Source organism: Crotalus tigris, unplaced genomic scaffold (assembly GCF_016545835.1).
Source record: "Crotalus tigris isolate CLP2741 ecotype Arizona unplaced genomic scaffold, ASM1654583v1 scf7180000020347.5012614909:4044961, whole genome shotgun sequence".
In the NCBI taxonomy this organism is placed as follows: Eukaryota; Metazoa; Chordata; class Lepidosauria; order Squamata; family Viperidae; genus Crotalus; species Crotalus tigris.
In genome coordinates, this window is record NW_024097978.1 from 2,569,147 (window position 1) to 2,680,248 (window position 111,102).

Below are 111,102 nucleotides of genomic sequence, written 5' to 3' on the forward strand. Positions count from 1 at the left end.
GATTTGGTGATTGCGGGATGCTGCAAGCAGTCATGTCTGTGAGTCAGTTGCCAAACACCCAGCTCATGACCATGTCATGGCGGAGGTGCTGAGATGGCCATAACTCAAAAGATGGTCATAACCATATTTATTCGGTGCCATCATAACTTTGAATGGCTGCTGAACAAAAGGTGTAAGACAAAAACTATATGTAAGGGGCAATTGAGTTATATTTTTTGACTAGCTGTCTTTCTGTCTATCTAAAGTTACTTCTAAATTGTTCATAATTAAAATAGCTGCTAAGCAGTATATAAATCAAGATAATTAAACCAATACATTAGCAGAGACATTTAATAACCCATACTATATCAATTAGTAACCCATACTATATCAATAAAAGAATGCAATCATGTGTCAGGATAAGCTTATAAGAAGTGTTTTCAACAAATATTTAAAATATGTTGTAGCACAGATAGGCTTTACTTTGGGGTGGATTTTAATGATAAAAATTGTAAATAAAAATATTATATGGCAGTGGAGTCAACAAGGGCCGTTGTTTCCAGTCCATTATGTCATAAAAAACAGAATTTGGAAAAATCTCACTTGAACCTGTTTTACTCTCAGCTGAGCAATTCTCTTGAGCTCTGTGCACATTGTGTCCATTTCAGCCCAGATCTTGCAGCAGGCCCATTTCTAAACTGAAGCAAAACTGAGTTGACCTGATTTTATTCTAGGGTTAAAAAAATCTATCTGAATTAATACTGGTTTGCCTCTGGAATGGGAGTTCATGAAACCTAATGCAATTCCCAGTGTTCGATGGCACTAAAATTACGGCAGTGATCTGGCAATACCAGCAACAGAGGCCCCTGAACCAGCTGTGAGTTAACTGAGAGTCACTTAGAGCTATAGTTCATTTATAAATAATGTTGAGAACTAATGGCTGAAAGTGATATCACTAAGAGGCCTTATGTTCTATTGAGTCTTTTGATCATGCCAGACTCTGCCCAGAATACATAGCTTTCTTGGTAGATTCACTGCCCAAATAATTTACCTTCAGATAGAAAACTGGACATGACTGAATGGAGGGAAAAAAACATCCTTGTTGTAAATTAAGCCAACCCTGAAAAAATAAATCACTTTGAAGCTTCAATGCGCTGTCCTAAGCAGGAGAGTAAGCCTCCTGAACACAGCAGCTAAAGTCTTTGATTCAAATCTGCAAAATCCAACACCAAGTTTCTAGATATTAGGCTATGTTAGCCTAAATGCATGCCATGTTCTGCTTATCAGGCGTGACATTCCTTAAATCAGGATAAAAAATAGTTGAAGTGAAAGTAGGAAGAACATTAAATCACAAGGGGGCAGTAGGGTGTAGATAGTCTGAATTCCTCTACTTTTTCTTTGGTCTAAGTCTAAGAAGTTGAAAATTGGAGCATTTTTGTACCACGAAGGGCCTGATGGGCAATTTCCAGCATCTTGAATTGCATTAAAAATGCATTTAAATCTGGATTTGAGATAGGTATTTCCTGACTTGGGAGGGGGAGGGGAGAGGAATAGAGTCATAGAATCATCAGATTGGAAGGAACCTTGAAGGTCATGTAATCCACTACTCTGCAAGGGATCTTATACTATTCTGGACAAATGGCTGTCCAATTTTTCTTGAAAACCTCCAGCAATAGAGCGCCCACAACCTTGGGAAGAAAGTTCCAGTGATTATTTGTTCTCACCCTCTAGTTCCCTCCTCTAATTTTTGATTGAAAAAGTTGTCAGCAAGTCATGTCAGGAAGTTGTTGATCTACCAATTGCTGCACAGTTTGTTTCCCAGTTGATGTCATGGTAGCTAAAATCTCCCATTATACAGTTGTGTGTTTCCTGCACACTTTAATTAACTAATTAGCAAAAAGTTCATCTATTTCCTCTATTTGGTGACCTATAGCATACACCTATAGCAATAGCATTCCTTTTTCCTCTAATATTTACCTAAATGCATTCAAGAAGGCTTTCATCCTTGGTGTTGTATATTTCTCTAAAGGTGTAGTGATTCCCTGCATACAATGCAACTCCTTCTCTTGTTTTGGATCTGTTTCTTTTGAATAATGATAGCATTCTTTACTACCGCCAAGGATAAGAGCTAGGGCTTCTTTATTGTTCCATGGTATAGATTATGACATAACAGATAGAAGTTATAGAAAGACGGATTCTGATTTTAAAAACAATTATCCAGAATGGTGGCAAATTTGTCAGCCATCTGTTTCTGGAGATTTAAGCAAGAGTACTGTTGTGGGTAGGAGACTGGATTTAATTTGTCCAGCTGTCCAGAATTTGGCAGCATGGATTTGTTTGTGCCATGATTCAGTTACTTGTTCATCCTCTCATTTACCAATCTACAACTGGCCATCTCTGAGAACAAAAGTGTTCAGCATCACATGCTAGACATTCAGCAGCATTTATTTAGCAGTTATCTGTTTTGTTTTAAGGGGGAGGGGGGAATACATTTAATCTTTTGGGATGGGATTTTTTCCCTTCTGAGTAAATTCTGACCATTCACAATTTTCAGTCCATGTCTTTGTTCCTTCCAGCTGTTTCTTCAACCACTGTTGTCAGTTAGGAGTGACCTTTCGTATAAAGCTGATTTTTCATCCACTCTTATCCATAGTTGTTTCCTTGACAATTGATCACAGACCTTTAATTAGAACATCCTGTACAAATGCTTTGAGTTTGCAAATCAGTTATCTCTTTGTTTAGCACATTCTTCAGTTTCATAATCCTAGATATTTTCTTCTTAAACAAACATCCCAGAGGATTTGTTATTTTGGTGAAGCCAGGCAGCAATTTTCATATTGCAAAAAAAGAATATAAATTCCTAGGCATTATAGCCTCTTTTTTGCTACTATTCTAATATTTTTTTCACTATAAAATTTTCATTTTGACATTTTGTTTTCAATTTCAATTTAACCTGCATAAAATATTTTAAGCTAAATGTAAAGAGACTATTAAAAGCAAACCATAGCTCTAATCATTATTAGGCCTTCAACCATAAATGTGGCAACTTCCATCACATTACAAAATTACCAGGGGAATCAGAATTCATATGATACAACCTCAACACATGAGTAATGTTCCGTTCTTTGTGCGCTTTCAGAGATTTTGTAGGCCAACTAAGGAATCAAATATAGTTTTTCTTTCCCTTATATAGTTGGATGCTATTTATTGTTTACAATTCTATTTATGAAGTATCTATGTCTATTGAGTGATAGGAAATTTGACAGGAAATTAGTCAGATGGAAAAGGTCTCTTCCAACTCTATTATCCTGTAATTCTGAAATGATGGACAAAGGGGATTTGATATTCTGATCCCTCAATTACTTAAATTTTACATCAGGCTTGTGTAAGTTTTTCTGAGCTTAGACCACATTCAGCTTATTTGAACATATTGAGAGATGTACACCTCTCCCCCAAAAAATGCATAGGACAATATGCATAAGGAAATGATATAAACTAATTTTAATTGCATTAAAATGTGTAAGTAGTTCAGGTGTTGGACTAAGATTGAAACTCAGCTTCAACTTTCCCTTACTATCAGAATCCAATTATATTTCATCTCTAGTAATCGACTATGGAAACCCCCATTTCTGCCCTCTCTGGATTCTGTCATACTATGAAGGGGAAGGGGGATGAGCAAAAGGATTTTATGGCTCCCACTTCCTTCATTAAAACTTCAAAGGGACTGAATGTGGATCTCACCCAGAGGACTGACCATAACAATATGGCCATCACCTTTCATGTACTCCTCTCTGAAGTCTCCCTTCTGCCGGCTGTGAGGAAAAGGGGGTGGAAATGTAACGCCTGGGATTGTCTCTGGAAGGACAGTGGGGTGGGGGGCTGCTTGGGAACACTTAAAACTTTGAATGGTAGGGGTGGGCCCTCAGGTCCTGTCTAGAACACGTGCAACCATCTTCTCTTAATAAAGATGCCTGTTGGAAATATTCCAAGAGTTCTGTCTTCTTAAGATGCAAAGTGGGGTGGGTCCTTACATTAGACAGGACCTGCAGAATAAGTCCACCTGGAAGGAGAACCTTGCCGGGGGACTTTGCAAAAATTACCATGTCAGATGACGGAGCAGGGAAGGGAGAAAACTCCCTGGAAAGGGAGCCGCTGCCCCGACTGAAACCCTGCCAGATGTCGGGATCTGAGAGGTCAGATTTCTCAGGAGAAGAGGTGGTGGAGACACGGGACCACAAACCTTGATGGTCAATGGGCGTTCGACAGAAAGGCGAGTGGGAAAAGAAATCAAGAAAGGTGACCCTGAGACAGGGGGCCAACCAATCAGAATGGAAGCAGGAGATGGAGAAATCCCTGCACGCAAGTGAAGAGGAAGGGAGCTGGGCACCATACTCGGGCTGGATCCTAGAGAAAGCTATCGACCTGATGAAGAGAACCCTCAGCTCCCTAGGAGAGGAGAATTCTGAGCCCTACGGTCACACCAGCTCCTGGAGCCGCAAAGGGAGAGACACCGAGGGGGAAGTGGAACCTACAGCCCTGGGGACATCTCCTTATCCAGTAGTCCCCACTCCCCGCCGACCCGCAGATGGCAATCTAGATGGAAGATACTACCACTGACAACGAAGGCACCGATCCATTCAAAGACTCCCGCCGCTGGACATGAGATTCAAGGGGTTTTTCCTAACCCTAGTCCTCAGCTACATGGAGGAATATGGGAGGCATATCTCCAGCAACAAAGCCTGTATCCAGATCATGCAATCTGCTCTGGACGGGCTGGCCGCAGATTGGATGGTGAACTTGCACAACTCCAATGTACCAGAGCTCAACGATTTCAACCGTTTCATGTCCTCTCTGAGAAGGTGATTTGAGGACCCCCTGGCTGATTGCAAAGCCCATGAAAGGATCAAAACGATGAGGCAAGGCAAACGCCTGGTAGACGAATATATGTAAGAATTCCGGGCCATTGCCAGCACACTGAACTGGCCAGAAGACATCCTCCCTAGCCATTTCAAAGATGGACTAAATTATGACCTATATGATGCTTGCCTGCCCCGAGGGGACCCACACCAACTTGAGGAATGGTATGTCCTGGCAGAGGAAGCAGAGATCGACATACTGAAGAAGCACCGCCGAGGAAAACAATGGAGCCCCTCAATGCCTGAGTTGACACGTGAACCAGTGAACCCATCAGCTATGGCCAAGAAGCAAATGGGATGTTTCAAGTGTGGGAGAGAAGGGCATCGGGCTGTAGAATGCCGCTCAAAAGCCCCCAGCACAACCCAGACAGATCACCAGCCAGCAAATCTGGGAAGTCTCCAGCTAAGCCAAAAGAAGTTGCCATGAGAATGATGGAGGCTGTGGAATCCTCCACCTCTGCTCATCAGGGGGAAAGAACTCCAGCCTACACCGCAGGGCCGGTGGACGTCTCAGACGACAACTCGGAGGGCAAACCCCTAGTAAATGGACCCATCACACTCATCCTCAAGACAGTGACTATATTAATTCCCCCCATGCCCGAAGCCATGAAAGTGAAAGCCTTAATAGACTCTGGCTGCACCCACTGCCTCATTAGCCCAACACTAGTGGGGAATCTGAGCATTCCATCGAGGAGACTGGAGCAACCAATCTCATTTGGCCAGTTAGATGGGTCCATAGCGGGGGGGGGTGCCAGCTACCTCTCCCTGGGCAAACATGAGGAAGACATAACGTTTGTAGTGACCCCAGGCATAGAATGCCCGATGATCCTAGGGATGGAATGGTTTAAAAAATGGAACCCCTGAATTGGAGGACAGCAGAAATCAATTTCCCAAAAGCGGACCCTAGGGACATAAAATCCCAAGGGGAGCTACCAAAATTAAGAACGGAAAAAGCATCCATGGGAGAGGAAAAGGGACTACCAGAAATACCAGAGGAATACAGAGATCTTGCTGAAGTTTTCAGTGAGGAGAGGGTGGATAAGCTCCCCCCACACTGACCCACGGACTGTGCCATTGAATTCAAGCCTGGGGCAAAACTCCCGAAGCCCAGATTATACTCCATGAGCCCAAAGGAGAAGGAGGAAATGGAAAGATTCATAAAGAAAAACCTAGAAAGGGGGTTCATTGAGCCAGCCGAGCCTAAAGTGGCTGACCCGGTCCTCATTAGAGAGAATAAGGATGGCTGTTTACACTTATGCGTGGATTATAGGTCCCTGAATGCAATCCGTGAAAGCAACCTATACTCCCTGCCCCTCATGAAGGACATGTTGTCACACCTCTCAAAAGGGAAATTTTTTACTAAACTCGACCTAAGGGAAGCTAACTATCATGTGAGAATTAAGGAAGGGGATGAATGGAAGATCGCATTTAACTGTCCAATGGTGTGCTACCAATTCAAAGTCTTGCCATTTGGATTACAAGGCACCCCCGCAGTATTTATGCAATTAATCAATGACGTTCTAAAGGAGCACCTATTTAAGGGGGTCCTTGTTTACTTAGATGACATTCTTATCTTCACCGAATCAAAAGAGGAACATGTCAACCTCGTCAGAGCAGTTTTAAAGAAACTGCGAGCTGCCCACGTATATGCCAAACTGTCAAAATGCGAATTCCACCAGGAAAGGATAGACTACCTAGGTTATTGCATATCCCCACAGGGAATTGAAATGGACCCAGAGAAGGTCAGAGTAGTATTAGAATGAGCACCACCCCGCACAAGAAAGCAACTGCAAAGTTTCCTGGGCTTTGCAAACTTTTACCGCCAATTCATCCCCTCATTTGCCCAGATAGCCCTGCCCCTCACAAACTTACTAAAAATAAAGGGAGCATCCTCAGTAAAACCTAGCCAGCCACTAACATGAACAATAGAGTGCCAAGTAGTGTTTGGGAGATTAAAGAGACTTTTTTCTGCCGAACCAGTACTGAGGCACCCAGACATGGATAAGCCCTTTGTAATACAGGTGGATGCAAGTGATGTGGCAGTGGAGGCTGTACTATTACAAGAAAACAATGAAGGGGTATTGCAACCCTGTGTGTATACATCCAAGAAACTCACGGAAAGGGAACAGCGCTGACCCATGTGGGAGAAAGAGGCATACAGGATATGTTGGTCATTACTCATGTGGCGCCAGTTCCTTGAAGGCCACAAAATCCCTTTCCAGGTGTGGACAGACCACAAAAATTTGGAAGCCCTGAAAACACCCAGGAAGCTCAACCCCAAGCAAACCCGCTGGTCCCAGCATTTTCACCAGTTCCAATTTACGCTCAAGCATTTGCCGAGGGGAAAGAACTTCCTGGCAGATGCACTATCTCACATGCCCCAAAATAACAGCACGTGATCCACCGACTCTAAAACGATGATGGTAGAATCACAACTGGCAGCACCAGTAACCATCAGAGCCCAAGCTAAATAAAAAACACAGCTGAGCAGCCAAACTGGAATTGAATTCCGGAAAAGTTTGGAAACAGATGAATGGTTCCAGAAAAATAAACACATGTGCACAATGAGAGATGGGCTGCCTTGGGTGGGGGAAAAGTTATATATACCAACAACCCAAAAAGTCACATTCATGCAACTTTGCCACGACACAAAATCAGCAGGGCATTTTGGATTTGTAAAAACATTACACTTAATTAAACGGCAATTTTGGTGGCCATCCATAAAAAAGGACATAGAAAGTTACGTGGCCAGCTGCCCAAAGTGTGCAACTGTAAAGAGGTTGCAAGGGAAATCGCCAGGACTATTACAAACAGTGGCAAATCCCTCAGCCCCCTGGAGGGAAATAGCCATGGATTTTATAGTGGAATTACCAGAAATCAATGGGAATGCTGTTGTCTGGACGGTCATGGACTTGTTTTCCAAACAGGTGCACTTTATCCCTTGCCAAAAGATTCCCACCGCAAAAGCCTTAGCGAAACTTTTCGTGCAGCATATTTACAGATTGCATGGGGCACCCTAACGCATCATATCTGATAGGGGAGTGCAATTTACATCTGCATTTTGGAAGGAATTTTTATCCCTCTTAGGGACCACTCAGGGAATGACATCTAGCCATCATCCACAAGGAAATGGACAAGCAGAACATTCTAACTGAGTACTTGAGCAATATTTAAGATGCTTTCTTAATTTTCAGCAGTCCGATTGGACGGACCTACTCCCTTTTGCAGAAGTTACCTACAATAATGCAGTCCACTCCAGCACAGGTTACACTCCTTTTTAAATAGCTACCGGTCAAAGTTTCAACCCCATGCCAGAATTAACCCCAAACGAACCAACAATCCCATCACTGAAAGAATGGATAGAACAATTACAAAACACCTGGCCAATAGTTAGAAAGGCACTAGATGAAGCTAGGCAGGCATACAAAGCACAAGCCGATAAAAAAAGGGTTGAGCCTACACCATTCATTATAGGAGAAATGGTGTACTTATCTACAAAATACCTTACAGCCCTGTAAAAAACTTGGACCAAAATATATAGGGCCTTTTCCAATTAAAAGAATCATAAACCCAGTAACAGTAGAATTAGAATTACCCAAAAATCTCATGCAAATACACCCAATTTTTCATTGCAGCTTGCTGAAAAGAGAGCATCAGTCATCGTTATGCCCAAAAATCCCTCTCACCACCTCCAATCATGGTGGAGAGCGTACAACACTTCGAGATAAAGGAAATCCTAGATTCTACGAGATATCATGGAGCAACTCAGTACCTAGTAGCATAGAAACACCTCCCTGCCTCACAAAACGAGTGGGTCCATAAACGTCATGTCAGAGCCCCGAAGCTATTAAAGAGGTTTCACACAGAGTATCCTAACAAGGCAGACTAACTTTTATACCTGTTTTGTTTTCTTTTCAGGTGGATCTCCCTTATTTTTTTTTTTTATTGAAAATTTTTTATTTTTTAAAACATACAATCATTTATAAAAATACAATAAAATTTTAAAATAGAGAAAACCCCCCCTTACCCTCCCTCCCACCCCCAACCCCCCTCCCTTCACTTCCCAGAGCAGAATACAGGGTTTAAAAAAAGAAAATTATAATAATTAAGAAAAAAGAAAAAGAAAGAGAGAAAAAAAATATCATAATTAACCTTTAACTCCGTAACCTATAAAACAATTCTCTATAATATTTGATATTCATTCATAACATAAATGAAACTTTTTAATTCCATACTTTTTCTGAATATAATCTATCCACCTTCCCCATACAGTAATATATCTTTCTTGTGTATGATCCTTTAAATAAGCAGAAATTTTTGCCATTTCTGCAAAACTAGATACTTTAAATATCCATTCTTCTAAAGTAGGCAAGGAATCTTTCTTCCAATATAAACCTACTAGTAACCTTGCTGCAGTTAATAAATTCAACATCAAAGTAGTTTCTTTTTCATTTAAGTCAACAAAAATACCAAGTAAAAATAGTTGAGGAGTAAACTTTATCTTTTTTCTAAAAATCTTTTGAATGTTCCACCAAATCATAATCCAAAAAGCCTTTACTTTTTTACAGTTCCACCAAATATGAAAGTATGTCGCATCATTATTGCCACATCTCCAACATTTGGGCTGTATGTTGGAATACATACAAGATAATTTTTTAGGATCTAAGTGCCATCTATAAAACATTTTATAAAAATTTTCTCTCAAATTTTGAGCTTGTGTAACATTTCTTATCCAAATTGTCTCCCATAAATCCAATGAGATCGGCTCCTGTATATTCTGAGCCCATTTAATCATACAGTCTTTAACCAATTCTGTTTCCGAATCTAACTCTAATAAAACATTGTATATTCTTTTTATATGAGCCGGACCTTGGTTTTTAATCTGAATAACCAATTGTCTATCTTCTAGTGTTATTCCCTCTTTCTTGTCTACAGTCCATCTATCCATTATTTGTAAATATTGAAACCATGACTGTAGAATATTTTGCTGCCTTAATACATCTAGGGATTTCAAATGCCAATTCAAACCAGAACAAATTAACAATTCTTTGTACGAGATTTTATCAAAATTTGTCCCCTTAGAAGTTCCCTCAATTGCATGTCTGGGAATCCCCCAGATAGGTATTTTATAATTTAATCTATAATAATACTTCTTCCAAACACGAAGTAAGGCATTCCTCAAAATATGTGATTTAAAAGTCCGATCAACTTTCTTATTAAAAATTAAATATGCATGCCAACCATATATTAAATCCCAACCTTCCAAAAAAAGAATATCCATATTTGTTAAGTTAAGCCAATCACTTAACCAAGTTAGGGCAGCTGCATCATAATATAATTTCAAATTAGGTGCCTTAAGTCCCCCTCTTTCTCGAGCATCCTGTAATATCTTAAATTTAACCCTTGGTTTCTTCCCGGCCCATATAAAATTATTGATACCCTTTTGCCATTCCTCCAAATTTGCCTCTTTTTTAAGAATAGGTATCATCTGAAACAAAAAAAGAAACTTTGGTAGAACATTCATTTTTACAGCTGAAATTCTCCCCAACAATGACAATTGCAATTTTTTTCAATCTCTTAAATCCTTTTGGACTTTTGCCCATAATGGTTTGTAATTGTTCTTATACAATTTTCCATTTGAAGCAGTTAGATATACTCCCAAGTATTTAACCTTTTTTACCATCTGAAAACCTGTGGCTTTAATCAAACTTTCCCTTTCTTTAACTGACATATTCTTAGATAATATCTTAGTCTTATAATTATTAACTTTAAAACCAGAAACATTCCCATACTGTGTTATAAGTTCTAATAAACCAACAATCGCCTGGTTCGGTTGTTCCAAAATTAAAACCAAATCATCCGCAAATGCCCGCAATTTATACTCATTCTTAAGGATCTCCCTTATTTTTAAGGGGGCAGGATGTCAGAATAAAATTATATTTCATCTCTAATTATCGACTATGGAAAACCCCATGTCTGCCCTCTCTGGATTCTGTCATACTACGAAGGGGAAGGGAGATGAGCAAAGGCGTTTTATGGCTCCCACTTCCTTCATTAAAACTTCAAAGGGACTGAATGTGGATCTCACTAAGAGAACTGACCATAACAATATGGCCATCACCTTTCATGTACTCCTCTCTGAAGTCTCCCTTCTGCCGGCTGTGAGGAAAAGGGGGTAGAAATGTAACGCCTGGGATTGTCGCTGGAAGGACGGTGGGGTGGGGGGCTGCTTGGGAACACTTAAAACCTTGAATGGTAGAGGTGGGCCCTCAGGTCCTGCCTAGAATGCCTGCAACCATCTTCTCTTAATAAAGATGCCTGTTGGAAATATTCCAAGAGTTCTGTCTTCTTAAGATGCAAAGTGGGGTGGGTCCTTACACTTACTATGGAAGCTCATAGAGTGACTTTGGAGCAGTCATTTTCAGCCAAGCATTCTTTCAAATTTATGATGAGAAAAACTGGAGTATTGTATATGCAACTTTTATAACAGCATGGACGTCTAATAAGCAACTTTAATCATTCCCCATATATTTCCTGCTAAAGTTTAGAGGGGTTCTGAAGGTCATAATTGCTACTTTTGCAGAAACTGTCTATAGCCTTGGGGCCTTGAGTAGTATATCTCCACTATATTAATAACAAATAGTTTCTTAAAGTGATTTCAAATAGACTACAAGCCACTGAAGCAGATAAAAGCCTGATGTTATATGGTCTGTAAGAAGAACAGTAGCTAACAATGCACAAACTATAATTTTAGAATTCAAGGACTCATGTTCAGCAAAAGTTATTGAAAACCTAGAATTCAGAAAGGGTACTGCTAACATATAAGCTAAAGGGCACATGGCCTTTCAGAAAGACTTCCAAGCAAATTCCATGATGCACTCTTGATTTCAGAGGAATCCTATTCCATCCAAAATAAGTATTCCTCCCAATCCCAGATCCTATAATGGTTTATATTATAGCATCCATACTTTCCCTGGTATCAATCATGAAAGAGAGATTTATTTAAGAAATAAAGAAGACCAGTTTTCAGCTGACCTTAACCATATAGATGTCTTCCATAACAGACTCCAGATGACCTCTCTCACTTCTTGACATAGATATTTAAAAACAGAGGGAATAAATGTGTAGGAATAGAATAGAATAGAATAGAATAGAATAGAATAGAATAGAATAGAATAGAATAGAATAGAATAGAATAGAATATTTTATTGGCCAAGTGTGATTGGACATACAAGGAATTTGTCTGCAGTGCATAAGCTCTCACTGTACATACAAACAGCAAAGTGATAATCATAAGATACTAATAGGAGAAGGTAATAGGAAAGATGATAGTAATACAGCTCTACTACATGGCTAAATGTCCTCAGGCATAAGACAGTACTATGGGAATTAGGTGTTCAGCAGAGTGATGGCACAAGGGGAAACAACTGTTTTTGTGTCTAATTGTTTTGGCATGCAATACCCTATAGCAGCATCCCAAGGAAAGGAGTTGAAACAGGTTATGTCCTGGATGTGAGGAGTCTTAAATATTTTCTTAGCCGTCTTTCTAGTTCTTGCACTATAAAGATCCTCAGTGGAAGGCAGCCTAAGTTGCAATTATTTTTTCTGCAGTCTTAACAATCGGTTGAAGTCTGTACCTATTTTATTTGGCTGCTGTACCAAACCAGACAGTTATAGAAGTACAAATGACCGACTCAATAATTCCTCTGTAGAAGTGTATCAGTAGCTCCTGGGACAGTCTGAACTTCCTAAGTTGATGCAGGAAGAAATCCTTTGTTGTGTCTTTTTAATGATGGTTCCAATGTTAGGTGTCCATTTCAAGTCCTAGGAGACTATAGAACCCAGAAACATGAAGGTTTCTACTATTGATACTATATTAGATTAGAAGCATTATAAAATTGAACATTCCTAAAATGTCTCAGAGGGATATTGTTTAATATACAGAAATTCACCAATATATATGTAATATATAGGAAAATTAATGGAGACATGACTTCTGTTCAGTTCTTGATCATGAATGGTACACCAAAGCAAATAAAGCTCCTTGAGCTACAGTTATGATACTTGATCCAGATGGGAAATGATCCAGGTAATCAGTTTCATCAAAGAAAGCTTAGGAGTTGCAACATTATTGCATGCTCTTACTAAAAAAAAGATTAGAAATTGGTCAATAATTAACCAAAGTAATGGGAACCATGGAGATGTCATTAATGAATGTCTTACACATACATTCTTTAGAGTAGCTGGAGCAGAAACACCTTCCAAGGAATGGTTATAATTCCTACCATCTGATTAGCCAAGTTCCATCTGATTGAGGTGGCTATACAGGTAAGCAAATGGGTAATTTTGTGCCCCAGTCCAGGACCTCCAAAATTTTGATGTACCGTAAATGCCGGCGTATAAGACGACTTCCGCGAGCGCTGAAATCAGCGCCAAAGACGGGGGTCGTCTTATACACCAAGTCTTATACGCCGGAAATACTGGTAGTTTCCGGCGTATAAAACGTTCTAGGAATGCGGCCCGGCTATAAAGACGGGGGTCGTCTTATACGCCGGGTCGCCTAATACGCCGGCATATACGGTAATTGTAGTAGTTAAAAAGGAATATAGGATAGGATAGGATAGGATAATGGAATGGAAGGGAAGGGAAGAGAAGAGAAGAGAAGAGAAGAGAAGAGAAGAGAAGAGAAGAGAAGAGAAGAGAAGAGAAGAGAAGAGAGCTGGAAGGGACCTTGGAGGTCTTCTAATCTAGCCGCCCGCTCAAGCAGAAAAACCTATACCAATGGTAGCAAACCTATTGCATGTATGCCAGAGGTGGCACTCAGAGGCCTCTCTGTGGGCACATGCACTGTTGCCCCAGCAGAATTCACCAGAGTAGTGAGCACGTGGCATTTGGAGGCGATGGGGTAGGAAGTTAGCTAGCAAGCAAGCAGTGTTGGCCCCCTGGGGATGCCCCAGAGATGGCAAGGGACTGGCCCCTGCCACCCTGGCCCCGGCCCTGCCCAGCCTGGCAGCCCCCAAGGCACACACACAGAAGGCAGTGAGCACATGGGGGCTGACAACATCTGGCAGCAGAGGCTGCATAGCACGCTGTGAATACCGGGCTGGCCCTCCAGCAGCATCGCTATGGCAGCACCAGTAGCTCCCGGATTTGGGGGAGCATGTGATGTGGACCATCGGACATGCCTATTGTGTCCCATCTATTTTTGGTTGGAGAGCTCTTTGCCTCTGGTCATCTCCTCAGCCCCCTCAAGGGTCTTGCCCTTGACCCATGGGTGGAGCGTATTCCCCTCATGCACCTTGGTACCTACCATGGCTGCCAGCTGCTTGTACAGGTCCATTAGGCTGCCATCCAGAGCGGCATGAAGGAGGCGAAGCGGTCAGCTAGAAAGCCCCACATAAAGGTAGTAGAGAATGCCCAGGGCCAGCAGGCAAAAAGCCACCCCAAGTAGGGAAATCCGGATCCCCATCGGCATCATGGCTGCCCAGGTCCAGCAGAGATTAGGGGCGAGGCATGCAATCCTAGCTAGGGCTGGGGAGCCATGGCGCTGATGGGGATCCGGCTTTCCCCACTCAGGGTGGCCTTTGGCTTGCTGGGTGTGGAAGTGCTCTACCACCTCTACTCAAGCTCTCTAGCCTCCTTTGTGCTGGGTGGGGCAGGCACTCCATGCAGCAGCGGCAGCCTAATGGACCTGTGCGAGCTGCTAGTGGAGGCAGCCTGAGGAAGGGCCAAGGTGTGTTGGGTGCGTGAGGGGAACAGGCTCCTTGCGCAGGCCAAGGCAAGATCTGCGAGAGGGCCGAGATGACCAGCAGCGACCAGCTCTCCAACCACAAGTAAAAACAGATGGGATGAAGTAGCACGTTCAGTGGTCTGCATCATGTGCCTCCCCCTCCCCTACTTCGCCTGCTGCTGGAGGGCTGGCCTGATATTTGCAGTGGGCTGCGGGGCCCCAGAGTGCATCAGTCAAGGGGCCAGCAGGCTGTGGCTACTGATGGACACCGTTGGCCTCATGTGCTTGCTGATCTCTATGTGTGGCTGATGGTGTCAGGCAGCAGCCGCCCAGCCCCTGCCTCGCCTTGCTTTACGGCAGTGGGTTTCAAATAATTTAACCACCCTGTTCTCTGCCTCACCTTCCCTCTGCTTTGGTCGGGGTAGGTTGCTCGGGGGGTCGCTGGGGTGGGGGCAGGATGTCCCAGTGGGCAGGGTAGGAGCTCCTGGTTGCGGAATTGCTGGAGGTCCCAGCTGGGGGGGCAGGAGGATACAGTTGGGGCTACAAGAGTCTCGGAATGAGGTGAATACAGGAGAGGGGGGGGGTCAGCAGGTCCCAGCTGGTGGAAGATGAGGAAGTCCTGCTAGGGGCACCGGAGGGCCAGGATGCCTCCACAGAGGAAAGCTGCACTCCTGCCGGCCGAGCCTCTCATCCACACTGTGGTCACATAAGATTGCATAGAAGGGGCGCCAGGCAGGGGGCTGGAGGGGAAGCAGCCAGCAGGGGGGGAAATCAGAGCAGCTGCCATCTCCCTTCCGCAGTGTAGCCTCATTGGCGCGGGCAGAGACAGCCCCGGGATGGCCGGAAATGGGTCCTCGCTCAGCCTGGACCCCATCTGCTCAGCAGCTCTGATGGGGGCGGCAGCTGCTGCTCCTGCTCAGAGCCCCTCGACCAGCTGGCCATGCAGGGAAGCAGGAGGAGGAGGCGGCGGCGATATCTGCATCACCAGGCCCAGCCAGCAACAGCTCTGGAAGCGAAGTTGTTCCACCCATCCTCATGCTGGTGGGGGTAGCATCAGGGGAAGATGGGCTCTGGCACATTCCCACCCCTTGCCGCTGCTGCTCTGCATTGTCCTGCACGTGCCCCTGGCCCCTCGCCACTGCTGTCCAGGCAGATGCTGTGCTATGGAAGGGAGATAGCATGCTGCCGGCTGGGCCTAGCGATGCAGGGATCACCACTGCTGCCTCCTCCCCAGCCCTGTACATTACCCAGGCACCGTAGCACACCATCTGCCGGCCACAAAGGGAAGCAGGAGGCAGTGGTGGCAGGTGGGGCACTGAAAGCATTTCTCTGCCACCACGGAGTTGAAAGCTTGCCCCACCCACCACCGCCTAGATGCCTTCACTTCCCAAACCGGTTCTTTTATAATCCTCTTTCCAATTCCTCCGTCACTTCCTCTGCCACCATGTGCAGTACCACAAACAAAAGATGTTTGTTGGACTAAAAAAAAAAAGTTCAATCAATCAATTCCAACTTCGCAAGATCTTTTTTTTTTTTGCAAGGTTGGAATTGATTGAACTTTTTTTTTTTTTTTTAGTCCCACAAACTTCTTTTGTTTCTGGAACTGCTCATGGCGGTGGAGCTGGAAAGAAGGTGTTGAATGGGTCCGATCGGGGGCGGGATGGGGTGGCGTTTCTGCCATGCATCAACCAGTTCTCCAAACTCATAAGAAATTAGCTACCAGTTCTACTGAACCGGTGCAAAGTGGCTGCATCCCACCACTACCCTGGATGTCCCTCAACCCTGCCCCGCCCCCACAGGCGTCACCCCCAAGAGCAACATTTTTTTTATTAAAAGTTTTTTATTTTTTCCATGTAAACATTATATATATATAAAAATACAATACAATTTTGAAATAAGATAAATTCATAACCATTGGTACGACCTGCCCACTCCCCCCAGGCCGCGTCCACCCTCTCTTAAAACATTTCCTACTTCCCTCCTCTTTCTCACCTCCCATCCTACTCTCTTCCCCTCCCCCTCTCCTCTCACTGCCCTACTTCCTCTCTACACTTTCTCACCTCTCATCCCTATCAAACCCATGAACGCAGCATAAGGGGAGTGCCCAGGCCGCACCCCTATAAGCAACCATTATCTGTATTACACTTACCCCCCCACATTTCCTCCCTCCCACCCCCAACCCCCCTCCCTTCACTTACCAGAGCAGAATACAGGGTTAATAATAAGAAAATTTATAATAATAAGAAAAAAGAAAAAAAAGAAAATATCATACTTAACCTTTAACTCCAATAACCTATAAGAAAATTCTCTATAATATTTACTATAATATTCATTCATAAAATAAATGAAACTTTTTAGTTCCATACTTTTTCTGAATATAATCTATCCATCTTCTCCATACAGTAATATATCTTTCTTGTGTATGATCCTTTAAATAAGCAGAAATTTTTGCCATTTCTGCAAAACTAGATACTTTAAATACCCATTCTTCTAAAGTAGGCAAAGGATCTTTCTTCCAGTATAAACCTATTAATAACCTTGCAGCAGTTAATAAATTCAACATCAAAATAGTTTCTTTATCATTTAAGTCCACAAAAATACCCAATAAAAATAGTTGAGGAGTGAACTTTATCTTCCTTCTAAAAATCTTTTGAATGTTCCACCAAATCATAATCCAAAAAGCCTTTACCTTTTTACAATTCCACCAAATATGAAAATATGTCGCATCTTTATTGCCACATCTCCAACATTTGGGCTGTATATTAGGATACATACAAGATAATTTTTTAGGATCTAAATGCCATCTATAAAACATTTTATAAAAATTTTCTCTCAAATTTTGAGCTTGTGTAAATTTAACATTTTTAGTCCAAATTGTCTCCCATAAATCCAATGAAACCGGTTCCTGTATATTTTGAGCCCATTTAATCATACAGTTTTTAACCAATTCTGTTTCCGAGTCTAACTCTAGTAAAACATTATAAATTCTTTTTATATGAGCCTGACTCTGATTTTTAATCTGAATGACCAATTGTTTGTCTTCTAATGTTATTCCGTCTTTCTTATCTACAGTCCATCTATCCACTATTTGTAAATATTGAAACCATGACTGTAGGATATTTTCCTACCTTAATACATCTAGGGATTTCAAATGCCAATTCGAACCAGACCAAATTAACAATTCTTTATACGAGATTTTATCAAAATTTGTCCCCTTAGAAGTTCCCTCAATTTCATGTCTGGGAATCCCCCAGATAGGTATTTTATAATTTAATCTGTAATAATACTTTTTCCAAACATGAAGTAGGGCATTCCTCAAAATATGTGATTTAAAAGTCCGATCAACTTTCTTATTAAAAATCAGGTATGCATGCCAACCATATATTAAATCCCAACCTTCCCCCAAAAAAGTATCCTTATTTGTTAAATTAAGCCAATCGCTTAACCAAGTTAAGGCGGCTGCATCATAATATAATTTCAAGTTAGGTGCCTTAAGTCCTCCTCTTTCTCGAGCATCCTGTAAAATCTTAAACTTAACCCTTGGTTTCTTTCCGGCCCATATAAAATTGTTGATGCCCTTTTGCCATTCATCCAAATTTGCCTCTTTTTTTAAAATAGGAATCATCTGAAACAAAAAAAGGAACTTTAGTAGAACATTAATTTTTACAGCTGAAATTCTCCCCAACAATGACAATTGCAATTTTTTCCAGTCTTTAAGTCCTTTTGTACTTTTACCCATAATGGTTCATAATTATTCTTACACAATTTTCCATTTGAAGCAGTTAAATATACTCCCAAATATTTAATCTTTTTTACCATCTGGAAACCTGTAGCCTTGACCAAACTTTCCCTATCCTTAACTGACATATTCTTAGATAATATCTTAGTCTTAGTCTCTGCATCACCAGGCCCAGCCAGCAACAGCTCTGGAAGCGAAGTTGTGCCACCCATCCTCATGCTGGTGGGGGTAGCAGCAGGGGAAGATGGGCTCTGGCACATTCCCACCCCTTGCCGCTGCTGCTCTGCATCGTCCTGCACGTGCCCCTGGCCCCTCGCCACTGCTGTCCAGGCAGATGCTGCGCTATGGAAGGGAGATAGCATGCTACCGGCTGGGCCTAGCGATGCAGGGATCACCACTGCTGCCTCCTCCCCAGCCCTGTACAATACCCAGGCACCGTAGCACACCATCTGCCGGCCACAAAGGGAAGCAGGAGGCGGTGGTGGCAGGTGGGGCACTGAAAGCATTTCTCTGCCGCCACGGAGTTGAAAGCTTGCCCCACCCACCACCGCCTAGATGCCTTCACTTCCCAAACTGGTTCTTTTATAATCCTCTTTCCAATTCCTCCGTCACTTCCTCTGCCACCATGTGCAGTACCACAAACAAAAGATGTTTGTCGGACTAAAAAAAAAAGTTCAATCAATCAATTCCAACTTCGCAAGATCTTTTTTTTTTTTTTTGCAAGGTTGGAATTGATTGAACTTTTTTTTTTTTTAGTCCCACAAACTTTTTTTGTTTCTGGGACTGCTCATGGCGGTGGAGCTGGAAAGAAGGTGTTGAATGGGTCCGATCGGGGGCGGGATGAGGTGGCATTTCTGCCATGCATCAACCAGTTCTCCAAACTCATAAGAAATTAGCTACCAGTTCTACTGAACCGGTGCAAAGTGGCTGCATCCCACCACTACCCTGGATGTCCCTCAACCCTGCCCGGCCCCCACAGGTGTCACCCCCAAGAGCAACATTGAAGTGGCCATGACCACCCAGTCTGCCATGACCACCACAGCTATGCCCACCCAATGGGCCACACACCACGTCCCCAAGGGCACCACAATACTGATGCGGCCCTGGCACTTTGCGATAAATAAGTGGGTTTTGGGTTGCAGTTTGGGCACTCATTCTCTAAAACAGCGGTTCTCAACCTGTGGGTCGCGACCCCATTTGGGGTCGAACGACCATTTCACGGGGGTCGCCAAACAGCGCAGTCCGCCATTTTTTCCCCCTTTTCCTTAGCTGTGCTACTCCCTTTTATTCTATTGGCTTTTGAAAGCCAATAGAATAGACTCTCTTGAATAGAGTCTAATTCTATTGGCTTTCAAAAGCCAATAGGAATTGTCCAGGCTGTCTCTGCCCTGCTGAGCCCGCCAAAAGTCCCATTCTGCAAACGGTGCTGCAAGTTGTCTGCAGCGAAGGCGAGCTGTCTGGAAGTTTCCACCTCTCCCTGCTGAGCAACTACTAAAAATGTAAGTAAAAGGGGTGGGAGGTGGGAGGCTGGCGGGCGCAGGGAGGATTGCTGGCGTGCGTGGGGCCCGGCAGGTGCCTTACCTCCCTTGGGCTGGGGCAGCTGGTGGCCCAGCCGGTGGTCGGCCTGCGCCGTCGCTGCCCCTTGCCAGCTACGCCTCGGCCGGCGCAGGGGGCAGCACCACGCATGCGCGGCGCTCCCGGGCAAGGAAAGTCCTTGACTTACAATCGGTTGGGTAGTCCTCGACTTACGACCGGTTGGGTAGTCCTCAACTTACGACCGGTTGGGGGTCATGGCATTAAAAAGGTTGAGAACCACTGCTCTAAAAGGTTCATCATCACTGACCTATACCATCTCAGACAAGTAACTATCTAGCCTCTTCTTAAAATCTCCAGTGATGGAGCGCCCACGATTTCTGGAGGCAAGCTGTTCCACTGGTTAATTGGATGAACAATGTTTGGTCTTGTCCTTTTAGTTGGACACAAAAATCAATGGGATAGGAAATTATATTTTCTTACTTTGGGGAAGACACTGATCCTACTAAGATGATGTCTGAAGTCAAGCATTTCTTGAGATTATACAAGTTAGCTTCAAGATGCACAGCTTTGGCATATGTTTAGTTTAAGTTTAACATTCGAAATACATTTTCTTACTGTATTGCAAATAATTATGCCAGGTAAGAGGTTATTTTCAAAACTGAAAATTATGAAAAGTCATATATGCTTTGAATTACCGTCAATGCCGGCGTATAAGACGACTTCCGCAAGCGCTGAAATCGGCGCCAAAGATGGGGGTCGTCTTATACGCCGAGTCGTCTTATACGCCGGAAATACTGGTAGTTTCCGGCGTATAAGACGACATTCTAGGAATGCGGCCCGGCTATAAAGACGGGGGTCGTCTTATACGCCGGGTCGCCTAATACGGTGGCATATACGGTAATTATGATCTCAACTCAATATCAAATTGAAAAAAAATGGAATGATCTTGTTGAGGACTTTTCATCCAAAAAGATTAGCAAAGTTTCATTTCAATAAATGATAGACTCATTAAGTTTCAGTTTGTGTTCTCTTATGATATCAAATAAACATATTCAGTACACTATGGAGATTGGATAAAGGTATATAATGAAGATCAGAAGTGAGTTTTGCTCTTAATTTTCATTTATTATGATGAATGAATTACAAAAATCTGTACTTGCATGGCTGCATCATTCATGAACATGGTGGGTTCATAAATCTTCACATAAAGTCAGACTTGTCAAGATTGGTCGACTGTTGAGAAGTTGTAAAAATCAGAGTTCCATGGAACTCCCTAAAGATGTTGTTGCCCAGGGTGCCAAAAACTACAAGGCTATTACTGTTTCTAGCCAGGATATAAACCTTTATAAAAAGCTTATAGCAAAGAGCCAATTTGGACTAGTCTAGGCAGTCTCTGTGAATTGTACACAATTGAATGAAAAAAAAAGAGCCTGTGATTAGTTCCTTTCTTGAAAAATATATCTTTTAATCAGGGTTGTATTTCTTCATGTTTGCACTATAACAATTATCTAAACAAGGATATGCAATTTGTGTTCAAAATCAAGATCCTGGATTTTTTCTTCGCAAAATATTCTGGAGCTTCTTGGATCATGTGTCTTTTTTTGGGATGCTGGAAACTGAATTTAAGGTCCAACAAACTATCTGATAAGTTTTAAATCTAAGGTATATTGTCAAATCTGCCTGGCTCAGCTTGAGGGACCTCCCAGGCATTCTGCCATAAAAAGAAGAAGGAGAGGAAGGATGAAGGGGGGGAGAATGAAAGAGGGAAAGATGAAAGGACAATAAAGCTTTGTGTGTACATGATATGAAATCGGGAGGGGAGGAATGATAGGTGATAAGGGTAACTGAGCAGCCGGATTCTCTTTGTAACAGCATCCCATGGCCAGGCATCTTGAGAAATATGCGGATTATCTCCCAAACAACTCAGAGTTCTTAAAACATTTTGGCGAGCTCCAGTTGGCTGGAAAAGGATTGATCATGGGGGAAGGGATGGACTGGGGGCAAACCTACCCCTTATTTTTGTATCCAGTGAGCACAGTAATTTCAGAGCTGGCTTGACTTTACTGCAACCAACATCCTTAGTAAAAAGAACTCTTTGCTTTAACCAAATGGAGTCAAAGGCTTTTCTTTCCTAAGGGATCGGATTGGGGCAGGTCTGACATTAAGCCAGCTCTGCAGTTGTGGTCAACCCGGAGAGGAAACCGCCTTTACCATGGGGACTATGCAAAGGATGTCAGCTCAAGGGAGTTATCAGGAAGAAATTCAGGCCTGGAGGGGAAACATTCTCAAAACCCCTTCCTGGAGGCCTGAATCTATCCAGATGGCTGGGAGAGAACCAACCCACCAAGATCCCAATGGTCCCTCGAGGTTGGAAAAAAGGAAGAATGGGAAGAGAAACCCAAGGAAATGACATTCACCCATGGGAGCCAAAGCAATCACCAGTGAGAGACCTGAGTGGAGCTGAAGGAAGTAGAGGAAGAGTCAAGCACAGGCGAGACGAAGAGAGAGGATTGGATGCTGGAGCAAGCCATAAAGTTCCTGAGGGGGCCTTTTGGTAGTCTGAAAGCTCGAGAAGCCCTAGCCCAGGTAGTACATCCCATTGACCAGCCCAATCCAGCCATGACAAGTGAGGGGGCAACTACTTCTGCCACCACAATAGCAGCAACAGTGAGCCCCTCAGCAACCACAACAGCCCCAACACCTGATCCCACAGCCCAGCCTGCACCAGATGCAGGAGCAGCAGCAGCAAGGCAGAGAGGACACAAGACACCAGCCCTGGGAGTAAAGCTCAACGGAGATCCCAAGCAATTGGGGTTCTTCCTGGCACAGGTTGACATACATGGAAGAGTATGGTCCTGAAATAGCCACAGAAGGGGCAGAGGTGCAGGGTGTGGCCATGGCTTTAGAGGGGGCCACAGCTGAATGGATGGTCACCCTCTACAATGATGATGCTCTGGAGCTGATAAACCTTGACCACTTTATAGCTGCACTTCAGAAGTGCTTCGAAGACCCTTTAGTCAGATCACAAAGCCACAGATCACATAAAAACCATCAGCCAAGGATGTAGGGGGGTGGCTGTATACACCCAGGAGTTTTATGACTGGCTAGAAGACCTCTTGATCAAATGCTTTTGAGATGGAGTTAGTGATGAGGTCTACAATACCTGTATTTCCAGAGGTGTCCCCCCCCCAACCTCCATGGCTGGTACATCCTAGCATAGGAAGTGAAAATTGACCTGACTCAATCCAGATACCTACTGAGCCATGGGGATGGTGAAAATTCCCCCCCCCCGGAAAAGAAAGAGGCTCCAAAACCAGTGCCACATGAGCAGAGCCCATGCTGGTGATCCACTGGCTGCTTCAGGAGTGGGGAGGAGGGGCACCAAGCTGCCAACTGCTGAGCTGCACATCCAGCCCAGAAGGCAACTCAAGGTCCTGCCCAAAAACCAGTAAAACGCAACAGCGAGACTGTGAAACCACTCTGAAGGGAGTGGAAGTCGTAGAATTCACCCCATCCCCCAAAGAGGGTGGGAGAATTCCAACTAACCCAGGGACAGCCTAGTGGAAAGTGAGTCAGAATACGATGATGATCCCTTGGTAAGTCGCCCAGTCAACCCAGTGACCATTTCCATGGAACTGGTGGTTCAATACTCATGGCAAAAAAGGAGCCTAGCAGTCCTCCTGGACTCGGGATGCACCAGGTGCCTGGTCAACCTTGCCCTGGTCAAGAAACTGGGCATGAAACTCAAACAGCTTAAAGTGCCCATAGCTTTTTGCCAGCTGGATGGCTCAGTGGAGGGGGGGGGGCAGCGACATTTGTTACCGAACCAATAAAGATGAGGATGGGTGCACACAGAGAGACCCTGAGCTTCATCCTAGCCCCTGGAGTGGAAAGGCTCCTTGTATTAGGACTGTCTTGGCTCCAGAAATGGAACCCCTGTCTGAACTGGAGGAGGGGGCTGCTAAAGATCCAGCTTGCTGGCTATGAAGGGGGAGGGGAAAAGGGCCATCAAAAACTTGCCCCTGAGCTGCAGCAGGCAAAACTGAAAAGGGAGTTGGGAGTAGCTGCCAAAGTTCAGCCCCAGGGTGACCCTCGGATCCCCAAAGAGCACTGAGACTTACAGGGCGTCTTCAGTGAGAAGGGGTCAGACGTGTTCCCACCCCACCAATCAACTGATTATTCCATCAAAATCCTACTGGAGGCCAAACTACCCAAACCTAAACTGTGTTCCATGACCCCTAGGGAGCTGGAGGAACTGTAGCCTTTTATAGACAAAAACCTGAAGTGTGGGTTCATCCAACCCACCAGACCGAGGGCAGCTGCCCCAGTACTGTTTAGGGAAAAGAAGGATGAGTCCCTTTGTCTATGCATGGATTATCATGGGCTCAATGCGGAGTGTGTGGAAAACGTTTACCAACTCCCCTTCATGAAAGATATGCTGGCCCATATGGCCAAGGGAAAGGTCTTCACCAAGTTGGATTTGCAGGAGGGGTACAAGGGAAAATACCCGTGCTTCTTCCAACCAGTAGCAGAGCCTAAAGCCCCATGGAAAGAGATATCAATGGACTTTATTGTAGAACTGCCTGAAAGCTTGGGGAATAAAGTGATCTGGGTGATAACCGATCTGTTCTCCAAGCAAGTGCCCTTTATACCCTGTCAAAAAATCCCCTCAGCATGTGCTTTGGCTAAACCATTTGTGCAGCACATCTATTGGCTGTATGGTGCTCCAGAAAGAATAATCTCAGATCGCGGAGTCCAATTCACTTCGCAGTTTTGGCAGGAGTTTCGAAAACTTTGGGGGACTACTCCGGGGCTCAGCTCCTCGCATCATCCGGCTACTAATGAGGGCTGCGAGATGGCCAATGGTGTCCTGTACCCATCTTCCCTGTGTCCCGAATCACAATCACCTCCTGACGCCATTATGATCGAGGGAGAGCTGCACTTTGAAGTCAAAGATATTTTGGACTTTCGCATACATAAGGGAAAAACTCAATATTTGGTAGCCTTGAAAGACTTTCCCTCCTCAGAAACTGAATGGGTCGACTCCCAACATATTAAAGCCCCCAAACTGATTTTTAAAAATCCCATGAGCGATATCCAGATAAGCTACATTGAATTGTTTACTAATTGGGAAATTTTGTGTATCTCTCCCTTCCCTCCCCTCCATTCTTTTTTTTTTTTTTTTTTTGTCAGAACTAATGTCTCTATCAAGGGAGGCAGAATGTCAGATCTGCCTGGATTGGCATGTGGGCCTCACAGGAATCCTGCCATAAAAAGAGCAAGAGGAAGGATGAAAAGGGGAAGAAGGGGTGGAGGATGGAAGAGGGAAAGATGAAAAGGTGATAAAACTTTGTGTGTACTGGATAGGAAATCGGGAGGGGTGAATGACAGGTGAGAAGGCGGAGCAGCCAGGTCCTGTTTGTAACAGCATCCCATGGCTAGGCACCCTGAGAAATATGTGGATTACCCCCCAAACACTTCAGAGTTCTCAAAACATCTTGGTAAGCTCCAGTTGGCTGGAAATGGACTGGTCATAGGGGGAGGGATGCGCTGGGGGCAAACCTACCCCTTAGTTTTGTATCCAGTGAGCGCGGTAATTTCAGAGCTGGCTTAACTTTACTGTAACCAACACTCTTAGTAATAGAACCCTTTGCTTTAACCAAATGGAGTCAAAGGCTTAAGGGATCGGATTGGGGCAGGTCTGGCATATATTGTTATTTTGGTGGGGGGAGTCTTCCTAAGGAATCCATTCACTCTTGTCCAAGCAACAACTGCAGACAGCTGTGTGGATTTACTTCTATAAGGCACATATATATTTCTCTTATGCTTGCAAGCTACTACACTGTCTAGCCTATAGGCATGAAAAAGGCTCCCTACCCACACATTCTGTTCCTGAACAGTTTGTCAACATAAAAGATATAGGATGGGCTGGACAGGCCAGTTGCACAAGTACCTTCCCGAAAGCTCACATTTCACTGACTTCTTGCCAGGCTAGAGTTGGAGAACAATGTTCATAGGTTATAAGAAAAACACGGCTAGGGAAGTAGACAACTCCTTTGCTCTTCACGTAGAACCAGTGGTGGGATTCAAATATGTAAATAACCGGTTCTCTGTGTGGATGCCACTTCCGTAAGTCCATTCTGGGCCTGGGCAACAAAAAATTAGCTACCGGTTCTGCTGAACTGGTGCAAACCACCTGAATCCCACCACTGCATCGAACACACTGTCATCAAACAGGGAGGGCATTTAGATACTCTCCCAGCCTTTTTCTGTAAAACGTTGATACTGTACATGCCCACTGTTTCAAGAACGAAATAAAAGAAAATATGTAAGATGCAGAAGAGGGAATGCAGGCATTACATTACAGCTTGCCTGAAGATACTTGGCTACACTTCACATGCATATTTCATGTCATACTGAAAGGGCTATGTAGCACATTGGATTCAAAGATAAAAACGAATGCAGAGATAATATCAGCTTGCTAGACTTTAAACTAGAGGCATCTTTGCCTTGCCTTTGAGAGAAGATGCAGTTGCTTTAAGAAATTGCAGCCACGTTTTTTCCTTTCAAATCCAAAGAGCTTCCCAGTTCTAATACAAGCAAAAAAAAAAAAATAAAAAAAAAAATACAAAGACAGGACACAGTAAGAAGGAAGCATGTCCATGCAAAAACTGATACATTGCCTTTTATTCTTTAAACATCTCATTTTTCTCTTTTGAGAACTTTGTCAACTATAGTTGACAGCTATAGTTTCCTTGATCCTCTCTTCTCCCCTCTCCTTTCAACCTGTTCAGAGTTCCTTAACACACTTGTTTTGTGAATCAGCCTTTATTCATTCTCTCTATAACTATGCACATAGAAAAGGGTGGGGCTTCAGTTTCCCAATTGTACCCGTCATTTTGAAACCAGTAACTAGGGACACATTTGCATTAATTTCTGACAGGTCTATTCTGGTTTCACAAGTCAGTAACGTTTCAGCAATTCAGTAAGAAGCATGAGATGTAGCCAAAGGGTTCAAGCTACCATGCCATTTTTAAAAAAGAGATTAAAACTCATGCATATTTCTAGACAAATGAATATAGCTAGGCTACTTAAGGGCTGAAAATATGTGCACCATATGTACAAGCATCAAACTTTATTCAGGAACTGGATTTAAGTTGCTGAATTGTGCAATTCACAGAATATATTGAGCAATTTTGTCTTGCTTTGTCTGGCAATCATTCTTTAGTGGAAAATTACAGCAGTTATCTCACCCTTTCAGAATAGATTACTTAATAACTTTTAGAGGGCACTCTTGTAGGTTATTGGGTAAAATATGTAGAATGGAAGATCATGGATTGAGGCTGCTGTGGTGCACAATACTGGGGTTTGCAGAGGGGTTATGGTTCATGTTAATTTCTATAGGCTGTATACCTCATTACATCAAATATCCAAATGATTGGCATTGCTTAGAAATGCAAGAGTAGTGTGAAATGCCTTATGTAGTAAATGTCCATGGATGTCTATTCAGAAGAAAAGTGGTGTTTAATGATGATGATGATGATGATGATGATGATGATGATGATGATGATGGAAGAGACCTTGGAAGTCATCTAGTCCAGGGCTTTTCAACCAGTAGTACACGTACCACCAGCGGTACTTTAGCACCTGGCAGGTGGTACATGACCCCCTAGCCAAATGTAGCGGGGGATGGAACCAGCTAAAGTGAGGCCACACAGACCTGGAGGAGATCAGCTGGAGCTGCAGAGCTTGGCAGAAGCCCCAGGATCTGTGCACATGGCGACATAGTAATTGGAGCTTCCGGCACACCCGGAAGAGAAGAGGAGGAGAAGGTTGGAGAGAAGAGAAGGTATAAAAGGGGCAGGTTTTGGCGGGAGAGGGAGAGAAAGAGCGAGAAGCAAAGAAGTTTTTCTTAGAAAGCAGTGAGGAGAGACAGAGTGAGTGGCCTGTTTTCGGAGGAAGGATGAGCGAGCGGTGTGTTTTTGGAAGGGCAAGCGAGCAAGCGGCGTATTTTTGGAAGGGTGAGTGAGTGAGTGTGTTTTCGGGGGAAGGACAAGTGAGCAAGCTGGGCAGGAGCCCCAGGATCAGTGTGCACTTCTGCAGGACTATGGGGGTTCGGCAGAAGCCCCAGGATTGGTGTGCACAGCTACAACTGATTGGCTGCAACCCAGCACTGATCCTGGAGCTCCCTCTGAGCCCTGAAGAAGAGCCGATCAGCTGGAGCCCAATGCTAATCCTGCCACTTCTGCTGAGCTGCCCAGAAGTGCCAATCAGCTGGAGCCCAGCGCTGGTCCTGGCTCTTCCGCTGAGCCCTGCAGAAGCGCCGATCAGCTGGAGCCGGTGCTGATCCTGCTGAGCCCTGACAGCCCTGCAGAAGTGCTAATCAGCTGTCAGAGCTCCGCAGAAGTGCCAGGATCAGGGAAGGAAGGAAGGAAGGGAAGGAGGGAGGGAGGGAGGAAGAAAGGAAGAGAGGAAGGAAGGAGATGGAAATGAGAAGGAGGGAAAGAAGGAGAGATGGAGGAAGGAAGGAAGGAAGGAAGGAAGGAAGGAAGGAAGGAAGGAAGGAAGGAAGGAAGGAAGGAAGGAAGGAAGGAAGAAAGGAAGAGAAGAAGGTAGGAAGGAGATGGGAATGAGAAGGAGGGAAGGAAGGAGGGGAGGAAGGAAGGAGATGGGAATGAGAAGGAGGGAGGCAGGGTGAGAGGGAAAAAGGAAGGAAGGAACCTCCCCCTATGGTAACCACAATACTAATGCGGCCCTCAATGAAATTGAGTTTGATACCCCTCATATAAAGGGTTGTTAAGTGAATCTGGTTTCCCCACTGACTTTGCTTATCAAAAGGTAGCAAAGGGGGATCACATGACCTTGAGACACTGCAGCCATCATAAATATAATCATTTATCAAACATCCAAATGTAAATCACATGACCCTGGGAATGCTGAAACAGTCATTAGTGTGAAAAATAGTCATAAATCACTTTTTCCAGTGCCATTGTAACTTTGAACAGCCACTTAGTAAACTGTTGTAAGTTGAGGACTACCTGTACTTTATAACTTTTTTCCTTTTGGGGGGAGGGGGTCACTAGGCGACTGGTGGTACTCAGATATTGCCCTATCCTAAAAGTGGTACAATGGGTGAGAAGGTTGAAAAGGCCTGGTCTAGTCTACAGAAGAGAAAGGTGACATGAGAGCTGTTTTCCAGTACTTGAGGGCTGTCCCAAAGAAGAGGTCAACTTATTCTCTGTAGCACCTGAGGGAAGAATAAGAAACAGTGGGTGGAAGCTTGTTAAAGAGAGATCCAATCTGGAACTAAGAAGAAATTTCCTGGAAGTGAGAACACTTCCCACCCCAGTTCAGCCCCAGCACGGCACGGCAAGCGAGGCAGCAGCCTCGCATGCGTCCCCGTGCATGAGTGCACCCCTGCCCTGCCAGGCAAGCAGAGTCGTGGCGGCTGCCCACCTGCACTCTTCTGCTGATGCTGCGGCTCCTCTTGCCTGGCAGGGCGGGGGCCCACTTGCGCACGGAGACACACAGGTTGGAGAGTGTGGGATGGCGGCAGCCGTCCCGGGATGCAGGATAGGTGGGGTGGGTGCTCCCGATCTCCGCAGGGGAAGAAGCGGTGTGGAGGCTCAGTCCCCGTCCAGCCGAGCCCTGACATGGCACAGCAAGCAAGGCAGCAGCCCCACATGCGTCCCTGTGCATGAGTGCGCCTCCGCCCTGCCAGGCAAGCAGAGCCATGGTGGCTGCCCACCTGTGTTCTTCTGCCACAGATGCCGTGGCTCCACATGGGGCTGCTGCCTCGCTTGCTGTGCCATACCAGGGCTGGGCTGGGCATGGAGCCTCCATGCAGCTTCTTCCCCTGCAGACATTGGGAGCGCCCACCCTGCCTACCCCTCATCCTGGGGCGGCTGCTGCCGTCCCGTGTTCTCCAACCCATGTGTCTCTGTGTCTCTCCAGCCCATCACTGGCCAGCCGGGCGTGTCGAGCTTGGGCCTCGGGTAGATAGAGGCCGGAGGGGAGTGAGAGCCACAGCTGCCCAGCTCCTTCACCTGAGGATGCGTGCAGGGAGAGGCGCCGCCTGGTTCGGTAAGCCATAGTCCACCTGCAGAAGGAGCAGGAGGATGGAGGAGGATGGCTGGCTGGGGACGGGCACAGCGCTGCCCACAGGGGGAATCTGACCAGCCCCAGCCTGGAGGGGGGAGAGGCTGCGGGAGCCTGAAGGGAGGCTTTCCAGTGCACCCAGCTGGCTGGCAACAGGCTGGAGAGTGCCATATGGCGGCACCAGGGACGAGCAGTAGGTGGGCTGGGTGGTCTCGATGTCCGCAGGGGAAGAAGCGGTGAGGAGGCTCCGTGCTCAGCCCAGTCCAGCCCCGGCACGGCACGGCAAGCGAGGCAGCAGCCCCATGTGTATTTCTGTGCACAAGTGTGCCCCCACCCTACCAGGCAAGCGGAGCTGCGGCATCTGTGGCAGAAGAGCGCAGGCGGGCAGCAGAAAGCACAAGGAGCCCCGATCCCAGCACAGCACTCCCCACTTTCTTCCTCCCCCCTTGGAAGAGCTGCGGGGCTCAGGAGCCTCCCCCATGCCCCCCTCTGCCCCCAGAGAAGAAAACCATTGAGAGACACTCTTCTGTTTTAACTTTTTTTCCTTGTTGCTTTTTGGAATTTTCATCCTGCTTTTGTGAGATGGCAGCATTTGGGAGGGGGTGTAGCTGCCCCCTTCCCCCCAAGCCATCAGCTGAGCAAGACACCCTCCTGCCCACTGCCCCATCCGCCAGAAACCCCCTGGATCACCTCCAACCCTGCCTGGCCCCCACAGGCATCCCTTCCCAGGAGCAACATCGAGCTGGCCATGTCCACTCTGGTTAGACCCACTCAGTCTGCCATGACCACTGCAGCAGATCATGCCCACCCAGCGGGCCACGCCCATCTGGCGATACATAAGTGGGTTTTGGGTTGCACTTTGGGCACTCAGTCTCTAAAAGGTTCGCCACCACTGACCTATACCATCTCAGATAAGTGACTGTCTAGTCCAGGGGTCGGCAACCTAAAAAGGTGAAAGAGCCACTTGGACCTGTTTCCCTCACAAAAAAAAACCTGGGAGCCGCAAAATGTGCGCATGAGCATGCGTACGCATGCACACTCACATAACGGAGCTTGATTGAAGAGTGGAGCCTAAGGCAACACACGCACCGGCCCTGCCCGCGTCCAGCTCTGGTATGGACAGCTCTGCCGTCCTGGCTTCTCCTCCCCTCGGAAAAGACCGCTCTCTCCCCTTTGCTGAAGCGGCGAGCGGGGGGGCTTGCCTTGGGCACGGCAGGGCTGCTGTAGGCTGAGGTCCCCAAAGGCGCAGACCAGGCTATCTTCCATAGCGACAGGAATGTGACCGCGGGAGCAACAGCCTGTTCATCCGCCCTCGGCGGTGGCAGCAGCAACTGCAGAGCCATCTGGTGGTGTTTACACAGCCCTTCCTCCATGTGACTGAGATAGGCAGCACTGCCCCGCTCTGCCCCACCCTCATTTCCCCGGAGCAGAATTGGGGCCGCATCAAAGGAGCCAGCTGAAAGTGGTGCCTTGGACTACCCCTCCAAGGAGGGTGCTTTGGAGGAAGGCCGGAGCGTGGCACCCTTGCCAGAGAACTAGTCAGCCCTACTAACTAACATGTGAACCCCATGCTAAGAACGGCCCTGCCTAAAATGAGCTCAATCGGACAGGAAAGTTCCAATCTGATGGAGGCTCCTGCAAAGTCAGCTCGGTCATTGGGATCACGCAGTTCAGTGGGCTTTGCCTCCCCAAGCTATTAATTCAGAACCAGGCAGCGCTTGGCTTGCAATTAGTTGCACAAAACAGGTGGATAGGATTGCAGTCAACGATAGTAGGACGTTAGAGCCACCAACTCTGGTCTCCGCCTGGGCGGGCGGGTGGGCAGGAGAAACCCTGAAACCTTTTGCGTTCCTTTGCAAAGAGAAGACGCCGGTGGTGCATGGCCCGGGGGGGGGGAGACAGCTCCGGAGGGAGGCAGCCATGCAGCCAGAAGCCAGCGGTCCCAGCAGAGCGGCATGGGAGATCTACTGGTTGGTGTGGGAGGCTCCAGCGTTGCCAGTGAGCAAGGCCTGGCGTCCAGAGCCCAGTTCCGCACCCCAATGACCAGCTAGACCAGCTTTCACTTCTTCTTTGCAAACGAATGCAAAAGGTTTCGGGGTTTTGCTCACAGCTTAGTTCATGCTGCCCAGCTTCTGCCTGCCTGCCTGCCTTCTTGCAGGCCTCCATGCTCCTTCCCCGAAGCATGTAATTGCTCAGAGCCCATCCCAAAAGGTGCTGCTTCCCTGGCAGGAGCCGAGTTTGCAAGCCTCATTGGCAAGTCAAGAAAACCGAAGTCCGGAGGATTCCCTCCTGCTGCAGAGCTGCAGTGCCTGGCCCTGGGCTGATGGGGGAGGGAGTGGGGGTATTGGGGGCCTAAAAAGTCCTCCAGGACAGGCTCGGGGCCGGCCCTCTTTCCTCGCCTGCAGGAGAAGGGAAGGCGCAGGCTCTCCACCTGGGCGGGCAGATGAGAAAAACCCCGAAAGCAGGAGGGAATCCTCCGGACCTTCGGTTTTCCCGGCTTGCCAATGAGGCTTGCAAACTCAGCTCCTGCCAGGGAAGCTCCTTCCCCGAAGCATGGAATTGCTCAGAGCCCGTCCCAAAAGGTGCTGCTTCCCTGGCAGGAGCTGAGTTTGCAAGCCAAGAAAACTGAAAGTCCGGAGGGTTCCCTCCTGCTTTTGGGTTTTTTCTTGCCTGCCCGCCCGGGTGGAGAGCCTGCGCCTCCCCTTCTTCTGCGGCTGGAGAAAGAGGGCAAGCCCAGGGCCTGTCCTGGAGGACTTTTTAGGCTTTGGATACCCCCCACCCCCTCCCCTGGTGATCGGGGTGCGGAACCGCCAAGCCTTACTCACCGGTAACGCTGAAGCTTCGCACGCCAATCGGTAGGTCTTCCGTGCCGCTCTGCTCGGACTGCCGGCTTCTTGCTACAGGTTGTCTCCCTCCGGAGCTGTCTTCCCCCCCTCCCATGGTGAACAGCGTCCCAGAAACCAAATAAGTTGAACCAATCAATTCAAACTTCTTTCGTGAGAAGTTTGAATTGATTGGTTCAACTTTTTTAGTCCTATTTTTTTTTTTTTTGCACTGCACGTGGCTGGGAGCCACAGGAGACGGCTGAAAGAGCTGCATGCAGCTCCGGAGCCATGGGTTGCCGACCCATGGACTAGCCAAACCCAAATCCTGCAGCCATTCTTCGTATGTTTTAGTCTCCGGGCCCTTGATCATGTTAGTTGCTTTTCTCTGAAATTTTTCCAAACTCTCAACATCTTTTTTGTGATATGGTGACCAAAATTGGCTGCAGTATTCCAGGTGTGGTCTTACTAGAGTTTTATAAAGCGGTACTAATACTTCATGTGATCTTGATTCTATGCCTTTGTTTAAATAACCCAGGATTGCATTAGCTTTTTTGGTTGCTGCTGTACACTGCTGGCTCATAGTCAAGTGATCGTCCACTAGGACTCCAAGGTCCCTCTCACAGTTACTGTTTTTGAGCCAGGACTCGCCCAACTGTACTTGTACCTTTGATTTTTCCTGCCTAAATGTAAAACTTTGCTTTTCTCCACAATTAGGGAAGGGAGTGGGGAACAAATGGGCAATAAGACTGTATGCCTTTATGATGGGAAAGTGGGAGGGGAGAATTGACAGTTGAGGAAAAACAGCATTGTAGAATCCAATTCACATTGGCATGCTGGAATCTTCAAGGTCTTTTACCTTGAGAGTGGAATTTGTTCCATTTGCAGATTTCCCCCATACACACTGGGGAAATCAACACATTGTCAAGTATGCAGATACCATGGCTTCAGGTTATACTGCTACCCTAATGATCATTTGAAGGATCCTTCCTTGGAATAGAATCTATAGAATCAATAATTTAAAACAGTTTTTACTAGTTTAAATAAAATATATTAGATACTTGCTTAACTTGCATTTAAATCTACAAATAGCAGTTATACTTAAATAGTAAAACAAAAAAGATGCCATTTGATTTGTTATGGTTTTTTAAATAATAGTTCAAAAGTTTGAATGGAACCAATCAAATACTGCCAAAATGAGCAAAAAAGAATGTGAGCTCAGGAAGAACAGCTTTTTTGTTGGCAAAGTCTGCCTTCTATCCAGTGGTGTCCATAACAAACTACAATGACATCAAAATGACATATGCATCACCATCATCATCCTGCATACATGACATCATTTCCCTTCCCCTCACTCTGAGGGCATCATATGTGAAATGACCACTGGAGATTTCTGGAGAAATTAGAGATGGAGCTCTTTGAAGGTAATATTTTTCTATTGGCAGCTTTCTACAAATTCTGATTTAGAGAGAGTAACCATTATCAAGTGGTACATGTAAGCAATCCTTGCAATTTGATAAGATACGTTAAGGCAGAATCCTGTTATATTCTTTTTCATATGGAAGAACATTATGAAAAAAATTTTTTTTAAAGCATTAAAGTATAGTATTAAACAGGTTTTCTCCCCAAGCTACTTCCATCAGTAAAATGAGAATGTAATGAGAATACCAGGCCAAAAAGGCTATATTTATATTTAGGTAGGTATTTTGGAATATTGAATTATGAAACTTGTTTTTCTTTACCTTTTTAATATCTGAGTTGCTCTTTGTTTCTAAATGGGCAAAGCAAAAAGAGAACACCTGACTATCTGTATTTTTTCATTAGATGTAGGATAAACAGCCTAGATGTCTTATAAGGAACGGCAGGATATAAACAACCCAAACTATTTCTTTTGTAGGAATGTGTTCCCTGGCTATAAGTGTTAGTATCATTTAGATCATGTCCTCTGTAACATTTAGGGATACTGGTTTCCATAGTAAATTTCCACACTGGGAAGGAAGCCAATTTAAGTATTTTCCATGGCTAGAAGACACCATTGTTATATATTCCAGTGCCTCTCCTTTAACTGCAGCCCTTTTCCCCCCAAGGCTAATGCCTGTGTGAACAATTCCATTGTTGTTGCCTAGAAGCAAGATTTCTTTGAAGCCTTTGAGGTGGGGAGGGGCTGCGCAGGACAGGGCAGAAATGGCTCCAGCCTTTCGAGACAAGAGAGGCAGTCAAAATTTTGGCACAGCTGTGAATATGCAATTTCTCTGCCTTTGTAAACAAAAGGCAGATACTTAGGTGAGGTCCTTTAAATAGTCTTTTAAAATTAGATTTGCTTTTGTGCAAAATAGCACAAGGGTAGTCATTCCCATTTGCAACTCACCATCAGCAACCCCTCTGCCAATTCAAAGACAAATGAATTCCATCCGTGTGATCCAGACCTACTGATGGTGGGAGGTGGGGGTGGCCCAGGAAGTTGTGCTTCAGGGCAGCCCTGCAATGTAGTCCTCTGATGAATAAATTTTGGAAGCAGCAGAGATTGAGGGCTGTTCCCCACAGCAGCACAAAACCTCACCCCACCTTCTGCCTTTTCAGTGACATAAACTGGATTTGGATCCACATGGAAAATCTGGAGGAGGAGGAGGAGGAGAGGGGCCAGTTAACAGCAGGCAGAGCACTCACCACTCTCCTTCTGTCAACTCCCTCAGATTGGCAAACTGGCATCAAAGGAGCCATTCCTTGCTCCTTCAGTCTCCCCCTCTCCTCAAGAGTTGGGGGAGGAAAGAAAAATGGTACACTCCTCCCTTTCTCCCCTACTCTCTGCCAGGGAGAGAAAGAGGGAAAGCAGCACTTTCCTGCAAGATAAAAAGATTCTCCTCCACAAAAGCAGCAGCTGAACAGCTGTCCCTCCACACACACACACACACACACACACACACACACACACAAAGTGAAAGTGGCAGAGTCATTTTCCCATGGTAGGACTCTCCCCATAGCTTCAGCACTGGGTCAAAGCCACAGGCGCATTTTAAAAATAACCCAGAAGGCCAAAGGACTGATGTTAACACATATTTCCCCCACCCGCCCTGTGGCCTTCACACTGCAGTGCTGAAACCAAGGGTGGGACAGCCTAAACTCTGAGGAGCATTTATTTGTACTGCGGTTTTCTGGAAGATAGCTGGACACATTAATACAGATACACAGACACAGACTCCTGCTGGGAGAGGCAGAAATAGACAAGAAAGTTGGTGAGACTGCTTTGGCGAGTGCAGCATCTTCCCATTTCTACAGGATGCTCCTTCTTCCTTACCTATCAGAGAAGCTCTGTTCCCCCTCTCCCAACTCCATGGAAATTAATGTGTGTACAGTAAATAGAATCAATGATACTTCAGGGTTGCTGCTATCACAAACAACTTCAGATATATCTTGGTGAAGAAGAAATTATTTCCTCCTTTCCCCCCAGGCCATGTTCTCAGTGGTTAGTAAATTCAGTTATTGTGCTTAGAAGACCTCTTATGGCAGACATGTTCAGTTCCTACTTTCTCTTCCAGGATAACATTTCGCTGCAGAGCATCAAAGCATCAAGGACTTATTCTTCAATGCACCAGAGAGCAGGATACGAAGTAAAGGGTGGAGACTCATTAAAGAGAGATCCAACTTAGTCCTAAGGAAAAATTTTCTGACAGTGAAAACAATTAATAAATGGAATAGCTTGCCTCCTAGAGTTATGGGTGCTCCATCACTGGAGATTTTCAAAAATAGACTGGAACAGCCATTTGTCTGGGATGGTACAAGACAGTGGTTCTCAACCTGTGGATCGCGACCCCATTTGGGGTCAAACGACCATTTCACGGGGGTCGCCAAACAACGCAGTCCGCCATTTTTTCCCCCTTTTCCTTAGCTGTGCTACTCACTTTTATTCTATTGGCTTTTGAAAGCCAATAGAATAGGCTCTCTTGAATAGAGTCTAATTCTGTTGGCTTTCAAAAGCCAATAGGAATTGTCAGGCTGTCTCTGCCCTGCTGAGCCTGCCAAAAGTCCCATTCTGCAAACGGTGCTGCAAGTTGTCTGCAGCGAAGGCGAGCTGTCTGGAAGCTTCCACCCATCTGCTGAGCAACTACTAAAAATGTAAGTAAAAGAGGGCCAGGGGTGGGAGGTGGGAGGCCAGCGGGCGCAGGGAGGATTGCTGGCGTGCGTGGGGCCTGGCGGGTGCCTTACCTCTCTTGGGCTGGGCCAGCTGGTGGCCTAGCCGGTGGTCGGCCTGCTCTGTCTCTGCCACTTGCCAGCTATGCCTCGACTGGCGCAGGGGGCGGCACCATGCATGTGCGGTGCTCCTGGGCAGGGAAAGTCCTCGACTTATGACTGGTTGGGTAGTCTTCCACTTATGACTGGCTTAGTCCTCAACTTACGACCGGTTGAGTAGTCCTCTACTTACGACTGGTTGGGGGTCGCGGCATTAAAAAGGTTGAGAACCACTGGCATAAGGTCTCCTGCCTTGAGCAGGGGGCTGGACTAGAAGACCTCTGAGGTCCCTTCCAGTCCTACAATTCTATGTTCTAAAGTCAGCCTGGACATTGGGCATTATGGGAATGTAAGTTTAATTTGTAAAATCTAAATGTATTTGTAAGTTTAATTTGTAAAATCTAAATGTATCTGGATTCTCTCTTTAGGTCTTACTGAGATTTGCTTCCTGCTCCCAGCTAGATAATCACCTCAGAGAAAAGTGATTTTTGTGGGCATTGTCCTATGCCCAGAATTGCCTGGTGGAGCTTCGGGATGTGCTTCAAATTCTGACTGCATGTTCTTGCTTGCCTATCTTGCTGCCCATGTGGATGTTCCTGCTAGAACACTTTTGAATTATGGTTTCCTGAATAAAAAGATAATTGTCTTACAAAATGTATTTTATTGCCAAGTTCTTTTCATGAATGTATAATTACATAAGGTCATCTGTGCATTCTCCAACAAATATTTTGGGCCAGATTGATTTGATCCTAAATATCCCTTTTATTGGTCCTTTGGACTTCTTGGGGATGGGCAGGTTTATTGGGTGTCCTTTAATCCTCAAAGAGAAGTCAGAGCTGTAAATGGAGAATACAAGGGGTATGTGCACATAGACTGAAGCAGAACTGCAGACAGAATGGCTGGAAAATGCTGCAGGCAGTACAATTCAACTCTTGCCCTCTTTTCAGAGTTCAACTGTGGAGTAGCTTGAAAACTGCTGAAACTGAGCTTGTTTGTGTAACCAGCACATAGTTCTAGGTGGCAGGTGATGGCAATACTTTTTTTGGGGGGGGGGGACAGAAACACATCAATAAGTGCCTTGGCTTTTCCAGGGGTCAAACAGCTAGAGGGAAACATACAGCTATCTGTCCTAATGCTAGATAGCTAGATGGTTCAGTGAGAGATCTGCATTGCCCTTAAAGTTTATTAAATTGATTTTCCCCTTTTTTCCAGATGGATTTTAGCTTTGTGATAAAACTAATAAACTAAAGACTCAAGGCTATTTCCTTTCAGGAACTTGCTTCTTAAAAACCGGTTTTCCCTTTATTCCCCAGGCATCTCCTAAGGAAATACTTTTCAGTGAACTGCTTATCTTGAAATGTGAATGTTGCTAGCTTTCTCATTTCAGTTTAAATGCATTGCCTTCAGAGATGCTTTGGGGAAAATATTCAGGGCTTTTTTATCTTTAGAATGTGTCTAATCGAACTAGAGAAAGGTGGGAGCTAAAATATATTCTTTTTGACTTGTAATTTTTAAGCTTGAGCTCTTTAAGAAATGATGGTTTTCATTACCATCTCTGCCACCAGGAAGGCTTGCTAAATTGTATGTTAAACAGCTGTTAATAAAATTCAAGCGCTCTGGTCTGTCTGTGGCTTTAAGGACAATTTTTTTTGTGTGCATAGATACACAAACACATATACAGGCACATACAATATTATGCAATAAAAGATTTTTCTGGGATTTTATTTTTGGTTGCTGTCTATAATAAACTTGGCTGATACTTTGTCTACATTATCCAGGCTGAAGAAATTAGTGAGCTAAAAAATATTTTAAAAAGATACTTCAAGTGTGTAGGAACAACTATGTGAATTTATACAAAACAAGTGATAATAGATGTAAATCTTTCACAGAAATTCCCTCTGCTAAGACCTATTTTAGAAAGCTGCCTGAATCACATGTATCTCAGAGAGCCAAAAGACCTATTATTTGGTTAGTTTCTTTTATTCAGTTTTTCAAAATAGCAATAGCACTTAGACTTATATACCACTTCATAGTGCTTTACAACCCTCTCTAAGTGATTTACAGAGTCAGTATATTGCCCCCCAACAATCTGGGGCTTCATTTTACCCACCTCAAAAAAATGGAAGGCCAAGTCAACCTTGAGCCGGTCAGAATTGAATTGCTGGCAATCGGCAGAATTAGCCTATGATACTGCATTCTAATCACTACACCACCATGGCACTTATATTGAGTTTTGGCCTGCACTGATATTAGAGGATATGATTCCCATGGTAGTTTCAGCTTCCCTTTAATGCCCTTCAATGCTCTGTGATTGGTGAGTATGTGTTTTGCACTGTTCTAATCTTCTTGCAGGAGGGCTGGGGGCTTACTAAAAGGTATATTATCCATTGAAATGGTTGTGTTTCTTAGACCATTCACATTATCTTTGACACATCTGTTTCTAGCATCAATTTTATTTTTGTCATCAATTCGAATCCATTTTGTTTTTTTACCAGTTTCCCAGAAGCCCTCTAAAAATCTCTCCTTATCCAGGTAGCTTGATCATATCATTATTGGTTTACTCCCTATCCCCTGTAAAAAGAATATTAATTTACCACACAGGTTTGCTCTGATGGTTGCTTGATTCCTATGACATGTTAAAAAACAATATTTAAGCAATATATTGAATCAGTTTGGTGAATGAGTAAAGAATCAGGAAGAAACTAGGAAACCAAGTATTCTAGTCCCACCTTAAGAACGAAGCTGGCTGGGTGATTTTTAGCCACTCCCTCTCTTTCAGCCTTAAGAAGTGGTAAGGCCAAGAAAACTGCAGGGACTAATCCAGGCATTGCTAGTAGTCAAGACCAGTGGCCCCAACCTTTTCAGCATCAGGGACCAGTTCTGTGGAGGATGGTTTTTCCATGGACTGGAGGGGTGGTGGTGACGTGGTTTTGTGTACTGCCTGGATCCTATGTGTGTGTTTTGTGTGTGTGTGTGTTTTGCACTTGCTTGCATGTCCCAGTTGCTTGCATGTCCCGTGGACCAGTGCCTGTCTGTGGACTGGGAGTTGTGGACCTCTGATCAAGACTGACTGGAAGACGCAAAAAAAAAAAAAAAAAGCAATATATTAGGTTGGTATATTGGCTGAACCTAGATGGCAGGTTAAGCTATGTTAAGAAGGAATGCTTTAATGAATGTTTGTAACCATCACTTGCTCTAGATTAGATTACCTTAAATTCAGTCTAATGTATCATCCAAATCCAATCAAATGGATAATTTCCAATGAAAAAGATTGTCTTCCAAGAAAATGAAGAGAGGTACAAAAGTAGAGTTCCTGCCATTCCAAATTTGTTTTTCATACATATCATGTGTCCTCCACTCCCTCCCACTCGAAGACATAGTGTGGCAATTCCCATTGGACTAGTTAAGTCTTTGGCCATTGTTGATTTTTTGTATACTCTTTCCATCTAGTAGAAAGATTACTGGGGCATCACTCAAAAGCAAGAGGGGTTTGACATTATGCTGGCTATAGTTTGTTGTGTTAGCTGGGGTATGTTTCCTAAGTGAGTGCTTCAATGGTACTTAATGATGATTAGCATGTTATGAATATGTGCTCCACATATATGGAAGTCATGTAGTACAAATATGGAAATGAACCTATTTCCTAATTTGTTCAGGGCAAAAACTTTAATATTTGGAAGGGCACAGAAGAAAGAACTGAGTAGTATTACATAAGGTTGAAATACATTCAATCAGCATGTTTTTTTAAAAACAAAGCAATTATTGGAATACAACAGGCATAGAAAGGAATTTTAAATCTAACTTCTATACTGTAATCTAGTCATATAAAAATGCTACAGTTCACTATATTGTGAATATCTAGTTAAATGTGGTTTATTCAAATTATAGCTGAACACAAAATGTAAACTCAGTCATTCATAAGCAAACAAATGACATTATGATTCAGTACTGCATGTGTGAATATTTCCCGTCTTAAAAAAATGACTTTTTTAACTTTTCATTTTTTCAACTAATTTGGGTTTTCAGTTTTTGAAATTGTAATTATCGTTGCCTCTGGGAAGATTCCAATTCACAGGAATTAGTGGGAGATTTTCCCCCAATGCAAAATGGACTTTTATAAGTATGCTTGTTTAATTATTTATTCCTTAGGCTTGGGTCTCACTGTTTCTCCAGAAAGCCATATTAACTCTCTTTCTTCCAACTTTTTCCCCACAATGAAGTTCTTATGAAGTAGGTTGGTTTGGGAGAGTAGCCTAAGATGGGATAAAGTTTGAATCCTAGTCCAGTGATTAAATAAATTACAGACTCATCCTATTTAGTATTTGTTTTAGTTGGTAAACGTGAAAAAAAATCTCTAAAAGATTTATGTGAAAAATAGATAGAAGTTTGTACTTTTAACTATAAATGTAACCAGCCAAGTCAGGTGTCTCAGTGGCTCTGAGAGACTATTTGTCTGACTCTTTCATTTGCATAAGCGGGGGGGGGGGACAGTGTATAACTTTGTGGTTTCCCATCCTGCCTCTTTGGCTGAGAATTCTTTGTTTATTGATGTGATGTCTGGAAAGTTCCCATAGATTGTGGGTCATTAGAAAAGCAACAAACATGTTATTTGCTTTGAAGGATTCCTCCAAAAACTGTATGCACTGGAATGTTATTATTGTCTTCTGAAGGCAAGTCACAATTTCAGATATGTTGGGGTGACCTATAGAAATACCGGCTTGTATATGTCCTCTTATGCCCTTTAGCATCACATTAAAGAAAAGCATCTACTATATTAATTATCCAATGCAACCCAGCTAGATTCACTGACCACACTCTGAAACAATGGTTCTTTATTAAAACAGGGGAAGGCTTTCTTGGCAGGGGACCTGGACAGATAAGTGCTAATAGCCTCCCTGTAAATGACAGTAGCTTCCATTTACTATTGACATGACTTAGCTGAATTGTATAGTGCCAGGAAAGAGCTGCACGGTCTATTATTCCTCTGTAACCTTGAGGCAAATAGTTGCTTCCCTGATCCTAATGGCAAATTCTCAGAAGCAGCAACTACTGTAGATAAAAAAAAAAGTCAGGATGGAATGATCTTTTTTTTTTTTAGTTAAATGGGAACCAGTTACACATAATATTGGTGCAGTAATGCAAAACTTGCTTTCTTAACAGATGGAAAACATGCCTGATTAACAGTGTGAACCCAAACCGAGTTTTATATATTGGTCAGGTACGGAATGGGACAACTCGCCATGGCCAATTTGCCATGGGACAACTCGCTGTGGTACAATTCAACAAATACAAAAGTTAAATTAATTTCAATGAAACCATGGCCAATAATAATAAAATAAAGTCAATCCAGAAATACAAGAGTTACAATAATTTCAATGAAAACATGGTCACCATTAATAAAAATAACTGAATGAAATTATTAATAGAACGTCAAATTGTCCTGGAGTGAGTTGGCTGTGGCAAGTTGTCTGGTGGCGAGTTGGCCACAGTAAATTGTGCTAGATCCAGCCAGGTATGTTTTCATACCCATTGCAAAAGACTCCACCACTATTTCCCACAAAATACTAACCTATTATTCTAACCACAAAATACTAACCTGTTATTCTAATGGGTTGGTGTCTGAGCCTGCAGAGTATGCAGATGCCTGAGTCTGGCTAGAAAATTTCCCATTCTAAATCCTGTAGAGCTGCTATCATTCAGATAGTGAAGTAGATAGACCAGAGTCTGACTCAGTATAAATTGGATTGCCTTAGATTAGAAAACTGGAATCGTTTTCTTGACAAACTCATGAAAAAAGTCATGTTAAAAAATATCTGCTGGCCCCGGGAAGAGTTTGTACAAAAATGTAAAGAGTATTTAAAGGAGTTTTTTGCTTTAAATATGAATAAGGGTACATCGATGCCCATGGTCTGGGACGCCAGTAAGGCGTATATGAGGGGAATTTTAATTCATTTAAATAAAGTTTCTAGGGATAAAAGGATACAAAGACGTAGAGAAATAGAAGATGAGATTAAAATAAAAGAAGAAGCGCTTGCTCTTAATCCAACTGATAATAACTTAAAGGTTTCTATAAAGATGCTTAGGGAAGAATTTAATATGTTGATGGCAGATCAGGTGGCTACCAATTTGCGTTATATGAGACATAATACTTTTTGTAATGCGAATAAGCCTGGGAGGTGGTTAGCTTATCAGTTACGAAAGAAACAGAAGGCTAGAAAGTAAAATATAAAGGTACTGAAGTTTTTCAGCAAAATTTGATTAAAAAGAGTTTTTTAGATTTTTACACAAAACTATACTCAAGTGATAATATAAAGGGAATGGATATAGATAAATATTTACAATCAGTACATTTTCCTAAACTTTCTGAGGAACAGCAAAATGGGATGAATTGTTTAATTACTGTGGAGGAAATTGGCTTAGCTATCAAGCAGTTAAAAGTGGGAAAGTCTCCAGGAACAGATGGATTGACGTCAACGTATTATAAAAATTTATATGAAGAAATGTTGGAGCCATTAAAGGAGCTTTTTAATAGTATCTTGCTGGGAGCACAAGTTCCTCCTTCTTGGAAAAGAGCGTTTATATCATTGATTCCGAAGGAGGATCAATGATATAAGAGCCTAAGAATTATAGGCCGATATCATTATTAAATGTAGATTACAAGATTTTTACAAAAATTTTGGCAAATAGATTAATGCAGGTTATGAAGGATTTGATTCACAGTGATCAATTAGGATTCATAACAGGGCGATACATGAAATATAATGTTAGACAAATTATTAACTTAATTGAGTATTTGGATAAGAACAATCAGATTCCTGTGGCTTTTATATTTTTGGATGCTGAAAAAGCCTTTGATCAATTAGATTGGCAATTCTTATTCTCACTGGTAGAGAAAATGAATTTTGAGGATAATTTTCTACATGCACTTAAAGCTATATATCAGCAACAATCTGTTCAAATTGTTGTTAATGGGGGATTGACTGAGACTTAATATTGAAAAAGGGACAAGACAAGGATGCCCATTATCTCCATTGTTATTTGTTTTGACATTGGAGATTTTGTTGATCCAGATTCAAGAATCAACGGTAATCAAGGGCATAAAGATAAGAAAAAATGAGTATAAATTACGGGCTTTTGCGGGTGATTTGGTTTTGATTTTGGAACAACCGATTAGAGCGGTTGATTGTCTATTAGAACTTATAATACAGTATGGAAAAGTTTCTGGTTTTAAAGTCAATAACCATAAGACTAAGATATTATCTAAGAATATGTTAGCCAATGACAAGGAAAGTTTGGTTAAAGCCACAGGTTTTCAGATGGTGAAAAAGGTTAAATATCTGGGAGTATATTTAATTGCCTCAAATGGAAAATTGTATAAAAATAATTATGAATTACTATGGGCAAAAGTGCAAAAGGATTTAAATGACTGGAAAAAACTGCAATTGTCATTGTTGGGGAGAATTTCAGCTGTAAAAATGAATGTTCTACCAAAGTTTCTTTTCTTGTTTCAGATGATACCTATTTTAAAAAAGATGTAAATTTGGAGGAATGGCAGAAGGGTATCAATAAATTCATTTGGGCTGGGAAAAAACCAAGGGTTAAGTTTAAGATTTTGCAAAATGCCCGAGAAAGAGGAGGACTTAAAGCATCTAACTTGAAATTATATTATGATGCAGCCGCCTTAACTTGGATAAGTGATTGGCTTAATTTAACAAATAAGGATATTCTTGTTCTTGAAGGGTGGGATTTAATGTATGGTTGGCATGCATATTTGATTTTTAATAAGAAAGTGGACCGGGCTTTCAAATCACATATTTTGAGGAGTGCCTTACTTCGAGTTTGGAAAAAGTATTATTATAGGCTAAACTATAAAATACCTATCTGGGGGATTCCTAGACATGCAATTGAGGGGCTTTCTAAGGGGATGAATTTTGATAAAATTTCGTATAAAGAATTATTAACTTGGTCAGGTTTGGCTTGGCATTTAAAATCTCTAGATGTATTAAGGCAAGAAAATATTCTACAGTCATGGTTTCAATATTTACAAATAGTGGACAGGTAGACTGTAGATAAAAAAGAAGGAATAACATTAGAAGATGGAAATCTGGTTATTCAGATTAAAGATCAGAGTCAGGCCCATATAAAAAGAATTTACAATGCTTTAATAGAATTAGACTCTGAAAAAGAATTGGTTAAAGACTGTATGATTAAATGGGCTCAGAATATCCAGGATCCGATCCCATTGGACTTATGGGAGACAATTTGGATTAGAAATGTTAAATTTACACAAGCTCCAAATTTGAGGGAAAATTTTTATAAAATGTTTTACAGATGGCATTTAGATCCTAAAAAATTATCTTGTATGTATCCAAATTTACAACCCAAATGTTGGAGATGTGGTAATATGGATGCAACATATTTTCATGTTTGGTGGAATTGTAAAAAGGTAAAGGCTTTTTGGATTATGATTTGGTGGAACATTCAAAAGATTTTTAAAAGGAAGATAAAGTTCACCCCTCAATTATTCTTATTGGATATCTTTGTGGATTTAAATGACAAAGAAACTACTTTAATGTTGAATTTATTAACTGCAGCAAGGTTATTAGTAGGCTCGTATTGGAAGAAGGACTCGTTGCCTACTTTAGAAGAATGGATATTTAAAGTTTCTAACTTTGCAGAAATGGCAAAAATTTCTGCTTATTTGAAGGATCATATACAAGAAAGATATATTATTGTATGGAGAAGATGGATAGATTATATTCACAAAAATATGGGACTATAAAGTTTCATTTATTTTATGAGTAAATTTTATAGTAACTGTTGTAGAGATTTGTTTATATGACTTAATTTAAGGGGAGTTAAAGGTTAAGTATGATGTTTTTTTTTCTCTTTTATTTTCTTTTTTATTATTGTTAACTTTCTTAATAATAACCCTGTATTCTGCTCTGGGAAGCGAGGGGGGAGGGTTGAGGGTGGGTGGGTGGGTGGGTAATGATAATATAGACATGGTAAACGCTTGGGCATTTCCCCTATGCTGCGTTCATGTGTGTGAGAGGGATGAGAGGGGAGGAAGGAGTAGGGAGGAAGTAGGATGGTTAGAGGAGAAGGGGAGGGGAAGAGAGTAGGAGGGGAGGAGAGAAAAAGGAGGGAAGTGGGGAAGGATTAGAGAGGGTGGACGCAGCCTGGGGGGAATGGGCAGGCGGTACCAATGGTTAGGAATTTAATTGTATTTTGTATCAATAAATGGAAAATAAAAACCTTTAAAAATATATCTGCTGGCAAACATACAAGAACAATGGATAGATGTGGGCAATGTATGCCAATTACAATCACTTAAACAAATATATATTTTCTTCTGGCCTGACAAAATTCCTGCAGGCTGACATCTTTTGCTTTGTTTAGCTATTTCGCCCTCCTATGAATCCTGAAGGAAGTTAAAATTAGTCGTGTTAGAGTCTGTCACCCAGTTCCAAATTATGACTTTCCTATCAGGCACAGGAAATCAGGAGCCAAGGTAGAGTTCAAAAGCACTGTGGGTTTATTCCATGCAACCTGTACACAAGAATCTGATCTACTAATGGTCAAGGCAAATTGGTACCAAATAAGAGTCAACAGACTTCAAGAGGGCCTGGACTTAAGTCTCTTATGGTGGCAGTAGCGATTTCAAACTGACCATGTGTTTGACCCTGCCCTCAGGCTCAGCCAGGTCATCTCCTACATGTCCCTGTACAGGATATTAGGAATACCAGTGGTGGAAGGTACAATCTGCCCTGCCCTATTGATCTTGAGCCCCAAATTAGCATTTCAAATTGCCCCACCTACAAGAAATATAGCATTCTATTCTTCTCCTGATGAGGACTGCTCTACAGTCCCATCCTCCTGCCCCATCTCCTTCAAAAACAACAAGAACAACAAACAGGACAGAAAGGACACAATTTAATTTCATACTGGCAGACGGGATTGAGAAGGAGAAGGGAGGGATAGTACAGAAACCCTAACATCAAAGAGCTCTATTCTTTTTGAAGAACTCTCAGGGGTCTAGGGTGCTCTGTGTGCCTTGGACCCTGACAGAGGAGAAGGCTGGAAGAAGGAACGGTTGGAGAAAAGAGGTAAACACTGCAAAGCTTTTGGATCTGACCTTTTTCACTGATCACAAATCCCTGTGTTGTCTCAGATTGGCCTTGCTGAGGACTGACTACTTGAGTTTCACCAGACAAGATTACTAATCTGTTTATGGTCTGCAGATTTTGTTCCTTGGCTTTAAAGTTGCAAGCAATTTTAAAAGGGGTGACTGTTATTTTATTAGAAAATACAGATAGTCCTTGAATTATAACAGGTCATTTAGTGACCGTTCAAAGATACAATAGCACTGAAAAAAGTTTTATGACCATTTTTCACTGTTACAATCTTTGCAGTATCCCCATGATTATGTGATCAAAATTCAGATACTTAGCAACTGGTTCATACTTATGACTGTTACTGTGTCCCAAGGTCATATGATCACCTTTTGCAACCTTTTGATAAGCAAAGTCAATGGGGAAGCCAGAGTCACTTAATAACCGGGTTAATAACTTATCAACTGCAGTGTTTCACTTAACAACTGTGGCAAGAAAGATCATAAAGTGGGGCAAAGCTTATTTAACAAATGTCTCACTTAACAAAGAAATTTTGGGCCCAACTGTGGTCGTAAGTCGAGTAGTACCTCTACATTGCCTTCAAACTACAGTTCACTTTCAACATGTCCTTAATTAGAAAAGTCTAAAAATGAATATTGGTCACTTCAGGTCACTTTTTCTGTTCTGACCTTTGCAAAAAGCACTTGATATAATAGTTGGCAGCATGCATTGTCTATGAAATCTTGTGACTCCAAAAATAAATAGCTGAAAGTTTATTAATTCAGTTTCCAGTTTTTCTATGGGTGAAGGCAGTAAACAAAGTGAATGAAAGACACATTGTCTTCTATGAATCCAGAGGCTGTTTAAAAGCTGAAACTGAGTACAGATGATTAATAGGTAGCAGGAGAGAAACATAAATACTGACTTATATTATAAGAAATATATTTAACTTGCAACTTGCAAAGGATGGGACTTGGCTCCTGGATTTTGTTTGTTATTCTGTAAAAATCAAACTTGTGTGTGAGTGAACATACCCACATTTTCTTACTTAACTCAGTGCATACAAAGGTGATCTTGCAATCAATCTTTGGCATCTCGATAAAGGATCCTTGGTATCACGACTGGAAAGACAGACAGAGACAACCTCTCCACTAGATTAGATAAGACTGGGCCAAATGGATCGGAGGCCTGCACTGATATAAAGCAGATTCTTGTAGGGACAATATGCAGACATGCCTTCATTGATAGCTGCAAGGGGCATAACTCTTCATTTATACCTGTTTCACCCAGACTTTGTGTAATTAAAATCAGATGCCATCCTCTTAAGATGCTCATTTTGATTTTTCACATTTTGAACTAGTCTGCCCTACACATTTTCCCCACTCCTCCAGATGAAAAATGTGTCTGTGGCCAGTTGGAAAGGTTGCCTCTTTTGAATTAAAGTCATGGCACACTGGGTTTTTTGGGGGGGGAGGGACACAAGGCAAGCAGCTCTGACTTAATTTTTTTAAGTCCAAGAAGCAAATCCCTAATTTATCTTTAATTTACAAAGAGGGCCCCATAACTCAAATGGGTATTACATTACAAAATTGAAGTGGGTCTCACATATATGAAGAACATAATGAACATAAAAAAATCATTATGTTTAAGGTAATCAAATCCAATTATATTTTCAGCATTTAATAGGGGAGTGGCAAGAATATACTGCTTTTAAAGGTTCTAATACAAATGTACATTGCAAATGTACAAAGCTAGATGTATGCCATGGCATGGAGAATGACACCAACTCTTCCTTTTAGGACAGGTTTCCAGTTGCTTATGATAGAAACATCCCATCTATGTTGTCTGAATCTTGTGCCTTCCCAGAACACTTATGAAAATTGTTCAATATGCTAAGAGAGATCCACCCTGGACTCATCTCTTGAGTTATTGAATTTGTCTGAGTTCCTACTTTACACTAAGCCCAAAACTGCTTTCTATTTTTATGGCTTATCATGTTTGACAAACTGGTCAGGTGTGATTTAGTTAGTAAAACCATGATTAAAATGTCTTCACCAAAATCACTTCAAAAACATCATTTCTGAAATTCTAATCAATTATTTATATAGTACAGTAATGTGAAAGACAGTTATGCCTGAACTTGCCTGTTAGTTTAAAGTTTAAGTGCAGGCAAGCAGCTTAGGCATGAATGAGCAAAGACGAGTTAAGCCAGGTTTCAATAAGGCTGAACTGGGCAGGTGAGGAGGTTAGTAAGATCATCTCCTGGTAAGAATACAATCCAATTATCTCTGAGTTAATTCCACATCAACCAGAGAGAAATTGCTTGATCAGGAAGATACATCTCTCTTCATGAGGCATTTTCTTTCAAACATTTTTTTAAAAAAATAATTATTAAGTAGTAAAGCCAAGGACCAAGAGAGTAAAAGGATAAAAATCCAGGTTCAATCCAAACCTTTAAAATCCTAAAAGATTGGGACCAGATTATTCAAAAGAAAACTGTCTCCAAGTTTAAAAGTCCTGTGATAAATGCCTCTCAGGGAAGTAGGATAGCTAGGGACAGGGATCTTTTCAATAACAACACTCTATTATGAAACAGACTTCAGAGACAAATTTGTCCAGCATCATCTCTGGATTTTTTAACACCAGTTGAACTCTTTTCTAATTATCCAGCCAATATAATCCTGGACTCTATTTAAATATATTTCTAATTTTAGAGTAGTAGTAATTTTTGATGCTTTCTACATTTACTGTTGGTTTTGATGTTATGCTTTCATATCCCATCTCTTTTATATTCAAATTGTACCATCTAGAGCAGTGGTTCTTAACCTTTTTGAACGAATCGTCCCCCTGAGCCAATGAGGAAGTTTATTTTATTTATTTATTTATTTATTTATTTATTTATGTATTTATTTATTTATGAGACTTATATACCGCTTTAAGTGCAAGCACTCTCTAAGCGGTGTACATCAGTAAGCAATGTATATATATATTTACATTGCCCCCAACAATCTGGGTCCTCATTTTACCTACCCCGGAAGGATGGAAGGCTGAGTCAACCTTGAGCCGGTGAGATTTGAACCGCTGACCTGCTGAACACAATCAGCTAAAGTGGCCTGCAGTACTGCACTCTAACTGCTGCGCCACCTGTCATCGCCCCCCTCCCCCAACATAACCTCTCAATCACAACATAGGAAATAATTCTTCAATTTATGCAAACACTTTTTTTGTTTTCTTTAAAACTGTCATCAGGACATATGAGGCAAATAATTTATTTCCAGTCTTTTCCCCATATCTCAACTGTGTGAAAAATTTTGGTGCCACCCGTCACTTTATTCCCAAACTACGTGATACATGTATTTCATTATTATCTTATTTATTCAAGACACTTAAATGTAATGACCATTGAAAAGAAAATTCAATTGCAAGAAAGTGAAATGCCCGAAAAGAAAAATAGTAACATTTAATGATTGAATTACAAGTGAAACTTAAGACGCAAAAAGAAATATAAAAAGGGCATAAGAACAAACCGCAATGCAGGAACTAAGAATTTCAAGACGAAAACTCTGAAACTTAATTAAGATTCGAGGAAAGTATATATAGTCACGCACACTGTAAAAAGGATTAAAAAGACACAAAGAAAATATAATATCGAACTGGAGTGCATGCTAAAAAAGTACAATACAAAGAAACACACAAAACAGCATGCGATGTTTCAAAAGAAGCGCTCCCCCCTCCATCACTGCCCATTCTGGCCAATGGTGCGCCACTGTATGGGTAGAGCAGGGGTAAGCAACCCAAAACACTCAAAGAGCCACTTGGACCCGTTTCCCACCGAAAACAAAACACTGGGAGCCGCAAAACCTTTTCGACATCTAAAATGAAGATAACACTGCATATATCCTTTTTTACCTTTAATATATATATATATATATCGTCAGTGTTATCTTCACTTTAGATGTCAAAAGGGTTTCGGTCTCTCTCTCTCTCCCTCCCTCCCTCCCTTCTGCCCTTGGTCCGCCAGTCCTCTTCCCCCACTCAGTGTGTATGTGTGTGTGTGAGAGAGAGGGGGGAGAAAGAGAGGCACTTGCGCTTCCTCTCTTTCTTTTTCTCTTTCCCCTCTCCCTCTCTCTTTCTCTCTTTCCTCTCCCTCCCTCCCCCTTCTTTCTCCAGGTAAGGAGAGAGAGGGGGGAGAGAGAGGCACTTGCACTCCCTCTCTCTTTCCCTTTTTCTTTTTCTCCCCTTCCTCTCTCTTTCTCTCTTTCCTCTCCCTCCCTCCCCCTTCTTTCTCCAGGTGAGGAGAGAGAGGGGGGAGAGAGATGCACTTGCGCTTCCTCTCTCTTTCCTCTCTCTCTCTTTTTCTCTTTCCCCTCTCCCTCTCTCTTTCTCTCTTTCCTCTCCCTCCCTCCTCCATTCTTTCTCCAGGTGAGAAAAGAGAGGGGGGAGAGAGAGACACTTGCGCTTCCTCTCTCTCTCTCTTTCCTTTCTTTCTCTTTTTCTCTTTCCCCTCTCCCTTTCTCTCTTTCCTCTCCCTCCCTCCCCCTTCTTTCTCCAGGTAGGAGAGAGAGAGAGAGAGAGAGAGAGAGAGAGAGAGAGAGAGAGAGACGGAGAGAGAATGAAAGGCAGAGGGCACCAAAGGGGTGGGGAGGGGGGGCAGGAGGCAGCAGAAGACCCTGTTGCCGCTGGAGGCACCCAGCTCTGCTGCCTGCCAGGCCTGCAGGGATGCCCCGGCTCACGGTCACATTGGCAGACTGTCCCACATGCCGCTGGCGTCCCTGAGCTCAGGTCGGGACCACGGGGCATCTGCGGAATGTCCCGCCCGTCGGTTGCATCGCCAAGCCTCCCCTCGTGCCACCAGCATCCCCGGGCTTAACTCACAGGGCATCTGCAGAACAGCCCCATTAGCTGCTGGAGGAGCTGGGGCTGCTCCGCAATGCACGACGCTCCCAGCCATCGTGACCCACCAGCGTCACCCAGGGAGCAATGCCCCCACCGGCCACCATCCCAGCCAGGACTGCCACCCGGGAGGCAACAGAAGGAAGAAGGGGAGGAGGAGGAGGGCAAGGAAGCTGGCGTCGGGCCCCAGGAGGAGGCGCTCCTGTGGGTCTGGTTGGAAAATGCCTCCCCCTCCCTTTCTCTCCCCTCATCTTCTACTCACCTCTCAAAGCAGCCAGGACTCCGGCACGCCGTCCCAGCCAGCTGGGCCAACAGTCCCACGGCTGGGGATCACAGGGGCAGCTCTCCCTCAGGGCCGCGGCTTGCAGGAAGGCTGGCCTGCTAGGCTGAGGCTCTGGTGGGCTGCTCCCAGCGGGGTTCCCCGGCCACGTGCACCTGGGACAGGGCCAGCCAGGGAAATGGACTTCCTGGCTGCACTTGTCCCAGGAGGCGGGGCAACCGGGCTCAGGGCCAACCAGGAGCCCTGTGAGGGGGCAAATCCACATCAGACAGAGAGAAAAGCACAAGTGCCTCTCTCTCTATCTCTCTCTCCAAATGGTGGAGGAGGCTCAGAGCCGCAGGGACAGGCTCAAAAATGTCCCCAAAACTTCTTGCTCCATCGCCCCCATATCATCCCCTTTTCATTCCTTCGCCCCATCGCCCCTTTTCATTCCATCGCCCTCCTGAAAAATGAAATCGCCCCCTGGGGGGCGATATCGCCCAGGTTAAGAACCACTGATCTAGAGCAGCGGTTCTCAACTTGTGGGTTGCGACCCCTTTGGGGGTCGAATGACCCTTTCACAGGGGTCGCCTAAGACCATCGGAAAACACATATTTCCGATGGCCTTAGGAACAGAGACACCGCTCCGCATCCGTCTCCGCATGGCCTCCTCCGCAATTTGCAGAGAGAGAGAGAGAGAGGCACTTTCGCTTCCCTTCTCTCTCTCTCTCTCTCTCTCTCTCTCAGGTGGACTTACCTCCTGCCGGGCTCCTGACTGGCCCTGCGCCCGGGTGCCCCACCCCCTGGGAGAAGTGCAGCCAGGGCCTCGTGGCCTTGGAGCCGCCTGGGGAAGCCATTGTATCCCTGCTGAGAGTGGCCCACTGGAGGCTCCGCTGAGTGGGCCAGCCCTCCTGCAAGCCATGGCCCAAGGGAGACCAGCCCCTGCGATCCCCAGCCAGCCTGACCATTGGCCCCGCTGGCCGGGAAGGCGTGCCGGAGTCCAGGCTGCCGGGAAGGAAGAGGAGATGCAGCAATGATAGAGAGGAGAACCTCCTCCTGGGGCAGCTTCCTTGCCCTCCTCTTCCTCCTCCCCTTCTTCCTCCTGCTGCCCCTAGATGGCTCAGGCGGGCGCCGGGACAAGAGGGGTGCCTGGGGGAAGCAGCCGGGCTGGCGGAGGGGTTAGCAGGGGCCATGTGGCACCAGCCCCCGCCGCAGCTCCATCGATGGGTGGAGGGCGAGGCCGGGCAGCGCTGAGTCCCAGCTGGGGTGACTGCTTCCTCACCCTCCTTCTCTCCTTCTTCCTCCTGCTGCCCCCCAGGTGGCTCGGGCGGGCGCTGTCCCCACCGTGGCTCCATCGATGGGTGGAGGGCGAGGCCAGGCAGTGCGGAGTCCCAGCGGGGGCGGCAGCTGGGCCAGGGGTGGCAGGGACCCCCGATGATGAGCTGTGCCACTGCCGCCGCCACCAGAGCCGCTGTCTTCCATCCTGCTCCCCTCCCCACCCATTCAGCTGAGGACACAGCGGAGGCCGGGCCAGGGGTGGCAGGGACCCCCAAAGATGCTGCCATAAGAGAGAGAGGAAAGAGAGAGAAAGAAAGAGGGAGAAAGGAAAGAGAAAAAGAGAGGAAAGAGAGAAAAAGAGAGGAAAGAGGGAGAGAGAGAAGAGACAGAGAAGAAAGAGAAAGAGAAGAGAGAGAAAGAGAAAGGAAAGAGAGAGAGAGGAAAGAGAGAAAGGAAAGAGAAAGAGAGAGAAACAGGAAAAGAGAGGAAAAAGAAAGAGGGGCGAAAGAGAGAGAGAAAGAGAAAGAGGAAAGAGAGAGAGAAAAGAGAGAGAGGAAAGAGAAAGAGAGGAAAGAGAGAGAGAAAGAGAGAAAGAGGGAGAGGAATGTCGCTTCTCTAACCAGGCTGGGCGGAGCCGACGGAGCAGCCTTCCTGCCCCCCCCTCCCCAGCCAGCTGGATGGGGGGTTGGGGGTCACAACATGAGGAACTTATTAAAGGGTCACGGCATTAGGAAGGTTGAGAACCACTGCTCTAGAGAATTTTATCTGATTGGATTGAGCTACCATACAGAGTACAAAATTCCAGATGTTCAATAGATGGCAGCAAAGAGATCTAAACTGTTTGTTGCTATCATCTAATAGGCATCCAGATATATGCAGTCCAGATTGATAGCTCTATTGTATGTTTACATGCAAATGTTGTAATGTAAGCAATTAAGTAAGTCAAGAGCCCAAGTCAGAATTGTAAAAAACAACAACAGGGAAACCAGAAAAGCAAGACAGAAGGCAAGTCCAAAGCATATAGCATACCAGATGTGATCCTCCGATAGTAAGGAAAGGTTTCTTTTTATGCTTTCCAGTAGGATACAATGAGTAATCAAGGTTCCATTGGCAATGGGGATTCACTGCAGAGGTGGATATTTGGTATTTATATTTACATTTCTATACGTTTTGATTGATCCTTCTGCTAGCTATCAGTTGTGGTATGACAGAGAGTTGCTTCTTTCTGTTGCTCCTCTCCCTGCATTTTTATATCAAGTCCAATGTCCATCTTTTTGCAGAACAAGGGAGCAGATATAAGTAGCATGAGTCATCAATCATTCATGTGCTGGAATCCTTACTGATACTCAGGCTGTTACGGGTGGCCAGTCAATCATAAAATTACACCATTTTGCAAAGGCAAGAAGTTGCATATCTTATGCTGAGAAAAATGTTCCATGCTGCTCAGTAAGAGTTGGTAGACTTTTTAGTTCCAGCTTTTTGACAGTCTCTGTTTAAATCCAAGAAATTTTGAAGTCAGATAAACTTTTGATGGTCAATTATTACCCTCAACGTTTATCATATAAAACTACAATTTGAGGGGTTTGTAATTTTAGAGCATGACTTGAAAAGATTCTTTTAAAAGGTTATTTTAGATCAGTGGTGGAGAACCTATGGCACGGGTGCCAGAGGAGGCACTCGGAGGCCTCTCTGTGGGCACGTGCCATTGCCCCAGCCTTGCCTCCCCTGTGACACCCTCCTCACCAGCAGCCCTCCTGGAGAAGGGTCGCCCCCCGAGCGTGGCCCACGTGGAGCAGTGCAGTAAAGGACATGGCAGCCAGGAAGTGTAGACAAGACTCTGCTCTCATGCCCCATCGCACACAGTTGATGCTGTGGGCCGTGGGCAGAGGGTATGGCTGCCCTGGTGCTGCTGGGCAATCTACGGCAGACCCTGGAGGTGATGAGTGGCCCTGTGGGCAGGCGGGGTGGGGCGGAGCAATGGCAGGGCAGGCGGTGGAGCAGGCGCAGGCCCAGTTTTGGGGCACTCGGTCTCTAAAAGGTTCGCCATCACTGTTTTAGATGATATACCCATTCTAACATTGTTTAGTGATTTGCCCTAGTATTTTCAAGGGGTATTGAAAAAGAGGGATTCGGAGAGTAGCTGCTATCTATTGTTTGCCAACATGCAGATTCAAGATAATTGGGGAATATTCCATTCTTAGAATGTTCATCTCAGTCCATTTAATTGATAGCTATATATTTAATGAATAACTGGGGTATTTTCCGTTGAACTACAGTGATAAGAAAAGCCACAAAAGGCAAATTCCATTCTCCTCTGACCAAGAGGTCCTGAACCCTCTTGTCCATAGAAAGGAAAGGTTTATGGCTATTTTTTTTTATAAGAATGGTTATTTACTAAACACCTAATAAGAAATACTGTATACTCAGTGGGATAATGTGTAACTGTAAAAGTGTTTTTATGCAGCTACATCTGCAATAAACCCAGATGTGAACTCTACTTCAGTACTATCAGAAACATTACCATTGGGCCTAGCACATCAGCCACATTAGGTTAATTTAACTATTCATTATCTAGTGTTGATCTAACCTACACTCTTTCCTTACATTGTTATTACTGTGTTATTATCATTATCCTTAACTGAAAAGGAACAGAACAGAAACAACCTATTTTCCTCACAAGATTAATCTAAATTCTAGAATACAACTATGCTGCTAGACGGAAAAGTAGATTTATTAGTATTAGCTTTTCTTAGAAGAACGGCTTGCAACAAAGTTTCCTCCATATTTTTTGGGGGGGGGTAATTAAAGAGAAGCAGATAGGTCACAATGAGTTTGAAGAAGTAAAATGGTATCACACTACAACTGCCTTAATGGTTATGGGGAGTTCTCTGCAAATGTTTAGAACTGTAAAAGCACCCAAGCTATCCAGAAGTAATCTGCACAAAATTGGAGTGCTTGTTTGGATTCTGAAAGTTGATCAGCTCAGCTCAACTCCAATGGAAATTGTGAATCAAGGTGGATTCCGTCAGCAGAAGAAATATGCATCTTGCCTATCCTTGTCATCTTGGTTTTTTTTAGTATTTTATCACCATCACTTGTTGAGTGACCACAGTAGCAATTTTAGAATTATAGAATCATAGGACCAGAAGGGACTTTGAAGGTCTTCTAGTCCAATCCCCTTCCCAAGGCAAGAGTCCTTATATCATCTCAGACAAATGGATGTCCAATCTTTGCTTAAAAACCTCCAGCAATGCCCCAATAATAAATAAATAAATGATTAATTTATTTACTTTCCCACTGTCCTTTTAGTCCTCTTCCTTTTCCTTCCTCCCCATGCCCAGGGAGCAGGAATGAGGACTCTGAACAAGAGGAGAGGGGTGAGGCTGGTAGCTTTGCAGGAGTGCCCTGAATCTGGAGTAAAGAGTGTATATAAAAAGCTCACAGAGAAAAGGTTGATTCTTTGTTAAGCATACACTTACTAAATGGCATCAGCTGTGAGAACCAATATTTTACTCTATTGTTTTCAGCTTTAAGAATGTGCTGCCTTTCATCATCATGACCGAGAAATAAGCAGTTCTTTTATACATGTGGCATTTATACTATTAGTGAGCCAGAAATCATTCCCTAAAGAGCTCCAACTGTTTCTTTGAAGGAAACAGTATAATATCACTCCCCGGCACTCAAAACCTGATTAATATGAAGAGCAGCAAACCAATCATTTACTTGAACATACCCCCTGCCAGTGACCTTAGCTGGCCTTGGGGACAGGGCAGAAGAAGATCATAGTATATAGTCACCTATAAACTCCTGGCTGGATGGTTTTGAATCCATTTATGCTAGGAAAGAGAATATCACATATTTGTCCTCATAGACATTCTTCCTCATCCCAATTAGGAGAGCAGGAGAGAAACAGCCAAAAATTGGTGGGAACAGTGACAGACAGATGTGGGTTGAGTAGTAAAAGGAGATAAGGGTCAAAATTGTGAAGAAAAGAAGTTCCAGAAAAACTGGAAGAGGGAGATCTAATCCTTGGGGCACTATATGTTCATCCTAAATGGCTTCTGCAGGACCTTCAAAACTGGCAGCAATAGAAGAAATTGGGAACACTGATTTCATTTATTTTTCCTTCATATGGGAAGAAATCCCACACTGATTGATGGATCATTTTTATTTTGGCTGCACATACTGTAAATGCTATCTTTATCCCATTTGTTTTTGGTCTCTGCTGTAGGGAATGGAATGCTAGAATTGTACTTGGAATACAGCACTAGAACCAGATGGAACATCACTGTAATAGAGTAACTGTAGCCATATTACAAAAAGCCAGATCATAATTATACTTACCATAGAATCAAATCCTTTAGCTCAGCCTTCTACAAACATGGGACACACCAGATGGATAAATCTCTATTCACAAAATTCTCAGCAACAGACCATGTTAGCTAGGAAATTCTAGTTGAATTCCCTGCATCTGGAAGACACCCAAATTGGGGGAGTTGCATTATGTACACCTGCATGCATGCACACACACACACACACACACACACACACATACACACTTCTCATCTAATCTATGAAACTATTACAGCAGCTCTTACATTAACTATCCAGCTAAGCTTTCAGTTCTCCACTTTTCTCAGTTCTACTTTTTCTTCTAAGTTTAACTCTAGAAAAGCATCTAGAAATATTGTGCAGCACTCAAATCCATTGGATCAGTTTGACTATTTTGATTCACAAATGTGCTTCAGTGGTGTGATTTAATCAAAATTTTCCACAGTCCTATTATGATGTTTTAACCTTGTGAAAAGAGATTCAGGAAGGATATGATAGCATTCACCAAGTACAGAAAAGGGTGTCATACAGAGGCACATCACCTGTTCTTCCTCTTCTTCCATAGTGCAAGAGACAGAATGATGGATTTAAATTACAGCGATTAAATTTACAAAAAAGGTTTCCCAAGAATAAGAGCAGGTTGACAGTGGAACTAATTATCCAAAGTGGTGGTGAGTTCCCTTTCGTTGAACAAGTTCAAGCAGAGATTAATTGGCCATTTTTCTGGGATGCTATAATTTAGATTCCTCCACTGAAGAGAGTTGACTTGATACCTTAAATGATCTACTGTATTTTCCAGCATATGACTGGGTGTATAAGATGACCCCTGACTTTTGAGAAGATTTTCATGGTTTAGAAAGTCGTCTTATATGTTGGAAAATACGGTATTTCAGCTCTGTATTTTTAACTGAAAAAGCATATGAGGGAAGACTGCACTTTATTCCCACCACCCGTCAGTTATCCTTTTTTCCAGAACTACTGGATTCTAATTCAACCTGTAATTCAACCCATATTCCCTGTGGTTGCTTCTTGATTTCTGCAGAAATAAACTGTTACATAGACTGACTACTATGCCCATAAAATAGAAACACCAACTTCAAACAATTTGCAAAGATAGATAAACTTTTCTTTTAAAATTAAGTCACAGAATCTTTGACTTCAATTAATGGTAAAAATAAATTGAGGAATTATCTTCCAAATGACACAATTGGAAATTGTGCCTAATTATTTGGAAATTGTGCCTAATTATTAGTTCTTCAATAGGCGTGAGACATACCTGAACACAATTTTGGTTTTATGGTAAGGGAATTGGGAAATAAACCAAAGGGGAAAAATGATAGTGCATGTGATGTAAAAACCATTTTTACAAACCCTAGAAAGAATCCAGCATAGTATAACATTCCAAACTTCAGAGATGAGTGTTTGAATTTCAAATTTCTCTTATCCTTTTCAGATTAAAAAATGGGAGATGGAAGAAAAAGCATAATCTGATCATTATGAATTACAGCATGACCTGAAGGATCTGTGTAATATTGCCATAATTAACCATATGACTGCACTCCTTTATGATCAGGAATTATTTACCTCAGGATTATTTTTAAGAAGACAGTGATGAGGTAAACATGCGGAGACTGGTTATATTAATTTAAGCATGTGGGATCCTGATTGAGACCATTGCATGGGGGAGGAGACTCAATCTTCCTCCCCCACAACTGCTTACTTTGCAGAATTCCTCACATGGGAAATTAAACAAGAAAGACATTCATTTGTTACTGAGATTGAGTGTAGAAATGTGAAAAGAAAAATTGAAGGGTCCAGAAAGACAAGTCCCTTGAAAACAACAGAGGCAAAATCTAACCCAGAGTTTCTTGTTTTGCAGCTATGTTTCATGACAGTATCAACTCACACAGGTTTTTACAACTCTGCTGTTATCATTAATCAGTGGACACTGAATTGGGGCATAATGGGTCCTAATGAACAATATCACAAAAATCTACCTTGAATCAGATTTGTTAAAATCTGTGCAACTAATGTAGTATACACTGGCTGCAGTTCTTCATGTCATGGAATATTTCTCCTTAGATCCTTCACATATCACTTCAAGGGGTTGTCTCTAAAGCAAAGTAATTTATACAGTTACCATCTATGCTAGACAGATAAAAAACAACAGTATTTTCTGTGAGATGTTTTTTTCCATCTTCATATGGGAAAACCACTGGTAAGTGGAAGCTGATACTCACTATGCAGTTGTTTCAATAAAGATGGTTCCTTTAATAATCATTTTAAAAAGCAATATTTGCATTGGTGCCTTCATGGTCACAAAATCCTCTTCATTGTTCTGAGAATTGTCCAACTATATGCCTATGGACTACTAATGCCCTGACTACAATAGGGTATATGAGTGTATATTTGTTTTATCACTTAAGCACATTTCATTGCTTCACTACAAATGGATTTAAATGGCTTTAATTTTGAATGGCTTCAAAAAAACCCATCCACATAATTTAAAATGGGCTGATAATCACATTGGGGAAAAAGCTGAAAAGGTAAGGTCAGCTTCCCTTCCCAAACATTTTGGTAGTACCAGCCCATTCTAGTATGCTCTAAGCAGTGGTTCTCAACCTTTTTAATGCCGTGACCCCCAACTGGTCGTAAGTTGAGGACTAAACAACCAGTCATAAGTCGAGGACTAAACCGGTCGTAAGTCGGGGACTATCCAACTGGTCGTAAGTCGAGGACTTTCCCTGCCTGGGAGCGCCGTGCATGCGTGGTGCCGCCCCCTGTGCCAGCCTAGGCATAGCTGGCAAGCGGCAGAGACGGAGCAGAGTGACCACCGGCTGGGCCACCAGCTGGCCCAGCCCAAGGGAGGTAAGGCACCCGCCGGGCCCCACGCGTGCCAGCAACCCTCCCTGCGCCCGCTGGCCTCCCACCTCCCACCCCTGGCCCTCTTTTACTTACATTTTTAGTAGTTGCTCAGCAGGAAGGGGTGGAAGCTTCCAGACAGCTCGCCTTCGCTGCAGACAACTTGCAGCGCCGTTTGCAGACGGGGCTTTTGGCGGGCTCAGCAGGGCAGAGACAGCCTGGACAATTCCTACTGGCTTTTGAAAACCAATAGAATTGGACTCTATTCAACAGAGTCTATTCTATTGGCTTTCAAAAGCACAGCTAAGGAAAAGGGGGAAAAATGGCGTTGTTTGGCGACCCCCGTGAAATAGTCGTTCGACCCCAAATGGGGTCGCGACCCACAGGTTGAGAACCACTGTTCTAGAGCTATAATGTATAGTTTTGGAATTCCTGATTTTAGTAGAAAATAAAGCTTTGAGTATTTTGGATTTTTTAAAAAAATAGATTTTGATAAAACAGATCAATAAATTTCTTCTTTTCTAGCTAGGAAACTAGCTCACTTGGAAAACTAACGAGAAGAGTTCAGTATGAATCAGAGTTCCTAAAAGCAATGATGCTAAATGCACAACTGCAAATAATTTCAGTGAGAAAAGAAACAGAAAACAGCAGAAGAACCTAAAATAACCACATGAAAAGCTCAGTGAAGATTTGAAAACTAACATACACAAAAAGGACATATATGTAGGGTACAGAAGGACAACCAAGTAGGACAGCATCTAGAACACAGGATCAGCACAGGGCTACATACAGATAGCTCAAAACTGTGGGAGTGGAATCTGGAAAGCCACAGTTCAGACTGCCATGAATAGCAAAATATATCTTTATATAAGTATATTCAAAATAAAAACGGATGGGAAGAATAAGACACATATAGAAGGTAAAAAGAGAGGCTACTTAATTTTATTTGGTAGGATTGAAGTTTGAAACTGATAGAATGTTGCATCTCAAGCTTCATTCTAGGCCCTGTACAATATATTTATAAATGACTGGGTGAAAGGCTAGAAAAGATAGTTATCAAATTTGTGGATAACACAAAAATAGGGGGATAGTGAACACATTAGAGAACCATGTCAAGATTCAGGAACAAGTTGGTAGAATGGGAAGAAACCAGCGAGATAAATTTCAGCAAAGACAAATGCACTTAAGTAGGAAATATCAAAGGCATCAGAATAGGACTGGTGATGATAACAGGAGCAGCCCAGGCAAAAAGGCTTGGAACATCACCAGCTGAACATAAATTAATAACATGAAACAGCTGTAGAAAAATAAATGAAGTTGTGGGCTGCATCAACAAGCTTATAGTATCAAGATCCACAAAAATCATTATTTTTCATTCTTTGTTAATATTGCATCCAGATTTAGAGGCTACATTTTAGGACATTTACAAATTGAACAGCTTGCTGAGGAAAGTCAAAGACGATAAGGAAACTAGGGGAAAAAACCCTACAAGGAATGATTTAAAGAATCAGGTATGTTTAGCTTGGAGAAGGGAAGACTGTGGGGAGACGTAACTGCCTTTGAATAGTTGAAAACTGTCATGTATGCTGCAGAGCAGAATTATTCAAACCATTGACTTAAATTATAGGGAAATAGAGCTTGATTGGACATTGGAAAGAAGTTTCTGACAGTCATTAGCAATAGCACTTATATACCGCTTCACAATGCTTTACAGCCCTCTCTAAATGGTTTACAGAATCAGCCTATTGACCCCCAACAATCTGGGTCTCCATTTTACCAACCTCGGAAGGATAGAAGGTTGAGTCAATGAGCCGGTGAGAATTGAACTGCTGGAGTAAGCAGTGAGTTAGCTTGCAGTACTGCATTCTAACCACTGCACCAGCACGGCTCAAAGTTGTTCAACAGTAAATCAGATGGTGGACACTTTTTCTTTCAAGGCATTTAAACAGAGGCTGAATGGCCATCTATTGGGAATGCAGTAACAGTAGATTCTTCCCCTGGATGGGGATCACCATCAATCTTACATTCAATGATGTTGCCTTGGCCTATCATAAAACATCCATTTACCAAAAGACAGATTGCTGAATGTCTCTATCCTCTAGCATTCCAGATGCCATTTACCATCTTAACTCACAGACAGATAGTATGCTTGAGATTGGTGCTTTGCAGCCTGCTAACTTCCATTTTTTAATTAAAAGAAGGTAAAAATAAAGTAAATTGGCACTTTAAAAACTTCAGTAGATTATGTGCTAAGCCAAAGTAAAACATTACAAATTAGTGCAGCGGTTCTCAATCTGTGGGTCGCGACCCCTTTGGGGGTCAAACAACCGTTTCACAGGGGTTGCCTAAGACCAGGGCTTTTTTTCTCATAGAACACTCAGAACAGGGTTCCGGCACCTATTTTTGATGGATTTTTTCAACTTTTCCATGAGCTGTGCTACTCCCTCTATTCTTTTTTTTTTTTTTAATTTTTATTCATAATACAATTAAAACAACAATGGACAAACATGACATTCCAGAGTGAATTTTTCTATCAGTTCCTATCATAGTACAAAAAATTTATACATTGTTCTTAACCTCTATATAAACCTCATCTTTTATACAATACAATTATATATACAATTATATGTACAGTTATGTATATCTTTTAATTCTACCATTAGTTTGAAGTCCGAGCAGTTCTTAATTCATACCAGCGGTAAAATTTGCCCCAGATTTCGAAGTATTCGTGTTCCGTTTTGTCTTTCATAATCATTGTAAGCCTGTCCATCTCAGCACATATTAGAATTTTATGCAGGATCTCTTCTTCCGTTGGGGTTTCCTTGTTCCTCCAATTTTGAGCAAAAACCAGCCTGGAAGCCGTTAAAATGTGTAGCATTAAATAAAATACGCCTTTGTCATGTTTTTGCGTAGTTAAACCTAATAGAAAGAGTTCTGGTTTTGGTTCTACCGCTTGCTCTAATATTTCTTCCAACCATATTTTAATCCTGTTCCAAAAATCACAAGCTCGCGTGCATTCCCACCACATATGATAGTAAGTTCCACTTTTCAAATTACATTTCCAACATTTAGGGGAGACATTGGTATACATTTTAGGCAATCTAGTGGGTGGGGCTACTCCCTCTATTCTATTGGCTTTCGAAAGCCAATAGAATAGACTCTATTGAATAGAACTCTTAATCTATTGGCTTTCGAAAGCTAATAGGAATTGTCAAGACCTGGTCGTTAATGGCTGTCTCTCCACTGCTGAGCACATCAAAAGACCCACATGCAAGTTGTCTGCAGCAAAGGTGAGTTTACAGGAACTTTGCACCTCTCCCTGCTGAGCAACTACGCCATCTAGTACTTGTAAGTAAAAGAGGACCAGGGGTGGGAGGTGGGGAGCAGCACTTAATTATGCCCTGCTGAAAAAGCGGAGTCCATGTGCCTCATGCTCACCTGTGTCAGCCAGGCTCTCTGTGTCGCGCTGCAGCATGGAGAGCCTGGCACTGAAGCACGGAAAACATGTGCACACCTGCCTCATGCTCACCTTGTGCGCCATCGGTATGCATTGCGGCTGCTGCTGTGGGAGCCACAGGGCCCGCTTGACACAGCAGGGCTGCGTGGAACAGGTGGCAGTGGAGGTGGTGCTGGCGGGGCAGTGGCAGGCGCTGGGTGCAAAGGTGGCACGCGTGGGGCGCAGCAGGTGGCTGACCTTCCTTGGGCTGGGCCAGCTGGTGGCCTAGCCGGTGCTGGACCTGTGCCGCCGCTGCCTCACCCTGTGTGCCTACATGGCCGCCCTGGAGCGCCTGGCTGCTGCTGCTGCCTCGGCCTGCCTGCCATCCGCACCCTCCCGCTGCCCCACACTGGTGTCTGGCTCGGCGACTGCAAGCTCTGCGCCATCGGTGTGGTGTGCGGCTGGTGCTGTGGGAGCCGCGGGGCCCAATTGACACAGCGGGGCTGCATGGGACAAGTGGCAGCGGAGGTGGTGCTGGCGGGGCAGCAGCGGGTGCTGGGTGCGAAGGTGGTGCCCACTACTTCGCCTCACCGCTTCCCCTTGCGCTGGGCCAAGAGGGTGGTGGGGCTGTGCGGAGCAAGCAAGGGAGCCTCCTTCCCTCCGAGCTTGGCGAGCGAGCTTCATCCTTTTCGCTCCCCTGGCGATGATTCTGTCTTTTAATGCCACTCGGGGAGAGGGACCAACCCCCGCCCCCACCTTTATTGCCACCGACTGAAGAAAGCGGCAGGTGAGAGCCGCCGCTTGCCTGGGGAAGCCGGCGCGCTTAAGAGACAGGTGGGCCGCCCGTTTGCTCGCTCGCACCAGCCTGCTTGCCCTTGCTTTACTTGGCAGCTAGAGAGGCTCGGGATTTTCATGGACTTCCGTCCCAGGTTCTCCTCCAACCTTTGTAGGCTGGCTGGGTCACCCAAGCCCCCCAGACTGCTTGTACCTAATCAATAACCTCCACAACAGAGGGTTGGAACTGGTCAAAAGTTCCGCATCTCCAAATCAATCCCCGATCGGACAGGGAGGGAGGGAGGGAGGAAGAGAGGGAGAGAAAGAGAGACAGAGAGAGAAAGAAAGAGGGAGAGAGAAGGAGAAAGAGAGAGCGAGAGAGAGGAGAGAGAAATAGAGGGAGAGAGAGAAAGAGGGAGAGACAGAGAAAGAGAGAGAGAGAGGAAGAGAGAGATTAAATTAGTAACATGGTTCTTAAGTGAATCTGGTTTCCCCACTAACTTTGCTAGTCAGAAAGTTGCAAAATTACAGTTATGAAGTAGCAACGAAAATAATTTTATGGTTGGGGGTTACCACAACATGAGGAACTGTATTAAAGGGTTGCAGCATTAGGAAGGTTGAGAACCACTGATGTAGTGCAATATCTGAATGACTGGGGCTCCTGCAATGCAATGTGATACCCAACTGCAATCCATGAATCATTATTGCATTCTAACTATGCAAGTTATCCACAACTTCTTACTTAGTCAATTGCTTTAGCTGATCTCTATTTTTCCCATATTCATTTGCTTAATTACCAGCATTCTTATTGTTTCAGGATATTTAATAATTAGTGTTCCTCTGAGTTTTGTGAATGTATTTCACCAATATCTCCAAATTCAAACAATATAATATACATTAAAAGGTTGTTGTGAATACATTTTAAGTAGAAAAGCAATATACAAAGGTTTATAAAGAAATACATAAAGTAACAGTGAGATTTGATCCATCTCTGGGAAGGTACTCATGGAAATGACTAGTGCCTTACTAAGTATGATAGGCATGGGATCATTTTAACTTCTATGAGAAGGACATCAGTGACACCAGTGTCAAAACTTGCCAGTAGTTCTCCAACTGGCCTCCACTTCAGCTCAATCCAATTCAAGCCTGACAGATCAAGAGTCTCATGCTCCTTGGGCCCTAATGGGCCAAATGTCCGTATACGAATGGCTGTAATTGGTGAAATCAAATACTGACCATCTACCTTTGAAGATTATTCTGAACCCCCATGTTTTTTTCTGGAGTAATGCATGTTTATTCTTGCTCTTCTCACTATTGTATCTTCCTTGTTTCTCATTATGATTTCATATTTTCTTGAAGCTGCCTGGAATGGAATTGGAGATTTATCTTGTTGGGCGATGTCATTAAACTCATAAAACAAGCCAACCAGGTGTAAGAGAAAAGTACAATTACAGCTGGCTGGCCAAAGGAATTAAAAATAATCACACTGTGTTCTCTAAGGTAAATTACTATTAAAGAAAACAAATATTTCTTAGTTGTTTTTCAATATAATTTATACCTTAGCTCAGGGGTCCATGGACCGGCACTGGTCCGTGGCATACCAGAAACCGGGCTGTGCAAATAAGAGAAACCCCATCTGCAGAATGCAGATAGCACATGAAACCATGTCGCCTCTGGTCTATGGAAAAACCTCTCTCCACAGAACTGGTTCCTAGTGCCCAATTGGCCAATTCTGGTCTGATAAAGAATATTTTCAATAAGAGTGAAGCAACAGGGAGTGCAAGTGAAATATAGTCTTCAACTTCTCCAAAATGGACATTCTAGCATGTACACGGAGACTACCATGTATTTTTAGGAAATGGGTTCATGTCTCTGTGTGCTCAAAGCACTGAAGAAAGACAGTGTGCCTTACTTAGGCTCAACCATTCTTAGAATTCCTTGAACATTGTCCATGATGGTTGGAACATATAGAACTTGTGGTCCAGTTATCTGGAGAGTACCAAGTTGCCTATTTGTAATGTAACAAAGCTCAACAAATCTGTATCTACAATGTAACAATCTTAACAAATGCAAAAGTGAGGAAGTATGGTTATATCTTCACAAACTAATTAAAATTCTATCCATTTAATGAACAAAAACATGTGTAATAAATTACATCAGAAAGTAGCAATGCTTTAATATAATGACCAATCCTGCTTGAACTTTGAATAAAATTATGGAGGATCTTTTGAATTAAATTTCATTTACTTCCTGTTCTCAGCAATACACACATACATAGACTTATACCCAGTGGTTTAACTGTATAAAACACAAGGAGGGATTGACTAAAATTGGCATCAAACAATTTTACAAGCCTGGAATTCAGCAAATTGTTAGTAGATTACAAATCAGGAGAACCCACGCCAAACATCTTTAAAATAAAAATTTTGAAAAAAAACTTTGGATATCATTAAAATGGCTCTTGTTGTAAAACCATTGTAAAATGGCTGCTAAGAGACTCTGGGTATTTAAAAAGGAAAGTAATTTGCTAATATAAGGTAAATATTACATCTGACTCTCAACACAAAATAACTAACTTGATCTTATATAATAAAACAGAAAATTAAGGAAGTTTTTTTCAGAGGTTTTTCTCTCCCTTTCCATCGGAATTTGTTTTTCTGATCACTCAACTGTATTATTCTATACATTACATTTTGGGGTGTTGGAAAACTAAGTATTTATAAACTAATCACTTCATGATCTGCTCTGGATTTTCCCTAGGAAACAGATTATCAAGCTGACTAATGTTTAGTTTCCCAAACCTTCCTTTTCATCTCATAACATTTTTACCCATTCTTCAGCAAACCTTAAACAATCCATTAATGTTTTGCTAGAGGAGTGGTTCTCAACCTTCCTAATGTCGTGACCCTTTAATACAGTTCCTCATGTTGTGGTGACCCCCAACCATAAAATTATTTTCGTTGTTGTTGTTGTGTTGTTGTTGTTATTATTATTACTATTATTATTATTATTATTGCCACTCTACAATGCCTTGGTAAGGCCATCCTTGGAATACTGCATCCAGCTTTGGTCACCACGATGTAAAAAAGATGTTGAGACTCTAGAAAGAGTACAGAGAAGAGCAACAAAGATGATTAGGGGACTGGAGGCTAAAACATATAATGAACGGTTGCTAGAATTGGGTATGTTTAATTTAACGAAGAGAAGGACAAGGGTGGACATGATAGCAGTATTCCAATATCTCAGGGGCTGCCATAAAGAAGAGGGAATCAAGCTATTTTCCAAAGCACCTGAAGGCAGGACAAGAAGCAATGGGTGGAATCTAATCACGGAGAGAAGGAACCTAGAACTAAGAAGAAATTTCCTGACAGAACAATTAACCAATGGAACAACCTGCCTCCAGAAGCAGTAAATTCTCCAACACTGGAAGTTTTTAAGAAGAGACTGGACAGCCATTTGTCCGAAATGGTGTAGGGTTTCCTGCCTGAGCAGGGGGTTGGACTAGATGACCTCCAAGGTCCCTTCCAACTTTACTATTACTATTATTATTATTATTATTATTATTGTTGTTGTTGTTGTTGTTGTTGTAATTTTGCAACCTTCTGACTAGCAAAGTTAGTGGGGAAACCAGATTCACTTAAGAACCATGTTACTAATTTAATCTCTCTCTCCCTCTTTCTTTCTCTCTCCCTCTCTTTCTCTCTCCGTCTCTCTTTCTCTCCCTCTCTTCCTTCCTCCCTCCCTCTCTGTCCCTCCCTCTCTGTCCGATCGCGGATCGATTTGGAGGTGCGGAACTTTTGACCAGTTCCGACCCTCTGTTGTGGAGGTTATTGAGTGGGTACAAGCAGTCTGGGAGGCGTTGCAGGCCAGGCGCTCCAGGGCGGCCATGTAGGCACACAGGGTGAGGCAGCGGCGGCACAGGTCCAGCACCGGCTAGGCCACTAGCTGGCCCAGCCCAAGGAAGGTCAGCCACCTGCTGTGCCCCACGCGTGCCACCTTCGCACCCAGTATCCACCGCTGCCCCGCCAGCACCACCTCCACCGCCGCCTGTCCCGTGCAGCCCTGCTGCGTTAAGCGGGCCCTGTGGTTCCCACAGCAGCAGCCGCAATGCACACCGATGGCGCATGAGGTGAGATGAGGCAGGTGTGCACATGTTTTCCGTGCTTCAGTGCCAAGCTGTACATGCTGCATGCGACACAGAGAGCCTGGCTGACACAGGTGAGCACAAGGCAGGAGTGCACATGGACTCTGCTTTTTCAGCAGGACATAATTAAGTGCTGCTCCCCACCTTCCACCACTGGTCCTCTTTTACTTACAAGTAGGAGATGGCATAGTTGCTCAGCAGGGAGGGGTGCAAAGTTCCTGCAAACTCGCCTTTGCTGCAGACAACTTGCATGTGGGTCTTTTGGTGCACTCAGCAGTGGAGAGACAGCCATTAACGACCAGACCTGGACAATTCCTATTGGCTTTCAAAAGCCAATAGATTAAGAGTTCTATTCAATAGAGTCTATGTCAGAATCCAATTATATTTCATCTCTAGTTATCAACTATAGAAAACACCATTTCTGCCTTCTCTGGATTCTGTCATACAATGAAGGGAAGGGAGTGAACAAAGGGGCTTTATGGCCCTCACTTCCTTTGGTACACTTCAAAGGAACTGGATGTGGATATCACCAAAAGGACTAACCATAACAATGGGGCTATTACCTTTCATGTAATCCTCTCTGAAGTCTCCATCCAGCCGGCAGTAAGGAAAAGGGGGTGGGAGTGTAATGCCTGAGACTGTCGCTGGAAGAAGGGGGTGATTGGGTGGGGCTACTGGGGAACCCCTTAAAACATTGAATGGGAGAGCTTGGACCCCAAGTCCTGTCTAGAATGCCTGCAACCATTTTCTCTTAATAAAGGATGCCTGTTGGAAGAATTATTCCAAGAGTTCTGTCTTCTTAAGGTGCAAAGTGGGGTGGGTCCCTACAGTCTATTCTATTGGCTTTCAAAAGCCAATAGAATAAAGGGAGTAGCACAGCTCATGGAAAAGTTGAAAAAAATCCATCAAAAATTATTGCCGGAACCCTGTTCTGAGCGTTCTATGAGAAAAAAAGCCCTGGTCTTAGGCAACCCCTGTGAAATGATCGTTCGACCCCCAAAGGGGTCGCGACCCACAGGTTGAGAACCACTGTGCTAGAGCATCAGCAAGTACTTTTCAGTATCCTAGAATGAAATTCATCTGGCTCTGGAAAATTAAACTCATTCAAATGTATATTCCTTTATCATGTTTCTACTTTTGGCTTCATTCCTACCCTTTCAATCCCTTTACAAACCACTTTTTTATCATGCCATGAAAACTGGTTCAAATGATAGTATGTCCAGGTCAGAACTTTATGCTGTACTAGGCCACACTTGGAACACAGTTCCAATCCCCACAATACAGAAAAGTTGCTGAGACCCTAAAAAGAATGCAGAGAAGATCAACTAAAATGAGCTATCAGGAACGGTTAAGGCAGGGGTCGGCAACCTGCAACAGTGAAAGAGCCACTTGGACCTGTTTCCCTCGCAAAAGAAAAAACTGGGAGCCGCAAAATGTGCACACGCATGTGTGCGTGCGTGCACGCACACAGAACACGGGACTTGATTAAAGAGTGGAGCTTAAGGTGAGACCTGCGCCGGCCCTACCCCCCATCCAGCTCTGGTATGGACGGCTCTGCCGTCCTGGCTTCTCCTCCCTTTGGAAAAGACTGCTCTCCCCCTGCCCTGTGCTCTCCCTCTCTGGGACTTTCTTCTTTCTGCCTTTTGGCGCGAAGGTTCCAAGGCAGTGGAGGAGACTGACGGGGAGAAAGAACTGCTGCAGTGAATCTTCCAAGGCAGCAGCCGACGGCCACTCGGGCTCGCCTATCTCAGACTGCTGCGGGAGGCTGGAGTTGAGGCTTCTGGCTCCGAGGCTCACTCTCGGAGGGGTGCTCAGAAAAGAGAGGATGGGAAGTGGGAGAAAGGACGTCTACCAGCTCTCTGGGGTTCTTTTGCTGGGAGGGTGAGGAAGCAGCAGTTCTGCTCCGTGGGAGGTGGGAGAAGACGGCCTCTCCTTCAAACTTTGCCAAGTGACTCCAAGAGCGAAGCGAGCTCCGAGTCCCCGGAATGTCAACTTTGCGAAAGAGGGAGGTGATGATGGGATTAAAATAAAATTGGGGGGGGGAGGTTGAGGAAACCCAGCAAACACTTACATCAGAGCGCCAGCAAGAAAGGCAAGATTAGGGAGAGGAAGAAAGCTTTCGGGACTTGTGCACAGACATAGCTGACTCCTCCTCGTCTCCTGCCATTGCTGCATCTCCTGTGGAGATGTGTTGCATCTCTCTGTGTCTCTGCCATTCAAAGCCATCCTGCAGCTCAATTCTTGAAGCGATTTCAATCAGCCCCTTCATTGCTAAGAGTCCCCGTGGAAGTCAATGGAGATCCGCAGCAACTCGAAAAGCCAGCCGCAGCACCTCCAAGTCCATTGATTTTACTGGCTCAGCGGCCCGGGGACGGGCAGGAACCGATGCCCCCGCCACGCGCTGGGCCTGCCGCCTGGCCCGGGGAGATGCGAGGCCGGCTCAGCGGCCCGGGGACAGCCAGAAACCGATGCCCCTGCTGCCTGCCGCCCGGCCCAGGGAGACGCGAGGCCAGCTCAGCGGCCCGGGGACAGCCAGAAACCGATGCCCCTGCCAGCCACCACTGCCACCTGGCCCGGAAAGACGCAAGCCGGCTCAGCGGCCCGGGGAGGGGCAGGAACTGATGCCCCCGCTGGCCACTGCCCCTGCTGGGCCTACCTTCCGGCCTGGGGAGGGGCAGAAACTGATGCCCCTGCCTGCTGCCAGCTCCACCAGGCCTGCCGCCCAGCCCGAGGCCAGCTCGGCTGCCCCTCCACCTGTGCAGGTAAGACCCCTCTCTCCCCCCTCCACTCACCCTCCATCTCTGGCTCTGCTGCTGTTTGGCCAACCAGGGCCGCAGCTTGTGGGAGGGCTGGCCTGCTCAACGGAGGCTCTGCTGGGCTGCTGTCAGCATGGATCCCGGGGCTTCCCCGTGTGGCTCTCCAGCCACATGCAGCTTGGACCGGGCAGCCCTAGAAAGGCCCTTCTCCCAGGGGGCAGGGCACCCGGCTGCAGGGCCAATCAGGAGCTCTGCAAGGGGGCAAATCTGCATGAGAGAGAGAGAGAGAGAGAGAGAGAGAGAGAGAGAGAAGGGAAGCACAAGTGCCTCTCTGTCTGTCTGTCTCTCTCTGAAAATGGCGGAGGAGGCTCCGGAGCCGCAGGAGGTGGCTCAAAGAGCCACATGCGGCTCTGGAGCTGCGGGTTGCCGACCCGTGGGTTAAGGGAACTAGGTATGTCTAGCCCAGGGGTAGGCAACCTTGGCTCTTTTATGACTCGTGGACTTCAACTCCCAGAATTTCTGAGCCAGCATAGCTGGGAGTTGAAGTCCACGAGTCATAAAACAGCCAAGGTTGCCTACCCCTGGGCTAGCCTAATGAAAAGAAATGGAAACAAAATAACAAGAGTTGGAAAGGACCTTGGAGGTCATCTAATCCAACTCCCTGCAGAGCAGGAGATCCGTGTACCATTCCAAGTGGCTGTCAAGTCTCTTCTTAAAATCCTCCAGTGATGGAGCACCCACAACTTCCGAATGCAACCCATTCCACTGGTTTATTGTTTTCACTAGTTCAAGCTTGCTTCTCTCCTTGATTAGTTTCCCTCCATTGTTTCTTATCTTGCCTTCTGGTGCTTTGGAAAATAGGTTGACCCCCTCTTCTCTGTGAAAGAATTAGGAGTGACATGATAGCTGTCTTCCAGTACATGAGAAGCTGTCATAGAGAAGTGTGTGAGTGTGTTTGTGTGTGTGTGTGGGGGGGTCACCTTATTCTCCAAAATTCCTGAGGGTGGGACAAGAAACAATGGGTGAAAGCTTGTTAAAGATAGATCCAATGTGAAACTAAGGATAAACTTCCTGACAATGAGAACAATTAAATACTGGAAGAGTTTGCCTCTTAGGTGCTCCATCACTGGAAATGTTCATGAAAGGATTGGACATTCATTTATCTGGGATAGTATAAGGACTTCTACCATGGGCAGGGGATTGGACTAGAAGACCTCCAGTCCTATAACTCTAAAACTACAACTTCTAAAATGTCTAAATCTTTCTATAGTGCACAAGCCTGAGATTCAGGTTTTCATCTTAAGTTCAGAAATGATTTTAAAAGGCTCTTGATCAAACTACCATGCTATGGCCAAACACTCCACTGAAGATGTTACCTAGCCTGGTAACGAAACATTTGGAAAGCAACCCACAAGCTTGGAGAATGAACCTTCATCCTCACACTTCTAATAATGTTTGAGGTTCAGTCCATTTCATATCAGTAATGTACCATATCATTTAGATCAGTGATGGAGAACCTTATAATAATAATAACAACAATAACAACAACTTTATTGTCACTTTGAATGTACACCAATCGGCATACATCAAAATGAAATTTCATTGCATACAGCTCTCAAAGGGTCACCACCTCCGATATACACTCCTTGTTCGTGGCCAGCTCAAGTTTCAGATCATCCATTTTAGTCTCAAGGGAGCGAACGATGGCAAACAGGACAGATAGAAACAGAGCTCTACGTGGATTAGCCCTCAAATTAGCTTGTATTCCTGCATAACAATCTCACCTCCTTTCCTTTTTCTGATCCTGACTGTTCCACCTTTTCCTTAAAGAGGCCTTGCTTCTTTTTGCCCCTGGAGCACGCTGTCACCGCCACCAAAAGTCTCTTCTCTTCCTCTGGGCCTGCCGACAGCCTCATTGTTCCTTCGCTCCATAAGCCCCGGGTCCTCTCCTCCTCTGCCTCCTTTGGAAACAGTCCTGATTTGCAATAGAATCCGTCGCTGGGCCAGCAGTCAGATCTTCTGCTGGCAGAACAATTTCAAACCACGTCAATGACTTTTAAGTCTAACCAACAGTTCCGAAACAGCTAGAAACTCGCCATGCCAGCAAAGATTGTCGGTCATATATTACCTTAGTTCCACCACGTTACTCAAACACATCAAAACCTTCCTGATCATGTGGCCCATATCCCTTAATATTCCTCCAAAAACTGGCCCCACCCCCATTCCACCCCCTGCCCTGCCCCAGCTCCGCCCCCCCACCCCACCTGCCTGCAGGGCCATTCATCGCCTCCGGGGACTGCAGATCGACCAGCAGTGCCATGACAGTCATGCCCTCTGCCCACACCCCGCAGCATCAACTGTGCGCAATGGGGCGTGAAGGCAGAGTCTTGTCTATGCTGCCTGGCTGCCATGTCCTTGGCTGCACTGCTCCGTGTGGGCCATGTTCGGGGGCGACTCTCCTTCAGGGGGGCTGCTGGTGAGGAGGGGGTCACGGGGGGAGGCAAGGCTGGGGCAATGGCACGTGTGCCCACAGAGAGGGCTCCGAGTGCCGCCTCTGGCACCGTGCCATAGGTTCGCAACCACTGACTTAGATAATGAAGACCTTGGTCCTGAAAATCAAATCAGTCCCATCAAGAAACAGTGTAACAAGTACTATTTCTTTTCCAAGCCATATCCATTGACTAGAAAGATGGATATAGGAAATGCTTTTAAGCTTTCAGGATTTTGATTGTACTTCTTTGATGGTTGTTTGCAGCTATTCCTTCATATGTGGTTACAAGGAAGAAATAATTGTCAGCAGACTTGATAAATCTTAAAAGTTGCCCTATTAAATCTATGAATCTTTTTCCCTGGCATAGAAGATATTTATAATTGTGTTTTCTTTTCTTTTCTTGAAAGTATAATAAAGAAAACAAAAGTCCTTCCTGTTCCTTCTATTTCTCTCTCAAACACACTCCCATAGCATTCTTTCAACCTGTAAGTGATGGAAACAGAATTCTAGTTTTTTTCCCACAGAAGCACAACACTGCTGTCATAGCTGGCAATCATGCTGGGAATATAGATTGGAAATAGGGACAATAGATGCCATTCTGGAAAATTAAAGCTTATACTTCTCATTTCTGTTCTCATACTGTTTATTTTTTACATTATGCAGTAACTTTTCTCTTAAATAGTTCCCTTTAAAATGTTATGTATATTATTTATATAATTATAGATTAGGACAAAGGAGATTTTTCCTAGGACAGTGAATGTGTTTTCTGACATCTACATCTTCTACAAAAGAAAAAGTCCCACCATCCTTAAATGTCCCACAATTTGATGAAGGCACATAGTTTTAAGCAAAATATGCAATTCTTTGATTCTTCTCTCCCTACTGACAGATTTATACAGACAAGAAAAATTACTCTGATTTTATAATAAATCAAATGTTCCAAAATAGGAATGGATTGAGAAAAACAAATTGCTCACCAATAAATATTGCAAAATGAAAATGGCTCCATATACACATTTGTTTCGTAAACTTGGGAGTCACCCCGTTCACGCTCGCATGAACAACACCCACTTGGAGAGCCCCTTCATATTCCTAGAGAAAACATACTTCTCTGGACGTTTAAATTTCATGAAAATTTTTGCATCGTTGTATTTTTAGTGTTTCAATATAAAAGAAAAGAAAGCTGGTGTATTCGTATAAAGTTAAAAGTGTATCTCAAATGTTTTGCTGGTTTAATGTCTAACATTCACATTCTATTTCACATTTGTTAGAATCTGTTCTCGACTTTAATCGCTCATCTAGAATATCCTATAAACTTTGTACTATCGAGACCTACAGGTCTCTCTTTTAAGCTGGTTACACGGTTACAAATCTCGTTCAAATGTAGAAACTGGAGCGGGAAGCAAGTCCTTCCCAGGCACCTGAAAAAGGCGGCGCGGGAACCCGAGAAAACCCGCTTCAGCAAAGCTCGCCAGGCCCTTCCACCGGCGTAAACCGCCCGAGAGGCCCTTCCACCTACCCACTCTTTTCCATCAGGGCGGAGCCAGCACCGTTCAAGGGCGGGGCGGATGAGGCTGGCCGGCTAGGTTTATGCGGCCCAGGCGCTCTTCGGCGGTCACTCCGGCAAGCGGTCGGTGAAGAGGGGGGCGGCCTAACAAGCGTTCTCCAGCCGGGCTTCCCACTTGCTTGCAGCGCACACGTGGCAGACTCTCCTTCTCTATCTGCCGCCCCCCCCCACCTGCCCGGAGATCGACAGTAGCCCAAGAAAAGACCGCGGACAGGCACCACCATGAGCAAAGGGGTGAGGAAAATAAAAGGACGGGGTCGGGCTTGGGGCCGGGGAACACCGCGGGAATTCGGTAGCGTCTGTTAGCCGGAAGGCGGTAATAGCATGGACCTCGGCGGTACGAACTGCCATAGCACCGCCTGTTGCTAGAAAGGAAGTTTCTTTCCTTTAATGGTACCGACGACCAGGGCAACCCCCGCCTGCTCGGCCGCTGAACGGGCGCGGTTTTTTTCTGAAGATGGATGGCCCGCTGCCGCGATCCTTCCCGTCCAGCACCGTTTGCACCGAGGAGAGGCGCTGCCATGGAGACTGAAAAGGCGAAGGCTTAAAAGCGCCGCCCTAACAAACTAGACCTGAGAATGTGCCCCAAACACGAGGTTCTCGTAGAAGCGGAACAGGATCTTGCTGTGGGGCGGATAATTCCACCCTCGGCGGCTCGCGATGAGCAAACAGGCTGCCGGAGAGCGAAGCAGCGAATCGCTGGTGGGAAGGGGGCGGGCGGGCCGGCCAGCCGACGATCTCCGGAAAGGCGTTCGAGAAATTCCGTAGCGATATCCTCTCTTTTCTTGGTTTTAATCGGTGGAGAGCCTCGCGAATGTGCCAGTCAGAATGGCGCGCCTAAGGCTGCGAGAATCGAATTATTCTCCGAATTCCGGAGCGGAGGGTTCGTGTTAGTTTTTGGAAAGACCTGTTTAAAAAAATAGAAATCCCACAGGTTGCAAACTGTTCTCTGAGTTATATATAGGAGCTTCGATAAAGTAATGTCCCGGAGACATTAAGTAATTATCATCCCTGTAGGAGAGTTTCGTTTTGGCCTTTGAAATGCATGCCATTCGGCCCGCAGCCTCCCCGTTTTGTCCGGTTAATCTTTTCTGTTCCCGTTCCTTCTTCGGTTTAATGTGTTAATTGGCGGTTACCTATTTGTTAATTTAGCCGTTTAGTGTTGTGACATGAAGTAACTGAAAATATGCGGGCACACATCACATTCGTCTTTTGTTTAGTCAGGAATGCCCATAGGGAGAAATTTTACTTCCTTCGCTTGAATAGCTTTTAAAAGGCATAACTTTCTAACCATGAAATTAGAAGACTTAGTCGTGACTCAGAAAAGTGAAAAAGATAAGCAGGCCGGTTCAGACATGATATAATAAGAGCTTTTCTGTATTGGACCTAACAATTTCTAACCAACCTTCCAATCCGAAAAGGGGAGTGAACCATCAGTGTGATTTTTAAAACGATGAAGACCGATGGTTGGCTTGATTAAAAAAAATGGTAACTTGATTTTCTTAAACTTGTTGCTTGGAAGTATTTCTTGTACTTCAGTTGTCTCCTGAAGAGGAGATTAGGTGAAAACGTACTAGCCGAGTCTGCCATTTTGTCTGTTCATTCAGTTGTGGAAATCTGGATGCTTTTTAATCAGTCCTAAATGAAAAATGTACTGGCTTAATTATGCCTCCAGTTTTTGTCTGTAGCATCATGGATTTAGACCTGAATGTGGGCTATGTCTATGTGTTTTGGGGGTTGGTGTTTTTTACCCCTGCTTCTAAATAAATGTCCTTGCCCCAGTCTCTTAGGATACTTTCTTGGTCTAAAGATTGGCCCAAGGTAGTCTAATCAGTTTATTCCAACAGGACACTCCATAGGCTGTTCCAGATAGCACAAACCAAAGGTTCTTCCTTGTGTTAATGCTGAAATCATGCTTGTATACTTGAATATTAGAATCTTGTTAGAGCAGCTTTCTATTTCTGCTGAGGCCTTGAGGGCCTAGATCTGCCAGGATGATTGCTGTTTAGAATGGTTCATTCAGTAGGGCAGGTGGAAACGAGAGGCTGTTGCCACATTGTGGAAACTTCTATAAAATCCTGTGGTTTGATGCAACAGCTTGCTTCATTTTCAAATGAGTATGTGCTTGTTTCAGACAGAATGGTACTGTTATTTTTGATGCCTTTTTGGTGAAAGTTCAGAGCATTAAAGAATCACAGATAAAGCCTGATCGTGTAATTAAATAAACTAAGCTGCTTGACTGTTAGGAATTTTTGTAGGTTTTCAGAGAACTGCAATTTCAGAAGCATAAGAATCATTTAGTGTTTTTTTTAGGCTTTTAGCCTCTTTGCTTTCCCAGTCTGGTTTCTTAATAGTAATTTTATTAAATATAATAATTAAAAAGATAAAAGCTAATATAAACTAAAAAAAGAAAATAAAAAAACGGAATGTGCAGAAAAAAACAAATGGAAGAAAAATTACAATATAGTAAAGTAAAAGAAAAGTACAATGGAAGTATTTACATAAGTATAAACAATTTTAGTAACTTATCTTCTCTTAAACTATTTAAGCAATTATTTTTTCTTGTATCTCATTTTTTATCTGTAAACAAATTCTTAAAATCTCATTGTTCAAGTCTTAGTTAGCAAAAGTCCATTAAGCATTACTAGAAATAACAACATATCTGTTTTAGCCTTGATCAAATAAACCAACTTTGTATTCCTTTTTTTAGTTTTAACATTTGTGCTCAATCCTTTTAAATAATGTCCTAGAACTTTTTTTTTTCATTTTTCTTTGCCAGTTCTCACAAAATTCTTCAAAACTTTAACCAGTCTCTCTTGTAAATCCAATGTAGGAAAGTTGTCCAGATTGCTTTTGTAGTTTATTATTTTTATATCCCATTTAATTAAGACAGTTTCATTTGTTCATCTTTATCTGTATTATTTTTTAGCCTATCATTTTTAAATCCACGTTTCATATCAGTCTTTAGTTCATTCTATCTAACCTTCAAAGTCCCATCCTATCAATTTTTAAAAAGGATTCTTGTAATTAATTAATCCCAAAATCTTATTTCAAATCTATCTGGATGATTAATCTGTTTGTAACTTTCCAGAAAAAAATGTTCTAATTACCCTTTCACTGCTTATCCCTCCCCCCCCCAAATTAAACCTTAAACCTGCATTTAAAATTTCTTTCACGATAGTTTGAAGGAGACTCACTGAGAGGTACAAAACATGTCATTCCAAAGGTTCCAAATAACTGAAGAGCAGTTAATAAGCAATTTCCAAAAGTGATTAGAAAAAGAGGTATGCAAACCTAATGTCCATAAAGCCATCAACCATGGTTAGGGCGTCCCATCATTTCGCAGTCACCCCACAGAGACTACTGTCTTCCAGTCACATCATGACGAGTAAGTTGTGGATGATCTCAAGTGTCATGAGAAGAATTCTAAAGAGTTGGTGGTTCTTCATTCCACCACAGATGGTAGCTCTCCTCTCAGCAGAACCAAAAGTCCATTTTCAGTATAGTTCTGAAGATATACCAAATTTTGTAGGATTTACTGCCTCAAAATAATGTTGAGGATTATAGTTTTATGCAGTTATGCTGTGTTGAGGAAACAATGGTAATGGCCAAGGATTGATTAAATCCAGCCATTTGCTGGATTGATTAAAATTCTACCACCAATATTTTTGTACCACAGTGCTGAATGGCAAAGGCTGGAAAGATTTCGGTAGAGATGTTTGCCTATAAAATTCTTAAAATATTTATAAAATATTTCTAGCTGTATGATTCTAGCACTACATTAGCAATTGGTAGCTTTCCGAGGGGTGAGGCGGGGGTGGAATTAGTTAATAGTTAAGGCTTTGGGAACATAGGTTTTGAACTAGCTTCACTTCTGCAACATCTAGATTTCTTGATTCATTGCAATGCGCAGCTATGGAGTTGTATCTTTATTGGAAGAAATGTAAGAGCTTCTTTTGAATGCTCTGTTGCTTCTCTGGTAAAATACAGAGCCGAGAGTCTGTAGTTTGGGAATTCTTGTTAGCACTGACTTCGCTAAGCAAATCGCAGAGGGATCTTTGATTCAGATGACTCATATTTGGATTTCAAATAAAGAGTAGCAACCATGCTATACTAAAGACTCAGATGAATGTGTTTCAACACTACAGAAATGGAAAAGTACTTGAACCTATCTTGTTGCTCTTTGAGCAGGGTAGATCCTTGGGTTTGGCTCTTACGTAAGCAGCAATTCAAGTATAGTTGCAAGGCATAACTTTCCCGCACAGATGATTACCGTAAATGTAAATGGGAACCTTCCCATCTAATTGGGGTTATGGATGTTAGCCAGTAATTTTTTTTCCTTCTTTAGTGCGCTATTTTGGTTTTAACTATATGTAGTTGAGCTATGTTAGAGGAAACTCTTATGTGCTTGACATATGCATGAACTGCCCTCCCCTTTTGTAACTAAAATCTCTTTGTAGCAAAGTATTTTATAGGATTGGGGAGAAAACAAAACAGTTGTGTTAATGCAGTGTTTCTCAACCTTGACAATTTTAAGGCATGTGGACTTCAACTCCCAGAATTCCACAGCCAGCATTGCTGGCTGTGGAATTCTGGGAGTTGAAGTCCACATGCCTTAAAATTGTCAAGGTTGAGAAATACTGTGTTAATGGAACATAAAAATCAAAGAAGTGGTGGTTGTAAAATCATACATATTTTAGGAATTCATTCAAATGTATATCTTTGTGGTTTAAAAAATGGTAAAGAATTTTCTAGCATCTAGACATAGTGCCCTTTTTAGGATTTCCAACAACTTCTCCCTCCCACAAGTCCTGAGAGAAATATTTCATATCCATGATGATCCTGTAACATACTGAAGTATGCAGAAAAGCTCTCGTAACATCATCAGAGTTGTTCATTTCCATCTAAAAAATCAGAATGATCTTGGAAGCTTTTGCACAGAATCAAAAAATGATTGATCTGGAAATGGAATCCAGAAAACATTGTGCCCAGAATACCATCAAGCACTTCTAGGACATAGAATTTAATTCAGAAGGAAAGAGTTTTTTCCAGAGATCTCCCTAACATACCGTTCTGCCTTGAACAAATTTTGCACATTCCCAGTTAAAAGGGGTTTAATTTTTATAAGTCTGATCAGGCCAGCCAAGCATGGTTGGGGCAGAGATGTATCCAAAACATCTTGCAGCCTGAGATGGATTACACTAATCTATACAAGTGCTGTTATATGAACTAAAATAGGTAGGAGAGGCATAGGATAAATGTACAGAATCATCTTTGCCCTTCTAGTTTTTCCAATTAAAAGACACTTTTTGCAACACCTGATTTCAGGAGTGCTTCCAGTCCATATCTTGAGATAGGCCTTGGTTCATATTCGTTTTTGTTTTTTGCAGGATTCAGTGAAAGTTTAATTGCTGCATTTGGGCATGAAATAACAAGACCGTAGTCAAGGTGTTTGTGCTGTAAATTGTTCCTACATTTCACTCTCCACAGAAGTTTAAAGATAATGCCTTGTACCAAGGGATCATTTTTACCAGGGGAATAGACTTCCACAGCTGTGTTCTCTTTACATTGACTGTAGCTATTGTCTCATATAAGCCACATTTGTTAAAGCACAGTGCACAATGTATAAAAATCTGGATTGCACACAATAAAAACGAATTTTGAATGTACGTGTTTTATAAGCATATAAGTGAAAAATGGCTGCCTTAAACCCCTATTTTTGTTCATAAACCCTCCAAATGGAAAATGAACATTTGAAACAGGAAAAAATGTTATTTGACGCGGGGGAGGGGAGCTCCCATTGTGTCCCTTGACCTGCTCCCCTGCGAGAAATTATAAGTAGAAATTGTTAAGCTGTTCCCTGGCAGTGTTGGTGTTGGTGTACTAGTCAAATCAAAGGAAGAACGCCCCAGATACCTTTTGTGCTTTTCGGTATGTATTGTGTTGCAAATGGAGAGCTACTGCTATAGCAGTAGCATGAGAAGGGGAGCTGTGGCCCGAAGGAATGAAGGGAAAGAAGCAAATGAAGGAAGACACACCTTACCTGAAGCCCTCATAGAAGAGAAAATTTGTCACATAAGTACTAGTTCCATCCTAGCCAATCTAGGTGTGGCTCCTAGCCTAGAAATATTGCATGCTTCTGGTTCACTGGAGCACAGGAGTGGCCTTTCATTGTAGCTACTGATCCTTTGCTGAGAATATAATTTATACCTGAAAAATGCCACTTCAGGCAACACAGGAAAGAGAAGTGGTATGAGCTTTGAACAGAAGTTTGTCCATCTTCAAAAAGAACTTGGCGTACTCTGGGAAGGAGGAATGAACATTGGACTACTGTGGGGTGATGCAATTGCACAAAGCCACATTGGAGTGGGTTTTTTTTTCTCTTCTGGTTAAAGGGATTAATTTTCTGGCATTACAATTCTGTGAAATGTGTCAGAGGTTTAATACAATTTTACTTCAGTTTCTTCCATACTGGTCTTGGGAACTCCAAGAGCTTTAAAAAAAGGCTGCATGTGGACAGTGGCTGCTAATACTCATTCTAAAAAATAGGTAGAAGCAGAAGATACAATAAATACAAATGCTTCTTTTTGAGTGAAATTACAGTATCATTATATTAGAACGTCCTGAAGTAGAAAATTGTAAATACTGTATAAAGACACCATTTGTGAGGTGGTTGCTGAACTGCTCAGAATAACACCTTCTCAGGTTGTAAAGGACTTTGTAATATAAAACCTGGTGTTTTCAATTGTGCTTGAAACTGAAGATTGTAGCAGGTGCGGTGGAGCCTGTTGGGGTATGCATGTAATGGAAAATTAAATCATCTTTTGAATTGGAGCCAACCATTGTGCCCCAGAAATTCTGCCAAATCATTTTAGATGAGCCATGGTTTGGCAGAATCAAAACTCGGAATGTTTCAGCTGTACAGAGAGGTTCGGGAGAAGCAATATCTGGATGGTGCAAGTGGATTAGACTGGCACGTATCACCCCTGCTTCCTTCAGCAACTGCCAGAGTGGCATATTCTACTAGCTCACCTGTACTGCTCTCTGCCTTTCCCAGCTCCTTCCTTTCCCTCCTCGGTTGTTGCCACTGCCACCATCTGCAGTGTCCCAGTGGGCACATTCTATTGAACCCATGTCCTCATCTTCTCGACACTTCTTTCCCTCCCCTCAGCTGCTATCACCAATGGGTTGTGCTCTTCCTTCTCAAACCAGTTCTTTCCAGAACAGTTGCTTTTCAGACCATGCCTGGAGCAAAACAGCTCTTCTCTTGTTCTATACATGAACCAAAGTACCTCAAATATGCATGTTTTTGTTCAGGCACACCCCCTCAAACAAGTTGTTTCAGGCAGAATTTTGCACATCCCTACTTTCCAGTCTGTACCTGTAAGTGGCTTTCAACCTCATGTCAGGAGTATGCCTCTCTGTTCCAAGGAAATCACTTATTTTTGGTTTTGAAACCATTAAAAAATTGTGCTTGTTGGCAACCAAACATAGGGGTAGAAAAAGGATGTTTTCTATTCACATCAAGCTTGATGCCTGGTGACTTCATAGACACCTTAATGTATTTTTCAGAGCTGCGATAGGAAGGTGATTTGCCTGTCTTCTTCTAGGATGTTTTTTTTAACTTCCTACTCTATCTTATAGCATTTGGATTGATTCTCTGGTCTCTAGTCCAAACCAGGGCTCTGTGATAGTTCAGATGCAAGCATAAAAAGAGGTGTTGAAGCTTAGAGCTCCTATCTGCAACTCTTTAAAGAAGAATCTTCTTTCCTGGGTTCTCCTGGTTGCCTATGCAACTGCTGTACAATCATGGAAAAAGACATGGCTACTTTCAAGCCAGGCAGCCAAGAGATGCAGTGTAACTTTGCTGAGGGATAGTAGAGGTATGCAGCCTGTTTTGCAGTCCCAAAGACTTGGTTGCCAAATACTAGAATGGAAGAAAATGCTAGCTCATTTTCCTGTAAAGTCATTTTTGTGATCTTTGTAAGCCAAAAAATGGGGCTTTTTGCAGGAAAAAAAGTTCAGCCCCCAGAGTGAAAGAAAGTTACCTGTCTCTGAAGTAAATCATGGTATGCCTAAAAGATCCAATTAAAAGAGATTAATATTGGCTCAGATTGGATAAAAGATCTCTTTTTGTTCTCAGGTTTGCAATATCCAGTTGCTTTATCATTGTACACTAGCCTTCTGACTGAATGTTAACCTTTGATCTTGGCTTCTCAAGCAGCAGTATCCTCTAGGCCAGGGGTAGGCAACCTTGGCTCTTTTATGACTCGTGGACTTCAACTTCCAGAATTCCTGAGCCAGCATGGCTCAGCTTGGAAACCTCTCCCTTTCCCCTTAGCATGGCTGGCTCAGGAATTCTGGCAGTTGAAGTCCATGAGTCATAAAAGAGCCAAGATTGCCTACCCCTGCTCTAGGGACATGCCATACTTGGAATATGAAAAAGTAAAGGTGATTTGCAGGGAGGCTGGCACCACCTTTTTTAGTTGCCATTTGACCTTAGAGAATGCATGCTTGAAATAAGGAGGCACTGTCAACATAGCCATCCCCCTCCGAAATACCTTCTCTGCTCTTGGTTTGGAATGCTGCACATCCCTCCTCTGTGCCCTGCATACATCACTACTTCAAAAAAAAAAAAAAGTATCTGTAACTTTTTTTTCTTCCAGTCTTTAGGGGAAAATTTCATTGTCCATGAATTACCATATGAAAGTAATTGTTCTGCAAGTGTTGCTGAGGTTAGAGAACAGTAGCGTTTCTAACTCTCGAGATGCTGTTTTTGTGACGTCATTATAATAACAGAATAGATTCCCAGGGACTTTGTTCTGCTATCCTCTCTGCTCTTATTTTCTTCAGATTGAAAGAGTAGCCCTCCTATAACTCCCCCCTCAGTTTTTGGTTTGGGCACATTGTTAATTTTGCAAATCATAAAATGTGGAAGAGTTCTTGACATCTTTAAAACTTTCGTAATATCTATTTTATTGAAATACAGCTTGGCTGGGTGTGTAATATTGTTTTGCATAGCTGAGTTACAGCACTACCATCATGTTTGCATAAGTAAATGTTTTGACTGTACTTCTAAAATTACATGTATGGGCAGACTTTGCCATTTGGGTGAATATATCCACATGACTAAGCGCATCCTTTAATATTGAAGATCTTAATTAGCAAATGTACTGTGGGTCTGGTAATTAAGCAACTTGTTTGCTGGATTTTATTAAATACTTGGATCAATTTCCCTTCCTCATATACAATCATGGACTAATGTTTGTTTGAGTACTAAATCCTGGCTGCAGGCATCCTAATCCCTGTTCTGCCCAGGCTTGATCTTAATTGGAGGAATTATTTGCATATTTACCAGAAACTAGTGGATTAAATAAGACCTTATCCTCCTGATTAATTGTGTCCAGTACACTGCCCTGTTGCAGATTGAGTTGCCTAGTAAGGAAGTAGGTAAGTGCTACTCCAATGCTGCATCTAAATTAAATATCAGCATATACTGAAACAGAATATTTTGTATAGATCTGAAGCCTCCTTGCTAGAGAGTCTATTGGAAGCAATGGTTCAGCCATGATATTACACAAAGGACTTAGATTCAGGACAGTAGTTCTTGTAGTTCAGGGGAATTTGTGTTCTGAAGAGGTGAGGAGAAGGAAGAGAATTGGGAGCACTGAAATAACAATTATGGATTGTGCTCCCTTTTAAATTGAAATATGTATGTGGGGGGGGGGAATAAAGTGATTCTGACTGAAACAGTTTCCTGTGCCCTTACCTGACGATAATCTAAAGTAATCTAAAAAATTTTTGCTTGTATTTAAAATAAGCAGTTGGGATAGCAGAAATGCCATTCATCCGAAGAATGTAGACCAGCGGTTCTCAACCTGTGGGTCGTGAACCTTTTGGGGGTCGAATGACCCTTTCACATCGGAAAACACATATTTCCGCTCCGCATCCGTCTCCGCACGGCCTCCTCTGCCATTTGCAGAGAGAGAGAGAGGCACTTTCGCTTCCCTTCTCTCTCTCAGGCAGACTTACCTCCTGCAGGGCTCCTGATTGGCCCTGTGCCTGGGTGCCCCACCCCCTGGGAGAAGCACGGCCAGGGCCTCGTGGCCTTGGAGCCGCCCGGGGAAGCCCCAGGATCCCTGCTGGGAGTGGCCTCTTGGAGGCTCCGCTGAGCGGGCCAGCCCTCCCGCAAGCCGCAGCCCAAGGGAGACCAGCCCCTGCGATCCCCAGCCAGCCCGACCATTGGACCCTCTGGCCTGGAAGGCGCGCTGGAGTCCAGGCTGCTGGGAAGGGAGATTCAGCAAAGGTAGGAGAGGAGAACCACCTCCTGGGGCCCAGCGCTGGCGGCGGCTTCCTTGCCATCCTCTTCCTCTTCCCCTTCTTCCTCCTACTGCCCCCAAAGCGGCTTGGGTGGGCGCTGGGAGGAAGAGGGGTGCCTGGGGGGGAGCAGCTGGGCTGGCGGAGGGGCTGGCGGACCACACGGCACCAGCCCCCACTGCGGCTCCATCGATGGACGGAGGACGAGGCCGGGCAGCGTGGGGGTGGCGGGGACCCCTGATGATGCAGCAGTGGCCGGGTCTGCCACCGCAGCCGCTGCCTTCCGTCCTGCTCCCCCTCCCCACCCGTTCAGCTGAGGACGTGGCGGAGGTCGTGGCGGAGGTCGGGCTGGGGGCGGTGGGGACCCCTGACAATGCTTCCATAAGAGGGAGAGAGAAACAGAGGAAAAGACAGGAAAGAGAGAGAGAGAGAAAGAGAGGGGAAAGAGAGAGAAAGAGAAAGGGAGGAAACAAAGAAGAAAGAGAAAGAGAGAAAGAGGGAGAGGAATGGGGAGAGGAAAGAAAGAGGAAAGAGGGAGAGAGAGAGGAAAGTGGGAGAGAGAGAAGAGAGAGGAAAGAGAAAGAGAAGAGAAGAAAGAGAGGAAAGAGAAACAGGAAAAGAGAGAAAGAGAAAGAGGGAGGAAAGAGAGAGAGGAAAGAGAAACAGAAAGAGAGGAAAGAAAGAGAGGAAAGAAAGAGAGAAAGAGGGAGAGGAATGGCTCTTCTCCAACCAGGCTGGGTGGAGCCGCGGAGCGACCTTCCTGCCCCCCCTCCCCGGCCAGCTGGATGGGGGGTTGGGGGTCCCCACAACATGAGGAACTATATTAAAGGGTCGTGGCATTAGGAAGGTTGAGAACCACTGATGTAGACGTTTTCTTTTTTTGAAATCTTTTCCTCCCCCCCCCCCCCTTTATAGAAGGGAAACAATACAGTGACGGGAATGTCAGGAATGTTCAGCTCTGCTTTACCTTCTAGCACATAAGAGGCAGAGAACAAAAGCTCCATTCCAGCTCACAGTGCTCTTCCCAAATGTTCTATAGCCCTGAGCATGTGAAAAACATGAACAAAGTATTATTCCTTGAATGTCCTGTAATGCTTTATCCAAGTAGCTGGGCTCGTTTTCTCTTGATAATACCCTAACCCAGGGGTAGGCAACCTTGGCTCTAGCTGACTCAGGAATTCTGGGAGTTGAAATCCACGAGTCATAAAAGAGCCAAGGTTGCCTACCCCTGCCCTAACCTCTGCAAAGCTTTTTGAAGGATACCATTGGCAACCAGACCCAGATTTTCCAAAACTTATTTGAAAAGTATGAGTGGCTCTGTTTACCTTCTTAGGCAACAGGCGGAGCAGGGAACTTAGTTTTCCACTACGTTAAATCTCAGCACTTCTATTCTTAAGGCTTCCCCTTTCAGGAATATGTTTAAGAAATAAAAGTTTAAAATATTAATTGAACTATTCACTCTATTTGTGAAATAGAGTATATGTGAAATAGAGCATTTGTGACTCTTAGGAGTGACAAATGGTGGAGACTAGGAAGGGTTTTTATCATCAGGATTCCTGCAGGACAGCTGCAGCAGCAGTTAGAGGAAAGATGAATGCCTAGAGAGGAATGGGAAAGAGGCCACCCTGATCTATGCAGTCCTAGCCCCTGGAATGCAGTCAGTACTGTAAGAGTTTTCACATACTTTTCAAATAAAGCTGTTGGGGGGTGGGGAAGGTCCTTGGAGGAGAATATGAGTATAAAAACAGTAGCTAAGTTCAAAATGACCTGAGATCTTTTTCTTTCTTTCTCATAGTCTATTTGATATAGTAAAAATACTGATTTGAATGTCCTGTCTGAACACAATTGTTCAGTTTAAAGTTTGTTCCTTCATTATAGGATTTGTAAATATTAGCACATACTGATCTTAGAAATTACAATTCTTAGGGGGGAAATGGATTAAAAACAACTTGATCTCCCTGAAAGAAAGACAAATAATAAGATGCAGAACTAATTAATTTTTTTATTAATATTTTCATTCGATTTAACTTAAAAATGTACATGCTGCCTTTCAAAATAGGATGTTTCTGGAAAGGGGAAATTTTTAGGGCTGAAGTATTTATGTGCAATAGTTATTACATTTACCCATTACATGAAATACATTCCAAATGAATGAAGGTGAATATATGTGTCCCAGAATAATGTTGCAGGACCAAATATGGGTCACTCACCCGGGACCAGGGGTTTACCATCTGAGGTTTCGGACTTGTGCCGGAGCCCATCTTGCTGAGAAGGTCCCTGAGGATGGGTGCTCCAGTAGGTGTCCGAAAGCTCAGAAGACAAAAACCCCTGATCCCAGGTGAGTGACCCAGATTCGGTCCTGCAACATTCCAAATGGCACAGTAAGATTAAAGAACCATCTCCCTAACCAGGGGTCCCCGACCTTTGTCAGTTGGTGGACTGGAGGAAAAGGGAGGGGGAAGCATTTTACATGCGTGCGCGCACGCGCATGAGGCCACAAACAAGCGTGTGCTGCAAATGGGGCGGAGCTAGCGCCCACGTGATACTCACTAGCTCTGCTCCGTTCTTGCGTGGCGCAGTGCCTTGTTTCTCTACCCTGTGGCACAGCAGCAGCCATTTTTGCACCTTGTAGCACGGTGGTCTGTTTTTGCGGTGCAGTGGCACCATTTTTGTGCCCTCAGGTGCCATGGCTGTGTCCCATTTGCCCCTCGAGGCACATCGTCATCCCGTTTTCGTGGATGAGGTGCAGCAGCAGCATCCTGTTTTCCCAGCCGAGGCACGGTGGCAGTCCATTTTCACATCCCGCAGCCATGGCGCTACCTCAAGTGAGGGGGTATGCGTGCACATGTGCGCACACTGGCCAGCCTGTCCAGTGGCCAGGAGGCCATGGCCCACTACCGGGCCACAGCCCACTGGTTGGGGACCCCTGCCCTAACCTCAAATGTATAGCAAACCAGGTTTTCTAAGATTTCTTGAATGCTGTATTTATTTTTTTATTAAATTACTTCCTTATCCAGAACTGAGTAGCCTAATACTGTGACTGTAAATTGTATGATGTTATTATTTGCTTTAACTATGATTAGCTGGGCAGGCTATACTGTAATCAAGCAGACTATATTATTGGTAGTGTAGTGTATGAAACAAGCCAGTAGAATAAGCACTTAAAAAAGCAGCTATCTTTGTCTTTTTAATCTGCTAACTGGACAGAAATAATGCCGTATCAGTACAGACACAATTTCAAAGCATAGCTAATCATCCTGAACTATACTCAGGCTCCAAACATCTTAGTATTATGCCCTAAGAGTGATGAAAACCAGCTTTACAAATGAAGTCTTGTGATTGTGTTTTGTGACATGTACAGTAGGCTTCTGCGCACATTAATAGAGCACTGTCTTTAATATGCTGTGAAATCTGAGAAGGACTGAGTAGCCTATAATGATTGTTTTTAGGATTTTTACATAAAAGAGCAAAGATCTCTCGTGGGGAGATGTAGCATTAGAACCTCTGTCCAGAGCCCTGGAAAAGCTGATCAGAAGTTGAAAATACAGAACTGCATGGGTTAGTCAGTTGGAATTGGGTGGTAAATAAATTCAAATAAGTAACTAAAATAAAATAAAAATAATGACCTGGTTCAGTGTAAGGCAGTTCTTTCATTGTGTCTCCGATTTTCATCTAGACTGGACGTGACAAGTATGAACCTGCAGCTACATCGGAGAATGGAGCAAAGAAGAAAAAAGGAAAAAAAGAAAAGGATATGGATGAACTAAAAAAGGAAGTTTCACTGGTAAGACCAATTTTTATCCACATTAGGGGCAAAGAAATTAACATAATGCTTGGGTTGGCATGAATTGTCAATTTTCTAACTTTTAAGTTGACTACCTTGGATTGGACCATTAAAAGTTTTCCAAATTGGCTTAGATAATTTACCATCTCACCATCATCAAAAGTCTGGATGTAAGGTGGTAAAATGGTAATTTGTTAATTGACACCATGTAGTTCTTTCTTTCCCCTTGACACACCCAGGCTTAAACCTCAGGTAAACTTAATTTGTTTATCAACTTGGAATTCTTTCCAGTAACTGCTATGGTTAAACTCAATCAATATTTTGACAATATCCTTGGATACCCAAATGTGGCTTCACTAGTCTTTTTGACTTTGCAGGATGATCACAAACTCAGCCTTGATGAACTTCATCGCAAATATGGAACTGATCTCAGCCGGGTAAGTTGGGCAATTTTGGAGGGAGTTTTCAGCTTTGAAAGTACAAAATGTGTGGCAGCAAGTTCTGGGAGGAACACAATGTCAATTCATGTTCTTGTTATAATTCAAAAGTTATATTCTCTTCCCCAGCTTGGCTTGAGCATCTTTGTAAAATGCTGCTGCCATAGAATCATTGTGAATGATACTAGAGCAGTGGTTCTCAACCTTTCTAATGCCACGACCCCATAATACAGTTCCCCATGTTGTGGTGACCCCCAACCACTTATACATCACTGGGTGCCAGGGGCGTGGCCAAAGAAAAGGGGGAAAAAATGGCGGACAGCCTTGTTTGGCGACCCCCGTGAAATGGTCGTTCGACCCCAAATGGGGTCCCGACCCACAGGTTGAGAACCACTGTACTAGAGGATCATTGTATGATAATCTTCTAGCTTATCATTCATTTTTATAAGTTTCCATCCCTTACAAGAAGTAAGGGATGGAAACATATCAAGGAAAGATCCAACCTAGAACTAAGGAGAAATTTTCTGTCAGTGAGAACAGTTAATCAGTGAGTGGCTTGCCTCCAGAGGTTAAGGGTGCTCCATCACTGGAGGTTTTTAAGAAGAGATTGGACAGTCACTTATCTGAAATGGCATAAAGATTCTCCTGCTTGAGCAGGGGGCTGGATTAGAAGAACTCCAAGGTCCCGTCCAATTCTGTCAATCTGTTATTACTATCATTCATATGTTCTGACTGTCACATACTTGAAGGGTAGCATTATGGTAATTATAATATTAAGGATTGTGGTCTTTTATCAGTGAAAGTTTATCAGTGGAGACAACAGGTTTTTTTAGATTTAATGTTTTTAATGTTTTGGATTTCATGCATTTTAATCCACTATTATAAGCTGAGGCAGCTGAAGCAGGCAACATTCAAATAATTGTAGTAGATAAATGCTGAGCTTACTTGGAAAAAGTTCTTTTGAAAATAAGAATGAGTGAAAAACTGACATGTCACTTAAGAAAGAAACTCTGCTATGTTACAATTTGACAGCTATAGCACTCTTAAGTAACCTCCATGTTGCATTTCTGTAACTGAATTCCTCATTCCCTTTCTGCATCTTAGGGACTGACTGCTGCGCGGGCTGCAGAAATCCTGGCTCGAGATGGCCCTAATGCTCTCACTCCCCCTCCCACGACCCCAGACTGGGTTAAATTCTGCCGGCAGCTCTTTGGGGGCTTCTCCCTTCTGCTTTGGATTGGAGCCCTTCTTTGTTTTCTGGCGTTTGGCATTCAAGCTGCAACAGGAGAAGAGCCTAATAATGACAATGTACGTGGGGAGGGGAGGGGAGGGGAAATGGGAGGCATGACCGAGTAGCCCAGTTTAGATATCATGGGATATTGTGATGCCCCACTATGTCAACACATTGGCTGTGGGCTTCAAGGTTATATGGCTGGTCAGAAGAGGCTGCTGGAAGATTCTTCTTCAAAGCTACTCACAGTTGCCCAGAATTGGGGGGAGGATATATTCTCGTGAAAACATAAAATACTGATGTTTTGATTTGTCCTTATTGGCTAGGGCTTTCGTTTCTGCTTGGACTAAGTATAAACATGGTGGCTGTGATCTAAGGCTATGCAGCAATACAGATGGGAGTTGAAAATACGATTTAGAGTGTGCGTGTCTCACCCATAGAGTTACATTAAACCAGATGCATCTTTTCCCAAGATTATATAACAACTACAGAATTCAGCAATCCAAGGCCAGTTACTTTAAGATGGTCCCTGCAAGTGCTACATGTCCACTACACATGCTCAAATTACATTTTGCCCTTTGAACTCAGGTTTCTGCATGACACATTTATGATCTGCCTTCCTAAAGCTTAGTTTGTGTATTTCTAGTGCACTTGCCAGTTAAGTTTGGGGTGGGCCTACTTCAACATCAGAATCTTAAAGTTTCACAACAGATTTTTCTCATATTGTTTAATTTACGAATTGGATTAAGTTATGATCCCTTCTCCCCCTGATCAGAAAATAGTTTGTTGTCCCATGTTTTTTTTTCTTCTTGAAATTCTTCTCTTCATATATTCTTTTCATCAGCAACATATAATCATTGGGAGCATTGTTGTCAAAATAATTGCCTACAATTAATGTTGCAAACTCAGAGCAGAGTTTACTGAGGTTTGTGTGAGTAAGTAATATCACTTAAAAGACTGACTCACAGATACTTGTATCTACTTGTAGTTATATCTAGGTGTTGTGCTGTCTGCTGTTGTCATCATAACTGGCTGCTTCTCTTACTACCAAGAGGCAAAGAGTTCAAAGATCATGGAGTCCTTCAAAAACATGGTGCCTCAGGTATGAAAGTGCTAAGGTTTCAGGTCTTTTTTAAATACATAAGTTACACATTTTTATGTCACTTTGATCACACGTTGGTAGTGAAGCTGTCCTATATAGTTAATGAACATTGCTTCTTCTTTCAGCAAGCTTTGGTAATCCGAAATGGAGAGAAACTGAGCATCAATGCTGAAGGTGTAGTTGTTGGAGACCTAGTGGAGGTGAAGGGAGGAGATAGAATCCCAGCTGATTTGAGAATAATTTCAGCTAATGGATGTAAGGTATGTATATCTTCAAGGGGTAAAAATGAAGAGACTGTCCTGGACAACCTGCAGAGGATCTGAAGAGCAACAAAGATGATTAGGGGACTGGAGGCTAAAACATATAAGGAACGGTTGCTAGAATTGGGTATGTCTAGTTTAACGAAGAGAAGGACAAGGGGGGACATGATAGCAGTGTTCCAATATCTCAGGGGCTGCCATAAAGAAGAGGGAGTCAAGCTATTCTCCAAAGCACCTGAAGGCAGGACAAGAAGCAACGGGTGGAAACTAATCAAGGAGAGAAGCAACCTATAACTAAGGAGAAACTTCCTGACAGTGAGAACAATTAATCAGTGGAACAGCTTGCCTCCAGAAGCAGTAAATGCTCCAACACTGGAAGTTTTTAAGAAGAGACTGGACAGTCATTTGTCCGAAATGGTGTAGGGTTTCCTGCCCGAGCAGGAGGTTGGACTAGATGACCTCCAAGGTCCCTTCCAACTTTACTATTATTATTATTATTATTATTATTAGGCGTGGCATCACGCAGTGCCTCCATTTTTTTTAAAAATAATTTTTTATTTTTCCAAAACTCTCCCCCATACCTATACCGTGATATTTATCAGATGTTAACATACATTCTTTTTACATTCATATATAAGATACTTTTAATAAAATGAAATAAATACATACACATGACTTTTGGTGTTGCTCGCCCATTTCCCCTTTCACTCTGGTTTCTCTTCAGATCGTATACATCTTTCGCCTTTTACCCAATGCCTCCATAAAACCATATGGGCACTTTTTCTCCTGCAGGTGGACAATTCATCTCTCACAGGTGAATCAGAGCCTCAGACAAGATCTCCAGATTGTACAAATGATAACCCACTAGAGACCAGAAATATTGCATTTTTCTCCACTAATTGTGTTGAAGGTAAATATAATTTCCAATATTTGACTAACGAGGCTGGTAGGATACAGCTGTTCTCAGATCTAGAAATGATAGATTGTTCAAGGAGAAATTAAGAAACATCTTGATGAAGCATGTCTTCTATTAGCACATATTAGAACTGATGGATGTTAATTTGTAAAGGGTGGCTGCTGTTGTTTTTTTTATAAGTCTTTTTGAACTAAAGCAAGAATGTATTATTGCTAGGACATCATTTCTGTAGCTATACTTGAAAGCTTTGTCAAAGAATCTTCTGTCATTCCTATATGGATTAGGGAACAAGTTTTGCAAGGAGGACAAAGAACAAGAATAAATCAAAGATTATAAAATGCTCTTAATATGTGGGGGATGAAAATGTGTACCACCATTTGCAGTATCTTCTGAACTGCTTGACTGGGAAACAGATGATGACTGAAGAAATGTCCTTGTTTGCACTGAAAGCCAACATTGTGTATTGTGCCTGCATTGCCCACAAAAAGAGAGAAGGAAGAGTTTAATTAAGTCTTTCTTGTGATTTTCAGGTACTGCCCGTGGTGTAGTCATCAACACTGGTGACCAGACTGTGATGGGCCGCATTGCTACATTGGCTTCTGGGTTGGAAGTGGGACAGACTCCCATTGCTGCAGAGATTGAGCATTTTATCCACATCATTACTGGTGTGGCCGTGTTCCTGGGTGTTTCCTTTTTTATCCTGTCATTGATCCTTGGATACACTTGGCTAGAAGCTGTAATATTTCTTATTGGCATCATTGTTGCCAATGTCCCTGAGGGTCTGCTTGCTACAGTGACAGTAAGTTGCCATAAAGAGGAGGTTAGCACTCTCTTTTTAATAAAAGATCTGAGGAAATATAGATTGTGATGGAAGGCAGCCTTCATCTCCCCTTTCCTCACTTTGTAGGTATGTCTGACACTCACAGCCAAGCGCATGGCTCGTAAGAATTGTCTTGTGAAGAACTTAGAAGCTGTGGAGACTCTAGGCTCCACTTCTACAATCTGTTCTGACAAAACAGGCACCCTGACCCAGAACCGCATGACTGTTGCCCACATGTGGTTCGATAACCAGATCCATGAAGCTGACACAACAGAAAACCAGAGTGGTAAGCCTACCTGATCTCTGTAAGAGTTAATTTGGCATTCCTTTCTGCTAATAGTCAAGATAATACTATAATGAAGGGATAAATAGCTGGATATAAGCCTCCACCAAATTTGCAATGCTTTTCATCCTGTTTTCTGAAGGCTTATAATATCGAGGTTTTTCCCAACCATTCTCATCTGTATAAAGAGTAGTGTTTTGTTTCCCAGTGGAGCAGAAGAGACATTTTGTAGATTCCCCCTGCCTTTCCCATAAAATTAATGAAAAACAACAATCAAGTTATAAATTTATCCTTCACTCTTAATAAACCACTATGGAAGAGATAACACTAAATATTTATCCTTTGCTTGGCCAACATTTTTAATTGAAAAGGAAAAACGGAGGTAAAATAGATTTATTCAGTGTGTTTTTCCATATTTTTGAAGCTATATAAATGACTATAGAGATTCTCAGTCATCCAGGTCAAAGTTGTCCCAAAGATGCTTTTCCATGAGACAACTGGACTTTCTTGTTTTTCCTTTGAAGACATTTTGCTTCTCATCCAAGAAGCTTCTTCAGCTCTGACTGGATGGTGGAGAATGGAAGGATTTATAGTCCTTGCAGACAGCTGGTCATTTGCCTTCTTTTAGAGAGTTGCCCATATCACCTGGAGGCTTATCTGTGTCATCAAGGTCACCTGAGTGGTGCAAATAGATGTGGAGCCTTCTTGGAACTGTTGAAAGAGGACTGTGTTGTAGACTGGAGACAGATGATGTCATATCCCTCCCCATTTGATTAGAGAGGGCTGTTCAGTTTTGACAGAGATGGTCTTTTTGACCCCTCTTTCAAACCAGCGATCCTCCTGTCCAAAATGTGAACTGCTGTCTTTGAAAGAGTGGCCTTTGTCTTTTAAATGCAGATGGATTGCTGAATCTTGTCCTGATGGGTTTGTTCTGCCATGTGTTTATGAAGTGGTTGTTTAGTTTCCCCAATGTACAGATCTGCACATGGCCCATTGCATTGTACTGCATATACCACATTTCTCAATTTGTGTCTGGGTGTTTTATTCTGGGTGTGGGCAAGTCTCTGCCTTAGTGTATTCTTGGGTTTGAAGTGTGCACGTCTGTTGTGTTGGCTGAAGATTCTCCTGAGCTTTTCTGATATTTCTGCAACATATGAAATGACTACATTGCTTCGTTTAATGTTTTCTTCTTTGTCTGTTATCCTGCTGGGTCTTTTTTGAGAAGCAAAATGTCTTCAAAGGAAAAACAAGAAAGTCCAGTTGTCTCATGGAAAAGCATCTTTGGGAAAAGCTATATAAATATTTTCTTTCTAAGTATTTTCATATAAGCAGCCTAGCATTTGTTTTTATTGTAACCAACCAAAATTGCAACATGGATTGCCATACCATACACTAAATAAATAAATAAATTCATAGATTTTTGTTAAAAAGAAAAGATAAGTAAAGTATGTATGGTGTAAACAAATATAATCATGGTTACCCAGGGAGTTCTTCACAAGTCACCTAATTGTTTATGTCTAGTAGAATGGACCTTAAATTGTTCCTTCTAGATACAGAGGTAATGGTCATAGTTTGTCTGTAAATGTAGAAGATGGTAGTTAATCAAGACTGAAGTCCTACAGCTATTGTTAAGGGCTGTGCTGGCCAGGAAGGGATCTTTCTTCTGCATCTAAGCTTGTAATCAAGACGTTATAGGAGGGACTTTGCTCCAGTGTGCCTAGCATGATAGCTTTAAATCAAACAAGGGGAAAGTGGCAGAGGAAATGAATTGTGTTCTTATTTGAGCATGAAATTGTGTAGAACATATGGGGTTCCTTCCCTTTAGGTGCTTCTTTCGACAAAACATCTCCAACATGGACTGCTTTAGCCAAGATTGCAGGACTATGTAACCGAGCTGTATTTCAGGCTAACCAAGAAAATGTTCCCATTTTGAAGGTGAGTAAATTCCTTAGTTCAGTTGCCATAGCTGCACACACTTGTCTACTCTCTGCGGCCTTACAGTTAATGTGAAGCAGCATAAAGAAAAGGCATCTTGGAAAATAGAATGTTTCTGCTAGTAGGAAGGCAATGTTGCAACATCTTTAATGTTCGTATTATTTCCTCATTTATAAGTTTTTATGGCATGCAGTGTTGTTGATTAGGGTTAGGATTAAGACTTGAATAGAAATTTAATTCACAGATTTGTGCATAGAATAAGAATCTACTGGAAATTATATCAGTGACAGAAGAAAGTTTCTTCCAGCAATAGTTTTGTTGTTGTTGTTTTTACTGTGATACAAGAAGGGCAGTACAATTTATGCCCCGTAAACTGAGAAAAATCCACATTGGATAGGTTTTGTGATTTGCAAAGTGCTGGACAAGACTGCCTGATCTTGGCTTGCAACAAACACATGAAGTTTATCAATCCTATAATGCTTCATCTATGGCTTTTGGATTGCCTTAAATTTCAATGAAATACAGATAATACAAGTCTGGTGTATCATCAGCAAAACAAACTACTTGTAGGCAAGCAGCAGTAAGAGAACTTACATTTTAACTATTTGAAAGTACTGGTAAAAAGAACTTAAAGAGACTTGAGATATCTTGTGTTTAAAAGTTATTTACAGATGGCTTATGCCTTCTCTTAGTGCTGAGCACATTCTGTTCCACTCTATAATTATTATCAAGCCTGCCTATCTGCTCTTTACAGTATTGCTGCAAAAATATTTACTTTTGTTGGTTTCTGCTTAACACTGGCCTCTTTTTTAAAATAAGAAAAATAAGAAACCTAACTGGTTTTCTTTCACAGAATGCTGAAGTATGTCTTGTTAATAAAGTTAAGCTTATTTGGAAAGGGGGGAACTTGCCTTCAAAAGCCTTCAGATTCTTATTGTGAACTGCTGTGTCATTTGATAGAGAGCAGTGGCAGGAGATGCTTCTGAATCAGCACTCCTAAAATGCATTGAACTTTGCTGTGGATCTGTCAAGGAAGTGAGGGAGAAGAACCCCAAAGTGGTGGAGATCCCGTTCAACTCTACCAATAAGTATCAAGTAAGAAATCCCTGCTTTTTGCACAGAGGCATTCCCTGGGAACAGATTCAATATTTTTTTATGTTGGGCTGTGTTGTTATTTTCTTCAAACTCAAATTAGGCTAAATTATGTATCACTCAGATTATAGCTCTGGCTGGGAGGGTTCTGTTCTTTTGCTCTCTGTGTTTGTCATCTGCGAGGCATATTCCAAACCAGTGTATGAAATATTGTCCAAAAGGCAGTTAACTAACATTGTTATTAAAAATATGCAGCTGTCAATTCACAAGAATCCAAACACATCAGAATCACGATATCTGTTGGTGATGAAGGGTGCACCGGAGAGAATTCTTGACCGTTGCAGTTCCATCCTGATGCATGGAAAAGAAGTTCCTTTGGATGAGGAGGCCAAAGATGCATTTCAAAATGCCTATCTTGAATTGGGAGGCTTGGGGGAGAGAGTTCTGGGTAAGATGCCTGACTGAATTCTTATTTGCCCCCTCTTCTCTCAGAATAATCTGTCAGTCAACCATGATCTCTATAGGGTCCTCAAAAGGTAAGGTGGTAGTTGTGGCAGTGCAGTTAAAGCTCCACCCTTGGGGGGGGGGTTAATTACATTGCTCTGCCTGCCATCTTACCTCTTTTGACAGCCTTCCTCCCCACCATCCCTATGGACTCCATTGCCAGCTGGCTTACCTTATAGCCAAGAGATTGCATGAAATGGGTGTAAGTATCTATGGTGAAGATACTTAGCCAATGGGTGAGAAGTGCTTGAACTATCACTTAAGATGATGGTATGGCTTTGATGTCATGGTCAATCACTCGCTGCAATATTGTGGCAAAGAGGGTGCCTAGCTAAATATTTTCCTCCTAAGTGCCCACGTCAAATACACAAAAGTCTTCCCAAACAGAAATGGGTAACAACCATCAACCCTGCTGAATGTCTGCCCTAGTCTGTTTGTCTACAAATAACAGAAATGGGATTTCTTCCAGGCTTCTGTCACCTGGCTCTGCCTGATGAGCAGTTTCCTGAAGGCTTCCAATTTGATACAGATGATGTGAACTTCCCTATAGAGAAACTGTGTTTTGTTGGTCTGATTTCTATGATTGATCCTCCTCGTGCTGCTGTGCCTGATGCTGTTGGCAAATGCAGAAGTGCCGGAATAAAGGTAAAAGTGCATCACTAAGCTATCCCCTCAAATAGTTAAGACTACATACAGCACCAAATAACTGAAAAGGGGCTATGTTTGATAGCTGGTGGAGAGGGAGAGATAAACTATGCCTGTTGATAACCTCCCTTTCCATCTCAAAAGGTTAGGGTCACTGCTGATTATTCTGTTTCTCTTGAATGACCATATCAGCATCAGCTTCTTCGTTACTGCTCAGGTCAGGGAAGTGGCCTTTGAAAAGACTTCTAGGCCTTGTCTTCATTGCATTTGGTGAGGTTGATTTGTTTCATCTTGTAGGTCATTATGGTGACAGGAGACCATCCCATCACTGCGAAAGCTATTGCCAAAGGTGTAGGCATCATCTCTGAGGGAAATGAGACTGTGGAAGATATTGCTCTTCGCCTCAACATCCCTATCAGCCAGGTCAATCCCAGGTATTAGACCAATTAGAGTGAAAATGTGGAGCATTTTTGGGAGGGATTGGAGCAATCCTGCTAATTAATTCCTTTTTTCTGGCACTTAACAATATCTGTTGGTAGGATATGAAGAAAAGTAGTAGTAAAGCAGTGAAATGGTTTCAATATTTTCTTTTTTTCAGATTAAGAGATGTTTACAGTATTTGTTTTAGGCAGCTGAGTCCTTCTGAAGGTTTGGAAGCAAAGTAGGGTTTGTACATTCAAAGTGAAAATGTTTGCTTCAAACCCAGAACAAAGAAATCTTTACGCTGATTCTGCTACCTTCTTCAGTTCAGCCTGTTTGGCAGAGCCCAAACTTGGACCGCTTTGACTGTCCTAGGTTTCAGATGAAGTAAAATGTGGACGAGCAACTAGGGCAAGACTCTTCCTCTGTACATCTTCCCTCAGGAACTTCCACTGGCCCCAATCTCCCTCTCAGATGCCATCACCACTGTTACCTCAGTGCAGAATGTCCCATTGGCCCACCTGCCTTTAATCTGCCCTTTAACTTCCCAGATATTTAGCAACTGCTGGCCACTAAACAAGTTCTACCTATAAAACAGCCTCCGATTCCTTCCATGACAAAAAAAATGTGTGAAATGGGTTTGGGCATAGGATCTGCATGCAAAAACTGATTTGCAGAGCTCTAAAGCAAAGCAAGCTCAGTGCTGCATGGGGGAGAGCAGTGCTTCATTAGATGGCAGTGCAGAGCAATGTTGTTGGACTCTGGCAAATACTTACTGATAATTTCAAGATTGTTGGCTAGATTAGGAAATTGAAATACTGGAAGAGGGCAACTAGCAAAGCACTATCAGTGTATTGCCAAGTAAAGTGCATGGGTACAGTCACTGGGACCTGAGTTAACTTCAAGGATATCTTCATTTTCGTTAGAAAACAAAGTTTGAAGAAATAATCTGCAACTTTTCAATATACCATCTTTTAAATTGCAGAGATGCCAAAGCCTGTGTGATTCATGGGTCTGACTTGAAGGATATGAGCAGTGAACAACTAGATGATATTCTGCAACACCATACTGAAATAGTCTTTGCTAGAACGTCTCCACAACAAAAGCTTATTATTGTAGAAGGCTGCCAACGGCAGGTAAGCAGAGGGGATCCCTGCAAAGTTGGTCAATCCATTCTATATAAAATCTGAGTGGTAAACTCAAAGGTCCTTTTTCAAGAGGCAACTGGACTTTCTTGTTTTTCTCTGAAGATGTTTCATTTCTCATCCAAGAAACTTCTTCAGCTCTGGTCCAGCTTCTTGGATGAGAAACGAAACATCTTCAAAGAAAAACAAGGAAGTCCAATTGCCTCTTGAAAAAGCACCCTTGGGACAACCATAACCTGGATCACTGAGAATCTCCATAGACATCTGAATGGTAAAGACTGAAAGTAATCTACCCCCTCCAGCTTCTGATTGTCAGTGTAATATGAAACCCTGACAGTTGGTGTCCAGTATCTGTTTAGACACTTTCAGTAATGACTCTATTATATTGTTAATTAATAAGCTTGCCTTAATATATAGCCAAAATATTTCTCTCTTGCATTTTCATCCACTGCAGATCTTCACTGATCTGCTCTGTATAACATCCTGATGCCTCACTGCTTTATATTTGCATATCCAGTGGTCCATTACTGTCTGGCAGTAGGTTTCTTCAGATGAGAATATCTGAAATATTCAGTCTGGTCTCTCAGTGTCAGTCATGTGCTTTAATACTGAAACTATGTGCCCTTCCCAAACTCATAAAGGGAAAAAAAATAGGCTGTCCTTGAAATAAAGTGTCTGGAAAAAAGAGTTTGTTTAATCTTTCAGGGTGCTATTGTAGCTGTCACTGGAGATGGTGTGAACGATTCCCCTGCTTTGAAAAAGGCGGACATTGGTGTTGCTATGGGCATTGCTGGGTCAGATGTCTCTAAACAGGCAGCTGACATGATTTTACTAGATGACAACTTTGCTTCCATCGTTACTGGAGTTGAAGAAGGTAAATACGTAGCTCAGTTTTTTAAATTACAGAACTTGTCTCCTTCCTCTTCTTCCATGTTATATTCCAAGTCTCCAAATTCTATGTGGAACTGTGACTGTTTATACAAGAATGTAAAACTCACTGTTTGGTACTTGGAAAAGTAGACACGTTCTCCACTTGTCAGTTGGCTAAATTTTCATCTGCCTTTTGTTAATGTATGCTCTGCTACAGAGGATTTTTCCTCATATTTTTTCATTAAAGTGAATTAAATTTTGTATTCTAAGGAGTTTGTGTAGGAAGGAAGGTTGGCCTCAGGTATGCGACAATCTTTTGTTTTAAAGTGCTCTTTATTTTTAGGTCGCCTGATTTTTGATAATCTGAAGAAATCCATTGCCTATACTTTGACTAGTAACATTCCTGAGATTACGCCTTTCCTTATCTTCATAATTGCCAACATCCCCCTACCACTGGGGACAGTCACCATCTTATGCATTGACTTAGGCACCGATATGGTTAGTAAAATTTATTGATTAATATTGCAACTAACCCCCCCCCAACCCCACAGAATGAGACATACAGTATATTTCTGTTGCACAGTGTTTGCAGTGAGGCCAAATGCTTTTTCACTGTGGATGATACTGATTCATATATGAATCAGCTTATAGTCTATGAAGCTTAATTTAATTCTGCAAGTTCTCTTTTCTGCTCCAAAGGTTCCTGCAATATCTCTGGCATATGAGCAAGCAGAAAGTGACATTATGAAGAGACAGCCCAGAAACCCCAAGACAGACAAACTGGTAAACGAAAGGCTGATTAGCATGGCTTATGGTCAGATTGGTAAGTGGAGAGGTACCCACCTGTACCTCTTTGGGGGTGAATAAAGATGACAGTTTTTTTATGAAAGGACAAATGCTCAGAAGTCTAGGAAAATGCTTTACATGGGAAAAAGTCGACAGACTTTTAAAAGTATTGCATTCTTTTAATGGAAGGTAAGCAGGAAAGTTGGAAGAATTAACATAAAATCTAAAATAGATTCAGGACATGCCATTTGTACTATTCTGCATTTCTCTTATGTACTTTTTTCTTTTCCCCTCCCCCAAGTTATATTTTGCATGTTAGAATTTAACTGGGGAAGGCTGGGAAACAGTGAACCCCCATTATCCACTGTGACAAATTTTCTAACCTCACATATAGAATGTGGCTTACATCACCTTGAAATTTGATGCCACAGCTGTGGAAGTATGTCTGGACTAGTCTTCAGAGATCAGTTTCTACTGATAAGGCATGCAACTCTCTGTATTTCCTCACATGCTAGGAAGATGTGCGTTCTTGGACTTCTCACATGAAAAACTACAATTGCTAATAGCAGCCTAGTTATCTAATTGCAGAATTGTGGCTGATAAGGAGGCTTATTAATCATGACCTGCATACTGTAGAAATTTAGTGTGCTAATAATATTAAGACCTAACATTATTAAGGGAAACTGCAAAAGAAGGTACATTGTATTGTATAACTAGGGAAAGAGCAGGTGAATTCTTCAGTGGAAAAGGTGAGTATAATAAGAGACCTAAGGGGATACATGAGAAGCAACTGGATGTTGGACCAGGGGTTAACCGCTGGGTGGGAGGTACTTTTAAGAGGGTAGTGCTTCCTGGAATGGCCATCTTGCATCTCTGTATAGTTACATTGTGCAAAAGACCTTACCAAAACTGTAGTCCTTTGACATAATGAAGATAGACTTCGCAGGAATTTGAAAAGTTGCAGTCTGACAGTAGGTCTTGTATATTTTTTTCACAAAGATCAGTACAGCAGTAGCCAATATTTCATCCTTAATACGTTTTTATGCAAATAGATCATTTGAATAAATGTGTACTACAAAAATGATTCCCGCTTATGTTAATTGGAAGATGGTGAGATGGTTTAAAATAATACACAAAAGAGACACCCATGTTTTTTGGAATGTGGGTTCCGAAAGTACTGCTAACATTTGCTGACCTCTGTCTATTTGTTTAGGGATGATCCAGGCCTTGGGTGGCTTCTTCACATACTTTGTAATCCTCGCAGAAAATGGCTTCTTGCCATCCTCCTTACTGGGGATTAGAGTGATGTGGGATGACCGATGGGTAAATGATGTGGAGGACAGCTATGGACAGCAGTGGGTGAGTTTCTCTTTAGCTTAATGGGACTACTACCAGACATTATTAAACCCCATGCCCATTGGATCTTTGTTTCATTGGCAGTAAAGAGGAAGCCCAATAACTAATTCTTTTCCTCTTAATCTTCTTTAGACTTACGAGCAAAGGAAAATTGTAGAATTCACTTGCCACACAGCATTCTTTGTCAGCATTGTGGTGGTACAGTGGGCGGACTTGGTTATCTGTAAGACCAGAAGGAATTCTGTCTTCCAGCAAGGAATGAAGTAAGTAGCAGACTTTTAACAAGGGCATTTTTTTCCCTGTGGCCCCTTCCTTGTTGAATGTTACACAACTTGGAAGTAATGTAGGCATCAGCCTTGAGAAATGTTTGCAAGCTGAAAAGTCTGCAAGATCAACTTTGATCTCTTAATGCTTCCACAGGAACAAGATCCTAATATTTGGTCTCTTTGAAGAAACTGCTCTTGCTGCCTTCCTCTCTTACTGCCCAGGAATGGATGTGGCCTTGAGAATGTTCCCACTGAAGTAAGTAATAAACCTGACTAAAGTTGGGACTTTGAAGTTGATAATTAGCTCATTTATTCCTCAGTTGCTATTACTGGATTTAGCATAATTTTGATCATTTTTAATTCAGTGATGCATTAAAGGCATCTGGGCTTCCTCTGAATTATATGTTCATTCTTGTTTTTGAAGCCTCTGAGCTTTTGCTAACCATCAATTATGTCGTACAGCTATGTATTACAACTGTTTTTCTAACCTTGCAGACCTTCATGGTGGTTTTGTGCCTTCCCTTATTCTCTCCTCATCTTTGTCTATGATGAAGTAAGAAAACTAATCATCAGACGCAGCCCTGGAGGTGAGCAACTATTTACTCAACGATGTTCTAGGGCAGGCATGTCAAACTGCCGACCCACGGGCCGGATGCATCATGCCGAAACCATGCCCACCCCATTGCCAGCAATGGGGGAAAAGTCATGATATGTTGCGCGATGTCATGTGATGTTGCGAGTGTGACATGCCTATTCTAGGGTGTCATAGACTCATTGTATTGCTCTAGAAAGCTATGTAAGGATTCAGATGGGAAACATAAATATATTTTATAATAATAATAGTAAACATGAATGAGACAGGTTCCTTTTAGTATCTTTGGAAGGCCAGGTGTTGGCATGAATTTACATTATAACACATAGTTAACTTATTCCACCTGTGCTTTCAGAGCTCAGTATTGTGTGTTCTCTAATTTTTTTTGATATTAAAGATTAATCTGATTAATTTAATCAGATTAATCTGATATTTAAACAATGACATATACAACTTGATGTCTTTGTTTTTCTCTTCTATAGGCTGGGTGGAAAAAGAAACCTATTACTAAAGGACTGCTGGACCAGAGGTAGTTGCACTCTTGACATCCTTCCATTCTTTTGTTCCTGAAATGCAGGAAGAGGGAAACTTTGGAGGATAAAAGCAACTGAGAGCGCAAGAAGAATAATGCAATGGAAAAAATGGGTAGTGGTTAATATAGTCCAGGCTTTGGGGTGGAAAATACAATAGTTTTTAATGTGCCTTTTCATGTTCTTTAAAGAAATGTTAAGATTTTATATCTGGACTTTTACAAATAAAGATGGATCAGAAGATGAATCTGTCTCTCTTATTCATGGTAATTCAGAAGGTGGGTACATGCACTATGGAAGAGCAGAAGCAAGAAAAATGGACCAGAGTCAGGAGGCTTTTGAGGTTTCTTTAAAGAAACACATAACGGCAGCAAAATGGACAGTGCAGACGACCTATCCTAATTGGATGTTGATAGTAGGTATTCTGAAACAAAGCAAAGGTCTATCAAAACAAATTGGTTTGCATAAACAGTGTTTCTTGCTTGGGCCTTGCTCTTGAGCATTTTAATGCAGGTTCTGTAGTATTAGTCATTCCCACCTTAAATACCAGGTCGATAAGTTATACTGGATTCTTAGTTAACATAAACTCACTTCCTGATCATAAGTATACTTCAGAAAAGGAAGATCAGCAAGTCAGAAATGAATTTTAAGATACTTTTTGCTCCTCATTTTATAAGCAACAATACCTCTCCACTTAAATCTGCAGAGCTGTCCAGCAGGTTGCTATTTTTCCTTGTTCTTGTGACTATAGAATGCCATTGAGCAGGGCTTTTCAGCCTTTTCACCGACTGTACCACTTTTAGGATATGGCAATATTTGAGTACCACTTAGCAAGGTGTCAAAACTTGATGACCCAAAAAAAAAAAACCTGTTCAAAGTTGCAATTGCACTGAAATGACTTATGACCATTTTTCACACTTATACCATTGCAGCATGCTCAGGATCATGTGATTTATATTTGGGTGCTTGGCCACTGATTCATATTTATGATGGTCACAGTGTCCCAGGTTCATGTGATCCCCTTTTGCAACCTTTTACAAGCAAAGTCAGTGAGAGGGCTGCTGGTGGCCAAGTGCTAAGGCGGGACTTCCCTCCCTCCCTGCCTCCCTCTTTCTCATCCCCATCTCCTGAAGGAAGAATTTGAACCCTACCCCCCCCCCCCATATTTTCCCTCTTCCATCTATTCATCAAACAAAGAAAAGCCTCCAGAGACAGAAAAAAGAAGCCACTGAGAGAACTAGCGTAAAAAGGCACATTCCCCTTTAAGAATTAGCTACTAGCTAGAAAGGAAAGTTAAGGAGCACAACCTGCACTTATGGAAGAAAAAAAATGTAAATAAGTACTGGCTGCTGGCTAAAGCAGCTTCCCCAAATGGCTCCATTCATAAGTAAAGGAATGCTTCAGGCAAAATCCATTCAGGAGAAAAATACTTCAAAATCCCTTGCAGCAAAACTTACAGCTAACAATAGCAGAGCAACAGAAGCTAACACAAGACATCAGCCATCTGCCAAATAGAAATTGCCAAACACTCCTCAAGAACACAAAGCCCACATTGCACAAATCCCAGAACTTCAAAGTCACAAAAGCACAGAAGAATCTTTCTAACTCTCCATCTCCCTCCCTCCTCCGTGCCTCACCTCCAGCCGATGCTGCCTTTCTTCATTACTGCCTTTTTTCATTCGATGCTGCCTTTCTTCATTACTGCCTTTTTTCATTCCTCTGTGGAGGGTGACCCCTCCCCCACTGCATTTCTTGCCTGTTTGCTGCTGCCAGCACAGGTGGCAGCCACAGCAATTGTAAATCGGCTCATGGCCTCCCCCCCCCCCATCCTCCTCCTTCTTTCCCTTGGGTGTAGCTAGAGCTGACTCTGCCTCCTCCCAAGGCTGCTGCTTTTTTTCTCTCTCCCTCTCCCACCCAAACTGCTTCCTTTTATAACCTCTCCTGTCTCTGTCCCCCTCCTTTCTCTTCCTGGTGAGCTGGAAGTGAGCCTGGAGCCTTTGCCTCACCCCAGCCACTCTGCAGCTCCGGAGGACTTTCTCACTGTAAGTCCTTGCCTGTGCTGGCTCGTTCCCTCCCCCACTACACTTGGCTGGGCAGGGCTGTGTACTACCTGCCACGTGCTAATGTACCACAGGTGGTACACATACCATGGATTGAAAAGTCCTGCCATAGAGAGCTAACAACATCTGTATGAACTTAATGAGCATAAGATGCCAACTTTGCAAATCTCTCATATGTGAAACCAAAATAGGCCTAAAGATGTGTTTCCCATAGCAAGAAGAGATCAAATTCAAAATAAATTGGATTTGGGGTGGGATTTATAGAATGGGATTGGATATCTCAGATTATCTTAATAATGTTCTGCAATAAAGATGTGATTTGTCAAATCAACAGGTTTCTGTGTTAATCCTGCAGTCCATGGTAGCTGTTGAAGCAGTAGGATATTGAAAGCAACAAGTCTATAATTTGGGAGACAGCATCTGTGCTAATACTGGAAGTTAGAATGATCTAATCAAATGTGTATCTTTTCATGAATGTGGATTTTAATTAATTCATCAATAAACAGGATTCCATGACAAAAGAAGCTGATGGGGAAAGTAGCTAAAACTGAATACTGTAGACACCAGTGAAGGGGAAGAAAGACCACTAGTCTTGCTACAACAAAGCCTTAGTGGCAATTTAATGTGGAATTGTGCTAATGAAGAAACTAACAGTTAATAATTTGGAGGCCTGGAGTACTGGTAAGATGGCAAAAGCAAATGTCCCTATTTTCAAAAGAAAGGAGGACTTGGGAAATTACTTGACAACTTGACATCGATATTGGCAAGTTTTTGAATAGATTGTTGAATGTTTGTGAGCACATGGATAGGAATGCATCAACATTGATGAATCAATAAAAGCCAACAGGAGTTCATCACAAATAAATGCCAGACTAATTTATCTAACAGCCTTGAAAAGTGAGCCAATGTGAACATAGGGAACTTAAGGAGAAATACAAAGTCCTTCATCTGGGAACTAAAAAATAAAGGCACAAAATAGGGAAAACTCTCAGCCCAAGTCACCTCATAGGGTTGTTGAGGGGAAAATAGAAGAAAGATGTGTTGGATATGTTCACCAGGTTTAGTTATTTGTAAAAATTATAAAGGTGGGATGCAAGTAAATACATAAATTTAAAAAAACTAGCTTGGTAGTATACATATGAAAAGGATCTATGGTTTAAATAGAACACAAGGTAAAGATGAGGATGATACTGAAAAGGCAAATTCTATTTTGGGAAGCAACTGCTCCATTGTATTCTCCCTTAATCAAGGCCACTTTGAAAACTTTGTTGAGTTCTGGGCACCAAATCTTTTAAAAAGTGACAGATTAGAGCAAGTTAAGAGAGAACAGTTATCAAGGTAGGGAACTAGAAATCAACATAAAGAGCAGTTAAAAGTTTGGTTTGGCAGAAACAACATTCAGAAGCTTCAAGGATTGTCATGTAATAGAGGGAGTGGGCTTATTCTCTGTTTCCCTAGCAATGGGTTGAAATACAGGGAGATAGCTTCACTTTCTATAGTAGGCCTCTCCTATTGGTAAGATCTGTTAACCAATGGAATAGATTACATCATGAAGTGGTCTGGGCCTTGAAAAACAGACTTGGTGCTATCTAAAATGTTTTAGCACAGCCTAAGGAAGGATGCAGAGAGTTGGATTAGATGACCTCTGATGAGCCTTCCAACTCTTATGATTCAATTACAGGAAATCAAAAAGGATACATCCATAAGGTCAAACCTGTGTATCACCACGAATGAATATAAATTGCTTAAGAGTTATAGAGATGATAACAGGAAAATGTAAGGATAGAAGCTGGGATTAATGCAAGCAATAATATAAAAGGCTTTTTTAGTTATGTTTAAAATAAAAGAAGCTGCTCATTGTAAATGGCAAAATAATAGGTTATCCTTAGCTTTTAGTTTAGAACAATCTTCCACAAAAGGCATGTGCTAAACTAAACAGTTTAAAAAAATTGAAGGGATGATGCTCATGTTGGATGATAAGAGAATTTGTATTTACCATGGACAAGTTCCACTTTTGGATAAATTGCAAGCTAAGCTTCTAAAGGAACTTCTCAGTGGTCTAGGTGAACCTCTATCTAGTTTGTGAAACTGGAAAACTGGACAAGGAAAAATTAATTCCTATAAGTAAAGCAGGGATTTGAACAACTATAAACTGCTCAGACAGAAGGAATTAGGAATTGATTAGGCTTGAGAGAAGATTGTACTAGCACTTTCTCAAATATCTGAAAATCATACAGAAAAAGTCAAGATTCTCTTGTTCCAAAATGCAAGACAAGTAGTAATTGTATTTTTTATAGGTTTAGAAAAGCAGAAGTGAAAACAATTATCTAGATGGAAGATGGGCCCACCCTCACTAGCTATTACATGGAGAAACCAAGATTGCTTTAATTTGGACTCCTACAGGAAGCAGATGGCACAAATTCTGGGAAATAATTACAGTTGACTGGAAGCTAAAGAGAAGTTGCATGGGCATTTTGTACGAGAGCATTTAACATATGGACATATGCCTTCTATACACTTGAAAATTAAGAATTTTAGAGCTGACATTTTTTTCAAGGTGTCTGCAGTATCTCCCCAAATTCAAAATAAGGAGAGGGGTAGGTAGGCAAGGAACAACAGGAAAATAAAGACATTAAAAAATGGAGATGTCTTTGTTCATTTCACATCTCAAAAGCTTTCTGCCTTTCACTGATGATGCCTTGAGGAATTGCTGTGCAACAAATTGCCGACCAGCTGATCTCTGTGGGGTGATGGGAAGCTGCCTCCTCACAGGAGAAGCCTTTGTTCTCACTACACAAAGAACTTGGTTCTTTTCTGTACCTCAATCAAGCTGCTTGTTGCCATGCTTCAAGGATACCATTTAGAAGAATAGGTCAGTTAGGGATCAGATGATTTGGCCTCATGCTCCACACCACCTTCCCTCACAAAGCCAATACATGCTTGGCTGTACATGGAGCTGGCAGTCCCCAATGCTAGGACTCACCTCCTCAGTGGGACACAAAGCCAAGGTCTCTCCCTCCTTGTTAGAGCTGAGAAGGCCACTGCCAGTCTCTAAGCACATACAGTGGTAACCCAAGCAAAGGAAATGCTTTACTTTGGTGCTGGATTTCTTCCTAATTTCAGCAGGCCAGCAGGTAGATCTTTAAAGATTTGGAATGAGTGGCGTGAACAAGTGGATTCATCAGACTTGCAAGTCCTTACAGTATATCTGAGAGAAATTTTGAAACTAGCTAGTGCAAGGCTTCTAGGCAAATTCTCACAGAAGGTTAGGTTTATAGGGTCATTACAAAATTCCTAGGGTCAGGAAGCCTTTTAAAGCAAAAATGAGACCCTTGAAACAAAATCAGTCTTTAGGCACAAGAGTACAATTATGGAAAGTTAATGCATTTCCTAAACAGAAAGAGAATCTAACATGAAGGGATCTGATAGTTCCATCTATTCCAGTCCCCTGCTGCCTTAGTCTGCACATAGTTTGGTCTCCTTTGCACATACCCTCCCCTCTATTCTCCAAAGAAATGCCATCTTCTATTTATACAACTTGCCCACAAGCATATAATGAAAAACCCGGTCAAACTGAGATCAGGTTATGCTAGGTTATGCAACAACCAGTCTTCACTTGGCCCAATCAAACTAATCACTCAGTCATAAAAAGAGATCATATTAATCTGAGAATCTTATTCTTGAAGATCTCATGCCAGTTTCTGGTGAAGATGGCTTTCTTTTCTAAGTTATTTTTGAAATTTCATCAGTGTAGCCATAGGACAAGGCATCTGCAATAGAGTTCATCCTGGCCTCCT

The 111,102-nt window shown here is 42.9% G+C and overlaps 2 protein-coding genes across 4 annotated transcripts; one reads left to right on the top strand and one right to left on the bottom strand.

Annotated features, from left to right (window-relative positions):
• Positions 1-28,944: 28,944 nt before the first annotated feature.
• On the bottom strand, positions 28,945-76,179 carry LOC120318647. Of its 3 annotated transcripts, none has more exons than XM_039366527.1 (3): positions 75,907-76,179; positions 73,681-73,918; positions 28,945-29,147 (listed from the first exon to the last, which is right to left on the bottom strand). In XM_039366527.1, the coding sequence occupies exons 1-3, from the start codon at positions 76,176-76,178 to the stop codon at positions 29,127-29,129; spliced, it is 531 nt and encodes a 176-aa protein (XP_039222461.1). In that variant the 5' UTR covers position 76,179; the 3' UTR covers positions 28,945-29,126. The 3 variants fall into 3 exon arrangements, with proteins under 3 accessions (XP_039222461.1, XP_039222460.1, XP_039222459.1); XM_039366526.1 differs by lacking the exon at positions 28,945-29,147 and adding an exon at positions 65,515-66,359 and having other exon boundaries at positions 73,681-73,915; XM_039366525.1 differs by lacking the exon at positions 28,945-29,147 and adding an exon at positions 65,515-66,359.
• On the top strand, positions 76,047-105,492 carry ATP1A1 (ATPase Na+/K+ transporting subunit alpha 1). The gene is made up of 23 exons (XM_039366519.1): positions 76,047-76,188; positions 89,948-90,055; positions 90,433-90,492; positions 91,597-91,800; positions 92,712-92,825; positions 92,951-93,085; positions 93,878-93,995; positions 94,532-94,800; positions 94,909-95,107; positions 96,930-97,039; positions 98,000-98,134; positions 98,387-98,579; positions 99,105-99,280; positions 99,578-99,714; positions 100,686-100,836; positions 101,551-101,719; positions 102,059-102,213; positions 102,415-102,538; positions 103,715-103,860; positions 103,990-104,120; positions 104,278-104,379; positions 104,619-104,710; positions 105,198-105,492. Exons 1-23 carry the CDS (start codon positions 76,177-76,179, stop codon positions 105,224-105,226), a joined length of 3,069 nt encoding a protein of 1,022 aa, XP_039222453.1. The 5' UTR covers positions 76,047-76,176; the 3' UTR covers positions 105,227-105,492.
• Positions 105,493-111,102: the final 5,610 nt, after the last annotated feature.

Excerpts from the sequence above, each read along its gene's own strand:
- ATP1A1 (XM_039366519.1), top strand. Across the intron at positions 104,380-104,618 it reads TTGAGAATGTTCCCACTGAA|ACCTTCATGGTGGTTTTGTG; the intron begins GTAAGTAATAAA and ends CTAACCTTGCAG. Across the intron at positions 104,711-105,197 it reads CATCAGACGCAGCCCTGGAG|GCTGGGTGGAAAAAGAAACC; the intron begins GTGAGCAACTAT and ends TCTCTTCTATAG.
- LOC120318647 (XM_039366525.1), bottom strand. The coding sequence starts at position 76,178 with ATGGTGGTGCCTGTCCGCGGTCTTTTCTTGGGCTACTGTCGATCTCCG. Across the intron at positions 73,919-75,906 it reads GCCCTGATGGAAAAGAGTGG|CAGAAGATCTGACTGCTGGC; the intron begins GTAGGTGGAAGG and ends TTGTTCTGCCAG. Across the intron at positions 66,360-73,680 it reads GATCAGAAAAAGGAAAGGAG|GCAGCTTCAAGAAAATATGA; the intron begins GTGAGATTGTTA and ends ATTCCATTCCAG.